This window comes from Atractosteus spatula, chromosome 12 (genome assembly GCF_055471065.1).
Source record: "Atractosteus spatula isolate fAtrSpa1 chromosome 12, fAtrSpa1.hap1, whole genome shotgun sequence".
Taxonomy (NCBI): domain Eukaryota; kingdom Metazoa; phylum Chordata; class Actinopteri; order Semionotiformes; family Lepisosteidae; genus Atractosteus; species Atractosteus spatula.
Genome location: NC_142717.1, coordinates 3,328,127 through 3,472,305, shown reverse-complemented (window position 1 = coordinate 3,472,305; position 144,179 = coordinate 3,328,127). Strand labels below are relative to the sequence as shown.

At 42.7% G+C, this 144,179-nt stretch overlaps 3 protein-coding genes across 10 annotated transcripts; 1 reads left to right on the top strand and 2 right to left on the bottom strand.

Annotated features, from left to right (window-relative positions):
• The first annotated feature begins 34,100 nt into the window (after nt 1-34,100).
• On the top strand, nt 34,101-47,146 carry tbx20 (T-box transcription factor 20). The gene is made up of 8 exons (XM_088929707.1): nt 34,101-34,476; nt 35,829-36,063; nt 38,092-38,256; nt 38,779-38,887; nt 41,068-41,226; nt 41,460-41,536; nt 43,378-43,490; nt 43,741-47,146. The coding sequence occupies exons 1-8, from the start codon at nt 34,350-34,352 to the stop codon at nt 44,079-44,081; spliced, it is 1,326 nt and encodes a 441-aa protein (XP_088785833.1). The 5' UTR covers nt 34,101-34,349; the 3' UTR covers nt 44,082-47,146.
• A 7,260-nt stretch (nt 47,147-54,406) lies between these two features.
• On the bottom strand, nt 54,407-64,385 carry herpud2 (HERPUD family member 2). Of its 2 annotated transcripts, none has more exons than XM_088929048.1 (9): nt 64,282-64,385; nt 62,815-63,184; nt 60,149-60,226; nt 59,275-59,397; nt 58,794-58,954; nt 57,577-57,702; nt 56,686-56,991; nt 56,158-56,263; nt 54,407-55,992 (listed from the first exon to the last, which is right to left on the bottom strand). In XM_088929048.1, the coding sequence occupies exons 2-9, from the start codon at nt 62,959-62,961 to the stop codon at nt 55,822-55,824; spliced, it is 1,218 nt and encodes a 405-aa protein (XP_088785174.1). In that variant the 5' UTR covers nt 62,962-63,184; nt 64,282-64,385; the 3' UTR covers nt 54,407-55,821. The 2 variants fall into 2 exon arrangements, with proteins under 2 accessions (XP_088785174.1, XP_088785175.1); XM_088929049.1 differs by lacking the exon at nt 64,282-64,385 and adding an exon at nt 63,979-64,116.
• Nucleotides 64,386-66,308: 1,923 nt separating this feature from the next.
• Nucleotides 66,309-137,546, bottom strand: LOC148822556 (sodium bicarbonate cotransporter 3-like). Of its 7 annotated transcripts, XM_088928626.1 has the most exons (27): nt 137,406-137,546; nt 102,319-102,400; nt 97,533-97,676; nt 95,348-95,486; nt 94,714-94,874; nt 94,045-94,233; nt 92,973-93,296; nt 87,043-87,194; nt 85,767-85,826; nt 84,596-84,753; nt 84,086-84,173; nt 83,340-83,486; nt 82,926-83,029; nt 81,614-81,788; nt 80,672-80,805; nt 79,251-79,496; nt 78,853-78,958; nt 77,983-78,144; nt 77,395-77,508; nt 76,839-77,000; nt 75,321-75,572; nt 74,979-75,047; nt 74,110-74,283; nt 73,629-73,760; nt 72,557-72,657; nt 71,169-71,276; nt 66,311-70,417 (listed from the first exon to the last, which is right to left on the bottom strand). In XM_088928626.1, exons 1-27 carry the CDS (start codon nt 137,451-137,453, stop codon nt 70,336-70,338), a joined length of 3,813 nt encoding a protein of 1,270 aa, XP_088784752.1. In that variant the 5' UTR covers nt 137,454-137,546; the 3' UTR covers nt 66,311-70,335. The 7 variants fall into 7 exon arrangements, with proteins under 7 accessions (XP_088784751.1, XP_088784746.1, XP_088784748.1 ...); XM_088928625.1 differs by lacking the exons at nt 71,169-71,276; nt 92,973-93,296 and adding an exon at nt 72,073-72,121 and having other exon boundaries at nt 66,309-70,417; XM_088928620.1 differs by lacking the exon at nt 92,973-93,296 and having other exon boundaries at nt 66,309-70,417.
• Nucleotides 137,547-144,179: the final 6,633 nt, after the last annotated feature.

Genomic DNA, 144,179 nt, shown 5'->3' with positions numbered 1-144,179 from the left:
TCATTTCACTGTACATATAATGTTTGCAGACAGCAACAGTTTTCTTTCCAACAAATCTGTTAGCAGTAGCTTTGATTATTTTTTGAATTGTTGGTGCTGTCTCTTTGTTAATGAGTTGCTTGACGTATTGACTGTGAAGGATTTTTATGTCTTTCTCCTCTCAGGTTTCCATGGGTTGGTTGATAACGCTCATAGATGTTAATTGGCTCTATTACATCTCTTCTGAGGCAGTGTTCAATGAACTTAAGTTGGCGTCTCTCTGTTTGACCTATGCTATCGGTTCAGCACAGTTCAGCCCTTTGTCCAGACGTTTTATGCCAAACATCATTCGGTAACAAAAGGTTGCAAAGACCCTTTGCTTGTTGAGTTAATGATCGAGTTCTCACAGTCATGACAAAGCATAGGAATGATGCTGTTGATGCTCATTTGAACAAAAGAGCATATATAATAACAATTTTCATACATTTCCAGGTCTTTTAATATTAATCTGCCACTCACTTCTTGTCCCTGACAAAATGTGCCATTTCAAGTTTTGAAATGATCTACGCGTACATTTTTACAATACAATCTCAGCAGCCTTGATAAGGAAACTCTGTTGTTTCAATGGGATGATCTTTCTTGTGCTGTTTTTATCGTCTTCTCTTTTCAGCATGCCTGTTCACACTTCAATGGCCAGCAAAGACTTCCACAGAGAGCAGCTTCTGCAGTGAATATGTCTGAATGGGCTTAACCTATCAGACAAGCAACCACGAACTCCATTTAGAGAACCCTTGGGAAACTCAAGCCAGGAGCCACTGCTAATCCCTGTCTCTTATCGGAACACTGCAAGGAGCTGAACACTCTAGCGGCGTGGAATGTGCGGGACTGCTGATCTCTAAAGACATGTGTTTGTTTCATCTGAGCTCATTTGACATACGGACCAATAAAAAAGTCCCTTTCAGAAGTGAAAAGGGTGGTGCACTAAAAACCCGGCATACTTTAAATGTACACTGTCTATTACACATACGAGGGAAATGTCTCCTTAAAAAAACACAGTGCATGTGTAATGTAAATTGTATTTATGTGCCATAATTTGTCATATTTATCATTCAAAGCTGCACAGGTTTAGAGTTTGCTACAAGATTATTCTGTGAATCTCCAGCTCCTCTCCTGCTTTCCCTTAATATTATTCTGATTCACTTAACCAGGTTTCTGTAAAGGGAGATCTTAAGTGCTTTGCAGAGCTAGACAGGATCTGCCAATGTGTTTTGTGCTCAGGCTGGCCTGTGTTGTATTTTAACCCAATTACTACTCATTAAGGGGGGATACATCCTTTTGTCGGTGTAAAACAAACACAGATGAACACAAATCCTGGTAAAAAGGCCAAATGTATGCCCGACCTGTCCTCAAAGGGGATAATTTGGAACATATCTTATCTGCCGCTGGCAAGAATAGCTGTGCCGTTTTAAAAACACCCTTTAAATTATCATAAAGCAGCGAAAGATGGGATCGCAGAAGATTTAGGCCTCTAATCACGGTCACTTTAAGCAATGGCAGCAGCCCTTCATGTTCGGATTCCAGCAGAGAGAGACATTCATTTCTCTTTAGCAGAGCCAGGGCAGATTATTTCAAATTCCTTATCTCTGGAAAAGTACAGAGCTGGCAGTTGTTTACCCCAGTGAATGTCTATCTATAGCCACATTATAGTGTGGTTTAAGGCCATGCGCGCTCTCTTACAGCACGTTCTCACAGGAATAACTTCGGATCTCACTTGCTGCTGCTCCATGCGACCCTGGAGATTAACTTGGCATGATGTTTGTCCTTTTTTTTGAGGAAAGCGGCTCGACATCCTAAAGAATTAGTCCAATCGCTGGACTGCTGTGCAGTACTGGACAGCATGGTTCGGTGCTACTGAATCACTGTCAAGTAACGCTGGAATATTAATTCACAAATGAACATACTTTTAAACCTTTCGAGCTTAACAGTCACCTTTTCTGTGGTCAGGGAAGACTGTGGGCATAATTTATCTATTATGAATGTAGTAAAATGTAAATAAAAAGTATATATTTTTTTAAATTGGTAATTTACATATTGCTATAAGTAATATTTAAAATGATTGAACACCGTGATAAGTTTGCAAAGCAACTAGTAGTTATCCTTTCTGAATTTATCCTTGAATTTATCCAGTATTCAGTCTGTATGGCTGGCATCTCTATAGTAAATCTATATTATACGAGTATTATACTGCGGTGGGAAAGCACGATAAAACCTTTTTTACGTCTGTTGATGAAAATTAATGATTCAGTCATGCTCATGGGCTTTTAAAGGAAACAAAGAGAATCTGTTTTTCTCCCTCAGTTAGGATCTGGATGTTTAATATTCAGTGGGCAAATATCTGTTTTCACCACAGTTTGACCTTCTTACCAGTTGCACTGTAAATTGAGTTAAGGTCAATTAAACCCAGATGAATCATCTGACTGTGGGTTGTTTACCTTCAGAGGTGCAGGTGATTGGGTGCTATCTGGATTGGAGATCTTTCTGTGCGTCATTGATGAGCCTGCGACATACAAGTGTTCAACAACCAGGGCCATTAGGAAGGTAACATCCTAACAGAAATGTTTTTAGGGCAACATAATTACAAAAGTATAGAGTATAAAGATAGATCCTGACAAAATTGATCATTAGAGAAGACCACACAGTCCACTGGTAGTTGTGACACTACCAAAATCCAAAATTGCACACATCAGTTCATTTTCTCAGTTCCACAGCTCAGCCCCAGTTGCATGTGAATCAGAATGTAGGATGCTACTTCTCAAAAAGATTTGTCTGGAGGTAGCATGCATGTCTGTTCCCATTTACACTTTAAGAAAGGTGAAGGAAATGTAGTCTTTTCAGAACCCAGTCAGCTTAGTGCATTGAGTTATACCCTATTTACAGAGATAGTTATAATATCCAGCAATTTTTGTAAACTGCTCTTTTCTAGTATGTGTGCATTTTGCATTTGCTTCCATTCACGGGCTCTGTGTTGTATGTGGAGATATTTGCTCTCCGGTAGAAGTTACATCAGGACGTGACACAACGTTTGGCTCACCTTTTCTTCCTGTTTGATTGTCATAGTGAGAAAATCTCTGTGACCACCCCCATGACAGCAGATTGATACTGATGGTTGGCACTGAAGACCCTTATTTTAGAGCAGGGATTTCAGACCATCGTTAGGAGAGTAATATAAAAGAAACTCAATCAAATCAGCATGTTCAAGTAACTGTAGGAACACCACATTTTAAACAGACAAGTTCATTGACAGTTTGATTCGCTGCACATAGGTTTCTTATAGCACCTCCAGGAAAGAAATGTTAGTTTTGAAACTGCAGTAATGTTTTCTTTCAGGGTTATATTATTATCTCCCTACAACCCCCCTTTCAAGCTCTGCCACAATCTCGTTTGTTTTTTCTCTTGCGTTACTTGTTTGTACAGTACAACAGTAGACTTCATCAATTATAGGGCTTTTTAATTGATCAAAACACACACAGGTCTATTAACCAAAAGCCTTACCGCAGACATCTTCAGCTTTAAAGCCATTTGGGCAAAATATGTTCACAAACCACATCAAGTAGACCCCGGGGTTATCAGGTGATAAGAACCAAAAGAACCTTAGTAAAGGTGCACATGAAAGACAGAAATCTCTTTGTTTAGTGTCTCTTTTCTCAGTGGACAATTGCCATTTTTTTGTGTTGCGCTTGTTTGCCTTCTTCAGTGCTATGAAGTGTTAAATTGAGAGTTTTTGTTCCCCCGTTACAAAAGAGTTGCGCAAGTACAGGCAGGAAAGATTAAATATCTGCCTAAATCCGTAGGTGTCTCCTAGGATTGTATTTTCTTTGTGCCTACAGGGGGTCACTAGCTAACAAGATGCGAACTCTCGAACTCTCCGTGTACGAGCAGTGGCAGAGGCCTGTGCTTGATGTCAGGACGATGGTTTTGTCTTAGCGGCAGTGTTTGAGTAGAACAGTGGTGAAGGTGATGCAGGTCTACAGCCCAGAGAGATGGAGCAGAGGAGTAGGGTTCCCATAGGCTGTAGTTGGAGAGGAATCCCACGAGAAAAAGACATCCCATTTAAAAACTGCTATGAGGATAACCGTATTGGTAAAGGCAAGTACAGTCTATTACTGCACCTCCTGAGGTTCACTTCAAAACATGAAACCACACAAGGATACTACCCCCATTGATAACCCATGGAATTAACAGAAAACACTTTAATATTCCTTTTCTTTTATTTTTTTAATTCTTGCAAAGACAAGCTCAGCTAAAAAAAAAAGGTCAGTGAATCAATTGTGTATGAACCGCGTTAATAAAACCTCTGGCAGACTTAACATTTTCAAGACTTTAAAAGACTGGGACGTTGTGTCAAGTAACACTCATCCAGCAACGTTAGATCAACGATGAATCCAAACAATAAAGTGCTGCTTTAACAAACCAACACAGTGACTCACCATTGGATTAAAATCTTTTCAGACTTTCACCCACATGCATCAATTAGCATGATTAATCTAATAGAGTAATTGGCAGCTCAGTTCAGAATGAGACTTACTCTATCTTTCTATTAGGCATATTAAAAAAAAACCTAAAACTTCAACACATAGTTTGCTATAGGCATAACAATATTCCAAATCATTGCTGCTTTGAAAGGAGTGACTTCATAAAAATCCAGCAGAAATGGAAAATTGTACTTTGTAAAATGGTAAAGCACTATGTTAATTAAAAAAGACAGTATATTTCACACATTCAGATCTTTATTCCTTATAATCCTTCGATTTCCTTCTTCTTGAAGTGAACAGCCAGCTTATATAACTTGTCTTTTTTCCAGCTTCCTCAAGGACTCAAAGTTTGGAATCAGGAATGACAGAGCATGTAGTGAGGCTTTTGCTTTTTCTGGATGATGAACAAGGTCAATGGCTTTTAAATTGGTCCTGAATCATGAATGGCTTTCTTGGTGGCATTAAATGTCACCAACAAGATGAGGTGGTTTTTCATATCCTTCCGTCTGCTCTTTCTACGGCCTGCATGTCTTTGGCAGAGTTCAGAGCCCCCTACGAGGCAGACAGGCAGGAGATACTTGGTCCCATTTATCAGTTCTGCTGCAGACAGCCTGATTAGCCAATCAGACAGCCTAATAATTGCCTGTTGTCAATTAATCGGTTAGCGGGCGCACCTCCTAAACATTTAGCCTGCAATTCGTCCAAATGTTTGATCCCTGGTGATTTCTGGCAGTGCCATGAGTGATGCATTATTCCCAAGAGGACTGACTGCAAGTCCTGGTGAGCTGCATTCTTTGTTAAAGTGACTGTTTACATACCCAAAATAAACTCAGAAACACAGTTAAATGTTTTCAGTACTAACCATTTCCCTATACTCAAATGCTGCAAGTTATTTTATTTTGGAAATTGGATGTGATTAAAGCCACAATGTTTGTATAAGGTGATAGATATAAACCTAGTAGTATTACACGGCCAAAAAAAATAAGCTGAAATATAATAAAAGATAGCAGGAGGCCTTTAAAATAGTAAGAAATGTTGAGAAAAAACGGAAGAAAGTAAGGGTGATTTTAACTTACACTGCTTCATCTTAAAAGTGTCAAATATCTTATGTGTCAGACCTTAAAAAGTGAAATGTAAGAAAAAAGTAGCAGACCTTGTATTTTGCAACTAAGTTTATCTTTAATATATGCAGACATTGTATCAATCATATACATTTAGACAGCCATGAATTTTGTATGTGTTTCAATACAGCAGAATTAGTTTTAAACAACATGTGAAAGTGGTTTCACTGGGGAGATATGACACAAAGAACAACCGCCAAAGTTTTGGAACAGCAAAGTAACTAACTTGTAAGTAAGTCAAGCAGTTTGCACAGTATTTGTGATCATGAGAATAAGATGAATCATAAGTAAACTCTTTGTGTAACCCTTTTAGATGATTTGCCAAGTCTTTTTCCTGCAGCCATTTTCCTATCTTTGGGGTGTTCTGATTTCAATTTTTCTTCAGAATGTAAAACGCATGCTCAGTTGGACTTGCATCTGGAGACTGGGCCAATTAACTGGCTTTACTTCCACCATTTTTCACAGATGAGGTGGTGCTCTTGGGAGCATCTGCAGGTCCTTGCTTTCTCCTCACTTTGACCTTTCCATCACATTGGTAAAGTATAATCTTGGTTTCTTCCGTCTGTAAATCTTCGTTCCAAAACCTTCCTCACTCATCCTCTCGTGTCTGAGCACATGTTAGTCTGGTTTTTTTCGGTTCTTATAGCCAACAAGAGGCGTACACTTTGTGGCATAGCTTTTACGACTCAGTTGTTTCAATCTTGTGTAGACTGCAGATTTTGATGCCACCAGTTCTGCAACCTGTCTGTTAGTAATTTAATTAACAGTAGTTTTAAGGTTTCACCTGTGAGCTCTATTCATTTTTTTGCCATCAAACAGTTTTTCTTGGTCGACTCAGTCTTGAGCGTTACTTAACCCATAGTCCCTTTCTTCTTCAGTACATTCCCAGTGGTCGATTTTGCTTGTATTGTTTTGATTCAGTTTGCTTTTTTTCCCCCGTGCGAAATTGCTTCCTTGAGAGGTATTTGGTTTTCATTCTGACTTTCAATATGCGGGCTTCAGAAATGGAGGTCAAAACAAGACAGGTTGATAGGATCAATCATGCTCGTTTTTCATGAGAAATAATTATTGTTACTTTCCCAGTTAAGACTGGAAATGGGTTTTGCTGACTCTAAGGGCTCCTTCTAAAGGCTACCGAATTACATTTTCTGAATGGCATCTTTTATGCAAAAACTCCAAAATTAATGTATTCGCAGAGTCCTTCTATTATTATAAATTAGAATCTCACTAAGTGTCACTAGAAGGAAATGACACAGGGAGAAAGAGAGACAGGAATAAAGAAAGGCCACTGGCATCTTCCAGCTGATTTGCCAAGTGTAATACATAAATCTGTAAAATTGTGTAGCGTTACATTGACTCCGTCTCTAATCCAATTTCTCCCTGTATTTCTTCTCTGTGCAGCCTCATTCAGCCTGACAGCCATTTAATAAAACTATTTGCTTTTCTTTGACATGAGGCAGGAGCTGTGGGTGTTGAAGAGCCACAAGGCACCAGAGGACAGTGAAACCTTTTCCTTCTCAACACCCTACCCACTGCGGGCAGATAAATGACACAGAATTGGAAAAGGATTAACCCACCACACTTTCAAACATAGTAGTCTTGAACATTTGCTTTTTAGGGCACAGCATGGATATCCTAAGTGTTGTCAGCTAAGTTTGAGAACGTTGAGTATCACAGGGGAAAGGATTGAGGCAACTGACTTTTTTAATTTACTGTGTACTCCTTTTCTGTGACGAAACTTCAAAAGTGTATGTGAAATGCTAAAAAAAGGAAGCTGATATCGCTGTTGAAAAATGTCTGTGCTTTACAAACTGTCAGCTGCATTATGTTGTCATCTTTGAGATATTGTAGAAAATATTTTCAAGTGTTCCATCTGGAAAATGAGTGTACCACAAAGACAATTTTGTTTGAAGATAAGATGGACACAGCTGTCTGCTCATGCAGAAACCATGACCTTTGAGAAGCACATTGATGGTAGCAACAACACTTTTCCCATTGCAGAGAAGTCCAGTTTGATAAATTATTCTGAAGTCATAAAGGAATTTTTGCTAAATTTATTCCTGGACTAAAAGGTTCTGACAAAATCTTGAATCAACACTCATTCAATGTAATCATTAATATTTAGACAACGGGTAGGAAAATAATTTTCTAAACTCTGTGGCTCATTTTAATATTAGAGATCGGAAAACAGAATCTCTTTAGCCAAGGTAATAAAGACAATTTATCAATGGTACACCGCAGATAGCTGAAATTGTAATTTAATTTGAAAATAAACCCACCTTATGGTCCAAATATTTTCTTAGTAGATAAACTACTGTATATCTAACAAATTATTATAATAGCAACAAAACCTTTTTAATTCCAAACATTAAATGTGAAAATTCAAAAATATCTCTGAAGTCTCTGCTCTGCTCTCTAGTATTACATTTCAATGGTGAGCAATACTAAGCTACTTCAATCTGCAAATTCACCACAACTTCCCTCTCAAGACACTCTCTGCATAATTTTTTATTAACAGTGTCATGTGACGAAATAACATTCCTTCAGCAAGATATTTCTCTCATGGGGCTTCGCCTACAGGACCTCGATGACGCCCTCACCCAATGTGAAGACATTTATCAAAAAAGGCTGCAATAACAAGACGCTAACAATTCAAAGTCTCGTTTGGTCTGTCTCTGCCTGCTTCCCTGTAGTCCATGCAGATAATTCAGCAGCCCCAGCTATCAGCTCTGGAGAAAGGGCTGTAGTTGTCGCCAGACTGATAATCTGAGGTGACAGTCTGACGAAACACCATAAGAAACAGGAGACTAATCAGGGGTGGAGCATCATCAATCTTCTTTAAAAAGGCACCAATTCCCACCACAGAGCCCCCCTCTGTGGAGGTAATTCATCTACAAATTAAGGCACATTCAGAAAATGAAAAAGCACTTGTTACTCTCCCCTCTCAGCCTTGAACAACCCAATGCAGAAAGCAACAGAAATCTGCTGAGGCAATCTGTCTGGGCAAAAGAACTAATGACAGTATTTCTGAGCAAATTGGATTTGACTTCTTCTGACATGTACAACACAACGGCTATCTTAAAATGTAACGCAACTCCTAGTTGTATTATAAATGCAGTGCCTCACATTCTTCATCTTTTATTTAAAGCCAAGCTGATCTTCATAATGCCCAACAATGTTCATCATATTTTTTGCTGATTAACTTACAGAACGAAAACAGTACTCTACAAATGGATTTTCCGAATCCACATTAAACTGCCTTTACCCGGCTGTCAAAGAGCCATCATCAGTTTCTTTGAGTGCTAACTGCTTCCACAGAGGATCAGCAGGTCAGCCTAACACTCAGACAATTAGTAATGACTTTATTAAATTTCATACTCATACACGAAGTATAATGATATAAACGTGAAAAGGGAAGAAAATATTTTCCTACTATACACATATCGTTTAGTTCTAAAGCAAAAGTATGAGAACTTTGAAATTTTAAATTGAATAAATCACTGTACTGTCTCAGTAGAGTTTTCCCCATTCATTGGGTTTTGCAAACACAATAAAATAAAAATACATAAGTTTAATTCTTTATCACAGAATGAGTCACCCGGGATTTCAGCTGGGAATTAATCTACAATTACAAATTTATGAGCTAAGAACATCTTATGGGACATAATGACCTTGTTTATCAGCTTCGATGGCCGATATATTGTCAACTTCCTATTGACTCCCCCCAAAAAACAACGTTATCTATTCTTGCTCTGGATCATGGAGAGGCCACTATTTTGTTTTTTTTTGCAAAGTGAGTTCAAACTGTTCCAAACTGCTGATAGAAACCTCCTGGACTTGTACAATATTATTATCCATTTGGAAGTCAACTGAAAAGTGATTTCATATGACGTTATCTCCCAAAGAAGCATTGATTGCAAATGAAAACAACTGTTAATTAAATGGTTCATCAGATGGGAGCTTTTCACGCTCTTGCAGCATATGTCCTGGAAACCAAGAAATTTAGGGAGTTTTCATTAGATCTGGTCAGAAACATCGTCAAAAATGATGCCTCTTCTCTCAAGAAAATATTTGTTTAGTTTTGCATTGATTTTGCATTCACACACCCTAAGTTGTGAGATTTCTCACTTCGTCATAATAGACGTGCAGTTTAATGTTTAATGCTTTGTGCACAGTATAGATGGATTGCTGGGCACTCAGACTGGTATTGAGACTTGATGTGTGTTTTATTAATTTACAGACACATTGTTTACTGCCTTGGGCTGTACGTTGAGAATAAGTATTGAATGCATTAACAGAACGACACCCTTACTTTCTCATTTACTCATTCGAATTCCTAAAGTGTCATGTTTTCAACATACTCCTTGGTGCATATTGTAGGACCTTGTTTCTAATGTCATATTGATTTAGAAAAACGATTAGGAAGCCTTCTAGCCTTGTATAAAATTGTGAACGGGAAAAAAAAGAGCTTTAAGCCCATGCAAAACACGTTGCACAAGTGGATGTTCAATGCAAATGGACCGACACTTCCAGAGCAGGGGAGCACAGAGCTCACATGGCCCAATGCTGTTGGCTGGAAACATGCAGTGAGGATGCTCTCCTATCAGCGTCCTACTCCTTCTCCGGCCTGTTTTATCTAGGAAGCCCTCCACTCTCTGCAAATCTCTGGTTGGGCCTGTTGCTGTGGTCCCATTCCTCTTCCCTGCTCGGCTCCAGTCTGCCCCCCCATCCCCCCCGCCTCCCTCCTTGGCCTGGTCAAACAGCCCCTGTCCCCCTCTCTATCAGCAGTCTTCTCTCACTCCCGGCTGGAGGCTCCAGACTCTCTTGGGGTCTTGGCTCTCACTGAGCTTCACTATCACCGCGAGGCAACGGCAGTGGGGGGACTCTGTTCAGTGTCTCCGGCTGCGATTACGACACTGCTCTGCGGCAGAGAGAGGCCGGCTATCGTGCAGAGGCCAGGAATCGTCTCCGAGACGAGAGCACAAAAAAAAATCAGACCAGAACCAGTTCTCAATTTTCAAAGAAAAGAGCTGCAAGTGGCATCGACCTCGCTGGCATGAATTAGGTTCTGACTTGAACTTAATGTAGCTTGTTTCAAAAAACGCAGCGAAAGGTTACAAGCTGTTGCAAAAACGTACCATTTGTCACGTAAAAACATGTAACACATTCATGCAATTAGTTGCTAGTGGTAGCAAATGTGAACACCTTTCAAAAATATTTGACTGAGAATGCTATATTTTGCTAAAAAAGTTAAATACACAGATAAAAAATAAATATACATAAATCTATATTCCCCCCAAAAATTAAGTGTACTAAAATGTTGTTTTGCTCACTGTATGGATACAGCCAAGGAAAGATTTGGAAAGATTGCACTTTGAAATAAAGTTAACGTTCCTTTCAAGAAGAATTATAGTATGGTAATGACCATGGAGCCCTTAAAGGTAACCACATCTGTCAAGATTTGTAATCCTGGCTGGTATTCACAAATTGTGTAACACAAATTCACTAGTAGCAACCTGTTTATTCACAGGAATCAAATCCAAATGAAAGATGAAATGCAGTAACTCAAAGAGCATACAGTTCATTTCTGGGTGAGAGTTATCCTTCTTTTGTTTTACAAATTATGTGAATGCTTATAGCCATCAGAAAAAAAAAAATGTGCTAACCAAAACTGTGGACAACTGTTTGTGAATATAGGTCATTGTTACACCAACTAGCCTACCAGCATTTAGCCAAGTGCATGTGGAGGAGTACCGTACTGTTAAGATTTCTCTAAGAATTGTGTCATGCTGATACAGTGTGTCATACCCAACATGACCTTTTACATAAGCAAGAAATGTATTTCACATTCATGCAGAAGATAATTACACGACGCAGAAAGGTATTCTCTGAACAGATAAATTACAATATGTCCTTATAGAAACATTGTCACATTGTCTCACACTGACAGTATGATACACCTCCACAGGTTAACATTACTGCAAAAGTTGATCTAATGTTTGAAAAAGGGCTATTTTTTCTGTATGCCGTTACTAGATGACCAGAAAACAGCTACCAATGAGATTCTCTGAATGATGAATATTTTACACAATGGGTATGTCAAGTTATTTAGTCAGATCTAAAACGGACTTGGATATTGGATCAGAATTGTTTCCTAAATATTTAATTAAATTAAATTTAAGATAAAATTTGCAAGCTTGGTTGAATGATAAAACTCTGTACAGGCGCTTAACTGACACTCCCACCTCTAAGAAAGCTAGTTACCAGAATGCACAGAGGCTTCTATGAAAATCATATCTTACTGGGACTTTTCAAACGTTAACTTCCTCATTTCAATGTAGGTCAACTCGAATGTATAATTCTAGGTCGTGCTTTATTCTCTATACTAAATGGTTGTTATCACTTTTGAATCAGAAGTCTTATTTTCGTTAGAGAGTGGGAAATGAAAATTAAGGCTTGAAAGCTTTGCATCGGCAACCAACAAAGAGTAAACACTGGAAGATTTTGTTTTTTTAAGGTGTGCCATGAATACAAACACAAGAGGTGTGCGTGCCTACCAAAAAAAAAGTCGGTTTTCGAATAGCTGAGACAAGCAACAGGCGTAAAGCTCGGTCAAAAGAAATGAATTATTTATATCGTGCATTTATAAAGCGCTTTTCATCCCAAAGGATCCCAAAGCACTTTACACATCGGAGAGGACTTCATGAGCCACAGAACGGCAGCACCCACCTGGGTGAAGCACAGCCATCATTACGTACCAGCAACCAGCCTAAATGACAGGAGTGAAGCTGACAGAATACTGTACGCTCAGTGTGGGGGTTGCCAATGACATGATGGTGTGGGAATTCTCTCTCAGGCCTGGAATATGTGTGTCCCCCAGGGCCGTTTCAGGCTACAGACACTTTGTAGGTGATCTCCGGCGCTATCAGGAGAAGAGTCTGTGGCCTCATCCTGCTTAGCAGTCACCCACAATCAGTTAGAGATAGCTGACTGCAGGCTCCATCCCTTATTGTCTCTGAAAGCAACTTCTTACTCAGTCTGTCTGGGTCTGCTGGCCCTAGAGTCACAGTTTCTCATGCCAGCAACACCCTATCACCTTTGCCGGCGTAGGTCTTTGCCGGTTAAAATGATTGATCCCTTTTCACCTTGACTGCAACTCTCGATTTTTTAAAGGTGCTTTTCAGAAAATTCCCAATTTTCGTTCGGGCTGCGATACCCGTGCCTTTCAAGAAGAAAAGGTTTTCAGGTAACCACGTGAGAAATTTACTGAGCATGGGTAAATTTCCAATGTGGTTATCAGATTTGTTTTACTGCGTCACAAGCCAGGAGCAATTTGGAAATTGTGTGAGCTTTGTGGAACATATACTGTTTCTCTAACACAAACCGAATGAAAATATTTTTAAAATTGACTTCCACAGCTAATGTCAAAAATGCTAATTAATACAGTTATACCTGATGATGAAGAGGCCCCCCACACAGCTCCTCCTGAAACACTCACCAGTTCATGTTGTCCTTAATGTCTTTCTCATGCCTGTCTTTGATAACCCAGTCAAAGTTTTGACACTGCAGCTACTCACAGATTGATAAAGCCAGATGTCTGAAGACCGAGCAAGATAAACTCTGTAATGAGGTGCCCTGATTTACAAATACACCTTGTCCTCTGAATGAGTTTCCTCTGTGTGGGTCAAATCCACAAACCTTTGGGAAGGCCAGACGATGTACAGACAATTTTCTCACACCTCTCCCTCACCTTCTTCAAATGGAAGACAGATGTAACAGCTAAGGGAAAAAAAATAATTCTGTACCTGAAAAAAAACATTTGATACTGTTTTGGTGTTGCTCTTAAACATTTGCAAAAGTTGTTAAATATATGCTGCTGTGCTCACAATTTACTTTAGCTGTTATTGCTTTATGTTTTACAAAAGAAACATTTCATCTGAACTTTAGCAGAGAATTCCTCAACAAGATTTAATAAGAAGAACTCATCCACACACACTTGCCGGTCCCACAGTTTTTCAAGATTGAAATTAAGCGCTGAGCGTCATGGATCCTGCCCAGGGGGCAGATTTATGAAATAACCCGCATCAAAGGGACGACAAAGCAAATGCTTTCATAATACAACTCTATAAAGTAGGGGTCCTTTTTTTGGTTATATAAATGCTTCAACACTTTGATGAAGCATTCTGTAGAAAGAAGCCTTCCAACTCAATCACCTGGGGTCAGGGTTTGTGTGTTTAAATCTCTGGTTTCCTTTTCTGTCCTCTGGTGGTGTCAAATAAAATACAGCCAATTAAGCTTTATGATGCGAAAGAAAAAATCTAAATTTGAATATATTCAATAGATATGGGTGTATATATAATAAGGTGACGTCTATTTCTGTGGTGCATGATGCAGTGGAAGTCATACAAATGAAGGGCGCTCCAGGCAAGGTAATATCTGAAGAGCAGTGCATATTATCCCTTTAAGACTTCACAGCTGCTACCGCATGGGCTCTGATCAAGAGCAGCTGCACAGTCTTAAACTCAGTGCCAGAAAGCAATAATTATTAAAAGGTTATCATCCTACTAAAGCAGCTGGTGCTGAAATCTATCTCAGAATTAAATTCATTCACCAGATACTGTTACTTCTACTTCAGTTAAAAGGATTGAAGAAAGTAGGCCCGGAGGTTGGTGGGTTCACCACACTGAAAGGACACAGTGGCAGACAGGGAAGGGTCCGCTATCATCCGCTCCTCGTACACAGAGAGTCAGCTCTGAGGAGCCCTCTCAGGATCTAGCTGGTAGGGTGTGTGATAGGTTAAGGAGCAGCAGCATGGAGCGACAAGATAGCGCTGATTTTCTTTAGAGTTGTTTTGGCCATCCTCACCCAGAACGTCTTTGCACGTCTATGTGTCTCTCAGATCATATTAAAAGTCTCACTTTGTTACATCTTTTGTAGTCCTGTCTATTTTTTAACTGATCTCATGTATCCCTGTCTCATATCTACAAGTTTCATCTTCCTTTAGGCCACAATTTCAGTTAAGTTTTTTTTTCCCCACAAAAGCTGCTGATTTGGTAAAACACTGCCAATGAATGGCCTGATGTACCCTGTCTGCCACAGGTCTTCCCCAGAGACTCCCGAAATAAAGCTCCCATTAGCCCTGTTTATTTCTCAGGCCCCCTTTTTCCTTATCCCCCCTGCTCTGCATCCTGACTATCAGGAGCTAGTCGCGGTGGAAAATGTCCCGCAGCCACTCAGAGTATCTGATAGGCCAGGCTCCTAGAAACTCTTCCCCATTGCTTATCAACCCTGCCTGGCTCCACGGCAGACTAGCCCCTCAGCTCAGGAGGAAACCACTCGTCTGCAGGCCGGGACAGGGACGCGTCATCAGCTGATAAGCCCTGCCTGTGTGTGAACCAGCTGTTTTCTCAGCGGCGAAGGGAGCGCTACTCTCCATGTTGGTTAGCTTATCCAGCACACTTCGTCTTTCGAATTCTCAGCGGTATAAGACATTAGTGGCTCCATTGGCTCAACCCCCACTGTGCTGAAATGAGCTTCAGGACTGGAGCTTTTAACAAGATATCATCCTAGGTTTTGGACAAACTGTGTCCCGGGTTAATCATACAATTGAAACACTAAGTGCAAAAAGACTGAAAACATGATAAGCACACATAAATGAGGTATACACAATAAAAAAAAGCTAGAGTGGTCCGTAGTCCGTAATAGATTATCTTCTCATTCACAAATAAGCGTCTGAAAAGGGTGGAAGACTAATGATACAAGATTACTGTATTTTAGATAATGATTTAAAAAGCTGTTTCTGGAGTATTTGCTTTAAGCACATAGAAGGAAAAAATGAACAGTTACATATAGTGACGATCCAGGTTAGAAACTGCAAAACAGAATATTTTAATTCCACTGTGGATTCCCTACAAGAAGGGAATGTTATCCATCTGTCACTATTATGACCTGTCTATTTGGATCCTGTGCTATGAAACTGGTTTTTCTCCTACTCTCTAATCAGAAGACAGCCAGAATTCTCCTCTGCTCATCCCATCCAAACAGAATTGTTATCTTATTCCACTGGTATCTTCTTAAGACTGTCTACAGACAGTGTTGGACATAGATTGTCAACAATGTGGCTGATATCCGAGTAAAGGGAATGGAGTTCGACTGTTTGAGTATTGAAAGTTGAGAAAATGCTTCACTGTGTACCTTCAAGTCAGGCAAAGCCAGCAACTGCTGGAGAAGTTTGTTTTATTCTTCCGTACAGTCCTTTTTCCTTCTGTCTTCACAAGCTTACAGATCCCCTCATAATAAAATGAGGCTGGACGGTTCCCGAGTCAGCCCTGTGTCTTCACTTTGACCTTGTCATCGCTAAAGTTCCAGCCTTGGAGAGCTTTCTTCACTGGGCCAAACTGATGAACAGCTGACAGTCCTACAGTGCAAGATCCAGGCTGTAAGGCGGGGAGTATACCATTTTAAGGTCCTCGTCGCGTGCGAGTAAATGTTTTCCTATTGCAGACTAACATGTGTGGTGTAAGCCTTGCAACACTTTGTCTGTGTAATTCGCTTCGATTTAGCGTACGAGAGCTAAATGTTGCGTATATTGCTCTTTCATGGTTCTCTTTAAAATGGGTGGCAAGATCATCCATCATAACAAAACAGGTACTACTCCCAGAAACTAAAGAAAGCATCTGGGGAGATCTGATTTCGGCACGATTCAGGCTTTTCTGCAATTTCACCCGCACACTTCACATGCACTCACACTTTACATCTATTCAGATTTTAAAGGCTGTGAAATATGATCTCTTGCATTGCTTTTTCCATCCTTAATCTCATTCCTGAATAAATGAGCGTAATGGGATATTTAACTGGTCACCTTAATGTATAGGTGTGACACCTGAAGAAGGCTCCACGGCCAAAACATTGTTTTCTTTCTTCTTTATTTCAGCATGGAATAAACCTATTACTTGTTCCTTTGCAGCCTACGCGTGCTGACGCAGCTCCCCACCTGAACTATTAATGTATAGAGGTTATTTATTATTAAATGACCGTTTGAAAGGGCAGGGTTTTTTTTTCCCCGAATTGTAGAGCCAAAGCTTACAAACACAAAGACGAAGGTGCTTTTTTCCCCCCATAGAGGTCACTGTACATCTCAGATCAGTGTTTCCTCTGGCATAGCGAACCAGGACAAGGCTGAGTTCATCACACGGGTGAACCTGTGCCAATGGAATTGACATGACTCTCCAGGCAGCCCTGGATTTCCCTGGCTGCGCTCACTCGGTGATGTACTGGTATCTGATGGCAGCACTCACTGATCGGCAGTGTTAAAAGAAAGAGCAGGGAGTGTTAAGGTGAACAGCTAGGATTAATTTCCAGACAGTCAGGGTCAGCCAGACTGACGCCTCTACCTAAAGCAATGTTTCTCCACCCTGCCCTGCCCTGAAAGGACATTTGGGACATATTCAAGGTGCAAAACCAAGAAAGGGAGCTTATCTTAATAGACAGGTTCCCTATAGTACACCAGTTCTACCCCTTTCTAACAAAAGCCCAGCTTGAGAAACATTTAGGCTTGTGGGGACAACCAGCAGCCACGCGGAGCCTTAACAAGGTTGAAATGTATGGATGTTCAGTATGGGTTTGGAGTGCTTTACAAAGCAGATGCCACAATTTGAATCAGAGAGCTTAGAGAAGGGCAAAAATGAAAATGAAGCTGCTGAGGCCTTTGGAAAAGCATTACGGTGTACCACAGATGTTCTTTTACATAGTTGTGAGAAGTGCTTCCAGAAGCTGCTTTCAATGGGATGATTATGTTTGGTAACGTGGGGCGCAGTCTAAACAGAAAGAGAGGCAGTGAAATCACGAAGGGCGCAGACAAGAAGACACCCGGACAGCTGGGCAAACCTCAAACTTCAGATGCTCAGCTCAGCGGTGGTGAAGCATGCTGTTGGGAGACAAGGGTTGCCTTTGTTTACGTGCTCTAAAGTGGGGCTTTTTGGTGAGAAACTTATAGCCAGGGAGCAAAATAAACCCTAGAGCTTGAGGTGGCCATTTTGCTCCCAAAGGAACTTGTACCCAACCAGCCACCTACCGTTCTGGCCAAGCAGCAGACTCCTGCCAGTCCTCACCCTGATGCGGTGGCCTTGTTGTCTGCAGCATCAGCTCTCTCTTTGAGGAGAAGGTGGCCTGGCAGTACTCCCCGCCCCGGAGACCTCTCTCCTCACCACTTCAGGTCTGCCACGTGAGGTGGTGTTTGATGGTTGCCAACCTCTGTTTCCACACTGAGGCTGTAGAAATAAAAAAAAATGGAACAGGCCGTTTTAACGCATTTCCTGCTTGACCTACGACAGGAAAATGAACTTAAACGGACGACACGTAATGCCTTTTCTCCAAGCCTAAACACCTGGTTAATGGGGCTAAATGTATCCAACAGCCGTTGTGGGCTCGATGGTGAGCCCAGCTCTCGTTCGATAGATATCGGTGTCTTTGATGCTTATCTCGATTGTTTTGAAAGCCTGCTGCAGTTCAGATGCTCCTGCCCCAGACTGAGCTCTCTATTAGATCTTCCAGCTGACTGAGCACTGACCCTTCACCTTTACTTCCACACAAGTGCATTGATTTTTAATTGACATTTTTGTGGATGGTCCCATTGAGGATAATTAGCGATTGTCGCGCTAATGAGAACATCCGATTTTGTTCATTATTGAATGTCTGATATCATTAATATCTGTTATTCCTAACCCCCGATATAGTTCTCAGTTTTTCTTTTGATTCTTGATTTCAATATTATATCTTTTGTAATGTTTTCATGCTGAACCTGTTGTACAGTCCAGCCACCCGTGTAATTTAGTCAGCGTATGTTCAAGTGAATGAACAGAAATCAACTCATATTCAAAAAGTAACACTCAATCTTGTGTACCATTCTAGGATGAGACAATCATTCGCATTTTAGAAAACCTGGACTCTTTTAAATTAGTATTTTTTACAGCCTTATGACAACCTAGAAAAGAATGTATATATTTTAGTTCCCAAAAACCAATAAGTACAGTAAATAAGCACCCCAGCATTTCCACAGTGATCCTGAATCTGATACTACACACCTTTCTCAGCCTAGATGCTTTGTTATTTTCAAGCTATCTGCCATATGACGTAAGAGGCCTGATTATAAAGTACTAACAACATCAGCAAATGTTCAAATCAATAAAATATCAATTTTCTAAACTGCAGATAAGACTCTGAATAATAAATTCTTACTATTAACTGTTGTCCAGCTCAATAAAAAATGTAAATGCCGAAAATGACAAAAGAAAAGCTTTGAGCACTTTGTCAGCTACTCTGATGCGTTTTCTTTCTGTGTATGAAAATGAAAGTCGGCAGCGAAGGATTTTTGCACCTGATTTAAGACTTGCGCTCAGAGACGTTGGTCTTCCCTGAAACGTCACATTCAGAGTCGACTCAAGAGCAAAGAGGACAAAGCCCCACTTAGGTATTTAGACCTGTTTTCTCTTGGCGATGTTTTCTTCACGCCTACAATGAGGTGATAATGCAACAAAACTGCTTAACACTTAACTCACCAGAGCAGCCTGTGTTGGACAGACTTGGGATTGCTGACAAGCGCAGTGTTACCTGCCAACTCGCCTCAATAATAAATGATAGCAGGAGATCTGTTGAGGTTCCCTGTGGAGATGGATGAAAGCTCCTGATGGCTGTCATTATGGTAACTAATTTCACGGAGATTTTCTGCTTGGCTGGAAGCACGAGGAAGCCCTCCTCTGTTTCTAGGCTTGCTCTCCCTCTTTTTAATCACATAACGTGTAAGTCTAGCTGCTCGGCCTCCACCAACCTTAATCTCGTGGAGTGATCGTTCTTTTGCACTTCATCAGGGAAATTGTCAAAGCGAGACTGCTGACAATCAGACTCTCCCCTCCCACCCTGTCCCTCCCTGCCTGCCTGCCTGCCTCACACCCACTCCTGTCTGGCAGCTCTGAGCTTCACTTTAATTTGTAGGGGGGGACGGGGGGAACACGCTACTTGCTGAGGGGAGAAAGCAGACGGCGGCAGAGCATGCAGATTCCACACAGACAGTTCAACAGGCTAGAATCAAACCTAGGCTTTGAGAATTATGAGGCGGCTGCACCAGCTGACACCAATGTGTTGGCCATTGTCGATCTCACTGTTCTTATCTCTTATGCCGTTACATCTGAAGGTGCACTTGGACTCGCAATCCAAAATTTGGGGGCAACAAGTCTGGCAATAGTGAGTGAAGGCTCAGAATTCAGTGCAAGGCGCAAGGCCCAAGCCAGGATATAAGTTAAAAAGCAAACGATCAACCCCTCTGAAGTGTCGCAACCCTAGGACCCTTTGAGTAAAGACAAAGCTGAAATCGTTTGACACTAAGTATCGAGGGCATCATTCAACAAAGAAATAAAACAAAGAGTTAAGATTAAAAAATGCAAAGCTCCTGCACAACAGTACAGCTACATTTTCATATGTTTCATCAGAAATGTTAAATTTTATTCACTATGTGGTTCCTGCCTTAAAGTAGAGATTGTCTAGAACATGCTTTGGTCCCAACCACCTAGTCTTGTCCACTAAAATAGAAGGGAGATTGGTCTTCCTAAAATAGTAATGGCACCCATGCAAAATCTCATGACTGTTAAGGTTTTTTTCCCCCACTATGTTTTTATGACTCCCATCTATTTTTGGACTAACAAAGAAAGACCCTCATGATCAAGGCTGAATAAAAGCCTGTTCAAGCTTCTGAATAATTCAGAAGCAGATCCTATTTTTTTAAAATGTCCCAACCTACAGTTTATAGAAAGGCTTTGCCTTGTATCTGTAAATTAAACAATAAGATTTACCTTTTTTTTCCCCAAATTGCAAAAATGCCATTGTAGTACTTAAAGAAATAACCCCTTTTTTGTTTATAGATAGATACTTTATTGACCCCTTGAGGGAAATTGCAGAAATATACTTGAAGTATAGAGACTCTATACTTCAAGAGTCTCACTTTCATAAAGCTAGTTTTAACTTCTACGAACCTATCCCTTGATGAATATACAGTACATCCATATCCTAAAATAGATATGACAATAAATGAATCATTTAAAAGAGATGATATTTAAGTTCAACTTCATGAGCTCCACCCCTTCACTTCAAACTGTCTCTACCTTATCTCCACTTCTGTTTAGTGGCTTTCTGTCATTTTAAACCAAAGCACTGAAAAACAAGCCTTGAGTGGAACATTCACAATGAACAGACGTCAAAGAAAGAGATGATCCCTGCTTAAGAAGACAGAGCAAATCCAGCCTAGATCCTACTTAGGCAAGTCTCATCTCTAATACACCATTTACACTTACCAGCTTCACTTTGTGAAGACGTTATCTGTAATTTTGTCAGTTAATACCAGCACTCTTCACAGCTTAAGTGGATGTAATGCTTTTTTCCACACACACACTGTCATCTGACATAAGCTTATGAAACAATACTATGTCATTCTACTAAAACACACACAGAGGTTTAGAATACCAGGCGTTTGGAGGTGGGAGTGGGGGCATTCCTTCACTGCTGTCTCCCACTGAGCACAGGTTCCACAGAGACGTCAGAGCACAGTACAAGAAATATCTGAAAAAAGAAATATTTGCCTTGCCAAACCTTCAGCCTTTTGCCTTGTGGCACTTCATAAAGGCTCTTGTGACAGAGTTAATTCTAACCTATGAGATGACTTTAGAAGGAAGAGAAAACTATGCACAGGGCAATGCGATAACAAGCAAAAATAAAAGTGATGGTTAAAAGTGTTGGCTTGTTTGATCATGGGATGTAGTACTTTTGTAAAATCAGATCCCTGTCCTTGGATGTACCGTATGTAAGTAAGATGTACGGATCACATGCGATGATATGTTTGTTTTGTTTCATAGTTCATAGAATAATAACACCTGTGGCTGGTCAACTGAACAGATCTTCAAAATGTTTAATAATAATAATTATTAATTATTATTATTATTATGATTATTGATGAATTTATCCAAGGTGACAAGAGAGCAGGAAACAAGCCCATAGCGTGTATTTTCAGCCAGTAGCCAGAGGAGCTCTTGGGGGCTCAGGCTCACTAACAGAGCTCTTTGCACATAAGCCAATGTGGCCTGAGCTGTTAGCACCCTGACTCCCTGCTCAACGCCACTGGGGCTCTTCCTTCAGTGCCGTCCCACCATGCGGTGCAGAGGTCTTGGACCACTGCGACCAGTCTACTGCAAGTGTGAAAAGCTGAGCAAATTTCACAAGCTGGGGGAGGCAGGGGAGAGGAAGAATGGAGGTTTGGTGCCCCAGCCTTGGAACTTCAACACTCGAAACACTTTCTGATCTGCTCAGAACACATTTTTCTATTCGCTTTTTATCTGTTTATCCTGAAGTTTATGCTGCTGGGGAGAGTGGACACACCTATGCACAGTCTTCTCTATTGTCTTTCTAGTCTCTCATTTCACAAAGTGGAATTAGTCTCTAAAGACTGAAATGGTTCTGTTCCTTTAACCTGCCAGAGTAGGATAATTTAAGCCAGGGAAACTCTGGATGCAACACCTTTTCTTATCACATGGTGAGCCACAATAGGCAAATGGAACAAAACACCAGGTCTTATTGTGGATTTTTCATTTTTTAAATTCCATTCTTTAATTTGAAACTCTACACTTTTATTTATATAGGTTCATGTCTTGTTTCTTTTTTTTTTGCTTCCCTAGAAGAGGACCATAATGCTTCAGCACCAACATCATTTTTTGGTGAAAATGTATTTGGTGCGTATGTTTTTTTTTAACCATACATACGTTTTTTTAATATGTTTCAACTGAAAGGAAATACTGTGTTTTGCCACAGTGTACATTTGGTACGTTCTCAATATGTTTATAAAAACTGAAAAATGCAGATTCGTAAACTGGAAAATATCCACTTAAAAATATATATTAGACATGGTGGACCCAACAGAGACACTTTGTTTTAAAGCTTTTTTTTTCCCACCCCAAACACACTCAGAGATTTTGCTTTTATCACTGCAAAATATGTTAAAACCTGAGACAAAGCTGTGTGATATTGCAAAAAGGATTTGGTCATTTCTGTATGTTCTTTCTGCTATCCAAGCAGAAGGTCTGTCACACTTGTGTCTAGAGTTCTCTCAGGGGAATTCTGTGTTCATCTTCTTGAATGCTGTTAAACTACACTAATATGCTTTTTTAACCACCGAACACCTCAATAATTCATAAATAGTGTCAAACATTCCCTTTTAAAGATTTACACTTGTTATATCAAAAGAATGTCCAATATTCATGTTAATACGGGGCTAGAGGATAGGACGGACATTTTGTCCTTTGATGAAATAGTGCAACTACAGTTTGAGCTACTGTACGTTTCTAGCATTTACTCTACAAAGGTTTTTATTTATGTCATTATGTGCTCTGTATTATACTTGTGCAGAATATCACTGTCATCGTAAAAGCATAATATTACAGTGACGATTACCAAAAATATTTATATACAAAAATGACATTTTTAGTCAGTTACATAAAGTGTAACTGGAATTATATTTTCAATGTGAAACAGGTTTTGTATACGAGATACAATATCCAAGGGAAATCGTGGTGTTGCTGGTAGACTAGCAGCTGACACTGTATTCTCTGGAATGGAAATTTCACAGTAAAAAAAGTTGATTTCCCAGTATGATGAGAGGGATGCTGTGCTTTTGGAATCACCATGCCCTTAGATAAGACATTAAACCTAGGTGCTACTAATCAGGATCATTAAAGGTCCCATGCCATTAATCAAAGGAGTGTGGGAGCTAAACTCAGGGTGCTGGCTGAATTCAGACATTTGCCATCTGGCCTACTGATTTTTTTCCTTCTACTTGGTTGGACAGGTGAATTCTCACTGCTGTAACAACCAAACGGCTGCCTCTGTTTACAGGAGACCTGTACTTCCTGTGCTGGATAGAGGGCGTTGCTCTCCTCTGTGTCGAGACATTTCTTCAGGAAGAACAGGACATTGCAAAACACAAGAAACCATTGTCCTGACTGTACCTCCCCTCATTGTGAGGACAATGCTAACTATTTCACACTGCACTGGGCTGCAATATGATACTTAACATGAGCCTACTAGACGATCAGTTAAAAATGAACTACACAAGCACTTCTGATAAATATCCAGCACAGAAGGAGCTCTTCTTCCAAGAGCGTATGTATATATAAATATTTAAAACCACTTCTACTGCCTTCTAAAATGTATTCTACAGTTTTTTAACTACTGGGGTGAGTGTATACAGTATATATATTTATTAAGTACAGAATAGTTAATTCCAAAATTCAAACACGATGCATTTCTACTGTAAGGCAACTATACCATTTTGTATAGTAAAATCAGTTCTGCTATAATGGGAGTTCGGGTGATCTTGAAATCTGTACAATAAATAAAATCCATTCTCCTCTACATCGCTGTCCTCTCAGCCATCACTACAGTAGGTGCTTTACAATAAGAACACCATGAGCAGTTACAGAGTCACTCCAGATCAGTCTGACAGCTTAAGGCAGGAGGGACTCATTGTAGTGTTAAAGACTCAGTGGACTAGCATTCCTAAAGTGATGATGCAAACAATTCCAAAAAACAAAGTATATAATGACTGAAGAGCCTTAATCCCTTCACTGGGCCCTGGTTCTTAAAGTGCATTTAAGAAGAAAGGTCTTGGATATCAGAGGCTGAAGACACGAATGGTCTTATAAGTGGTAAGCAAACCCCATCTGGAATTCTATGGGGAAAAAAAGCACTTGGCATATTCTAAACCTTTGCTATTTTAAAATTCGTTCAAATTTTCATATTCTTAATTTGTATTTATAGTTTAAAGTTACAGCATTTGATGAGAGATGCAAAGTACACAAAGTACGTTTTCATTGAAAACCAGCATATTTTGCATATGAGCCAGACCAGAGTAATGCTTTTTGGCAATTTGCTTACCATAAATATGGTGAATCTCTGCTTCTTTCTATTCAAGTTGCAGTAGGCTGAATATTGATTACACCAGTTTTCTAATACTTCTTGAACACACAACAATGCATTGTTCATTCATAAATCATAATTAATAGACGTACATCTTCTTAATCTTTAAATGTGCTAGACACTAATACGGAAAACTAATAACAAAACCCAACAGGCCAATCAGCCATAAATGTGGCATATCGTGAAAATAAGTTTATATCCCAGCATATCATATCAATACTGAGTCTGACTCAAAACGTCCTGGACTGCATCACAGAGATGCTATGATTCTTTTTAATTTTAAAACACATTATTGTGAACCTAGAAGCTCTTTAAAATTAAACAACTATATAATAAAGCCTGTCTTCGCGGTAAGATAAAGAACCTGCTGATTAACACATAAATAAGAAATACAGTTGGTTGCTGAAAGAATTCTTTCAGGAGAAAGCCGAGATAGTAATGTAAGAGAGACCCTGGGTTGAACTGCATTATCTGATGCAACACTACAATTAAAGAGTTTCCATTTCAGACACTGCCTGCAGAAAACATCAGTGTGATTATTTAACAAATAAACAGTTATAAACATTGCCAAGCAGTAGGTAACCACATGAAGGCTACAACTCTCAGGTTTTACAACTCTTGGTTCTCATCCTTATTGATCAATTAATCAATAGGGTGTAGGTGCTCGTCTCCCAGGGGCTTTTGTCAGCCAAACCAAAAAAAAGCCCAGCCTCCTTGTTCCCATTTGTTTAAAGGAGCTGGATCTTTTTGTAAACAACCTGCCCCTGCTGAATGTTAATACCTCAATCAGTAGAATAAGTGCCACCCAATCTGCTCTCTGTCAGCTCCCATCATCCCCGGGGTCAGGACAGCTCGAGGAACAAGACGGTGGTGCATTTGAACTTAACCTTGCTCCCCCGAGGAAGGACACACCAATTAGCAGTGGGTCCAGCATCAAACAGAACAGCCCAGCGTGAAGCTCCTCTAATTAGTCATATGAACCGAGGGCTTCCTCCACTGAGCTCTCACAGGCACATGCTTGCCAACGCTGCGCAGCCTGGGATGAGTCGCCTCTCATTTGTCGGGAAAGAGTTATGTATAATAAGAACAAGAACGGGAATAATAGTGGTTTGGTACTGTACGTCAGACCATGTTTCTTGCGATACTCTTACATTCCCATTAGATCAGACATTTACTATGCTGTAAATCAATCCATAAATATGGAGAAACTAGCTCACATTTTAGAGGCTGCAGTTATCGCCCATCAACGCACAGATCATAATTATAATTGACACACTTTGGAATATTAATACTAAACGCTGTCACTTGGGTGAACAGAAGTGGAGGAAATTTCACAGGAAAGATCCTAAACGCACGGCCGTCCAGTGCACTTATTTCAAACGTCCAAAGGCTTCATGAGCGCGTGAATAACTCACATGAATTTTCTACTCTATTCCATCTAGATGTTTTCTCTTTCAGGCACATTGTTTTCAGGTATGTCACTGCGCTCGTGTTGGCAGTAGAGCTCCAGTTCTGAGCTTGTAACTGGAACTTTGTGGGTTCAAATCCTGGAGTGGACTGATTTTAGACCCTGAGTCAGACCACTTCCCATAGTTTGCGAATGCGAAATGTTTTGCTGTAGAAATTGATAAACATATGGGTTGTTTTGCAGACAAGCAAAGGCATTAAGTCAGATTCGGTCAAATTGATAATGAACAATTAATGCTTGAATCTTGCTTTCTGTAGATCAGATCAATGAGTCTCTTTCTTTGTCCTTGTATGAACGCCAGGCAATGAGACAAACTTTTGAATGTGAAGAATCATATCAGAGAAATGGATACTGTCATCAAATTAGAAAATGAGCATATACTGTAGGGGTTTATGACCATATGCCCTTTAAAGAAATCACAACAAAAAGGATTCAGAGAAAACAAATCTTGACCGTTAATAGCACTTAAAACAGAGAACTTCAAATCTGGTAGATTTGTATTTAAATATTCAAAGAGAAGTTTCATTTTAACACGGCATACACAGCAGTTATGTAGATTGGGTCATAGAAAGATGATTCCATTTTGCGTACTTTATGAGAATTGATGCATTCTTCATAACTGTGACTACCGCCACAAACTTTAATTTCACATTTATCACAATTTAAAAAAAAAATTATAACAACTCAAGGTACACTATCCATGAACAGCCAACATAAAGCATTGTAGTAGCTTAAATACCACTTTTACCAATCAAGTGTGTTTGACTTACTGTCAGGTGTTTCTTATCATAAACACCATTAGTTCCTCACTACACGGCTACAGGCTACTACTTATACTACAAACTGTGAATCTGTCAGGATTGATTCTTATTGTCAAACAGAATGGCTGAGCCTTCGGTTGAAGACCTCCATTGAGTTCTGATTCTCCATAAAGAAACATACCGAGTGAAAAGAGCAACGTACAGTAGAAGACTTTTGGAAAAGTGGTGTAAATTAAAAGTGTCTGAAAAGAGTCCAGTGATAGTTTGTTTTAAAAAGGTTAAATTATTAGAACTGTATCTCACCCATAGAGCAGAAAAACAAAGGGGAGAGATTTCCTGTAACAAATCTGAAATGTCCCAGAAGTGTTAGAGTGTTAGAACTGTACCAATTTCACAGGCGTTGCAAAATTAAAAGCAATGTACTGTCACAGATAAACAAAATGTGCCATTAGAAAAACACTAAAATTTCATTGCCAACAAATGCAAATCACAAGGGAATTTGGGTGCCATTAGAGAATACTCCATTTGAATACTGTTGCACCATGAAAAAGCATCATGTCACAATACTGGGATGCAAAACTAAGAAAGGTGAGAGGGTGGTGGCTGTTTTCCAACCCTCTGTCTTCAAAACATAGCAGGTGTCAAAGAGGGCTTAATGCTGCCATTGCAGGTGCTGTCCTGCGTATAAGATTTAAAACAGATCAATCACCGAAAATCCTTTACGATGATGGATTGATCATTTGAAACATGAAGCTCATCTTTGGCTCTCGGAATCATGAAACAATGATTTTTTTTTACCATTTAAACTCGTGTTTATTTTTTTTTAAAAAATACATTTAAACTCGAGAAGTTTGAGCTGAAGTTGTAGTCTAAATGGAAGCGACTGGGAAAAATCTGTCTTTTTAAAAGACAATCTGAAAGTCTTTTTAAAGTGAAAAATGGTGTCACTGGGTAAAAAAAAAAATCCGGAGCTCGTGTTATCTCAAGAATATGGAACACGTTGATTCATGTGTGTTTATTTCGAAGCGGGGACGGTTCATTAATCGTGCTGATTTAAAAGCATTTTGAGACAATTGTTGTTGGGGTTTTTTAAAAACAAAATTTTACGTCTTAAATCAATTTTTGTGCCATTTCTATACAATTTCACTTTCAGTTTCCGGGAACTTTGAACGAGGAGAACATAGATAAATGTACTTTGGCAGCAGTGCAAGGCCAACAACTATTTTTCCCATATTAGACTGTAATTGTCTGTTAAAATCCATTGTGGAATTCAGCATAAATATTCATGGTGTGCACTTCAGACAAAATACTCTGAGCACATTTATCACACGCCTGGCGTCTATGTACAGCCTACGCTGGTTTTCATTGGAAGGAGCTTATGAACCCACACAAGTTGAAGGAACCATTCAGACTGAATTAAGAATGCGATTGTAATGTCAAATATTTGGCGATTTGAATTTTTGGATTAGTACTCAAATAAAACGTGTTAGAAGATTTTTTGTTTGTTTGTTTCAACAAAACAGTTTCACTGAAACTGTAACCACTTCACCAATGTAAAATAAAGATATGATAGAGGTTAAATCAATTTTATATTATATAATATTATACAGGGTGTCCCCCCCATGTCTCCCACATAAATGACAAGGATAATGCACAGTCTGAATTGTCCGTTTCAGGCCCAGCTTTGAAATTAAAATCTGTTTTGTTGGCACTTTCAGTATAAAATTATAGTACTTTAAAAACAAGCTTTAAAGCCACGAGAAGTCTATTTTTTCTGGGGTGGGGGGAAATGAATCCGTGAAATAACATGTCGTTTCATGGATTAGAAATGGAAACCGAGTCTAATACGTGAGAAAGGACGGCCCCGGTTAATTCCGTTATGGACCGTTCAGTTTAAGATATATATATATACACACACACACGTAGATGCAGAAATGCTTCTCGGTGATATTTTTAATGAAGTAATGTCACCCTGCGCCCCCTCGTCAACTCTTACCGGTAGTAGTCTAATTTGATAAAGGTCGACACTGGGTGGAGAGATTAGGCGTCAGGCAGCAAAGCAACAGCCATTTCATTACCCCGGCATTAGCGAGAGATTCAATTCAATCATCCTTTTTTTTTTTTTTAACTCTTCCCTCCCCCAGAGAAACGGACACTGGGTTTTCTCGATCACAGCTGGGAGTTACGGCAACGACTTGGACATATCCGGGTTTTACATCCCGATCCAAAACGAGGGAGAGAGAGAGAAAAAAATCCGTCAGAAATCTCTAAAACATCTCATGTATTTTAAACATTCCTTCTTATCATACACAAAGCTATGAAGCATCAACAGGCATATACTTTGCAAATGTTAATTATGACAAACGCGATAAAATACATTTAAATCAAACATAAATACCGGTTTTGTAGCCTTTTAAGCATTTATTTTGATGACTTTTAATCTGATTTTCAACATACGTCTTCTTGTGACTCATAAATTATGAGAAATAAAAACAATAAAGATTATTAGGATGAATAATCCCTTTGTAAAAGCATACTAATTGAACGTATTTACAGACAAAATAACTGCATTCTGTTTTGACTAACAGAACCTGTGAATTCTAAATTTCCTAACACGAAAGGATGCGTGTGACATTATCCTTAGAGCACCACGTAGCAAGAAAAAAAAGAAAGGTTCATTTGGTCACAGAAAAAGATGTACAGATTATTAATAAACTTTTGTCTTCTGAGTGGCAGATGGCAATAACCACGTTTATAATCGAATATTCTCTGCGTTCACAGCATATCTTCGTTCAGGTGCGTTTTACCAATAACGCGAGTTTTTTTAAAAAAAACTTACACCTTCTTCTACAATTTATTCTCATAAATTGTTTGTAGCGATTGATCAATAAATGTAGAATAATGACTTGGACTTATTATTATTGCCACCGTTATATATTTGTAGTTAAAGAATCGTTTCCCCCAGAAATTGAGTTTTTCCACGTTCCTTGGTTATTACGAGTTCATTTGAAATGTGTCGGCTCGTTAGAACTTTGTTGCTGTGGTTTAAACAAAAGCCTAGTTTAAAGTTAAGTCAGAAATTTGTGCATGGTCAAAATCAACAGTCTCAACTCTTACAGCGCTAGTTACGTATCATTGGTCATTGGTTAAAAGGTCTAACGAGTCGTTTTTATTTGGTTGTATTGAATGGACGTCTTTCCGAAACATAAGAAGTCCAGAAGTATATCTGTAAGCTAGAAGTTACATGGCACTTGATTAAAGAAGTTGATGTCACTGTGTTGAAATGCATACAAGAGCTCTGCATCCAACAACCATTCACACGTCTTCAAAAGAGACCCTTTTCGTCTTCTGTACACGGTGAGAATCCGAGAGCCCCTTTGGTAACGAAATTATCAACACGCTTTTAAAAATATTTTACCACTCACAAACATTCGTCTCTACGACCAAAACGTCACAGCTACAACCACATATAAAGACGAACCCTAATACTTTCAAGGCTCTTTAAATTAATTCAGGCCAAATAGATGTAGAAACAGTAAAACGTTAAATCCGAATGCAAATAATGTTTTTTAAAATCAACTTACAAGGGCCATTAACTGCTTTTCAAACTCTCCAGTCTCATTTTCCAGTTTCTGGTAGAAAATAGGTTGCATTCAAAATCGAAATTCACTATAATCAAGTACATTTGCTTGCGAATCTCGATTCTCAGAATACTAATCTCTTTCCCCGTGTTTGTTACGCACCATATAAAAATGAGCATGGATAAAATGCAGTTTCCATCGCCCCTTTGACAACGGGACAATAATCATTTACAATCATTCAATAATCATTTACATTCATCTGTTACTAGAATAATTTGTGTCATCGCTGTTGTACACTACATTTAAAAAGCATAAATGTTTTACATGTCAATGTATAGAATAATCCCGGAATTGTGTCTTTTTAAATTTTTTTTGCTCCATTATCTTCAAATTAAGATCTTCCTTGACCAGGTGGATGACGAGGAAATAATGTGGGTTTAACACCTGAACTGATTTTTAACCAGCTGTGGATCGGCAAGCAAAAAAACGCGTCCCACGCTGCACGCATAAACACGCAGGGCTGGTGACAGTGACCCCGTGTTCTAATTTGTTTTGAGATTCCTGTAGCTTTAAGAATCCCCTCTCCTACCGGCGGTACAGCAGCCCTCAAAGTGTGAATAATTTTCAATAAGGAGTTACACTAAGTGAGAAAGCTTTTAGCACATTATCCGCCTGCAATTGGACGGTAATCTAATTTGCCAGCCCAGCTCTCTTATTATATCTCTGCTATTGGATTTGCATTTTGGAGTCACCTAATGGGTTTAAAATGCTGTAGATCTTTAGCTCTTGCTTATATAAGGATCCACCTTTCGGAGTAGGTGACATTGAGGATAAGAGGTGATACTTCACCCACGAAATACTGAAGTCAGCGTTTCCCTCCACCGCAGCTTTGTAGCAGCTTTGCTGTGGGTGAGAGGATGGTAGATCTGACGATTTATAGACAACACGCTGCAGGGATCAAAATAAAGAATATTTTTTTTGTTTGTTTGTCCGTTGTTGTTTAAACTGAAATTAAATTAACACACTAAAAATGCTGTTTAGCTATAAAACTCTAGGATAGATTTCTTTTTTGACTAAAACCACTAGTTAGTTCCTACCAATAGCTATTGAAGTGCTCGTTTTCTTAGCATAAGTAACAGTGGATTATTAATATTTTATTTCCTAGTTTTATTTAACGCTGCTGGCATATTTACATTAATCAAATAATAAAATTTTGACTCCACTGTATTTGCGGGTGTTGCTCTTAAGTGAAGAAAGAAATGTGTTATAAAGTTGTCGTTATTCCCCCCCGGTAAATTTACTATCGAACATTTCAAATGAAAATAAAAATTTGGAACATTTTTCTGCACAAGTGTATGTCTGTGTCCTTTGAGTGCTAACCTTCAACTGTTACATTGTGTTGGGTAGTTATGCAGTTGAAATGCGTCTTCATGATGACACACACCTAATGAAGGTGCTACTGTCACAATTAGACAAAGTCAGAAATTGTATCGGGTATAGTTCTCCAGTACAGCGGTGGACTGTAGTCTTTGCACCCGATTAGCTCATGCAAATTCTTCTGAGCGCCAGCCAGCAGGCGCAAAACGCAAGAAAGCGAACGCAGGGGTCGGAGTAATTAATTACACGCAAACAAGCGTGCCCACGGAGCCTTGAGGAGGTGTCTAGACGGCACTCATTTCCTTGTCTCTGGGGCTGAAAGAGAAAGAAAAATAGGAAAAATAATGATTCTCACCGGATACCAAAAAAAAAACAACAACCCGTAAATGACGATAGAAACAGCAAGGTCAGCGTTACCTTAAGTTACTCCGTGCGTTTCTCTGAGCTCTCTCATCAAGGCAAAAATCCGTGAAGTGCTTTAATACTTCTGCGTTATTTTATATTTTAATAAACTGATCATTTTAGATTCGCAGGTCTATTAAAAAAATAGATTTTTTTTTTGCATTGGAGAAGACCAGACGATTCATCCAGTAACCTACTGTTATCCTGAACACGTTACTTTAAAAAATAAAACCGAAAACACAGATTTAACATGCTTTTGGCGTTTAAATGTTAAAATGAACAGAAATATACGTGTGAGCAAATATAAATATCTGAGAGTGTCAATGGAACAAACACAAAGTTGTGTTCTTCACATGCTGAGTTGGATATATTTTTATTTGTTATCATATTTCGTTTCACCAGGATATGCAAAAAAAACGATATGTTGGTAGTATTCTTAATAGCGGCGAATTTTTCGTTAAGCCAGTCTCTTTTTCCTGTAGCCAGTCTCTCGAACTTGCTCCCCGGAAGATGATGGGCAGAAATTTCATCAATTTCTTGGCTGTTTTGTGGAACCATGAAAAGCGTTAGACTGTGGGTGGTAGTAGATTTATTAGTGCTCTATATTATTTTTCATGTGATGGAGAATTAAGAGGCTATATTATACACATATATATATTTGTAGAAATTGTAACCTCAGATCGCTGATCTCAGTAAAAGAAAGACGCGATATGTTTAGACGTTTCTTCATCCTGATAACAGGTTACTCGATCATTGCCGGATCCCGCACTGAAGAGACCGTGCGTTATCCTAAACACGGGCCTGCTTCTCTTGTGGCGGGTCGGGGCACTTAGCAATTGTCCATGATATTTGAATTATTGTGAAAAAAAAACAGTAAAACGAACCGCCCCCCCCCGCCCTCACCTTGTCTCTGCGCAGACGAGGGTGCGACGGTGTGTGTCGGGTGTAGGGCATTAACCCCGGTGCCAGTCTGCCCCAGACTGCGCTAAGCGACCACAGCCTCTGCCAGGCAGCCGCATCCGAGTCTGGTGAGGAGAGAAACAGACTCGACCACTTCACAGGGCCCGTTTTCATTTATTTTTCATTCAATTTTTTTTGTGTGTGTGCATCGGTTTCTCGGACCAGAAAATAGAAAACGCATGGGAGAACAAAAAAAAAAGGAGGACAATAAAAACTTTGTTCCTGTCCTTCCAATGTACAGTGTCCTGAATGAATGGTAACTTTCTGTCAATAAGGATAGGTCCTTTTTTGTCTGTTTTGTTTGCCCGTTTGCCTTTACAGTTACATTATGTCGGTGGATTTGTGTCTTGAACCTCCAGTTTTACCACGACCTAAACACACAGGTCCGAAATGATTTAACCAGCTGCTAAGTGCGCTAATAGTAACAACTTCGTAATGTAGGGATAAATCTCGTTCGAATGGAAGCTATTGGTATTGAAATATGCTGATATTGAGTAATGAATTCGTTGGTTAAATACACATGGTTAAAAGTAGATACATGTCGCCCTTTACAAACGCGGCGTTGTTTGTTGTTATCTTGCATTTATTACTACAGAAGCAGACGGCGGTGGCCGTATATAGTAACTGCAATTAAAATAACACATTAATTGCAACTAGTCGTTTTATACACTATGCAAAGGGCGCTATCTTGTGTGATAGGTTGTCGGGTCGCTGTTGGGTTATTTCCTCGCGTCTTACGCGGTAGTTAAAAATGGTGAAAGGGCTTTTTAATAGGCTGGGGTGCCGAGCTTGAGCCTGTTGGGCAGGGTAACACGGTGACGTTGGCCACAGGGCGCTGATTGGCTGTCGCCGATAGGGGCTAGTGGAGGCACTAAAATTAATGGGAGTGCAAAGTGTCCGACTTTTGCAATGTAGGTCCTGCGGTCGGGGTTAAAGAACAGAAACACGGAGCGAAGGAGAAATACAACTATGCTTCTTCATGAGCCACGTCTTCACCATTTCCCAGAGGCTGACTAAGATGTGTCAGTTTGTTCTTTAAACTTAATTTCCGTTTACAGAGTTCCGAAGACTTGGCTGAACTACAAGGCTGTGTTGCGCGATACGACGGGCATACAAGACGTTACCTACGCAGCAGAAGTCCCGTTGATCTCCTCGTCATGGAGTACACTTCTTCCCCGAAACCTCAGCTGTCCTCAAGGGCTAACGCGTTTTCTATTGCCGCTCTCATGTCAAGTGGGAAGACGAAGGAGAAGGACACTGAAGAAAACACCATCAAGCCCCTGGGTAAGCGCTGCGCACTCACGAATGCAATACACCAGGTTCGCGTGTTGTCGGCAGATTCAGAATAAACAGACCTAAACTCGCTCGTCATACAGTAAGTGCGTAAGAAACCCGAGATTGAATGGTGGGATATATCGTTTCTCCTTTATTTATTTTTTTAAAAAACGAAACAGCTCTGGGATAGTAAAGTGTTTATTGTACTCGAATAACAGTCTTCTACTGTAAGATCATTCCAATGCGATGCTATTAAACGGATGTGAGAAGCTACGAGGCTCTCTAATTTTCACGAGAAGTCTCTGCCTGGTGTTTAAAAAGACAAGCAATGAAAATAATTAATACACACAAACTAATTTTATACGAATTCTATACTTGGAAATCGCCTTCCAAGCGTCCCTCTTACAGGGCAGTGTCTTCTAACTAATGTCAATGTCTCGGTGAATGATGAAGCCAGGACAGAATCGATACCTGTATCTCATGTACCTCTGTCAAAATTAAAAACAACATCGTACAACGCTGTCATAATATTCTACATTTTACTGTGCAAAGGTAGGCAAAATAGGAATTTACTACTGCTAGTTAATTAATGCTTATTATATGTATTGTGTCTTCACATAGGAGAACCAAAAATGTATTTGTCCTTAGGGATCATTGTCACTGCGGTTTTAATTGTTAAAATATCTTAAATATATGACACAGATATTATCTTTACTGTAATTCAAAATGACAGATTATTAGATTATTTTAAAAAGCAACATATTGAAAAAAAAGAATTTACTACAAAGCTAAATGTGTTAGGAGTGGTTTAAATGTTCCTGCAAGACTCCTATCATAAAGCTACCGTAAGTAAGCGTGAATTCGTAGTTCGTGTTGATTTTAGGGGTTTTGAGAACACGGAAATGGCTTTCAGCACAACTGTTTATCATTTTATATATCCAAACACTTAAGAAAAAAGATTTTACAGTTGTAATGTCAAGGACAAGCCATGTAATATTTCCCTACAGAAAGCTAAGGCTGAACACATGGTTTAAGACCGATTTCCACGCTGATGAGGGACAGAAGCAAAGTTTAAGTGTAACGAATTGTACTGTCTTCCCTTCTGTTTCAAAACATGCTGAATTTCAGTACGAGAAAGAGAAAAGTACAATCGATCCCCGTGAATCAGATTATAAACAAGGACTGTCGACTGCGACGTTTTTCCTCTAAAAACAAGACAATCTAAGAATTGCAACATTTATACAGATATATGCGTCTTCTAGCCTGCCTTTCAAAGGTACAGTCGTAACTGGTGTTCGCTTCCTCTTGCTGGAACTTAGATGACCTGTTTAATGTGTTGATTGTCTTTCTTCTTCACCCAGAACAATTTGTAGAGAAATCGTCCTGCAGCCAGACTCTGGGTGACCTCTCTGGACTGGACCCTCACGGAGATTTCAGTGGGAACCCGCCTCAGATATGTACAGAACCGCTGATCCCCACGACCCCGAGTGTACCCAGCGAGGAAATGGCCAAGATTTCGTGCAGCCTAGAGACCAAGGAGCTCTGGGACAAGTTCCACGAGCTTGGCACGGAAATGATCATTACAAAATCCGGGAGGTAAGGGGCACTTCTCTGAATACAATTTAAGGTCTTATCCAGGACCACCTTAAACTCCTAGAATTCTTCAGAAAAATAACCTGTTACCGCGAATGAACTCCGTCAGCAAACACCTAGAGCCTAGCTTCTTTGATGATTGTAGAAGCAGAGACGAGAGAAATCAGACGAAAAAAATAACGAGGGTAGAAACTGAAAGAAAATAACGAAAAGCTTCCTGTACACAGGTGACGGGGCATTTTTAGCACCACACTAAAATACAAAAAGTCAGTCACCAAGTGCAGTAACTTTTAAAACGAACTACTCGACCTGCGCTAGAATTGCGCGGTTTAAGAAGTGTTGCAAATTGTTCTGCAAACTAAACACACGTGATCTATACAGGTAAATTCTTCTAATCCGAGCAGATTTAAATAAACTTTGAAACACGTTTGACAGGTGGAACATTTTTTTAACACTTTCATGCGCAGGGAAATGTACTGTAGATGAATGGGCACACATGCTGTCTTGCATAGTGAAAAGGGTAACCTTTTAGACTCTACCGCGTTCGTCATTTCTGAGTATTTTATGAATATTTTGTTCTTTTTTTAATTTGAGAATAGAAGTGTCGCCGTGTAGATCAACTATCAATAAAAACAAATTGTAGAAATTGTTATGGTAGAAATATGATATAAAATGACCAAGTTAACAAAAAAAAGCTAATGACATGGCATAGGTTGGATCGGAGTTGAAGCACTTTTCTTTAAATTTAAGAATACCGTTAAGTAAATGTACTGTATATGAGGTAGCCACTAATTTAATATGGTATAACATACCTAATGAAGAGATTTCAGAAGCAATAACAATAACTTAAAGATTAAATTATCAATTTTACATAGTAAACCAGGTATTTTCTGTTTATACGGCTAATCTTAGAATATTATTATTATTATAACAAATAACGAATTTAACGGTTTTATTTTGAATCCTTTAAACTTTAATTTAAAACCACGCTTATTGCAAAATAAGTAGAATAACGGCGAAATATTGGTAACTAATATAATTGATGTAAATAAATGTAAAAGGCGAAATCGCTAGGAATTTTACGCATATTACGGGTTACACTGCATATTTAGCAGATAGTTACATGACAGAAAAATAAACACAAGCTCTTTGAAACAAAATACATTTTTCCTGCTAATAATTATTTGTTTTGCTTTTAGCCCAGTTCTTATTTTCATATCGATGAGAAAACAAAAACGTTACAAGATCTGGAGAAACCCTTCGAGGAATTCTCTATCATTACAGTATATGCTATGTAAAATATATATATATATGCTATATATAATATATTATAATATAACCATTATTTGTTTAGCAATTATATATATATTATACTACGATAATATCTGTTTAAATTAAGTTTATACAAAAAACGTCTGTCGTGTTAAATACAATAATTACATCTTAATACGAGATCACGATCTTCCCTATATTTCTACTGTCCCTGTGTACAGTGGATACTTATTGGTCGTTTTTTGTGTTGTTCAAACTGTTCTTTACCAAGTGTTCAGTTTTCTGCTCTGTTTTTACACATTCTGACATGTAATTGCTTTGTTAATAATTCATCTACTGCACCTCATTAGGCCTTATTATCTCCATTAGCACTTCACGTATGTATCAGTAATTGTGTATACGCAGTAAACAATTTGAAGGAATATTTTGTGTACGCCTAAATCCTTTTGGTTATTATAAACGCGGTTATATTTTTTTTATGATGTTTCCCGTTTGATAATATAGTTTCGCGTTTACACCTGTTGCTAAAATACACAACGGAGTGTTAAACGGGTTGTAAATACTAAAAAGCGATTTTAATATGCTGCACGGAATATCTCATTCATAACCACAATACGGTCACAAAAAGTGGGGGGGGGGAATACATCTTTAGGCACCAGTATTCCTAGATAGGCGTGGGTAGCTGTTCTTCATGTTGAGTTTCTTCCAGGTCAGTCTCTCAACTCGGCAGTCCATTTTTTTATTCTCTCCCTATTGCAGGAGAATGTTCCCGACCATCCGTGTGTCTTTCTCCGGGGTTGACCCGGACGCCAAGTACATCGTGCTGATGGATATCGTTCCCGTGGACAACAAGAGATACCGATACGCCTACCACAGATCATCTTGGCTAGTGGCTGGGAAAGCGGACCCCCCCCTGCCTGCACGGTGTGTGTTCCTCGGCAGTCAGATAAAACTGCTCCCTTTCATTTCCTCTTGCTACCCTCAAACACTCCCAGATTCTCTCGTCCAGACTACTACTACTGCCGTGCGTCGGTCGTGCAGTTCAGGCGGTAGGGAGAAGGACACCTGATGAACGCGCAGGAGGCTACAGCGCCCGGTTGATGAATTAGTTAACTGACAGGAAGGGGCAGGAGGCGTCCCGCGGAGTCCGTAGAGGCTGAAAGACCTCTTGAAGTCGAGGGTTGCGAGCCGTTTGAAAATACCCCGATGACACGAATTGATGTCGACATAAACACGCTGTAGTAAAAAAAAAGGGCACCAAACCAGACAGTTGAAAAGCATGAATCTTACACTGACGAGAGGCAAGAAATGGTTGTAGCAAATGCTTCAGCTTCAAGTTTCCTTTGAAACTGATGCTTAAAGAATTAAGTTCCCCATAAGTGTTGACGGTGCACTCAAAGCACGGGATTTGTATCGACGTAACCTTTGCTATGTGGTGTTTTTCAGGCTGTACGTTCACCCGGACTCACCTTTTACCGGAGAACAGCTACTGAAACAAATGGTTTCCTTTGAAAAAGTCAAGCTTACCAACAACGAGCTGGATCAACACGGCCATGTACGTGGCGGGTGGTGAGGCATGCAAGTGTGCATGGATTTTTAAAAAATCTCTTTTCGAGGTCCAAGTCATGAAAACAAGAAAGTGACATAACCCAGATCAATATATTGAAAATGATGTACGGTATCATAACACTTTCCATTTGCGTTTTGTTGTAATATGTATGCGTATTTTAAAAATTGAATGATGTCGCTATAATTTCTAGCACTTGTTACATCTACTGTAGGAAGCTTAATTCATCATTTAATTAGCTTCTATTTTAAATTTAGGGAATATATTATATTCTTAGGATTTGGGTGCACAGACATGAAGTGTATTTTTATCTGTTATCACGGAGCTGTTTAAAGACGGTTAATCTTATTGTCCATCTTCAATCGCCGTCACCAGACTAATACAATATACAGTACACAGCGTACTGTAGGTCTGCAGCTGGTGTTACGATTCCCTACGTAATGGATGACGCGTTACTTCACAGTAGTGTCCCTTAAAAACAGCACTTAAAAATTAACGTGCCTGAAGAACACTCAAGTAAAATTATGTTCCGGTTTTATTGTGTACCCAGATTCTTGCCTGATAGGGCTGTTTTTTTTTGTTTGTTTGCTTGGAAAACGTTTGAATTCCCCTTCTGCTTCATTAAAGAACAAAATAATCTAATTTAACTATAGCACGGTACTCTCTAACGGTTGCTATGGATGCTCAAGTAATCAGTGCATTAAGGGAAACAGGATGTAAAGATTAAAATCTTCCTTGGACTGGTTTTTAATGCAGTGCATTGCATTTATTAGCTGACATCTAAAAGCATTTTACTACAAACTCAGTTTTCCCGTATGTGCTAATAACTTGACTACTATGAGCAACTATCAAATAGTTTCAGGTTTCCCTGCAATACGTCATATTTCAAACAGCGAGAATATACAAAATCAGCACTAGTTCGTCTTTCGTTTCTAATCTTCACTGACGCCCTTCCACATCAACGATCACTTGCGTTATCGGCGTCAGGCGTTGACCATTAATGTCAATCATGGATATTAATTACGGGGTGAGATGTGAGGTCATTTAATTGGGGAAGGCCTGTGTTTGACCAAAATGTGCTAGAAATGTTTGCTGTTTTAAAAGCCTTTATATTTAAATTCAATAAAAATAAAAAGAATGTAAATGATAGTAACAGGTCACTAAGATAACGGCAAAAATGTATCGAGCGGCTTCGAACCGGTGGAAAAAGTAGACTTTACAGGCTATATAATATTATTCCTTTACCTAATAGTGCCACAATGTTTAAGATGGGAAAGTCCAAAAATTGAAACAAACGCTTTTCTGTGTTTTCTCCGATCGTGTGGATTTAGTTTCTGTTTTTTACCTCTTTAAGGTCAATATGTTACATTTCTTCAACATTGACAAAATGAGAAAAATGAGAAAAATGCTCAATGACTGTAAAGTTTCATCAAACAAATCTGTTACTTCACTAAAAACGTACTGTCTGACGAAGGAATGAACTTCAGTATTTGTGTTTAAATCTATCAGATATAAGTTTTTAACTCCCCCTCCACCTCACCCCCTTAGGAAGCCTTACAAAACTTTTTATTGGTGCCCCTTTTCAAGATCATTAAGCTGTTTTGAGAGAGGAAAATATCCCGATGAACGAGACAGAAGATTCCAAAGTTCAACGTTTTCAGTAAGCGAGTAGATGGGCAGAAAAACGGTGAATGGTTACAAAGACGAAACGGGTCGTATCTTTGATCTCCTTTCAGACACTTAAGGTGCCTATTTGTTTAAAATCAGGCTATCGGGGATCTGCATTGCAATCGCTGTCTTGCTGGTTGGTAATTTGGCTCTTATTTACAAACCACAGTCGGTCTTCGGGGGCCAGATGCTGTCTGAGGTAGTAATACTCTGAGGTGACTCCTGGATAGTTTCAGAAAGATGGTACGGTGGCTGAATTATATTTGCTGGATGGAGTCTTCTTTGTAACCTTTCTCGCGTTCTTACAGTATGTTTACATGAAATCCCGTCCAAATCTTCCAATTCCAAGTGGAGGCAGAGAAAGGAAGTTAATTCACACAGCAGTTTCCATTCTTTGTGCTAGAATGTCACATCTTTCAATAAGGCTAACAATGTCGTCTACTTGATTTCATCTGATGAAGTCATCCTCTCTGCTTCCTCTTTTTTTGTTTGTTTCTTAGATCATTTTAAACTCCATGCACAAGTACCAGCCCAGGGTTCACATCATTAAGAAGAAAGATCACACGGCCTCTCTGCTCAACCTGAAGTCTGAAGAGTTCAGGACCTTCATCTTCACAGAGACTGTGTTCACTGCGGTCACAGCATATCAGAACCAGCTAGTGAGTCAGCATTCAGTGGATGTTCATCGTTTTCAGGGCTCGGATTCTCTTGTCATGAGCGATCAAATCATTTTTGCTGGATGGCTGAAAGAGAACGGAAAATTACAGTTGCCAGAAAACTGGCTCTGGCTTTGAGAATCGGGAGAGTTTCTCATTTTTTCACGGTTTAGTCTCTGTAACCGTTTAAAGATGATTCTGGATGGTAATCCCGGTGTTTTGCTTTTGCCTTGCAGATAACAAAACTGAAAATCGACAGCAACCCCTTTGCGAAAGGATTCAGAGACTCCTCCAGGCTGACAGACATTGAGAGGTACTGGGAATTTCGTGTTTTTCCTTCTCCAGATAAGATAAAATGAAGAGTAAATGGAGAGAGGGGGCTGTTTAAGAAGCTCTCATTAGTGCTGTGAATGTGTGGGCTTCGTTTTGACAGAACCTTGCTGATAATAAGCTGTTCCTTCTGACTGCGAACGGCTACTATCCAGACAACCAGTTCCAACATCTGTATGGTTTTATACCGAAAGAAAAGCAGATCTTCACCAAGGCCTCTGACCCTGTTTACAGAGCTAGATACGTCTGGGATGGAGAAGGGTCAGTGCATGTAACGTCTGGAGGAGAAAAAAGCAACAAAATTAAATCGTTTTCATAAACAAGAAAATATACTGTCCCCCAGTGCTGACCTTTAAACTGGAAACTTCAGAACGTGTTCTCCAAACCAGATGTTAATACACAACACGAACGAAGCTTTCAAAAATTGTGGAGAAACATTTAAGAAATGAATCGAACGTAGTATTTTTTTTTAGAATGTATATGATCAGGGAAGTATGAGTTCCATCTAATTTTCAAATTTCCTCCATAATTTGATATTAGCCAAGAAAGCAAACAAAAAGAAAAGATAGATTTTGTGGGTTTAAGTCCCACTTAAACAAATTTGAAAAGCTTTAAATCATGATAAGAACCAGCTAGGACTTAGCTAGAGCTAAAGTCCACAAGTGAGCTCCCATCTAGCCCTGTTTCAGAACCAGAACTATTTAAATCAGTGGGTTATCAGGTCCTCACCGCCACCCAAACTCCCCCCTGCAAAAATAAATAATTCTTTGGGGCTACAAATTAAATCTGATCAATTGATCTTTAGAGACCTGGAGAAATCGTATTAGTCTGGAGTCAGTTACTGCACTAAAACATGATGTAATTCAATTGGTTCCAGTAACTGATTGAAAACAGCTCGTATCGGCTGTCCGGTGAGGCTGTTTTTTGAACAGATCTGAGATAAAAACACACATATTTATATTACATGCTGACAGAAATTGCACTTTCCTAACCTAATTGGGAAGCTAATATAAATGTATGGCTTTAATAATGTAAAACATTCTTGTCCGGGATTTACAAGTCAGCTGTCTCAAAGACTAATCCGGGGGTAATGCAGTTATAAGGCAGTGCAGTGCGCGCTATGTACATGTGTCTGCGAATTTCAAAGGCTTCAGGAGATCTCACAACCTCATGTTGTCTGTATACCAGATGCAGGAGCGTAAGAGCCTGATACACCAAGTAACTGTGGAAAATAAATAATGGAGAATTCAATTGCCAGTCAAAGGAGTTGTAATTTGACGTTTCAAGATTAGTACTTTACAGGTGGCATTCACAGACTCTGTTTAGCACCTATGACTACTTGCCATTTGTGCTAGAAGTATGACTGTCATCAATTAGTGCATAATGCAGCTTTTGAGTATCTCTGTAGTTATCAAGATATTAAGCAATATGTATGAGACTTAGTGTATTCACTAAAACGCTGCTATTCTTTTCAATAAATATCTTACAATGAACCTACCAAAATCTTGTGCCCGTTTGTGAGCTCCACATCACCTGCAGTCTTTAAACAGGCATCGAAAGCTGCTTTGAGCACTTTTTTGTGTGTGTTCAAAAAAGAAAACCTTGCTGAAATCAATTGACTGTCAGCGAAAAGGTCCGTGCAGACAAAATGTAGCCCTGTACGTCACAGTGCACCATGAAAGATTGCTCTGTTAGCTGCCCAGCTGTCAGTAAGCATTTGCTCGTCAATGATAGAAGAGATAGGAAAGCGAACAGGTCTTTAGCAATGGCCTCAGGTGTGTACCGGCAGAAATATTTTGGTTTGTTTTTTGGTTCCTGCTGTAGGGAAAGTGTGGAGAGTTTGATCCACAAGCACTCCTACGCGCGATCGCCGATCCGGACGTACGCTGGCGAAGACGAAGGCCTGGGAGAGGAAGGACACGTGCCACACAGCAGAGGTAAGGCCGACCGCCCGGTCACCTGCTCATACCCCACCCCCCAGTATATAAGCAATAACTTCCGAACCATTTCCAGATTTGCAGCATTAAAGTCAAAATCGCTGTTGACAATAGCATTCGAATTTCTAATACTGTGGGACAAAGCAAAATGAAATAAGAAAAGTGTTTTCAGCGGATATTGTAAACCAAGGAACCATCTGCCTGCAGCTAGGTGTGTTAGATAATCAAACATGCGCCCTTTCCCCCGCAGGGTCGGCCTTCACCACCTCCGAGAACCTGTCGCTCAGCTCCTGGGTGACCACCTCCTCCGGCTTCCCGGGCTTCCAGCCGCCTGCCCCGCTGTCGGCCCTGGGCACCGGCACGGCGTCTCTCGCCAGCCCCCTGCCCCACCCCATCCAGGGCTCCCTGCCCCCGTACGGCCGCCTGGGCGTGCCCCTGGCCCCCGCGGCCCTGTCCGGCTCCATGCAGGGCAGCGGCCCGGCCTTCCCCTCCTTCCACATGCCCCGCTACCACCACTACTTCCAGCAGGGGCCCTACGCCGCCATCCAGGGGCTGCGCCACTCCTCCACGGTCATGACCCCCTTCGTGTGACTCCCCCGGCCCCCGGCGCCCCCAGCTGGAACCCCCGGAGTCTGAGAGACCGCGGGAGGCTCGCAGGACGAGCGATTCTGCCTCACGCCTGCGGCCCGGGGGCCCCACACCCGGAGAAGAGGACTCTGAACGGGTTTCGGGATGCGGCGTGAACGGCGGGGGGCTAGCAGATTCATTCAGACTCCTGCTGAGGGACCTGGCTGCTGTGTGAACCTTCAGAAAACAGCAGGAGCTCCTCTGCCGTGCTTACCGGCTGCACTCTATTGCCTGAACAGGGGACAAGCCAGCGGTACTTATGGACGCAGCGAAAGCGAGCTGGTTCTGACGAGCCATTCCACAGCCTGTATGAGGCACACAGGAGGGGCTGTTGCCTTTGCCGACAATGTTCCTTTGAGGTCTCTGAAGGATTTCCACCCGTCTTCACGTCGTTAAAACTGACTCCCGAACTCGACCCCCCCCCCCAGAGACAGCGCGCTGTGGATCTTTCCGTGTTTTCTTTATTTAATGCAGGGGGATGGTTTGTGTAGCAGGACATATGAAAGCAAATGCACTACAGAGCACAGACAGTCAGTCCAGCGCAGCCAGAGTCAAACGGGGAGCATGCTCAAGCCTACTGTCTGCAGAGCCCAGCGGATTTTCAACTTCAGCCATCTCCCGGTTCGATTCTCCCAAACAGGAAACTAAAAGGTTTTAATATGATAAAAAAACAGGCATTTTGTGCATTGTCTTTCTGTATTCTAGGATATTACATTGCATTGTTATAGGAATGCCAGTTATTGGAATCAGAGGCCCTTAATTCTTTAACATTCCTCCCCCGGTCTTATCATGTTCATTCTATAGTGACAGTTATATTTTCCTGAAGCTGACGCACACGATGCTAATTTTGGCCCATGTAAATGTCAGATCATCTTTGAACTACCGTTCTGAGCTGATCCAGCATCTGGGCTCCTAAAGCAGTCCCTTCGCAGATAAGTTTGAACAAGCCTGAATAACTCCTAAGCCCTCAAATGGTAGCCTGCAGATGAACCTGAACATGACATTGCTGTATGAAAACAGTTCCTATTTTTGATGAGACTTCCGGAACCTATTATTTTAGGAATCTGCTGCTTTAATAGAGTCTATTCTCTTATCATAGACGCTACTAATGATGAATTCAGCAGTTATTTTTTTAAGGACGCATTATACCTTAAGGAAACTGGATTCAGTTTAGACATTGTAAACATCTTGCCCCGCTAATGTAATGATTATTAATTTACTTTTTGGAATATGGTATGGCATCATAAATCATCATTGCTCACAAGCCTTGGAATTTAAACAGCACATCCTAACTGGCAAGTAATTCGCTGAGATTTCTTCAAGAATTTCATTATTAAATTGCAATTCATCAGTGGTTTCTGTTGCAGTTACTGTTCAGTGCCCTAAATCAGTGATGTGAATGAATCTCTACCTCCAACCTGGAGGCAACCAGGAGGGTTAAGTGTATGCAGGTAGAGAAGCACAAGTGCTGTGCTTGTGACAGCAGCAGTCTTTAGCAGATGCTGTTGGTTTCTGCAGTGTGCTCATCCACTGGGTGGTCTCTAAATATCTCAAGCTGTTCCCAGATCTTCTAGGAGGAAATCTGCACCAGAATTGATGAAACTCAATGGTCTCTTTCCTCAAGGGCTGCGGTTATTAATGATCAGCGTGTTAACCAGTGGGATTAGGGGATTGTGTGTTTCGTGATTTAGGTTATTTTGTTTTTCTCTGCCTCCCGCTTTCTGGATGACCTCAACATACTTAACAACAAAGCCCCAATGAGATGCAAGTAACTGTATGAATTTCAATTCCATTATTCCACCATTTTGATGTCAGAGTGTTGGAAGGGAAACTGTTTCTCTATAGAAGAATATCTCAGCCATAAGGAATCACGAATCTGTTGTGTGCTCTTAATTTAATGTCCATTCTCAAATTGTGAAGTGCTCAGATTCCCCTGTAATTGGCATTATAGATGAATGACTTGTTCATAAGAAGTTTTTACAGTTCGAGATAAACACACAAGAAGCGCGTAAAAACAGTGCCGAAGCAGAGATGTCTGACACCACAGCAAATCAGCAGCACTAAATATCCTATTGACTCGCCAGTTTGCTGGTTTATAGATTTGTGTGAAAAGAGTTTAGCCTCTTTGTAAGACGGCCTGTGAGGGAGGACAGGAACAGCCCTTAGTGCTTCTAGGATTGCTGGTACAGAGATGTTTCATGTTCATTCATCTTGTACGTCATCATAGCTGGCTTTTAATTGATACATGAAATATGTAAAGTACCCTATATAAACCAAAAACGGCACAAGAGTCCTGTTTTGGTTCTGTTTCCAGTTAGGTATCTGTCTCAGCTTCACTGCAGGAGCACTGCTGCTTTCACCACATTGAATGCTGTGACTGCTGTCTATGATTACGGACTAATACAGGAAATGTTAAGTATTAACAACCGCCCACACACTTTCTGTATGTGTGAAAAGCATGTAAAATCTGAACAACCCTCGTGATAATTGAATCAATAACTTTAAAAAAAACCAATTCTTAATAAGCTAAAGAAAACTTGTAAACAGGAATCAACCTTTTTACTGCTGCCTTGGTGAACAGCATTTATACCAGTACCATATTTCTTCATTTTGGGTTCCTCAATAGAAAAGAAAGAACATCAAATGAAATATATTTTCATACTGGCTGCTATTTTTAGTGTAATAATAGTGTAAATATCAAAGTTAGAACACTTCAAACCAAAGTTGTTGTTTTTTTTTCAGGTGAAACTGATTTCTTTGAATGCAATGCACCATAATTGTACTGCAGATCCCTGTTTCTTGTACTTTGTGGATAGTGCATTGTGTGAGCAAATCTGTTGCATTGGAAACAGATGTATAAAAACTGTTTTTCTGTACAATATATTCAAAAAATGGAGCAACATTGAATACGATTTTGTTTTTTAAAAGTGCAATATATTTATTTCTGCTCTTGAAATGATAATGCATTGTTATGTAATATTGGAAGCACTAAAATAGATGTTATTTGTAAGGATTAAAATCACAAAAAGAGATCATCAGTGTTTTCTATTGAAGGCCTGTGCAGATGGTGTTTAGGGGTGTCATTGGATTCTGAAATGTTTCATTGCAGTCAACAAATGTTTACAGTAGAATGGTATTTTATGGTTGACAACAACATTAGAAATCTAATGATTAAAACAGTCACAATGTCATGTCATATGCACAGTGCGTCTGGTTGAAAAGAAGCTTATTCACTTTTTCAAAAGGCTGACTAATAATTACTGTAAAAGAACGTGTTGCTACTCTGTTTTTCCAGTCTGAAGTCAAAATGCATTAGTGATATGGGAAATTTTGAATGCAACTAAAGTTTAAGTGTTCCAACTGCAAAGTCAATCAGGGCATGACTATCGTTACTGACCAAGAAAACAGGCCAATATGACAAAGAGCAGCCCAGCAGTTGATACTAACCAAAAAAAGAGGGAGAGACAGATCCTTTAGTTCAGCAGATTTTGGTTAGATTCATTTATAGTAGTTCTTTGGCTCAATCATAGCTGGGAGTAAAAGGAAGATTCACAACATATCAAGTGACAAGAGCTGAGGACTGTCTTGTCTCCAGAAAGTCAGTTTCTAAACAAACATATTCTACACATACTGTACATGTTTCTTTGTAATAAGAGCAGACACAGGACAGTTTCTGAAAAATAATGACCGCAGTTAAAGATGACTATTAGTCCTTAAGAAATCTAAAATGTACTATGAGGCGTCCACTTTCTGGAATGTTTCTGTGACCAACACGAAAAGGTGCAGCTGAAGGATATGCAAGCTACAGCCTAGTTGTTAAGTGTCTGGCTGCTGTTCCAGTGCGGGGAAAACTATGTTTAAAAAGTAGTCTACTACAGTTGTGAGTTACTTTTTCAAATTAACAAGACTCTGAGGGAAATGGATTTTAAGAAGTCATCAGTGACGGCGATGTAATGTCTGAATAGGTAGAAGGTAAAATAATATATTACCTCTTAAGAATCTACCTCCTGTTTATCTCTTATTTTCAGGTTTCCACGGGAATCGTCAGTTGTCAGTTATCAATATAAAAACTGACACAAAATATCAATAAAGACAAGACTTTGAAGTAATTTTGTAGAATGAAAAATCTAGCACAAATATATGGATGTCATTTCAAATTTCATATAACTTTATCGTCTTAAGACCTCTATTGGCTTTGAGGAATAGTCAGGTTTCAAGAACTCAAGTGTAGGCATTTCTGGGCATGTAGATTTAAAAAACACTCCTACAGGAAACTGGATCCCCTGGAGGAAACCCACACAAACATGGGGAGAACACAAAAACTCCACACAGAGAGCACCCCAGGAACTGAACTCAGGGCCATCAGCCATGACATAAAGCCTAGCGTGCTATACTTGCGCAGTGTTGGGGTGCTCTTCTGCTAGCAATCACCGCGCAGAGGGAGGAGTGCCACCTACTGGTCCAGACACTGCACTTTCAGAAAAGCCCTGTTCATTTTCAGATGCTTTTCATCCACCTATCAACCAGACCCAACCTTTTTCTTTCGGTAGGTGGGTCTCTCCCCATTTTCAGAATAGGACACTTTTATTATAACTATAGTCTGCTCAAAAAAATATTTAGGGACCTTTATCTTCCTGAGACTTTCCACGCATTTAAAAATGTTTTATTTGGTAATAATGTGCTTTTTTATATTTTGGCTGCTAAAACTATACCCCAGTATTTTTTTTTCCATGTTTAGAAACGAAAATCTCATTGTTCGTCTGGCGCTTTATTAAAACATTAATAGAACTAAAGCTACAATTCACACTAACATTAGAATTGTCTAATGATAGTTCAGATCCTTAACACTTAAAAGTTTGAAATTCAGTGGCTTGCTGGGGTTTTTGCAAATGTTACCATTTGAAAAGCACGTTACTGAAACAAATTCCACTTGATAAGATGAAATCAGACATGGTAAAATAAAAATAAAAATCTGCAATTAGATCTAAATAGTGGTTGATATGTACATTCAATATACCTGTTCCAAAAATTAGATTAACCCTCTGTGATTTATGACTATTAAGGTACAAACTGTTTTACTACCTAATGATCACAAAATCTGTACATTAACTGTACTAAAATCTGTATTTTAGACAATTAAGCCCAGGCTTCTGAAAAACAGTGATACCAAACTTTCATGATGAATAATTACTGTAAATAAAATAATTCACCCTCCTGCTTAAATTTTTCAAGGGCATAAGCAGTTTACAGGACACAGTTGCCCCTCAGCGGAGTCAGACCTGTATGAGGAAATGACAGGACTGACTGACAAGATCCTCCGCAGTTGTAAGGAATGAGCCAGGAGGCAGCTATAAGAGTGAAGATGGGATGGAGAGAGGGGAGCTGGAGAAGATCCCTGCAAAGAGAGCTCAGCAGGTGAAACGTTTCTGTACCAGAGAACAGAAATGCAAGTTTACAATCTGAGCTCCTACCGAACATCTGTTTAACAACCCCATATGAGTTGCAAACTCCATTGCAAAATCTAATCTAATGGACAGACCTTCTCTGTCTCTCTCAACACATACATAAAAACATCCCACAAAACACACACTGAGTTCATTGCACAGTGTTAAAAAAGAGCTTGTAAGTGCCAGTCTGTCAACTAATTAACAGCTGACTTTACCAGCAATAACCATCAATATGTTTTGTTTCACTAAACTGTGGTTGTGGGGAATCATTTAGCTATTTTTATGTTCAGGTATTTTAAAATCAAGCACTCTGAAAGTAGAAACTAACATACCCAGAAAGGCAAGTTACTTAAAAAACAGATAAAATCATATAAATCTATGCCCGTATAGTTTCTCCTGTACAGTATCTTCTAGAAAACGTGTATTCAACTTTAACCATCTATGAAAACCATCATATTCAATAGCTGTGTGAGGACAGCAACAATGGATTGATTATTGTGTAATGTATTTGAGCAAAAGTTTAGATTTTATTTAGATTAAGTCCCACAAGTGTGTTTTTAATTAATGTGCTGATCTTTCCTAAGAATTAAGCTGTAAGATAGAAAGACATACTATACTTGGTTCTGAAATGTAAAATTCTCATTTTTTCCAAGGATTTGCTGAGAAGCGGAGGATTTTTTGAGCATGTGCTTTCTGTATTTTACGCTTCAGTGTCTCAACTCAAGTCGATAGTCTGTTAAGGCACATGTCTACTATTCAATAAGACAATCTATACTCCTGCAATTATGATTAGATTATATGAGAATAATGGACTTTATTAGGATGAGAAATTATTAAAGAAATTGGCTAGATGCTCTGTATAGCCCACTTCTGAAAAGCACTGGTCAATTCATCCAGCAGTTTTGCAGTTTGAAGTATTAGCTGAGTTTAATGCAATTTCCATCAATTTTAGGTTGTTCAAAATGGCAATGTGAATACTAGCATGTATTACATTTCCAGATGCTTTGGCTATTGCCTTTGTAAAGCTGAATACTCAATAATGTCCTGACAAACAGACCTTTAAATTTATTTGACAGCGTTTCTTTGCTGTTTCTCTGCAGTGCAAGTGCCAAAGACACATGGGACACTGTAACAGACCCTGTTTATGAGGGTCTTTTAAATATACAGTACATGTAAAATAATCTGAGATTCAAGAAGCTCCACATTTCAGCCGATATCGCAGATTTATTGCTTTAGAGGTATCCAATCAATATCAATGAGGACAAAATTCCTCATTAAAGAGCAGCTAGTTGCAGTTCAGCTGCTGTCACAAATAAGGGATGAATGTTTTTAATATTTTTATCTCATAAATATTGAATTTGTTTATGCATTCCCCATGAAGGTTAGGACCCTCCACTTTAGTCAGAAAAACAAACAAGAGGAAGGCCGTCCAGTTAATTTCAGTAGTTCATAGTCAATCGATCCAAGGATCTCGCCCAGCTGTTCCCTGAAAGAAGCCAGGGATCGGCTTCAACAGTGTGGCTGGGCAGTTTGTTTCACACCCCCACAACCCCCTGTGGGGAAAAGTGCCCCCTCTTCTCAGACCTTCCCTTTCATCCAGATGTTTCTTTTTTACAAAAACAGTGGGTAAATGACAAGGAATTACGATAATGCACTTTGACAGAGGTTCTATTAAATCTTGATATGTGATGACAACCACTGTATCATTAGAAGAAAACTTCCTGGGTTCCTAAATGTCATTTTGATATTTCAATTTTATTTTCAAATAATCTTTGGAATTAACTAGAGATTAGGTTTGGCCATTTGTCATTCTGATATCGAAGACTACTACTACTACTACTATATATACTATTATTATCCTTATTAGATTTTTTTTTACCATATACATAAAAGTTCTTGTTGCTTGTCTTGTCTTGGGTTTTTGTAAGCTTCCAGTCCTGAGGAGCCTTAGCAATGCCTAACAAACCAAACAAATTCAGGATTCGCCCACCTTACTCGGGAAAGAATTCTTCAGGAAATTTTTGAATGAGAAGAGACATCACAACTGAATAGTCCTATGAAGTTTATTATGACAAGATACAAGATCTTGTATAAACTGAAATGTCAATATAAATCTGACTTCTGATAAGGTCTACCAACCTTGACCACTATGGTAACCTAATTTTCCCAGTTACTTAGAGGCCCCTTAACGAAATGAAAACCTAATAATGCTGCTGCCATGAATAATTAATTGTACTTGTACAAAGTACTAAACAAAATCCATTTTCATTTGATTAGAGGTTTTCTTGGAACTCTGAAGTGCACTGCATCTCCTCCATTTCCTTCTTCATCCTTATCTCTCTTCAGCAGCTCGGTGGGGAGCTCTGTTACACATTGCCGAGAGATTCAACCTTCCTGGCGAAACGATAAATACGGTCGCTGTAGCAATATCTGATATCCCCTTCCTTTTTTTCATTCATTTGACCGTAGTGCAGGTCAGACGATACGCTACAGCAGAGTCATTTACTACCAAGCTGTGCCCTAAAGGGTGCGAAAGGACAAGACGACCCTATAACACAGGGAGAAAGGGGATGTACTGTTCTGGAGGCATAAGGCACATTTCACCTGGCATTGAAGCTCACGAGCGCGGAGCAAAGCTCGTGTGGCATTCAGAGCCCAGCGCTGCACTCTCCGTCGGGAGGAGTGTGCTGCACGCGCGGGGCGACTGCACCCTCCAGAGCAGCGTTAAACTGCGCCTGGTGTTAGGAGAGGGCTAAACATCGACCCTAATTTCACCTCTCTCCCCTGAGCCAGAGTTACGAATGTCGTACTTTCATCCACTGGTCTTTGTCTCGCTCAATAAGACCCTCCAACTTGCCGCAAGGTGTCTGTGTGTGGCGAGCTCTCTTCTGCTGGGGGCGAGGGCTGTCCACTTCCGGTAACACAGCTGCCAGTGCCAAACCATTATCCCAGCAGGCTCGGGAGACAGGATCAATTATCACTTGCATTTCTCTTTGTGCATCTGAGAAAAGAACACGAGCACCAACTATAAAATCTCAAATTTCCCTTCCTCCTGAGACAGTGGCAACGTCCTCATTTGCCTTTTAGATATACTGTATAGTTAATATCGGCAACAACAAAAAAGCAGTTCATTATGCTCCAGGGAAAAATATACCCTTGGCTAAATTGCACAGTAATTCATAGCTCATTTCCACAGAGCAAATCAATAGACTCGAGTGCTGGTTCTTCAGCTAAACTGACAATTCACCCTGATTTGCATTAAGCACAAATAATTGTGTAATCAATTCAATCATCAATAATATAAATCACGACCATAACCGACAGCCTTGCATCAGCATTCCCACACAACTCCAACTCTCCCCTGTACGGATGATGTAAGGCAGAGCTTCTGGTGTCGCCTCTCCTCATTGTTTTTACATACGTGTGTGCTCCTTAGGGATCTGATTCCCAATTAAATGTAAGGAGAACGCCATTTACCTGCATATGTTCAAAAACAAAACATCAGATGTGTTATTTAATGAAATCTAGAGGAACACATCAATACAAAATCAGACAGGAGAAGACCTTGCTCCCATTGAAACTGCCTCAGCAGTCTTGACATAGATCTAGAAGGGATCTACCCTGATCCCCACAGCACAGCAGGGGTGTGATCTACTGAGGGCAGGGCCTAATGAGAAGGCACGCTGCACTGCACTGGGGGAATAATACTTCCCTTCTGAAAGCAGAAATTCAGATTCCCCCGAGCAGTAAACAGAACACAGCTCAAAGGGCGCAAGCACCTCTGATACAGACGTTTCCAAAATTCTAAAATGGCATTTTAAGAAACAGCAAAATTAACCACAATACCATTGAGCCCATCCAGTTCATTTCAGTAGTTCATAGTTAATCGATCCAAGGATCTCGCCCAGCTGTTTCCTGAAAGAAGCCAGGGATCGGCTTCAACAGCGTGGCTGGGCAGTTTGTTTCACACCCCCACAACCCCCTGTGGGGAAAAGTGCCCCCTCTTCTCAGACCCTACTCCGATTTTGAATTAGCTCATGGTATTGAAATTCTTTTTCATCCTGATGTTTCTTTTTTACAAAAACTGTGGTTAAATGACAAGGAATTACGATAACGCACTTGGACAGAGGTTCTATAAAATCCCGATTTCAAGACTTTTCTCTTGGGCCTACTTCTTCTAGGAATTGAGAAGGCAGGTAACTCCACCATCCCCTTTTATCACGTTATTTTAGAACCATGAAGAACTTTATTTCAGACACTATTTCAGAGACTCCTCCCCACCCTAACTCCACGGTCATGTCTTTCTCCAGTCTTGCAGCTCCCTCCTGTCCACCGCGGAGCTGGCCTGAGGCTCTGCCCATTCACCTTTTGCTGTTCGTCTTTCCTTGGTCGCGTTTGTATCCTGCTTTAAAAGGGCAGCAGAAGAAGATCTAGCACCGAGCTCCGGCCAAAATGCAGCCTTCTGACAAGAAGAAAGATTTTTGTTCTGGGTCGTTAATGTGTTGCAGCTCATGATCACGGCTGGCCACCACCAGACCGTGGTGAGATTAAGCCCCCGGTCTTCCCCCTGCCACTCCTGTCTGCTCGTAAGGGCTTGGCCGTTGGACTTGGGAGAATTTCCACAGCTAATCTATAAAGGCTTTACAACTGCCGCTTGCTTCCATGAGTGCTATAGAAACTTTGCATGAACCTGATTGATTTCATTGACTTCAGTTCACTGATTCAAGCTCATCCACAAAAGTGCATCTATTCTAGCTAATATGCAATCGCAAGTAACACTTTATTCATCCAGCTTTCCCAAATCAACAGTACTCAGCCTGATCATTTTTTTAAAAAGCAACATTTTAGAAAATTATGTAAAGCCTTTATTTATAATACATTTGTTCAAAAGATAGTACTTGTTTTAAGAGATTACATTTTTACACTAAAACTTGGATGGCTGAGAACACCTACTGCAGGCATTTTTAAACCAGTCTTCCTGAAAGCAGGATTGTCTTCCATTACTTGCCCAGACACGATATTTAATTAAAGTGATTAAAAAACTTTTTCTTAGCAGTTTTGTCAGCTTGTGAAAAATACTGATGCGGAGAAAGATGAGAGGCCTCAACAGTTCACGCTCCTGAACAAGAAATGTCCTGGAGTAGTTTCACTTAACAGACCTAGATCGCCCTCTACTGGAAAGAGTTGCTTCGCACAGACTAGGAATAATTTAGATTAATGCATGTCTGACAAGCATAGTAAAATAAAGAAAAGGCAGGTTGATCACTAGCATCTTTCATCTCTTACAAAACAACAAATGTAGCAGAATCCAAATGGATGTACTATAATCTTGTGCTACATGCAATGATTAAATAAAACTCTTGACCAGAAGAAACTAGCTTGCAACCAATTGTCTCTAATTGGGTAAACTCTCACTAAATTATGCTTTGTGAGCACGTTCCAGTTTAATATCCAGCTGCTAATCATTTGGTTATAAAAAAGCACTTTAATTAACTCTATGCCCCAAACAGTAAACTATCAATTTGACCTTTTATGCGGGGCATAAAAACAAAAATTAGATTTTAATATTTCTTACATAATAGAAAGCCACGTTCACTTTTGGGACCTCAGTCAGTACATGTTTGAGTGACATTTCTGTCCTGTACAATTCGGAACTGGGTTTTGCACGGAGAAGTGTCTTTTTTAACCATCATTATTTACAGATGTGATCGTTCTACTTTACAAAACATGTTAACAAGACCCAGAGTGGACTTAAAACCTCCTCTAAAAGACCCTTAAAAAGATCCCACATAGCTTTGTAGAATTGGTTACTCCTCCAGAACGCTCTAAACAGAATGGTTGCAGCTTGTCTGAAACTGAATAAGCCTGACTTATTAAAAAATGCTTTACCTTCTGCAAAGTAGTTAGGGGGTCTCCTGTACAGTAAATGTCCTAGGGTTTTATCAAACATGATATGAATGGAATCTGGTGTTCCTTTCTGCATTCAAGATCCAGATGTTTTATCTCTGGAAGTGGGGAAAAAAAAACAACCTGACAGCCCTTTTCTTATGCCAGGGCGCAGGACCCAGTGAAACTCCCTCCCACCCCCACTCCACTCAAGAGGAAATCCACAACACCACGAGAAAACAAAAGGGTACTTCACAGACAGGGCCGGAGGCCCCCCGTTGTTACAATCCACACCTATGCGGCGGGATTCGCCAGTCTGGTCTTTAATGCGACGTGCGGGCCAGCAACCGAGCGGCTCTCCTGCTCCGGGCCTAGTTGGCGGCGTGAGGAGGACCCTCCGGGATGAGGGAGGTGAAGAAGGTGGTTATGAAGGACCAGGCTGAGGCCAGGAAGCCAGGGTGCGGGACGGCGTTCGGGTCCTCGGCGGCGGTGTCGCCCCCGTCTCCCCCGTCTTCATCGAGCCCCTCGTCCATGATGCGTTCCTGGTGGAAACACACACACACGTCATTACCCTCTGCGAGACCCCTTCCTCGGCAGGTTCTCGGCGCCCGTTTCCGAGTGGGATGGGCTGGTTTCGACTCTACGCGCGACCGCAGGAAAGGTCCGCCAAAGGAAGAAAGACGAAGAGGCAAGCCGAGACCACGCACCATCTCCTGAATGTCCTGGTGGTGCTCGGCCTCCTGCTCGTTTGGGTTTCCCCCTCCACCTTGGTTCGCAAGCTCCCCTCTGAAAGGGAACCAGCCGGCCTGGTGTCTGAGGAAATAAACACAGGCAGCCGAGTTACATCGCTGTCGTACTGCAAAGGATCATTCCAATCATGCGCACCACAAGACAAAACAAACAGATTCTGGTCCCCTGATGTCGGCAAAAAATATTTTTCTCCCAGGGAAAAATTAAAGATGCGCTATAACAGTTCCTTTCCGGACTGCTGCTGCAAGCTACGATGGTGGCAGCCTGGTAGCGATAGCGCTTTCAACTGTACGAGATTAGACGTGACGAATAGATCACCACAAACACAAAGCTGGATGAGAAACTATTGTCAGACCCCGAAGGCAAGCTTGTTTTGGGGATCAAAGGATCTCTCACAACAGTTTACAACGTCTCGTCAACTGCGCCAAGTCCCGCGTTCCCGGCGCACGGCTTGCAAGCCCTCGCTCGGGCTTCGCCGGACTCACAGGTAGACGAGCAGCATGGCGCCCACGACCATGACGAAGCGGCTGAAGGAGGAGTAGAAGTAGACGATGCTGAGCAGGATGGCGGCGCGGGAGAAGGTGTACACCCAGTCGAGCCAGTCCCGGTTCAGGTCCTCCTCGTTGATCACCGCGCCCCCCTGGGCGTTCATCTGCACGTTCGGGTTGGCGGGCCGGTCTTCGGGCAGGGCGGGGGGCTCGTGCGGGGGCGGCGGCTCCGCAGACTGGGGGACCCCGCGCTCCGGCGGCAGGTGGGGACCGGAGGGCTGGGAGGAGGCTGCAGCGGCCTGACTGGCAGACAGACGACAAGGGCCTGTGGGTTTGTGGTCTGGCAGAAGTGTGCCTCTCATTTCAGAGACCTTGTTTTGCCTGAAATCTGTCTTAATCTTCCGATCTTCCGAACATCCTGAATCCCTTCAGTTTCTATCTGAAGATGTTGCATAAACAGCCTAGATCCCAAAAGTATTTTAATCGCAGAAAATGACAAAAAGAAGTTGTTACTTTTATGCTAAATTAATGTATTCCTTTAGGAAATACCTAGGAGACCGGCAGGAATACCAAGCGCATGGCAACTGACTAAAACCATGAAAGTGAACCTAGGCAAAGAGGTGGAGATTATTCTTCCTTCGCTTCCAATTCTTGACAAAGGTCAGGGCACAAGCTTCCAAAAATTAATGTGCTGATCAAACCCCTTAGAGATTCACTTTTGAAACACAATGTGTTTATACATCTCAAGCCCATCTACACTAACTGGCATGTTAGCAGTACAATGGATTTACGTGATTGGAGTGTGATTTCACGTTTACTGTTAGACTGTTGGACAACCCCACCTGCCGACAGCTAGACAGGAGGTGCAGCCATGCGGGCAACACTTACTATTGCATGTAGTAGTGCCGAGCGTACATCTGCTGCCACCACAGGACCTGCGCTGGGTGGTAAACGGGATACAAGGGGAAGCCAGCAGGAAGTCCTTGTGGCACAGGAAACTGGTTCCCCACGTGTCTGCAAGGAGAACAACCACATCCAGCACAGGCTTTCCCACTCTGACAGACCCTGGCCTGGCCCTCCCAACTGCTCGAGTACATGACGTCATCTCGACATCCAGCATTGCCAAAGACGATCTGGAAATCTTTTTATTTTTTTGTTTTGTTTTTTCCATTTTTCTCATATAGGAAACTATTAATCCCTTTTGTCCAAACTAAAGGACATGTTCTTTGTCTAAACTAAATTCTAAGTCCGGGTCATAACAAAACAAGATTCCATAACTATGATGCAAAACTGCGATTAGTTCACACGGACCACTTTCGTTTCACTGACGGCTGTTACACGTGGTCTACATGTCTGAAAAAGTCCAGATCTCAGGTTGTACACGTAAATGCAAATAATGAATTTTATCTCAGCATTCCCCATCATGAAAACTGTGAACCTCACACACTTTTGACTCCTGACAAGTTGATACGAGTGAGAAAGTACTGAGGAGTGTGAGGGATTTCCTGGATTGTGTCAACATCAATACAAGAGCAGTAAAATTGATATATCTTTGATTCAGAGCTCAAAAGGGAGAAATGCTTGAAAAATCTGCCAAACACAACTTGAAGGAATTCTCCTTTCATGAAATACAAGATTTTACGGTTTAAACCTGAAGAAAAATGGCACTGTTCACCACGTAGTACTTTTTTCCCCCTGCAAAACTCCTGCTGCTGATTAAAGAGCAGATTCATGCAAAACCCAGTGGAAATCTAGGTGCGTCTCAGCCTGCAAACCCCAAGGTGCAGTTTAACAGCACATGCATCCCAACAGAAATGAAACACCTTGAGGGTGTTCTCATAGTGCTTAAAGATAATAGGGCAGGAAACTCTTATTAACTCGCACAAGGCATGCGGTGCACAGAATTAAAGACCACAAATAATAGATGGAAGATTAGGAGGCATTCTGTTCTGAGCTTGTCCTCTCCTGTCTTAAACAATCTTTCATCAAATACAAAAACATCAAGAGACCGGTGTGCACAGCACATTGTACCCTGCACAATGAAGAGATTACGGGAATATTAAGTAGGCAAGAAAAACCCTCTGAACTATGTTCACACGACCCACCCTTGCGTGAAGCTGTGAGGGGCATGGTTGTGCTCGGGGCTGGTGGGCTGGTGAGGACTTCCGCGATACCGCAGGCTCTCAGAGGTCACACTGCTGGAGGCCAACGGGGTCTCCAGGCTTGGGGGCGCAGTGGGCGAAGACGTTCCTGAGCTCGAAGAGCCCTGGTTAAAAACCAGCAGAAATTTTTTTTAAAAAATGAATTCCCACCACCTTAAGGAGCGAAAGACTCCCGAGGCCACCTTCATCAAAACACTACTAACAGCTTCTACCAAATGAAGACAACAGGAAAACCCTCCAGATACAATTGAACAGATATACCTATGATTCATGCAACACTGTCAATTACTATACAGTGAAACTGTTTCCAAGAAAACAATGACTCAAACGATTGATTGATGTACATGATTTATGTCTATTCTCATCGCAAAAGAATATTTTCTCCAGTGACTGAGCGCGGAGGACGGAGAGTTAAGTTACTCACTGTGGAGCTGGGAGGGGCTGGCGTGCTGAACTGTGTCTGGGTCCTGTTACTGCCGCTGGGCTCCGGAGAGCCAGGTGGAGTCCGAGAGGCACACACTAAGTGAACCATATGATACTCATCTTGCTACGTGAACAGGGGAGGAAGAACACACATACACGCCCAGCATGAGTAAGAAAAGGACTGGAAGACAGTTTTAAAAAAGACAAAAGTTAACCACCTGCCTGCAATACTTCCACTTTTCAGAACTGTCGGGGAATATACTTAATAAAGACAGCTGACAGCATAAAGAGTTCAAAGCCGTTCTGGCCAATGAAAAGAAACCACTGGATTCAACCAACAATGCCAAACGTTAGAATATTCATTCTACTAGGAGGTCTATTATACTATAAGCCAGGGGCTATGTACAAAGATTTCTACAGAAACACAGCGCCTTGAAAACATATTCCAACCCTTTCTCTGGTGTTCCACTTTGTGAAAAATGGAAACGATGTATACACATTTTCTAAGTATTTTATTCAAAATCTGTACGCTCAAACTGAAGACTTCTCTAAGGGGAAAATAAGTTACAGGAAACGTCAGCAAACACTGAACAGGAAAAAAAAAACAGAAACATGTTGATTGCACACGCATTCAGACCAGTGGAAGCACCTTTGGCAGCAAGTGCAGCCCCAGGTTTTTTGGGGATCAACTTTGCATAGCAGTTTAGTGCACTTTTTGCCCGTTCCTATTGGCTGATTTGCTCCAGTTCTCTCATGTTGCATGGGAATTGCTTATGGACAGCAGTTTTCCGTTTTCTTTTCACAGATTCGGAATCCTGATCTAAAGATTCTGATGTTATTCATGATGTCTAGGTCAAAACCACCATAGTTCCTACCTTTCTAAGGACATCTCTCAACTGCAGATGGTCTGGGAGCAGTCTTCCAGAGTACACTAGTCTCTGATCCTTCGACAGCTGCAATTCAATCAAAAACAAGCACGTTTATACACAGAAGTCGTTTCACGGTTAATGTGCGTTCACAGCAGTGATGATGTCCAAAAGATTACTTAATCATAAAAGAAAGTTTGATCTTCCAAATCTTGGTATTACAATAGCACCTGTAGTCTGATCTGGTCAAATCTTAAGAGTCCTCAAGTCTAGCGAGCAGTGGGTGGGAGACCTCAAAAGAAAGTCATGTTGCTGCTGTTAGGAAGTGGAGGTAGTGTAACAGCAGGTAGAGCTCTTCCTTCCAGGCCACAATTCCCAAACCAGTGCCCCACTACGGCATCAGGGAATGTTGGTTTCTACAGATCGTGCGGCACTGCTCTGAGAAGAAGGCGTGTCAATGTTGGTGTCCTACCTAAATATCACTTTCGGCTTGCTCTTTCTGGCCTGCCTAAATTCCCCCTCATATAAACCTATGATTTATGTTCCCCAACTGATCTGTTGTATGATGGGGCAGCTGGCACATAATGTCTGCCTCACATCAGCTAGATAGGTGCTACACTTCAGAGTAGATGGAAGTAGATGTTCTATGGATCTACAAATCAAAGGTACTGGGCCTATGAGATACTAAGTGTGCACTATTCATGACTAGATCACTGTATGAATTCCTGACTGTGTGGGCTTTTTGCACAATAAAAAAGGGCAAAATCAAAGCTGAAGCCTTAAAGTGTAACATGATTTAACGGTGAGTATGGATCACATTAAATTTTATTTAGCGTATTAATTTCACTACTTCTTACTTCTCGTCATACAATCCAACACAAGTCTTTACTAAGAGTTCCTATTTCTCATGGATAACAAACAGGCATGTGACTGATCCCTTTAACCCAGTGTATTCCAATACGTTCTTCTGGATGATCTCTGTGGGATGGGGTAAGCCGAGGAAGAAAACTGGATGTTCACTTATAGCCGAGAGCAGGAGGAACTTGTTTAACCAATGGGGTGAAGGGCAGTGGAACACACACCGGTGAAGCCGGAACCCCACCTCATGAAACACACAGCAGAGGCTCGTGAATCAATGAGCTACTACCAACCAGTCTAGACAGGCTGAAATGGCTGGTTTTATTATGCTCCTACAGAAGTACACATTCGAATAGTCCCTTTTATAAAATTAAAACTGAACAAAAGAGCTAATATGCCAGTTCCATGTTATACTGCTGCTCTCATCCAGGTAAATTCCAAAAATGTCTTCCTGACATTATTCTACCTGTTTTAGCTGCAGCTCCAGTGAATACCTGAGGTTTTGCTTCTTAAGCAGAGATGTCAGAAAGAGGACAATTTCTAGTTCTTTTACCTGTGGACACAGACACACACGCACACGTTCTGGAGTCCGGCAGGTCTACATAGTCCTGACTTTCGGGACAGCAATGTCCTGCAGTTCGGGTTTGCAGGGAACATTAATATGCTCAACATCTATTTACAGCTTTACGACTTCACAGCTTTTAAGAGTCTAAGGACACATTCCCAGAGTCAGCGTGAAAAGCTTACCAGATACCGACAGCCTGGCTCTGTGAATACTAAGATTTATTGACATTAGCATTACTCAGGGTGAATAAGTCATTTGTCTCAAATGTGTTTTGGATACTTTTTCATTCCTCCCCTAATCCACTCACTGGTACAGCTGCTGAGTGCGATTTTCTTTTTTCTTCTGCTCAGATTATCTGCAGTGCACCAGAAAAGGGCTTCTAAACTAAACTATTCCAACTATTCTTCCCTTGCTGGGACTGACTGGCTGAAGTGGCTTCAGCATGGCAGCATGGTAAACATACTGTACCTCTTGGAGCTGGGGTCCGATCCCAACCGGTGTGCAACTGGGAAGAGACCTGTGCATGTCCCTCATTTTCCCTGGTCATGGGACCGCACATGCATGCATAATGTATGCAGCAGGTACTGCACCATAACCTTTCCCAGTGGGCAAACAAAAAGAGGCTGCGCTTTTTCCTGTATACACACCCCTAAGACATACATTGATTCATTTTTTCCAATGAGCTTCTTCAGAATCGACACTGAAGCACAATCCAGATGATGCAAATGACAACTAAGGGGAAGCACACTGAAAATCGAGAACGGGAGATGTTTCATCACACAACGGCTGGTGAGAATCTAGAACAAGACACCCAGTTATGCAGTCGAAACCAATACCATCGCTTCTTTCACGAAACAGCTGAGCGGGAGACCAGGAGCTAGTCACAATGTCAGGCAGTCCAAATCACTCCTGTGGTTCTGGAAACTGTCCTCATCTTATCTACATAAAGCTGCACAGATTTTAGATGAGCCAGCTATGTTTCTTATTTCGACAGTAATAGCCCAGCTATGTAGTAGATGCCTGGATGACTCTAAATGACTGGGAAAAAAAAACATTTCTCCGAGTACACTGGTGAGAAGCGATCACTTTGAGACGCATCCTGTCGAGATGAGCGCATCAACAGTACATCATACAGGCAGTTAAAAAGCTCTAAGCCAGGCCTGCTGTAGAAAGCACTAACTTTTGCACTCATTAGCGCACACAAAACATCTTTTGTTGTTTTGCAGCTTAGCCAGGTAGCGGACCAACTTACCGGTTTGCTGGGATAGACATTAGAAAGATGCGATTTTAGTTTTTCCACTGTCCAGTTCAAAAAACAGTTTATAGTCTGATCATCATATTTCTGATTGGGTGCCTTGATGACTAAGGTCACCGGACTGTCAACTGCACTTTGGTCCATAGTTCATAATAATGATACCAATCTTCTCAAGCCCACTTTCACTGAGTTACGGTCAATTTGTATTCCTTACAAAAGCTTGTCAAAGGCCAACTTAGCAAGAACCAGTCCTGTATCAAAGGCTTGTTTCAGGGAAGTCTCACTGGTGTTTTCCTCTGATTAATCTCCAATCTGCTGTACACAGCTGGTACGGGAGAAATGTAGTGCAATAAACAGGTGTACCCCTCTGCAAAACAAAGGAATAAGAGCATCATCAAGCTTTAACATCCATATATGAACAAACTGAGTCACAATAGTGATTACATCACTGAGACAAAATCAATTTGGTTATAAAATGATTAAAAATTTCGAACAGAGATTTAAAACTATAAAGTGATAAATACGCAATCATAAAATGCCCCCCTGGGAACTTCCCTATTCAAATTAGTACAATTAGTAGTCAAACAAATCACATTAGCTACTCATTGCTGTTACAGGCACAGTGCCTGGTTTTAGTTACTGGGGAAAGGCAGATCAAGTAGATAAAACCCATAAGTCTATTACTGTAGCATTCAATGACAAATTACTTTTTTTTTGTGCTGGCAAAATTCATATTCTTGGCGTCTTGGATGCAGACCCTAATGACTTTGAATGACCAGTGGTGCAAGGCGGGTGCTGCAGCTGATGGTTTTGAAGTGCACTGTCAACTTTTTAAAGTGTCAGCAGGGGCTAATCAACAGAATGCGACAAAAGGCTTTAGCCAAGGTAACACGGTACATTAGGATGTCACAGCTGGTACAGACAGCTGTACAGTAAACGGGGCAAGCAGTCACTATGCACTACACTAAAGCCAGCTTTACACAGACACATGGCTTGTTGAAATATTACTGTACATCTCCGGGAAGAGAACAGGTAGGTCAGCCCACGTGAAGAGAAGGATAATATGATCCACGGCCATAATCACGGCTTAGGAATTCAGACTAAACACATGTGATCAGCAGGGTGAGCGCTAGTTCACAACACTGTAACACCCTGCCTCACCGGCGCGTTTGCCGAGCCGGTCAGCGTCCGAGGGACCGACAGGACCATTCGTGTGCTCATCGGGCTTGAGTCACCTTGCCAAAACAAGGACAGACCTCTCCACCCGCCTTGGATAGCTGCTGGGCTGCCAGTTTCCAACTGGGAGAGAGAGAGAGAGAGAGGCTGGACAGCCCCTTCCGAAAGACAGCCAGCAACAGCCCCGAAACTCCGACCTCCCGAAGGAAACAGCTGCCTGTCCTAGACCGACCGCACGCCGTGGCACTCGGAACAACTCCTCCAAAAAAAAAAAGATGATTTCCTTACCTTCTTAGGGTACCCCTTTACTTTAACGCCCCCAGCATTTTCGAGCAAACCCCCTTGACAGCTTCTCCTCTTGGCTTGTTGTCTAAGATGGAGTCTATCATAATACCGGAAATACGTCACAATATGCGCACAGAGAGCCACGGCAACAGCTGACCGACAAAACAACCGAACTTCCTGCTTCCGCTCTCCGGGCAGGAATGCACGACATTAGGTAAAAGTATAATTCCTGTCGCCTAGGACGACGTATTACTGTACTTTAATCGGGCCAAGACAGAATGTGAAGCGCTCGTTTAAAAACTTATCTTTTTGAAAGGTTTTTGACCCATAAAATCGTGTGTCGTATTATCACCCTTTTATACGACTGATGCGATAGCAGTGCTTAGAGCACCGATTAGGAAGACTGTATTAACGTGTTGGATTCAGTGAAGCACAGCGCAGTGCATGTCTGCATAGATTCTGAGCATCAAAATAAACGAATCTTCTCACTGCAACGCATTCATGAAGTCATGAGGAGGAGAAGGACAATATTTGTGTAAGCAGGTGCAAGAAGGTTTTAACTAACCTTCGTGAGTTCCTATAAATTCATGCAGCGATGGCGGAGTCGCGCGTTGTCCAAAGGCAGCTGTTACCACTGGATGAGCCTGCAGGACGGACTGCAAGCTGCACAGAACTGCTGCTCCGGCCACCACCCTCCTAATGGCCCGAAGCTATTGTTCTTTTGTTGAGTGGGGCAGAATCCTTTTCATTTTCGCCTGGTTTGAAATGCAACAGGTCAAATAACCTCGTTGCTTATGCTCAGTCAGCTCTCTCGCTGACGAAGCCATTTAGCATTTATTCAAGTCAAAATCCCTTGAGTGAACGGTCAGTGCGTGGTCAGTTAAACAATGATGATGCCACAACTTTGGAAGAGTTCAAGGAAGTAGCTGTGTCAGCATGCAATGGCTGCAAAGGAACAAGTAAAGGTTTATTCCAGGCTGAAAAGAGAAGAAAAACATTTCAGCTGTGGAGCCTTCTTCGGGTGCAAGGTCTTCGCCTCACACTTGAAGAAGGCTCCACAGCCGAAATGTTGTTTCTCTTCTCTTTTCAGCCTGGAATAAACCTTTACTTGCATCCAAAGTTAGTATACTTCTAAAAACATGCATCCACGAATACAGTGAAAGCTTTGATGTTCAGTATACTAAGCTTAAACTATGCAAATATACATCTAATCTAGCATCTACAAAATATATAAAATTCAGTAAGGCAATTTTCACAGTGGATATAGAAACTATGAATTCTTTTTAAAAAGCTTTGACCTCAATTTTATAATTTGGATTTCTGCTTGTACAGCACACCTGGACCACAGCCCAGATTTTCAAAAGCCGGTACATATGCTAACAAGCAAAAAGCATCTGAATGGATTCTGCCCAGTTTTTGTCGTTGTACAGAATGAGACCAATATAATTTTACATTCTGATCAAGATGATTTAGGTATACCTTACCTTTTAAAATCCTCAGGACCTTGACACCGGGGAACCAAGACCCCAGGGCTACCCTCCTAGCCGTGAGATCTGGAGCACCTGGAGAAACCCCCACAACCTTGGGGTCTGGATGAGCATGCAACCTCCACTCCAGTAAAATAAGGTTTAGGTTAATTTTTGCTTGAATATCTCTGGCTGACATTTAACCTGTTTGCAGATTGCTTACTGTGCATCTATGTCTAATAAATGACATACTGTAACATTTCTAAGATGTCTCATCTCGTACGAGACTTTAATTTTTTAAGAATTTCAACATTCACCCCATATTGAAATGATAAAAGCATTTCCTACTTTTGTTCATAAACACCCATGAATTTAATCAGTTTTTTTTTGTTTCAGTTCACTTTACTCTCAAGATCGGGGGGGGGGGAGATGAGAACTTTAATCTCTGTGCTCCCCCACATAAGAAACTCCACACCACATATCCTAGTGGCCTCTTTCCAGTACTCATTTTGTAATGCATTTGTAATTGAGTGCTTGCATATAAAAAATAAATCAAGGCAGTCATCTTTTAATAACATTTATTGCTTTCATTTAACAATTTAATTTACATTAAAAAAAATATTTCCCCCTAATGTTTACTGAACATATTACAAAGGCAGGATTTTATTTGAATTTTCACATTTAATCAGAACTAGAGTAACAGACTGGACAGCTGTGAACTAATTTTTAAAGAACCTCGCTTCAGATAATTACAAAAATATGTGACTCGTTTACAAAATCAGCTATTCAAATCAAATCGACGTAATACTACAATACTATTTGTTCTGTGATGTGCATTTGTACCTGCTACCAGATGCTATTTACAATGACAAGTGATATTACAGCACAGACCAAGAGTCTATATTCTATATCAGTCACACTGCTGACCTTATCATAGGTTGGATAACTTAAGAATTTTGGGGGAAAAAAAAGGCTAGAAATCATGACCCTACACTTGTTTTCAGAGAGCTAAAATGAATTACATACAGGATACCGACAGCTGCCAAAATTAAAATCATTTTTTTTTATAAAAACAAAATTTGCATGGTGAAGTGGACCTTTTTTCAACCTAGGAAAAACACAATTCAGTATTAAAAATACTATATAAAGAAGAGTAAAACATAAAAGCTGTGTTCCTCAGTAATGAATTTTAGGGTTAGATGAATTTTTGTATCGTGGTGATAAAAATCAACACTATGAAAAGGGGAGACTAGGTGCAACAACAAAATTTTACAATTTACACATTTTCAACAATTTAACTATTTACATATATTAACAGCTTTACATACACATACTTAAAACAATGTATATCAGATTTTTAACACCATATTGCTACTGTAGTATTAAATGTATCACATCCCATATGACAAACATTTAAAATGTTCCCATTCTTTCTGCTTGGGAGTGTGTGCATATACATGTAAAAAAATAAATCTGAAGAATGGAGACAGAATTCAACACCAATTTTAAATGAAACTCTGAAAAACCAAGAAAAAAGTCTGTAGATGCATTTTTAATATATTCATTACTGGTACCATATTTACAATGTGTAGTATTTGATACAACTCTGCGCAGTGTGTCTGCATTTGGAGCCATCCAATTAGATTGGGTCTCCTGGATTTCGGTCTGTAAGGTGGAGAAAGCAATGGGCTGAAATAATAAGAAACGTCTCTGATCCCAGAAAAGAAAACTATTAAGACACCCATCCTCACCAATTCCCTATAAAAAGGGGGAGAACAAGAAATGGAATAATTTCTAAGGGGTCTTCTCAATACTTTAGCGAGAGATCTTCTCTGATCTCTGGAGTACTCTACCTGCGCTGTGTACAGTAAAAATAATATTGGAAGTAAACAGACACCAAAAGCATACGCAAGACATGGGGTATTCATGTTTATTCTTCCACAAATAAAGAATCATGAGGTGAATTCCCCGGTATAAGATTCAGTCCTTTGGATTCAGCCTTCTGTTATCAAGGACTAATCGCTAACTGAGAGTTGTACCCTCTCCTGGATTGCACTGCCTCAATGCTCCTGTTTGGGGTGGCTGTATTTTTGTCTCCTGAAATACTCTTTTCCAGGTTATCCTTCAGTTCCCAAGTGTATTGGATCTGATACTCAGTGACCGTTTTTTACCACTTTATATTGATCTTATACCTGTCCAGTCCTCGTGATTTCGGATGCTGTGTGGCAGGTGACCACCTCACACTAATGTGGTTCATATTTAATGTTCCTTTTATTTTTGAGCCCTGTCACACTACTGGAACAGCCATTGGACTGCACTGATGAACACACAACTGTGGAGACTCCACTCACCCCGATTCTAAGTATTTTAGAAAGTCCTGCAGATAATTGAGGTATAAATTTGAAGTTGAATTATAGAATAAGCATTAACTGAAATTATAACCTACTTTCTCATATTCATTATTCATCAGTTTCTATAGTTCTTTCAGGGTCTAGATAATGATAGGGTCTGATCAATAATTTTTGACTTTCCACAGAGACTTTACATACATATATACATACAGTATTTTCTTATAAACACTCCATTTCATTAATTACACCACAAAACACACTACTGAACCTTTAAGGCATTATTTGTCAAATTTAAAGAGTTGGGCTGGTAATTAAGTACAACAAATAAATACAATTTACAGGATCGCATCTTACTTCTGGAAACCAAATTTATAAAATTATAACCAAAACACAGTGTTCAAAACATTACAATCCAAAGGCATCCAACCTGTAGTCTACACAGAAAACAAAAACAAACAGCATTTATTAGAAAAACTGTGTCTTATATTTGTAAAAGGGGGTTGCTATTCATCAGCTTTATAAATAAAATTTGGGAAATTATTCTGTGCAATTGCATTTTTACCAAAATAAAGAAGCAAAAACAGTAAACAGACTTGTTTAAAATACTACTCCACTCTCCAGTGTCAAGAACAGACAAAGAAAACTGAACAGGACAGGTGGAAAACTGAAAATGTATCCTTGATACTCATACAAATCCAAGAGGCTTCAAACAGATCTACAAAAGTAACAGCATGTAAATTCCTGAGATGTTTCTAACATAAGAAAAAGGTTACACTATCTCATTGAAGTGATGGTTCACATACCTAAAGTGCACTGGTACAAAGTACAAGAAATGTGATACAACTACAGACAATACCATTTTCATCTACTTTATCTTATGGCCTCTGACAATCTCAATGATTTTAAAATAAATAAAAACATTTAACATAATGATAAAAAAATCATCAATACAAAACAATCTAAAATATATACTCAATTACAGTGAATATTAAATTATATGTAAACTGTAAATGAAGGAGTTTTATTTCTATGACAGCAAATTTCAGCACTGCTCTGCTTCATTCTTGACGAAAAACTATGTTTTTTTAAATTATGGCTACTGTTACCTAGTAATTAAAATATTGCAAGAGAAAAGCATGTTAAAGGCATCTGATTATTAGATGAGCTACAGTTGTGCATGACACCTTGAACAGTCACGCAGAATCCAACTATACATAATGGGGTTCTCAAAAGGACAAAGTTCTTTGAGAACACAAATCAACACCAACTGCAGAAACCCAAGAAGGTCAGTTTCAAGTTAAATTTGTGGAACTGAGAACATGATTAGTTAACCCTTCCCAAGCTCCAAAGTATGCAGAGCTGTAATCTCTGGAGTCTTTTGTTAGCACGTTCAATTTTGAAAAAGCAGTTAGTATGCACTGAATGGATTATTTCTGTTATTCTGGAGAAGATACAGACCTCTCCAGTATACCATAGGTTACCTACGTATAGCAGCATACAATTCACACTAAAAAAAAAAAGGGTTTGCATTATGGTTTTTGTCAGGAAATCAGCTGTTTAAGGGGATGGGGACACATAGAAATAGAGGTGAAAATATTTTTGGACCTTACTTCAGCATTTACAGCCGTATTAAAACAAAATAAAAGAGCCGCGAACCACACTAGGAATATGCGGCTTTCTGACAGAGGACGCGTGGAAAAGCAAACTGCAACTCAGCGTCATCAATTCATTGCTTGGGAGACTGTACTGTGCATGTGTCACTGGCTACCAGAGATCAGGTTCTTTGAGAAAAGAAAAGGGTGCACAGATGACACTTAAGTGCAAAAGATCCCACAGCATTTTAAAGCACAAGTGTTCCTGCAAGATGTACAGTACTCCAACTTGTAATGTTAACCGGAACCCTGATGGGGAAAAAAAACCCTGCCTAATCTCGATGAGCACCTGAACACAAGGGCAAAACGTATTCACCTTAAAAGCTTTCCTCTGGAAATCCTCTTTACAAGTGAACAAACTGTAATTTCCAGAATCTGAATTTCAAGAACTCTCTAACCACAACACCACTGCTTCCCACTGCACTGCTGAATTAGCTACTTGGTTAGCTAGATTAACATAATGCCATGTGGAAGGAGGACTCTAAAATGTGATAATGGCTTAAAATTCTTCTGCGGCACTTTCCACTGGTCAGCGGCTAAAATGCGGCTCAAGTAGTGGCTTTCAAAAGCAACCGTTTTGTTTTGCTTTTACAGCGATGTCTCTGCGTCCACATATTTTCCTCCCTGATCATCTTCAATGCTGATTTTAATACACGCCATCTTTTCATTGCTGGGGGTGAAAACAAGAATGAAAAGGTTATTTCAGCCTTGAATGGTCACTGTTCAATGTGTCAAATGAAACAGAAATATGAGGCAAGCGTGAGAAAAAGCAAACAACACAGCAGCCTTATTCTGCGTGCATCTGGAGGCAAATTCTAAAGTTACTATCTATTGTTTCTGAACTCATGAAGCACCTGGGACTTTTACTGTAATCATAAAGAGAAGTCCATACTAACTACACCAGGAACATCTAAAAATATTCATGTTTTTAAAAATCTAACTTCCCTGTCCCTCTTCTCATTTTAAAGAGTGAGATGAGAATGGTCTTATTAATAACAGCAAGATGCAAGTTCCTAAGCTCTCACAAGGCATAATACACTGTTGCCTCATTTTTTTTAGATCTCTGCCTGCCAGATACACCCGAAAACAAGTATAAACCACTCAACATTCAGTTGTCATTTTAGAAACAGCATCTGTAATGCCTCTCAGTATATACTGTATACGTAACGCACGTAATATAACTGGTTTAATGGGAAAAACCACTAAATGAAAATTTTAACACATTTCAGCGAGATGCACACTGAATACTTCAGCAACCTTAGCCACCACATCTGCTAACGGTTTCAAGCTCATATTTCAGTTTCACGTTAAGAAAAGCTGCAAAAGAAACTTCAGCTCAAGGGCCCCTCGCCGGCCTGCAGGAGGAGAAGCGCTGTGTTTTCAGCAGAGGGCGAGCAGGCAGTTAGTTAGAGCTACGGTACCTTGCACTACGTTTCAGTACTTTGGCATTGTCGGCACTCATGGTAACAGCTTTCCACACAGCGGTTTTGGCCATTTCATCAGAAATGTTTACAACTGAAGGGTCAGAACTGAAGGGTAAACAGACAATCCTCGTTTTAGTAAGCAGTACCCCATATCACGTTAAGACAGTCTATTTAATACAAGAGTTACTCTGTGTCTGCCGTTAAAAATGCAATTTAACCCCTTGGGGAAACGCACGTAGGCCCTTCCTCATTCTGTGCTTTTAAATCAGTCCGTTGGTCATGACCTGCGGTTTACAACACTTTCCAACAAAGTTGTTCAACACAAAAATGACACGAGCTTGGGCTTGAAGGCAAGGTCTTTCCAGAGAAATGAAGGCTGAGCAGCAATAAGGTGTGTGTGTGTGTGTGTTCCTGCCCACGAATTTAGAAATCGACGGGGCATTTCTCCATTTTTCTCAGCTGTTTAGCATACCCAATTTAGAGTTTGCCTTAAAACTACAGCCCACAACTTGGTGAAGGAGTGTGAGCTCAGAGAAGCATCTTTTAGTTTTGGCTTCCAACCAATTTCTCTTCCGTCTGTGAGCAATGTGTTGAACAACTTGGTTGCAATATTAATTCCCTACGGAATTTTAGAGCCTGGTGTCATTCTGTAATGCCAAGCCAAGTTCTCAATTTGCACTGGAATGTAACAGAGTGCCCATTTACCTGCCTTTAACAGGAAATTAGGAACTCTGGTGTGTTTACTGCTTTATGACAAAAGAAAACCTGCAGCGTTTAAACGCACAAATGAAGCAGCACCCATTTTTAATGGCAGCTTGTTGTTATTAAAACATAGGAGCCATGCACATTAATTAACCAATCATTTTCCTTCATACGCAGGCCTTATGTCAGAAATAACCACCTTTGCTTCCTCATCCTGGGAACAGGAGTCTGAAACTATGCTGTCAGATCTGTTCAAATAAACGCATCAAAGAATAACTACAACAACAACAGTACTGCTGGACGTTTCATTATCAGGATTGCATTGCTATCTGAGAAATGGGATGAATTCAGAACACCTAAGAGACAATGCAATCACAATGTTTCAGAAGATTATTGTCCTTTTCAAGCTACTGTTTTTAAATTTAAGCACAATTTGTAACGTTTTGACATCTAAAATTCAAAGAACATGAAATCTTCAATTATATATGAAAAATACCCCCATAACATTTTGCAATTTAACAAACTCAAACTAATAAAAAGCTATAGAAAAACGCTGTACTGGTTACAAACTTGTGTTACTAGTATTGAATAAGTTCCTAAAGTCTTCTGTATGTTAAGTATACACAGCATGATTAATTAAAGAGGAATATCGATAATACCACGTAAAAAAATCCTTCACTTGCCTGCATTTGAGGGTCTTCACAGGAATCTTTAACAGATTTCCCTCTTCGTAAGGAATCTGTACAGATTCGCTCACTTCCACTTCAAGCATTCTCTCTGCCTCCTGAAAAGGAGACGAAAGAAATGTCCTGTATTAAACCGTAAGAGGAACCTTTGCACTTTTGCGTACCATAATTATTCACAAATCATTCACATTCTGAATTCTTTTAGATGCGTGTACATCTTTATCTTCATGTACATACTGTAACCAGCTTAAGACTATAACCGGTTATTCACTGAAGTTTCTACACTTGAACTCGGCTTGCGATCTGCATACCAGCCGTCAATAAAACGAGGTAAAACTCGAAATGCTATGAAGGCTAAATTCATACACAGTACACGTAAATTTCACCTGCTGAAAAACCACGCCTTAATCACCACGCTAACTCTAACAGATTGCAGGAATTTTGAACTTTTCAGTGACGTGCTTTGGTTCATGTGCATGTTGTGCAAAGCCCTCCTTCCTGCTGAAATACATTTAGAGGCCAACTCTCTGACACTATGTTCTGTTATCGGGAGGACAACGTGCTAATGCTGGGGTTAGTACAAGTCTACTAGTCATCAAATGCTTCAAACCTACAAATGGTTACACGTCATCAGTGCCCTGCTTGTTGGCGTGCAGGTATCTCTCGGAATCCCATGAGTACAAAAGTACAGTGTGAGACACCCTCACGCCAGCAAATCTGCTGGCTGTGCTCAAGAGTCCCCTCCAAGAGGACAGAGAAATATTTTCAGTAGCGTTTAAATAACTGTAGCACAACGTCCTCTTGTCTTCTCCCCAGAGAAATTGCACAATCACACACAAACATGAAAATGTACCGTGTACCCAGACACTTTGAAATATGAGCTAATAGCAACGCCAAGGGCTCAGGCACCATGTGCTACATTTACTAAATGGCAATAAACACGCGGAACTGAAGGAGTAATGAAAGCCCTCCAGTTCCCTTATTCCACATGGGATGTAACACAGGAGCCGAGGGCGCGAGTTCCGCAGTTCTTCCCGACGAAGGACCAGATGTAGGAAAGGCTCCACACCTCCTTCTCCTTCTTCTTCTTGTCGTCCTCCTTCTTTTTCTTGCTCTCGGGCATCAGGTCGTCCAGCCAGCTCAGCTCCCGCTTGGTGAAGCAGAAGTCCAGCAGCTTGCGGATGAAGACCAGAGCCAGCACCTGAAACGCACGGGGCAGGAAGAGAGCTTCAGGGACCGAGCGGCGAGCAGAAAACTATCACTTCCTCCACAGGGCATCAAACACCTGAACACCAGAACGCGGCCACAGGCTCTTCTGTTTGGAGCATTTCTGCCTGATTCTGGATTGTACGACACTATACATCCCCATGATAGTACCGCGGGAGTTTTCGATTTTCCAAATAGAAGAGCAGGTTATACATTTTCCAGGACAACCATCACGCCTTCACGTGGTCGTTCATTTTAGCGCTTCTTGCTTTTGCAAGAAGATGAAAAGCTCCAGACTGCACCCCTGTTGAGCAGGCAGAGGAACGTGGGGGTCTCCCTCTTACCATCATAGGAAAGACGACTGCGGCTGCCGAGGCCTTGATCACCCACAGGAGGACCAAGCATGTGAGCTGAACGATGGTGAAGATGTGCACTTTCCACAGGGGCACGTACCGCAGGTAGATCAAGTCGGGCTGGTGCTTTGCTGGCATGCCAAACAGCTTTATGCGATCAAAGAACTGTCCACAGACGGGAAAAAAATGAAATAAGAAATGACTACATCCACCCACCCATTATCAGAAAGCTCCTTACTCCTGGTAAGCGGTGCAGTAACTCCGAACCTATCCCAGAAGCACAAGCTACACAGGACAGCAGTCCATCGCAGGACGCACGGCGACAATTTAGAGACACCCATGGTAATCTCACCGTCCACACATGTGCTGATGGAAGACACCAGAGCACCAAAAAATCCACAGAGAAAATAAAACCTACACAGAAGGCAGCCCCGTCCAGATCAAACCCAGGACCCTGCAGCTGTGAAGAGGCTATGCTCACTGTCGAGCTCTACGTTTACATTTTCCAGAAGAAAAAGGTCTATTCCAGACTATCTGCTTAATTCGTGTAAGGTGCCTTAACAATCTCAATTAAACTCTATGTAACCCGGAATTCTCCCCCTCCCAAACTGCTACCTCAGAAACCAACTTATCTTTCTAGACATCCAAATCTACTTTCCAGCGTCAGCTAGGATCAGCTTAGCTGTGGCTTCCAAAGCACAGAAACTGAAGTGTTTCATTCATAACATAAGGATAGTGTACCTTAACAGAAAGCATACAGACAGTTTGCTAGAGACAACATGCCTTGTAACGTGTACACGGCTACAACAAAATGCATCACAATAATGTTTTGACGTTTCCCCCTTAATTTGTGCCCTTACCTGAATGCCTTTCAGTGAAGACGCACCCATGTAAAGAAAGACACCGTATAATACTGGCATGGGAATAAACTGAAAGGAAGAAGAGACAAACAGTTTTTTATACATTTTATACATACATAGGTGACCTAGTCACATCTCTCAGCCCAAGCATATTAAATGTTAAACAATGCCATCTGCAGCTTGTGGTTTGGGAGCCTTGCTTGTGTATTCCTCTCTTCAAATGAAGAATTAAAATATCAAAACTCCCCCCCCCCCCCCCCACTCCCACCACAATTGTTTCCCCCTCCAAAGCAGAGAGCTAAAGCACGGCAAGTCAAAACCATTCCGTCGGTCTCCGCTCACCTTCAACACAGAGGTCATGAACACGGACAGCCCCATCAGGACGAAGATCATGAGGCCCGTGACCCGCTGCTCCCGGATCCCCAGAAACTTGGGCTGCTCTCCGGGAGCCGAGCACTCCGACTCCACCTTCAGGCTGTTGACGTGGCTGATGGAGAGGACCGTGGCAGCCACGAACCAGGGCAGGCCCATGATGGAGCAGATCCCCAGCATCACGGACACCACCAGGAGGTCCAGGTGGTAGCCACACCCTTTCTGCGGCACAGGGACGGGACGGGACTCGTGTCAAAAGCGGGCTTCACGCGTTTTTGTAACGTCAGAAACCAGAGAGGTGTTTTTAAAGGGAGGGAACCGCAACGCTACTTTCACATTTCGGGGTTAGAAAGAATCGGCACTAATGAGTGACTTCCAAACCCCCGAAGATTTTTTTTTTTTTTGAACGCACACTAAAACACCATCTAAAATATCCCTGTAAATGGCCTAACCTACCAAACAAAATGGATGTACTGGGTATTCGGATTCCCCATTGTGACAGTGAAAGAGCTCTTTGTTTTACATCAAAACTAAGCCCCTTGCATTATTAATTCACATAAAACGAGGAACAAAGAGGCCTTCATAATTTTATTTCAGACTGGCTTATTACGGTAGGTGGGCAGAAAAAGATGACGAAGACAAAGGAGGAAGAAGGCTGGACTACAAGCCAACTGTAGGCCAAAGGGAGTGAGTAATGTTTCTGAACAAACAGTATATAGTATGAATGGCATTTTTAGCTCTCCCTGTGCCATTTATACATCTGTGATAAAAAAAAACATTCAGTGGGATAAAATGAAATCAAGTTTTGCAAAAAGAAAAGTACAATAAAGATCTAATAAAACTACTCCTATTACCTTTACATAGACGAGATCTCAAATTAGTGACTTGGGTTTCTATTTTTTTATTTTTCTGAACAATTTCTATTAATCTTGAAATAAAGTCATGACTAGGAGGGGACCGGTTGGAGAGACAGGAGCTAATTAAATAATTAAGATTGAGCCCTTAAGATGAGGAGAGAAACAAATCAAGTGGCCAGCAGCTGCAATACAAAAACTTTGCCGTACTTATTCCAGACGTTTCTGTTCTGTTCACACCCAAGTGTGATTTAAGGCCATCTCAGTCCTCAGTTTGTAAAACTGAATTTCTGGCTGCAGTTAAAGCATACACACACGAAAGACACTGTGCCTTAAGACTGCTTACGAGTTAATCGAGTTGCCAGTTACAGCCACAAACACACGACACGCAGAAGCAAGCAGTCACAGGAAACTTGTATCTGGCGCAGTCCACATGCACCCATGACGGAGAGGGTCAGAGGTCATTTTCATCTGGACCCGCCAATACGATGCTTTGACCCCGCCTGCGTACGGTGTCTCTATTGAGACGTTAACTCAAATCCCGTCCCGCAATGAGCAGCCCAAGACCAGGAGCCACGGGGCCCAAGAGGCGCACTCTGCGCGCGCAGGGGAGTCGGTGCCCGCGCAGGCTCACCTTGAGCTTGTGCTCCTTCCGGTTGATGATGACGGCAGTGATCTGCTGGTCCATGAATATGAGGATGGTGCACAGCAGGGCGGGGACCGCGGCCGCCAGCAGAGTCCACCAGGGGTTCTCGCCCAGGGGGTCAATCAGCCATCCTCGGTGCTTGGACGTGGGCTGGAGAAAGCAACAGAAGCCCAGGCTGAAGTGCGGGGGTGCAGGCACTTACTGTATGTTACGCTTACATGCAGCACAAGAGCAAACTTGACTGCGGTTCCACACTGGGGGAGTGGAATGAACGAGGCCACAGACGCACACTAAACCATCCGGAAAACTAGAATTTGACTTTTTTTTTTTGGCACACCTGCAAAATCTTGGGCTGGATTTCATTTTACTACATACTACCAATTGCTACTACGTGATGAGGAACACGTGCGTTTTTTCTAAAGACGCAAAAACACTTGCTGGGGAACGTTTTCGCAAGGGATAACAAGAACACGACTGAACCGCAGGAGCATGGATTTGTGGATACAGGTTTGAACGCCCGATTAAAACTGAAGACATTTCCTACCTCAAAGCGATCGGGAACGTGCAGTTTGGGAGAGGGTATTCCCACCAGATAATCAACAACTACCATAATCATTATGGTAAGAAACACAGCAAAATCACTGATGGTTGCGCGAACCTGGAGAAAAAGCAGAACACATGCACTCAAATTGCGAAAATAAAAGCTCTGAATTTGAACTGGAAATCATGTTTGCATTATCTAATGCGAATATAGGCAGCTTCTTTCCACTTCTATCTTGCTCCAAGTACCAGAATAAATAATGGTTTTCCTTAATACACCAGACACTAGAATGAATAGATCCAGCTCTCTCAAAACCAATCTTTACCGACATCCAGACAACCAATGCAAACAAGAATATAAAATAAAATAACTGTTATTCAAGTTACAACCAAGCATTCATATAAATATACATTTAGATTTACCCTGATAGAAGATAACAGAATGCAGTTCCCAAGACCAGAAAAAAAACACGCGCTAGCAAAATCCAAATTTTCCCCACACTGCCTGCAGATGCAAGCCTCCTGTGAAACCTATGGGAAGCCACACGGTAAGCCGGACCCGTGCGCTGCGATCCAAGCGGTGCCCCGTTACCTTGGTGGGGAAATAGCGCTTCGTCTTGAACTGCTTGAGGAAGGCCGAGAGGAAGAATGTGGTGAAGAAGAGGATGACGGACCAGAAGAGAACGTCGGGGATGTAGGGTCCATGGTGTCCACAGGCAGTGCCGACAAACTCTCCGTGCAAGCTCTTGCACATCTGTATCGCCAACAACTCGCGTTAGACCACACACAGAATAAGACTTCGTTTCTGCAGCTAACTACAAATTATAAAGGAGAATGTCTTAAAGCACTGAAACCATTTATTGACGGTTGAAACGCTTGATTTTTTTGTCTTCTGTTGACATTCTCTGCTTGACATGTCATTGCTTCTGGCCTTGTTATGCAACTATACCCTGAGGCGAAACGTCAATAAAAATGAATTAAAAATTAAATTTCAATAAAGAAACTTTTTTTTCAGGTTTAGGAGTGGAACATATTATTTGGAACAATCTATTATCTGGGTATTTTTATTGCATCCCGATATAGAACAATTGATATACCTCAAAATCATATATGGACTCTACTGCAAGGCTGCGATCTGTGACCTGTCAGATTTGAGCCAGAGTGCCAAGCTGCAGCTCTGTATCTCTGTGCGACGGGTGATGTACTGAGAGCAGCACAGCGGCGCAGTGGTTAGCATTGCTGCCTTGCAGGGCTGGGGCCCTGGTGTGGGTGCGTGCGTGCTTGCGTCTGTCTGTATCTGCCCTGCGATGGACTGGCATCCTGCCCGGGGTGTCTTTCACCTGGCACCTGCTGCGTGCCAGGATGGGCTCCAGCTCCCCCCTCCAGAACTTGTACTGGATAAAGCCGTTCGAAAGATGGATGGGTGGACGGCTGACACAAAGCCTGAGCGACAGACACTTACCGAAATGTTCAACTCGCTCCAAGGAATTGAATTTGGTGCAAATCCGGTTTTGTTCCAGTGCTGCAGAGTTTCAGCACTTGCATTGCTTGGTTCAGAACACTGACATCTACGAGACAGGAAAAAACCTTTAGGTCTACCGGCTCCATTTGATATTATAATTAAAAAGTAGGTTAGCGATTTTAAAATTGCCCAAGAACTCGAACTTTGCTAAAAGGTTAAGTCACTGACTGAGCTTCAGCTGTCAAAATCTATCTCCCATTACATTACACCAGAGCACTTAAAAAACTTAATTCCCCGCACAAGCACATCCGTTTCACTGCAATCTGTGAACTGCGGCTAGATCCGAGATTTCTACACAAGCCCCTACTTGTGCTTTAATAGTCGCGCGACTGGCTTACGTATAAAAGGTGAGGTTGTCCAGGTCGTTGTGCATGTTGACCGGATACATTTCTCCCAAGTGGAAGAGCTTCTCTAGTGCTTCATAAATAAATATAATACAGATCAGAGCAGCAAAGGCCTCTTCGGTGAAGCGGGTGATGTAGCACACCAGGCTGCTGGCGTCCGTGGCGACCAGGACGAGACACAGGAAGGCTGTCCACAGACCGATGCTGGTGCGCAGAGACAGGTAGGACAGCCCGTAGTCCCTGAGGGGAGACAGGCCTGGCGGTCAGTTTGGACTCGCTACAGCAGATCCGCTCGCGAAAAGAGCATGGTCACACACCCCCGCCCCCTCACAGTCTTCATCATTTCTGTTCCAAACCTGCAGACTGAACGAACAAACTCTGCACTTGCTCTCGTTTTGTGTGTTTATGTTCCAAACAGACCACTCATTGTTGATTTTTGTTTTTTTACACCGATTCATACCTAGCGTAAACAAGGGACTATTTAGGAAATTCGCCAAAACCTAACTTTAGAAGGATTCAGAGTAAGCATAATCAGTAGGGCTGTAATTTGAAAGCATCTAAATCTAACACGCAGGCCTTCCTTACTTTGAAACATTTGCCCAAAATAATCGCAGAAAAGTATAAATCTGGCATTTTTAAAAAAAAATCAGTACAATTGCCATTGGCAGCATCTAATCTAGCTATATTATTTGTCTACAATAAAGGTGACCATATGGCTTCCATGTTTATTGGGACAGTCTGAGATAGGACAGGATTTAAAAACGTATAAATTCAGCATGATCTTTTAGGAGATGAATAGCAGCTTTCAGCAGTTTTCAGGAATCAAAGGCAAGTCCGAAGGCTGCCTGCACATAAAAATACAATACAGCTGTCTTTATCCATAGCACCCACTAGGGGGCATGTTCACATCAGGGAAATCTTAAATAACACGCCATGGTCTACAAGGGGAAAAAGGAAGACGGCATCCAAGAGCATCTGAGGAGTTTCCTTACAGCAGCCTTTTTGTTTTGCAGGAATATCATAATTAAGTGAAAGAAACGTTTGCTGAACCGAAGGTTAATTGTTGCTTACTGGTAACACACACAGCAATTAGCAAGCGTCTCAATTTCTTAATTAACTAGCTCAGAAAAACGTTCCTCGAGCACGGGAAACGTGGGCAGAGGAAAAACTCGATTTTGAAGTGTACTATTACATCAACTGCTAAAGGGTACCTTGGGTTCAATGTACTGATTAAAAAAGCTGGCAATGGAATATTTTCCACGTGTAATGAGAAGCAGATCCTGAGCTTTCCACAACGGAAATAGGAATGAAGTGTATATGTAAACCGCAAATACAGAACGGTTTTGCAAGTACGCCGTTTCAGAGCCGGTCGTTTTTGTACAGACAGCTCAAATCATCCCTCAAAATGTACTTACTTGCAAAATTTGAATAAAATCTTTTCAAAAACCAGAACTGGTCCTGTGCTCCCCAATATCGTCAGGGGCTGTCCGGCGAACACGGAGAAGGCGATCCCCGTGAGGGAGGCTCCGAACAGGGACTCTATTGCACTCTGGAACCAGGGGAGGAAACGAGAGAGGTCAATGAGAGAGAGAGAGGTCACTGCTTCACAAAGTCTGGCTCAACATTAGATACCTTTATGGGACAGGAGCACGAGAAGTCGACATGCACATTTACCAAACGGAGGGGGGATTCCAAATCAGTCTGGGATGGGGGGGGAAAAGAGTTCATTCCTTTCAATGGCGGAATAAATAGGAAATCGCTTCTTTGAGAAAAGACCATTGTGGATATCCCGCTGGTGGTACACATCCCAACAAGTGGAAATACCTACTAGCACCAGTGAACACCTTCAGATACATTGTCGAAGTGTTGCTTTGAGTCGGAGGACAAGACGTTGTTGGCAGAGGTCCCACTATAATGCCGCCAGGAATACTTCCCTTTTTTTTTCCCCCGGGAGTAAAAATTTCAGGGGTGACGTCTGAAGTATCCAAGTGCACTCAGGAATGCTGAGCCACATATTTTCATAGGAACGTACAGCAACAAGGACCCCAGGAAAGACCACTGGAAGGTTCTGAAAAGACGCACGCCGTTTCGTCACAAATCGTCGAAGGCGGACATCAGTCAACTGTTCACTTCACCACAGGAGTGATACAACGGAGAGTTCAGATTACACAACACACCGAGGACAAAACAAGACCCCTACAGCTACAGCTAAAATCCTGTTCAGAGAAGAGGATATCCTGTTAACTTTTGCTGGCACAGGCCAATCACGCCCCTGCTGCAGCAAATCGGTGAAGATCACAAGACAGCGGAAACCATTTAGAATCACTCCGTCGGTCTTCGGTTGTGCCAGTACTCACTATGTTGCCTTTCGTAGCTTCTCCCAGCAGCCCCCCGAAAGTGATGACCGGGGACATGCAGGCACAATACAGGAAGAGGATAGAAGCCAGACACTGGAGGCTCAGAGCATCTTTGATATCAGTCCAGTAAAAGGGAGCTTTGCGCTTCACATCAAGGATCAAGCCACCAAACAGCCTGTGCAAACACAAACAAGGAAGCATGAAGCTTTAATAAAAGAATCCAGTGTCAGCTCTGCTGAGAGACCTTATCTTCACTGATCTTTTATTGATCCCATTCAGGAGACATTAGCAAAGGCAAACAGAACTTTAATTGGTACACTGAGGTATAATTACAGGCCAAGCACCCTGGTAATGGTCATAAAAAATACCACGCCTCCACATTATCCTTAAAACAGATAGCAGAAGAAATACTGAAGAAACGAGGCAATAAACAATTAAGGATCTATAATGCGATTCATAGATTGCATTATATCTAATTTTAGGAGATATTTCATACTTCTGTTTGATCTGGATTTGCCACAGCAGCTCAGCCCATCTAGTTTCACGCACAGGAGTTGTGCTCCTCAGTTTTTAATTCCCTGTCAAGGACATTTTTGGGCATCCAAAATGACAACCAGAGTGCCCAGCAGTGTGTCAGCCCCAGACAGCTCAGGCCACACACCCATGATATTGCAACTGTGGTTATTATGTACATAATGATTTCTTAATAAACCGACACGCGAAAGCCAAGTTCCCTGCTTTTGTACCTGAAAAGTCCTTTTCATCTTTTTAATACCTCTTTAATGAGGGTCAACTGTTCAACGTAACTCAGGAAAACAACGCCAGCCTTGTGTTTTCACACTCATCAAAAAAGACTTAAGAAAGAAAATCCCAGTTTAAAGCCCCTGCCTCAAGTATTTCTGACAACAGCCTCCTGTAGCTTAGCCCCAACATGATGCAGCACGTCAAATTCTCAGGAGGTGGCCGTCTTTTAAATCCACTGTTTCAGTTCAAACCGTGGGTCGGTCATTTGAAAGCAAAAGGAATTATTAAGGCCCCCAGAGGTTCTTCTAAAGCGCCTTTCGCCAGAGCCAGTCGTCAGGCCGTCACGTGTCAGAAACACTCGGGGGTCCTCCCAGCTGCGCAGGGAAGACGACGTTCACTGGGAGATCCAAAAGGCCACGAGGACACAGGGGGCACTGGTGGCTCTGGGATTTTCCAGTGGACAAGGGCTTCTGGTTTCACTGGGAGGTCAGGGCTCAAACCTAGCCCCCCCGATGCTGAAGCCCAGGCCTGGGCCGGGCTCAGAGAGCAGAACGAGAGCAGAACCCACCGGCCCGTCCGCTGCAGCTCCGGCCCCGCGTGGTGCTCCTCCTCCTTCGACGCCTCCGGCGTGGGAGCCGAGCCGTTCGGCAGAGCTGGAATCTTCCGCTTTTCCTGAAACACGGCGGGGACGCAGGGGTCAGACCCAGCTAGGCACGCGGGTGCGTGCCAGCTAGGGGCCGGAATGTTGCGGGGAAACGGGACGCGACACAAACCGCGCGTTCTAAACTGGTTTCTGTGCAAGAACAGACTTTCACCTGAATCACCGCTTTGGTCGGTCTCGTCTGCTCCGCTTGGCCTCCACGTGCACTTTCACTTGCTCTAAACTGAGATCCATCTCCCCTGAATGGCCGCTGTTCCAAATGGGTAAGGGGAAGAAATGCCTTCTAAAGAAGCAGCAGAAAGAGGAGCCCTCAGCTCTTACCTGGGACGGGACACTCTTCGGGGGCTCGATGCGTATGGTGGGGTCCCATTCCCCAGGAGGCAGGACTGTCACCTGGTCCAGGAACTCGTCTATGCCGGACAGAAGGTCATTTCTGTCTTTCGCCTTATAAGCAACATCGTGGAAAACCTGCAGGGAGGTCACGCGCGGTATTGTGAGAGGCTGCACCGATTTAATAAAAAAAAAAAGCTTCCAGCTCTGGGGTGATGTGCAAACAGCGGGAACAGCCAACCGTCGTGGGGTTCTTGAAAACTACACACTACAGAATCAAGCCATTTTGATAAATGGGAGACTACGATGGCTGGACTTTTACAATCGAAGAACGAATACCTAATGCAGACATTACTTATTACCTTGCTGAGTGTTTCACAGTTATTCAAACATTCTTCAGGAACGTGAATGTTCATTTTTCACAGCAGGGGAGGAAATATCACTAGCTAGATGTCAATATTTCATTATAAATTATTCTTTAGAGCATTTCTGCTATACGTTGCAAAACCTAGAACATTCCTTCATATAAACTATATTCATAAACTGCTTTTATAGACATCGGGCACATTTTAAATGCTCCGAGAAGAGATTCATTTTTTTCCATAGATTTCGCAGCTGGATCATGCTACAGGGTAAATTTTCTCACTACAGTGTAGTAGCGTGTGCTGATCCCACACAATGCCAGCAGGTCAGGAAGCCTGGGAGTATCCGACTTTCACACCGGGAATATAAATTACCTCATCGGTCATGAGAGTGGCGATCGATCTTCCAATCTCGTGGTACTGCGGCCCTTTGCCGAATGGACCCAGCAACAGAAACAAAAACCTGCCCGCAAAAGAAAAGGCAAATGTGTTATTGTCAACCCCAATAAAGCCCAGCAACCCTGAAGCATTTCTAAAATCTTCACTGTCTGAGAACTGCACCCTCTGAGGATTGCTAGAGTAATAAAAGCATCTTTCAAAACAAGAACTTCAATCTGCAACCCCATTATTCCCTTACAGCACGTTCAGAAACGCAAAAGGTTTGCATCTCTGTGCACCCAGCCTTTAACTTTTGCAGACTGCACATAACTGTGGTGTTGCTTTAGCTCTACCACATCCTTTGAAAGATCGGAGCAGAGCGCAGAACAAAGAGACAGAAGGACACGAGCCCGGCTCCGGCCGCAGCTCAGCTTCCTGCCACAAGATGGCAGCGCATCACAGTTCTGCCTCGGGTCAGATCCAGGCGCCCGGAGGCAGGCGGTGTACCTGGTGGGCACAGGCACCTCCGTGAGGCCTGTGAGAAGCACCGCCGGGGCCAGCCTGACGAAGGCGATGATGGGGCGCTCCAGGAAGTCGACCTCCCCCACCAGCACATTGGAGGCCTCTGCTCCAGGAGGGATCTTCTTCATGAAGTTCATGTCAACCTTTGAACAGCAGAAACACATTGTTCACTACCGGCCAGAAGCCACAGGCGCTCCTCACTGCTTCTGTCACCTGGTGACACTCCCCGGGTGCTGAATGTGCACGGGAAAGCAGCATCTAAGTTTCTATAAACTGGCAATCACCCATAGGGCTTTTATCAACTGATGAGGAGACTCCGTACAGTATAGCTTTATCAGAACAGACTCCTCTCCACGGTTCTGTACTTAAGTCTTCTCAGAAAGGGGCCCACAAAGTTCTGATGCTGTAGGAGGGAGACGGTTACACACTACAAGCGAGGTCCTGCAGCAGGAAAATATCTTAGCTTCTCAGAATAAAATGGCTGCAGAGGAGGTTTTGGAAAGACAAAGAGCTCATACTGCCAAATACAGCATCAAAAAAGCTCGGCTCTTGTGCCGAGTAAATATTAAAACAATCTGGAAAAAAATTACTAAACAAACGCCCAGAACGTAAAGAAAATACAGAGCACAGTCCCACTAAATGGACACAGAATAATCTTACGAGAGACAGCGATTCATTCATCACAACAGGACCACAACAGTTACAAAACAGGTATTTCAATCAGCGACAACCTTTGATTTGCACATCAATTGTAACAGATCTGCTCAGATTCTCAAGAAACCTAAGTGGCAGAAAGGTTACAAAATCCACCACGGTCAAGCACTGTACAATACCAACGCAATGGAATGAAACGCAAATCTCGGCGAGGAAGGAGAGCTTTCAGAACATCAAAGGTTCAGCAATTTTCTTTAGTGGTTCAGTGTTAAACCTTAAATTCAAATACAAGAATGTCGGCATACAGTCCCGAATAATTTGGATAGTTAAAACAAATTTAAAAAAATCACTGAATGCTTGGTGAGATTTGTGAGTCATTCCATAGTTAAAAACACCACTACGCACAAGAGTTCTTTCAACCAAACTACACAACAACCAGCAATGACTGGCACCAGACAGGGATTCCAGACACAGTTTATGGCTTGCCAGATATAAAACTTACTCCAGTCTTCTTGGGTCCCACACCAAGTGAACCACAGCTACAGTGAAAGGAGTCAGACTCCTGCTCGGGGAACGGAGTCAGACCAGAGAAACCAAGTAAAACAAACAGAGATCGTGATGCAGACATGCTGATCAAACTTGCAGGAGCCTTTTCATAAAGTCCTGCAATAAATACAATGCCTACACAGCGATGGAAGGCATTTCTAGAACGCCACAACGTGTCCGTTCGATTTGGATACTCGCATTAGTCGATAAAACCTTCACTCACCACGGGCAGACCTCAGGCAAGCAAAATTTATCTCCAGCAGCAGCTGCGCACGAAAGCAAAATGTAGTGCCTTAAAGATATAGTAACCGCTTTCAACAGTTTACTCTGGAACAGACTGACTTCCTGACATGTTCCAGTCCTAATATGTCAAAAGCTGAGCTCATGAGATGCCCCTTGAATTTACCCATCAAGACAAAACCCAGATCTAACACAGCTCACAGTTCTGAACAGATGTTGGCGACACACACACATGCAATACGATGTTAAAACGGACATCTGGACCCTAGAGTGGTACGTGCAAAAGCCCGTTCTGCGGGAGAGCGCATCTTTCTCGGAGCCCGCGCGGGCTACTGCAGAGCACTGCCACGCACCGACTGGCAACACGGCAGGACGAAGCCGATTCAGCCGGAGCTGGAGCCGGGCAGCAGCACTTCGCTCATGCTCCGCACGAGGGGCGCCGGCCCCTCCTGATCCACCGGCCCGATCTTGGCGCTCGCCGCAGCAGACAGAGGGCCCAGTGGGGACACGATCTTTGACGGCCTTGCTGGCTTTTCTGGGAGCTGCTGCCCTTCCCAAACGGGGCCTAGGAGCCTCAAGGAGGCTTTGCTTAGGGCAGCAGCGGGTTTCTGAAGGCAGCTGCCCTTTCGCATCACACCGTTTCCATAGCGCTGCCTCATTTCATCTACGCATCCCTGCACCGGTGTGGGCAAAACTAACTGGGCACGCTTTGCAGCTCCACTTTATTTTATTTGACAAAAACGCAGCACCCTTAACGTCGGCGGAGCCCAGAAGAGAAAAGGTCAAGTTTAATTTGTCCTGTAGAAAGCCAACAAGGCCGTGGTTTAAAAAAAACCCGTGTGCAAGCAACAGTTTAAGACGCGGAGTTTGTTGTTTTTTTTCCTGGGGCAATACCATCAGATCAGAGGTCAGACGGGCACAGTTGACAAGGGCCCGGGACAGGCTGGGGGCGCAGGGCAGGAGCTGTGCAGGGATGCTGGAAGACGGCCTACCCTGCTGAAGTCCATGGTGCTGTTCTCCCGGCTGCCGCCGCCGCCGCCGCCTCCTCCACCTCCTGCTCCTCCTCCTCCTCCGTTGATCCTGCTCTCACTGGGCTTGGCGTGCTCCAGGTTTCCTGGGGCCGACTGCGGAGACGCCAGCAGGCCTGTACGGGGGAAGCACACGGCCAGAGGGGGCTCAGCTCGCCGCACGAGAGATGGGTTGGGGGTTTCCGTACGCGGAGAGATGAATACCCCCCCCCCCCCCCACCCCATCTCGTGCAGCGGCAGCGCGCGTGAAGGACAACTAACACACCGGCACAAGGATGGAGGAGAAATATCCGTCTGCTGGTCTTGCTATAATCATCATCGTTGTGTACCTTGTCCGAAATACACCAGTCCAAATATTCCAAAAACACAGCTCGAATCCAATGGGGCTTTTTATCACTTTTCTTTTAGACCTTTTCCGCAGTCGTGCCATTTCCCCATTTGATGCCAACTCGTATCCCCTTCAACAGACAAGAACTGATTAAAATGTGCTTATTTCTCAGACAAGCCCCTTAAACTGGCGTTTGCTTACTTCATTGTTCAGAACTGAAACCGAATCAATGAAATCATGTCTGCATACTGTGCAATATGACAGAGGTCTGATCACATACACCAGCATGTTTTATACAGCTTTACTTGTATAAATTTCCAAGAAAATAGGCAGAAACTGAGCATCCTAACCTTGTGCCATTTATCACATTTGTGATAAAAGGTAAAACGCCAATACCCTTGTCTTTAGGTCATGAAATAGCATAAACCCTGATAGGAACTTCAATAAAACTGTGATCTTTCTGCGTTTAATTTTTGCACTATTTTGTACATAGTGCAGTCTAATACTATATAATGTCATTAATACAGACTGCTGTAGTCATTTGTTTCCAGTTTAAGTTCCTGAAATGCCTTTAAGTGCACATTTACTTAGAATGCTAAAGCAAGTGAGCTGATCAAAGCAGACATCCAATAAGATTGAAGAGGTTAGTTAGGGTTAGAGGTTAATTTCAGCGTTTTGGTTGTGGAGGATACCCAAAGACGATAAAACGGGTATCTCCTCCCTTTTGATTTTCAGCTTGGAAGTAACCTCTACAAAATAATATGTAATGTAACAGTTGCTAAAGATTCACCTGCTTCAAAAACCATCATCAAAATAATGTGTCTAAAATGTGCAGTTACGTGTTCAGGTTTGAGATAATTTTTTAAATGTATACACTGAAATGAGCTAAAACAGTAGTTGAAGCTCACCTTCCAATTAGCACATGTTAATTAGACTGTGCCCGTTCTAAGGGATACATGTCAGAATGAAAACAAAACTCTTCAGAAATGCAGTTTACCTGATAAAACTTTGTAATACATCATGACACAAAATCATCAAAGAATTGACCAAACCTCTTTAAATGTGTCCCGTTTACACTGCAAACTCTTCTAATAAGATTACAACCCACGATGTGGAACATTTTACCCTTTTGGAGCAAATTTTCATGCTCCTGAATGTTTAGATTTTAACACAACATGAGCTGATCAGACTGTTCTGATCTACATAACGGAAGCCCAGACCAGGATTGTGGAAACCGGGCATCTAAAAGGTCTCAGACCACATCAACGAAAACACAGCTTAGAATCACAGAAATTGTGTTATAAGACTGGAAGTGCGCCGTCATCGGACCCACCTGCTGCTGAACTCTACCCACAAACATTTAAACAAGGAGGGCATAGGTAACAAAACAAGCAACCTGGAAAAAGCAGAACCGTGAATTAGTTGTCCATCTAAAATCTGGATAGAGGAATGTAGCACCTCAGTGCCTCGATTTTGCATGACGTCACTCAACTCAAAATAAAACAGCGTTGAAGCATTGTTCTGTAATTTGAGGACTCTTTAAATAGTAGGGGGGGTCAGACCATGATGCCTCACTAGCGCTCGAGTTCTCACTGTCTGGAGGTCCACGCAGTAGGCAGGGGCGTCCGATTCTAGCCCCGAGAAACAACCGGGTCCTCTGGTTTTACAGACATGCCACGTCTTAATTATTTCCTGGAATCAAGTACGGACTTTGGCAAATCAACGCGATGCTTAGTCACAGATGATGACGCCTATAAAACCTTAAGGCTGGGGAGAAGGGCTGGCCAGCACAGCCATAAAGGAAAACTGGAATCGCGATGCCAAAACGGCGAACTGTTTTATGAGGGCAGCGAAAGCAGTACCCGTTTCATGCATCTCAAAATGTCCAGAACATGCCAAGGAAAGGAAAGTTTTATCCCAAGTAAGCAAATACTTGGCAAAGCTGTGCCCGAGAGGTAGACATTTAGTATACAGCATTTAAACTTCAGCAAATAGATAGATCAGGTAGCTCTCCTAAGATACTGAAGCCATGCAAGAAGACATTACTGTAATAATGCAATTTTACAATAACGCAGGATTACATTACAAAATACATTTGAAAGCCACAATAATGGATCTTAATGGTAGAAGGAGTGGATACATAATTCAGTCTGCTTCTTCACGGATGTTGTCAAGCAAGCAGGATGAAAATGTCTATTTAAAAAAAAAGCCGGAACACAAGTTTGCCGACTCAAACATGCATAACATCCGATCAAATTCCAGATCACACACGGCAAATTAAATATTAGAAGCTAGGCGCTGACCTAGCTAAATATAGGGAATTGTAACAGGAAGCTGTGGGTGAAGAGCGCAGCCTACAATTTTTGTGTTTGTTCAAAAAGGCATAGTCAGAAGCACTCAGACACCTCACAGCCACCAAAGGAAATTCAAACGCAGAAATTGAAGACAAACTGTAGCTAAACATTTAGGCTTCTACCATACAATTATGTGGAAGTACACTAGAATTAAAGGGTTTATAAACATTTTAAAAACTCTTATAAACTTTTTAGTTAGCTTCCTGGAGCAGGAGCTAAATTTGACCCTAGTGAAATTTAGAAAGTACAGGGATGGAGCAACAAATGATTCAGGGGTATTTGCAACGATCATTTTGTTGCTTTGACTACCGCAGTCCCTTTTATAATAAAAGCATTCTGAGCTCAAGTGTTTCCAATCTCAACAGTAGCAGCCATTCCAATGGGACAAACCGTCAGATCGATGCATTGCAAAGATGGACTTCTGTTGTTGAAAATCTGGTTTACATAGCTCTACGCCATGTATTCAGCTGACAAGTATAATTGTAACTTAACGGTCTAGAAGACTAAGTGTCGACTAAACAAAATTAATTACCACGCAGTCCTACTCTGAAGTCTAAACCAACAGGCTTGCCTGGTGGAGAAAGACTTTTTACGGGCCTCGCGCGGTACCGGCGGGCTGGCAAAAGCAGCTCGTCCAGGTCCGAAAGCCTCACGTCGGAGCACTCCGCGAAGGAGAACGTAACAGAGAACCGACTCCCGGGGCCAGTCGCTCAGACGAGAGCCAGCCCTAACAAACCCTCTCGCGGGAGAACCGGACAAAGAGCAAACAGAGGAATCACATGTTACCACTTAAGCATTACAATGCAAGCGGATGACGTACTTCAGCAGCAGGTTTCATGACGCTCTGCGATTTGAGCCGTATGTCTACATTCCAAAAGGTTCAACAACCTAGTTGCTAAGCAGCCAAATACTTTGCACCAACAACAGTGACGGTGGAAAAGCTGTCAGACCATCTCAGAGGGAAGGTTTCACAGTGACCCAGCAGTAAGGAACACACTGAAACCAGAGGAAACAATATTGCCGTCCAGAACAATGCCATTTGGAATTTATCCTGCCGAAGGGGTCCCTCCTCCAGCAACATGCAACAGCGTGAAACGCGTTAAGGGTCTTTGCGATGCGAGGTGGCAAGAACGAACGGGCAATGATCACTTTACTTTTCGTGAACCCCCAATTCATCTGCAACGCGTGGAGACCAAAGAAAAGAAAAAACGCATAAATGTCATTTTAACAGAAAAAAGCGAAGTACTGCACAAAGTTTAAACACAACAAGACATTTATTTCTAACCACTAAAAGAAACCACCATTTAAAATAATTAAGAACACAAGAATATTGACTAATGAGAGGAGACCATCATTCACCCCACCTCCTAGTTTCCTAGTAGCCAGGGTGACTGGAGGGTCTCATTCCCTCTTCTAGAAAGAAGCTGCGGTATCCAGTTTCCACAATATGGCTGGGCAACGTGTTCCAAACTCCCACAACCCCTTTGTCAAAATGTGTCTGCTGTTTCCAGGGATCCTCATAGCCTTGTCTGCTCAAGGCTAAAAAAAAATGGTTTTTAGTCATTATTTTTTCTTTAATGCTTCCTATACATGTCTGTAAAAATCTTGTTCATCTAAGTCTTGAATTATGTTACATAAAAATGTCAAAGTAGGGAAAAACACAGCTATGGGTCTTAAATATTTACCCAACTGAAGCCGACACCCTGGCTCCTGCTAGGGAAGAGGGGGTGAGATCTTCAAGTCACCTGCTACTAGCAACCAAACTTGGGTGGAATGATCTCTCATTAGCCAACTTTTTGTTCTTAATTTACCGAGAGAACAAAATGACAACAATTAACCTCCTGCCTATAGGTCTGTATAAAAAAACACTAATTTGATTTTCCTCTATGTTGCCAAGATCAGATACATCAGCAAGTATAATAATGCCAAACAATCCCAAACCTCTGTTGAATAAAGTCACTTTAATTGAACATCGCCTATTGACATGCTATGATTTTCTGCCACTTTTAAGCATTCCTGAAGGATTCCTGGCATTTGAGTTGAGGTGGGATTATTTCTCAAAAGTCTGGTTGGGTTTCAGTCACGGCATAAAGTTTCCTCTCTGCGTATTCCACTGCTAGCAATCCCTGCAAATCCACACGCAGCAAAACTACAGTCACCAGGAAATCTCCCTGGAGAAGAGGGGAATCAGAAAAGCCATAGGACACCAGCTCTATAGCAAAAGGTCTGATTACCCTTCACTTCATTCACAGCTTGTGAATACCATTTCTTTTCTTCCAAATGTTTTTTACTGTTTTTGAAAGGGAATATTTACAACCTGCGATAGCAGAAAGCAACATTCTAGCGTCTTCATTATCAAGTACCTGGGTAGCCTGAAAAGTATATTTACTGTGAACAATTCAGGGCCATATTTTTTTTTTCCCCGTTTCTTGCCTCGGGCAAAAGACAGATGACTAATCGAATTTCACTGGTTAAAAAACAATGTCACCAGTTCTTAAACCGGTATCTAAAAAAATTTCTCACGGCCTCTTTTTCTATTTTTAGCAGATCTAAGACTTGCCAAATAGAACAAAATCAAAATGTCGCTTTACAAGCAAACACCAAGATCACAGGCCGAGTCCAGAGGGAATTTCACCCAGGAAAAAAGCCGATTCGTGTGGCTGTGCGAAGCCGGATCAAACCCCGAGCTGTGAGAATCCGCACACCGTAACTCATTAACGAGAAGGCCAAACGTCTGGCACAACTTTTGCGCCAACTATTTTTTTTTAGAAAGAAAATTTCAGCGACTGCTCTCCTCAGGAGTATTTATTCAACAGTTATCCGTGCGCTCAACTGCGAAGGCAGAGGAATTATAATCAGTTACTGAACAGAGAAGACTCAAATGCCAGTCTTGTTAAAAACAGCCTCCTCAGCGAACCCAGTTAAGGCAGCGGGATATTTTAGGCTTAGCCCGAGGTCTAGAATCGTCACTGGACTTCCACCGTGACTTGGTGAAGCTCTGAATGCCGCCACGCACGGGCAGCTGTGCCGGGCATGCTGGGAAACGGCCCAGGGGGTGCAGGGTGGGGCCATGCAAAGCGCCTGCGGAGAGCCGGAGGTCACCCGAGAGGTCACACGGGTGGGAATGCCGAGGTGGTGCTGGTGGTCTCTGCAGGCCGCGACCCACGCTGGCGGGATACAGAGCAAGGGCCCCGGGGGGCCGAGATATTTGCCTTCTTGGGGCGGCAGTCGGAGCTCCGCCCGCTCTTCCTCCTCGTCTTCCTCCGGGGGGTGGACGACGACCTCGGGGATGGCCAGCGGCTCGGGAGCCGGGAGCTGTGGGGGGCAGCTCTCGGACCGGAGGGGCGCGGCGGGGGTCGGGGGCGGCGTGTTGGGGGGGGAGGGCTGAGGGGTGCTGGCTCTGGAGACGGCCGGGCTGGCGCCGGGCAGGAGGGAATTTAAGAGGGCGGACATACGGGAGTCCCGCCTCAGAGACAGGCTGGAAGCCGACAGGCCCGTTCGGAGGAGAGAAAGGTGGGAAGCGGACAGGCCCTCCCCTGCCGGAGGGAAAAGTAAAGACAGAGGGGGAGAGAGGGAGGAAGAATAAGAAATGAGGAGACGGACAGTGGGAATAAAAGTACAAAAAATAAATGGATCACTGACATATTTTAGGAACACTGCAACGCATGCAGCAGTCAGGGGCATGAAGAGATGCATGGGCAGCCAGGCACGGCTGGGGGTGGCCGTGGCATGCAGCACAGTCCGAACGATGCCAACGTGTGCCAGGCAGGTGAGAAAGCAAGAAGGGGGGTGGGTGGGAGGGCAGGCGTGTCCACACAGGGCGACCCACACACGGACAGGAACAGCACAGCAGAGGGTGTCTCTTACGGGTGGCAAGCACAGTGAGTGGACAAAGCAGTGCCACCTGCCTCTGTATGTGGAGAGGGCTTAGTACAACATCAGCACTGTTGATGTTCGCTAACACCTCTCGTTCTTTGCCGTCAAACAAGGACTAACACCTTCAGTTCAAGAACGGAGAGGCGACAGCAACGCACATGCATGTGGAGCACAAGACAGCAAGTCGGCCGTGGTTTATAGAAAACGCACTGCTGCAAAGTGTTAATTAATAAAACAACAACAACAACAACAGACAGTCACTCGAGAAGCCGACAGTACGAACCCAGAGGTTTTTACACTGGCTTCGCGCGAAGACGCTCTTCGACCCCGGTTTTTTTTTTTTTCCCCCCGCGGTCGAGAGGGTCGCACGGTTAGAAAGATCCACCGACCCCCAGCGAAAGATCTCACCGTTTTTCTCAAGCAAGTGCGGGTCAGAATGTTTCTTGCCTATGTCCGCGAAGGAGCGCACCAGCGGGATGCGGTTGCTGAGCTTCTTCTCGTTCTGGTGGTGGTGCCTCTTCAGCATGGCCTCCCGGACCTTCTCGCGCAGCGACTCGTCCAGCTGCCCCGAGGCCACCATGCTGTCCATGATCATATCTGCCGGGACGAACAAGACCCGAATTAATGGCAATCATTCCTCATACCGCGCTTCTCTGGACGCCCCACTCCAAGCTCTCTGCAGGTGATGGGGACTCCCCTCCACCACCGCCAGCGTGCAGCAAGATGGAGGGCCTTGGCAGAGGACCACAGCACTCCCTTGCGCTGTCACCACTACAGCTGCAAAGCCTCTGGCAGCCTCCTTTTTCATGAATCAAAATAGGCCGCATTTCTGTACAGCGTCACTTTCTTGAGAAAACGAATGTAACGTCGTCTCGCGCCACGCGGCCAGCCACCACCCTGAAGGGTTTCGACAGATCCGCTCAGGGCGGATGCTTCAAGAGAGCCGACCTCTCCCGCTGCAGTGAAAGCCGCGGTTGACTCCCCTGGGTCTCGCAGTGCACTCGCGCAGATCTCCTAGAAAGGAGATGCTCCACGCGGGTGGTGCTCTTTGTGCAGTGGAGCGCCCCGCCCACCGACCTGCGATCTCGTCTAGCGTGTTGGCTCGCATGTCCAGCAGGACCGTGCCGTTCATGATGCAGCTCCGCAGCTCGAACAGGCTGTGCAGAGACAGCGTGGCCACGTACGGCTTGCTCCACCTCTCCCCGCCGTCCTCCACGTCCTCCTCGAATTTCAGCCATCTGCAGCCGGAAGGAAGCGATTAGAAGATTGCTCGTGTCTCTCCAGACAGGGGGAGATGGCCCTTGCCTTCGTTTTTGGCGCGCCTTAAAGAAGGAGACCGCCTCTCCTTGCTAGATGCACATCACACCTCTGCCCCCGCTAGCAAACAGCCGCATAAACCAAGGGAGAAGTCTGCAACCGGAATTTCAGAATCACCTTCTGTGCCTGCAGCCTCTATGAAGCTTGCTCTGAAGGGCGTTTTTCCCTCATTTAATGACAAAGACACAGAAGAGAATTACGTGGCACAACAGCTGTTCATCCCACGCTGTTCGGTGCTACCGCCGAACAGCGGTAGTGTTAGAAGATTAACACTACCGCCCAAGACTACTGCATACTTATTTCTTTGATGTTCATCCAAATATGAACCCACTTACACCTGAGACTCTAAAACATAATGGGACTTAAATGTGAAAACGGAAAAGAAGTCTCCGACCTGGCTGTCTCTTTCCACTCCGTGGCGTGACCGTCTCTGAACGACAGCTCATCCAACTCGGTGAAAAGGTCGTGGGGAATGTGCTCTTCATCGTCGTCTTCTGTGCCCAAGATGAACTGTACTCTCTGGGAGGGGGTGTCTGAGAGGTGAAAGTCAGAATCACAAACACTTAGACAACTGCACTAGCATTCACATACAGAAATGAGTAGGCCTTCTAAAAACAGCCCTGCCCGAGGAGCAAAGAGTGGCAAGAACAGACGAGACATCGGTGATCACCTATGCCATTTTGTTTAGAGTAGCGTACGTTATAAATGCAAACCGTTATATCAACTGCTTGCATTTGTGTACTGCTTTTAATCCCAAGGGATCTACTTCATCCACCTTATAGGAGGGGACCTACATCATCCACCACCAGAGTGCAGCACCCTTCTGAGCCACCACCACTGCTGCACAGCAGACCAAGAGGAGACGGAAGGAATTATAACAGCTGAATTAAAAGGGACACATGGGTAAAAGCTTACTATACAGGCCCAAAGCAGAATTTAGATAGGAAAGAACTGAGGACCCCAAGTTTAAGGTCTCCTCAAAAAATAAAGGCACCTTCTACAGCACTGTTTCCAGGGATCTTACTAGGGAACTGGTTTGGGCATTCTGGATCAGAGTGCTGCCTACTGGTCCAACAACAGCACCTGTATCAGCCCCCTGGTTTTTCTTGTAGGTGCTCCATCCCAGTACCATCTGGAATCTGACAAGATCGGGCTACGGGGTGGAAACACTGCTGGTTGAGGCTTTAAAGGTGATATAGCTTGTGCCCTAGCTGTACTGCACTCTCTGACAGGGTGGCTATAATTGACTTTTTCCATTTGAAAAAAAATATGCTCTGAACAAAATGCAAATGACACAGCATTTCCCTTACAGTTTCAAACATGCCTCACAGTCTCGGTCTACGTTTTGCCGATGTATAATTAGAACTACTACTAAAGAGGCCTAGCCAAGAGCACCGGAATTCGTGTAAGCAGATAGCTGTCAACAGAGAAACCCTACACCACCCAGAAGAGAATGTGCCCATCGCTACAGCGGATGGAAAGAAAGCAAGAGGTGTCACAACATCCTTTAGCTTCTGGGAGTTTTTCTTCTGGGAAAGCCAGAATAAAACTGTGACCCCACCCAAAAATCCCATCTGATCCTTTCAGAATGTTATGGCTTTCTATTCAAAGGATACCTTTGACTTTTCAAGCCTCGTATCGCGACAAAGGTGCCGGACGGTGTAAGAACTAATGCGATTTTTTCCTTTCCCGTTTAAAGAAAAATTATAAAGCATTTTTATACAGCTTTTTGATCTTAATTTACTTCCAACGCCAATACACGTTTGATGCTGTGGATGTTATAATGGCTGTATTGGAGTTTTGGCTTTTAGTTTTTCATTCAATGTTTTGTTTTGTTTTTTCTGTAACTTCTATGCATTTCCTTTATAGGCCACATTGAGATAATTTCACCATGGAAGAAGCTTAAATTAAAGAGATATCCTCGATACCATACAGCCCTATTTCTTACTTGCTGAACCATACCAGCCATTTGTTTGTGGCTAGCACCACCTCAAACCATTCAGATGAAATTTTAGGACAGGATGAACCATTCCAAAACAGGCATGATGTTAATAAAATGAACGATTTTGAAAACAGAGTTCAGTGTTAAGTTTTAAACTAACTGCCCTGGCATGCCATGAATAACAGCAAACCGACAGGATGTGTCAAAATGACCTCTCTGGTGATTTTTGATTTTCCCCCCCCCCCGTTGTGGCCGTTTTTCCTCCATCTGGGTCTTAAATAAAACCCCCCAACGGATGTCAGGAGCTCAGACAAAGCCCGGGTCTCAGACTTCGCTCTTACAGGTGGATCAAACGAGATGGCGACAGAAGAGGCCTCGGTTACTCGCGGCACAAAAGCATCAAAAGAGTTAAAAAACAAACAAAGGAACATCAGGGGGACGGCGTTGAGGTGAACTCCAGGCAGGAACGAGACGCAGGGGGCTTAATGTAATCCCCTCGGCGCTCTTAGAAGATTACCACACCTGATCCCTTTCACTTAAAACCCGAGCCCTTTTTCCCCGGCCGCCGGGCGCAGCAGGGAAGGGGAAGAGGAAGAGGAGGAGGAGGAAGAGGAGGAGCGGGACGGAGTGACGGTACCGTATGTCGGCGACTCCCGGCCATCCTCGCGGTCCGAGCCCCGGTCCTTCCTCCTGCGGTGGTGCCGGTGTCCGCGGTGCCGGTGGCGGCGGCGGCTCTGGCGGCCCAGGGGCACGTGGACGCCGATGTACACCGCCCTGTGGCCTGCGGGGACAGAGAGGAGAGCGTCTCGGTCAGGCCGTCTGACCCGCTGCAACACCGGAATACTACAAGGGTCGTTTTCTGTTCACGTGCTCGGCGATATTTCGGGCTTCCTGCAAAGAACTCAAAAAAACCTTATCTCACGTCCAAACCCGGCTCGAAGAACTCGGGTTTAATATTCCGGAATGGCGTCTCTTGCGGACGTCGAAGCGACCTGCCGTGGTGATGGCTTTCCAACGGGCTTAAAAATCCCGAGGAGCTGCACAAATAGCCTTGATATTCCACAGTTCGGATACACTGCTAGGAAGGGGCTTTGCACTGCACGTCCTAACCGGTTTCTCTGTGATTAACGGAGGGGAAAGACAGTTCAAATGACACGATACGGGTCACGACCTGTGCTCGCTGTGTGCGGCACCTCGACTCCATCTCGCGGGCTCGGACAATCCCAGGAACCGCTCGCTGAAGCCCAAAGGGTGATCACCCGCGGCTCAAGAGCTCTTCTGGGTGCTGCCGCCAGAAGCACAGGAAACGGGCGAGGCCAGCGACGGGGACACCCTCGCTGCTGTACAGCCTGTATATCCTCCACACGCCACTACACCTCTGGTTCAGTTCCCACTGCACGCAACAGCCCACAGCTTCACCCCTCGCGCAGCTGATGTCACCAAACCTCCCCTTCCTGCACTGGCCTCAAGTAACACCAAGACGCACTGGAAGTAAGTGAAAAGGAAACCAACTTGTCAAGATGGGGGTTACTGTAGTTTACTTCTACAGAGTGCTAATCTACACGCACACACATACCGGTCCCAGTTGCCGAGCAGCTAAAGTTCTGGGTATCAACAAGTAACTGTTTGGAAAGCTGAAGTCAACAAAAAGGAAAACATACTTGCTATGTCTAAACATCTACAGGAATGGACAAAACAGCGGATACGTCACACAGGTCAGGGGAGGCCTCTCCTCGCATGCAAGAAGCAGCTGGTCTGGTTTATCCACAGCACAATGGGTCTCCTCTACTATACCAACAGCCAGCTTCCCTATCTGAAGTGCATATTTGTTTCGATATGACTCACCACTGCTGAGCGAGAGGATTAGGAAGAATACCTTCTGTCTGAAGCCACCTCTCATTTGACTGCCATCCCTCGGTTGATAAAGACCAACCACTGCAGCGCCACCATGTACTTAAATACCATGAAGCTGCAAAAGCAGAGGGAGAGACTCCAATGAAAACATGGGGTCTCCAGACTCAGCACAGGCATGACTAATCACTACCTCTGCCACAAGGGAATCAAACCACACAGTCCTGGCTGCGCAGAAAAAGGAAGGTCTGTGTATTAATACGGGAAATTCAGTCACTTCTCCATTTGAACATACAGAAAATATCACCAGAGGAAGAGCACGCCAGATGAAAAGGTCAGCCTGCGTATTGCACTCGCGCCCTGCGCACAGAGCAGAAGCCTTTAAGCACCTTTTAGTAGCACCGGCACTGAGGCAATGCAGAAGTGCTGGCTTTGGTGGTGCAGCTCTAGGGTACATTTTGAACTTCATCTCTTTTCCCACAGCAAAGCAGAGCGGAACATGGCGAGGCGAGTTCACTGCAGAAAAACGTTGGATCTGGTGAAGCCCTTTCAGCGTCTGTCTTTGGAATACATCACTTTCGAGCTTTATATTTTGTAGATCATGTGCTGTACGGGAATGGTCAAAAGCCTAGTCATTAGTAATGGACGCACAGAACATCTGCTCGAGTCTCAAGGAGACGAGCTGCCCTCTTCAGAAAGTTGCTACGTTTGGTTCAGTTTCCTTGTAAGGGACAAGAATTGGGTAAGGATTCACTAATTAGTAAAGTTCACAAAAAAAAACTTTCGGCCAACCCGCCAAGATTAAGATTGTGAAGGAATGCATTTTCCCCCATTATGTATCGGGTTATAAAAACGGCTACGCCTCAAAACAAATCTTATTAATTTCTAAAGATTTTGCCTCTTTGTTCACCAAGCGGTGCCCCTTCAGCTCAGGCCAACAGCCCTGTTAGAAAGGCTCTTAAAATCAGTTTCGATCCCTATTTAAAGCAAGATCAGGATCCCATCTTAGAAAATCCCAAAGTCAAAACGTTATTACCAAAATGTTACCAAAAGAAAGAAAAAAAACTGTATACGTCAGATTGACAAGCACAGAGCATTTATTTCTAATTAAAGCAGTTTCGGTGCCCATGATGAAGATGGGAGCACTGCATGTCAATTCTTGGCTTCTCTTAAGCAATTTACCCAACCAGTATGGTTATAGCCTCTGCTTTATTGAAACTGTACCTCTTGCTCTGTTGAAATGTTTATCTCCCTTATTAGTTTTCCTATTGGCCTTCAGTTCCAACACCACCCTCACCCAATTACTGCTCTTTCATTTAACCGTTTTTAATACTTGGGATACAGCCAGTTTCCATTAACACAGGCATGGAAAACCAATCTGCTGGTTTGAAGTAATTAAGATGTACTTCACCAGAGCAGATGACCCAGTTTTCTTAGAGTGGATGCCTTCAACACGCATGTGATGAGCAGTCCTGCCTCCTATGCAGTGGGGACCCATTTATAACATTAGAGCCTTGACTATAAATCCTTTTAGAGCTACTGGCTTCAGCCTTGCGGCTCTAAAAGGCGTCTCAAACGAAAGAACAAGACGGGTGTCCGTGTCCGTTTCCTTGAACGGACAGAAGCTCTTCCCAGCACACAAAAGTGAAGCACTCAGTGAGGCACTTTAAACACCAGAGACGGCTCTAAGAGAGAGGAATCTCGCAAGATCTGAAAAACAAGAAGTAATGGCCACGCCTAGCAAGAAGCCTTAATCCATGACGAATCTGTAAAGGGCTGATTCAGGCAGGAATAAATAATTAATCCTGTACAGATGCACTGTTAGGATTCAGGTTTTAACCCTAGAGGGTCCAGTAATCAAGAGGATCTAGTTTTAAGAGGACGCTGCTGCAGAAGAAAACCAACAGGAGCCCTTCTCAGCTCTTCTTATGCCACTTCTTCTGCGGTTTTAATCAGGAACCCTGGGCACTTTCAGAGTAAACCATTTTGCCCATTTCTTTTCTAATGCCAGTCCCAGTGCTGCTCATATTTGTACTCGAGTTCCCAAAGCAATAAGGCCATTTCATCTTTTACAAGAAAGATGGATATCTCACGTAGAGACAGAGATGTTAATGGATAAAATGAAACCAAAAAAGTGCCCCGCAATATTCTGACGCAAGACGGAATGTCCCTTTCGATCATGCCTGGGTTTAAACTAGAAATCTCACCTCACTCATTAAAACCACATTCATTAGATCACTGGCATGATATGCGATACAGAAGAACACTGAGCGCTGCAGAACCTCACAGCAGAAGAATGACTGATTTTACCATTATTCACTTGTGCATAAAAACAAAAGAGCACAAAATGATCATTTCCACACACCTGCATGTATGTATGTATGTAAATGTAATGTTTTAAGTACAAAACGGTGCATGATTAATTAAAACCAAACCATAAAAAACTGTAGATGTAACTGCTTGGAAAGAAAAGGGTCACTAGGCAAAACTGTGATAATTATGAACCTCCTTGCGACTTTACCATCCAACAATTCTTATTTACATCCCTCAGATGACATCTAGGTATTCCCAATGTCATCAGTCAGAGAAGTCAAATGACCTTCTCTCCTCGTGTCTCATCTTTAGAGGGTCAGTGTTGATTGCAGATGAAAAGAATAAAATACACTGTCTATACTCCTCAGACGTCGCAGAATGCCATACAACACAAACCTCAGCACATCCTAGAGGAACAAGGACTACTTCAGTGGTCAAAGTGTTCCTGTGCCACATACATATTGAACTCCTTTTCTTTATCCTTTGTTTCAGCACTGTTCACATCCAACAGAATTGATATGGTTCACTACAGACTTAGACAAGTTCACCTTTAAGTGGCTGGCAAGAGAACTTGGGCTTATCAGGTTCGATGCAATTCACAAAGTTTTTAAAAAGGCTTATTTACCCGGTACTGTAGCTGAATCCAAAACTAAAAGCACCTGAACTAAAATCCAAAGCACTCTTCAGGAATCGGATAAGGCTGCTGATCTTCATACAGGCTTAGTCTTCATTCTGCTGCTCTAGCGTCAAAGCTCTCCTTTATATGATACTGACATATCTACGCATGTTAGCCGATTTGACACACCGAAAGCAGTGTGGAGTGTATTGCTGTAAAACAATTATTATCAGGCCAATTTTCTATAGCAGGAAACAAAACAAAAAAGATGTCTTACAGGGCCAGAAGGCAAATGCTCATTTAAAGTAATAACTTAGATTAAAACCTAATGTATTTTTTTTCCTGTTAATATCCAACATCTCTTTTATACTTCTGTAAAAGAGGCCGAATGTCCTGGAATAACCAAGCCAACCAATCTATATTAAAATGATTGACAAATTTTAGATTTACAAAAATGAACGTAAAGCAGAAAAAAAGGTTGTAAAAAGACATCACGAGAACGGCGCGGTACTTTCACATAACCGGACGCCCTTTCGAGTTCCAGGAAATGAGCAACAGGCCTATATTCTTTGCTATTTGAGTCAGAAGTGGAATTCCAACAAGCTCCAGTTAACTTTAACAAAAAAAACCCCAAAACACTTACTTTCTAGCTCTTCCTTCTCAAAGTTTGTGTTGATTGTGGAGCTGGTTTTGCCAAGATCCACAACGGCTTCCTCATCATGACCCTGAATGAGAGAAACGGGGAGAAAGGGCTATGAAAATCACAAAGGACAGCGCTCGCAGAAGAGTGGAGACAAAAACAGCTGGAGGGCAAAAGAAAAACAGAGGCATATATTGACTTATACAACCGTTAAGCTCTGGGCAGCGCAACTACAGTATTTAAGTCCGCTTACTCAATTTTAATTACGAACTCGAGCAAAAGCTTACTTGCTCGTTTTGAGCTGGCATCCCTGGAATTAAACCGAGTGCCAAGGGACAAGAATGGATTACAGTTTCAGTACAGATGCAAGCCAAATGCCCGAATCATCTCCCTCTTAACTTTACCTGACCTACATACAGTACAAGAGCAGGATAAGTGTGCTCAAATCCTCTTTAAGAGGTGTCAGTTTCAGACCTCTGATCAGCCTTGCCACCACAGCAACATTCGTCCCAAAGAAAGGTAAGACGTTCCTGGCAGTGCCTTTCACTTACCCAGTGACAACAACCCTCCAAATAAATGACCCAATCATGACCCCCCCCCAGAAAAACTGAGTGCCGAAAAATGGTTACCTTTCAACAAAGAGCTATAAATCACTATATTCCAGACACACCAAGATGCCTCTATCACTTGATCATTTTCTTTCAAAATCTTTCCCATTTTGGTTAATGCCAAAACCCTCAGAAAGTCACCAAGTCAGCCTCTGTATTTGCGTGGGAAACAAAGGAGCATCCTCCTGAGAGAGGGATTTAGCCAGGACACCAGGATTAACACTTCTTTTCCTCCCAAAAGGGTCACAAGATCTTTAATAGCCCAGTAGTTTAACCCAAGTTATAACTGACATCTCATCTCAAGAACGGCACCTCCTTCGGTACAGTGTCCTCGGTCAACATGTCAGGACTTGGGTTAGGAAATTCTGATCCAGTCGGAAAAGTGCCAACTTCTGGACTGCCAGCCGTACTGGTCTGCCCTCCCAGTACCGGCCAGGGCCTCTCATCACAGACAAGATCAGGATAAAAGCCGGCAACGCCGATGACAAATAACGGTGCCTACGACAGCACCGAACTAGCTTAAAAAAAAAAGGGCGAAGAAATCAAAAAAGAAAATGTGAACAGAACTCACAGTGATGCTGAAGACGCCTGCGTTATTTCCCATCTTCCAGGAGGATCTAAAAACCACTACAGGCGACGGCTCCCCACACAGACTCGGTGACGTTTGCACATAGTTTATCACTTAGAAAGCCCCCCCCATCGCCCATTAATGCCACGCTGACGCACACAAGCAGGTCTGGAATCCCAGGAAGGAGTTCAAGTACAGTATGCCTCAACTACTATAAGGGATATCATAGCCAGCAACAAGTACGAAACAGCTTAGCAAACCTGGCTGACTTGAGAGATCACAGACATTCGGGCTTGTACTGGGTCATGTCTCCTCGTCTGCGAGCGGAAGCCATCGCACATCAGAACTGACAGTGGATAGAACAGAGAGTACAAACACCGAAATAGAACAGCACACACTTTTTCCCCTTCTGTGAATAATTACTTCTTTCGGTAGGAGCAGGAATCGGCATCCTTTGGAATTTTGAGATAAAATGCTTAAAACTGTGCATTTTATGAAAGTGTGGGAAAACCAAAAAATGATCAGGTATTCCAAAACTGTACAGGTACCGTCAAGACCCACTGATCACTACCTTTTTTAACAATATCTTTATTGTTTTATTAAGATACAAGAATTTGCATACATAAAACAATAAGATAATTATACCCCCGAATATACTCATCCCTCCCATATTTCTTTCTCTGGTACTAATGGTATCATCAGTTTATAGCTAACGTACTAGTTACTTTCATTTTTACCTTGGATAGTACTACTTAACTTCACAAGGCCTTTCTCCATCTCTGTGCCTTGCTTCAGTGATTCTGTACAAGAACTTCTCAGTTGCTTCAATGCGCTATGAATTTCCCACTTGACAAAAGCACAGTGCATCAAGTCTTCACTGGACCAGAGCCAGTTACAGTCCGTATACTTTTTGTTTTTTTAATAAGCTGGCTGGATACTCAAAATTCAAGGAAAATGCTGCCAGTATTTGTAGGATGACAAACAGGAAGGTGATGAAGCAAAGATAGACCTGTGCTGAGATAAATATGTGACAGTGATTCACCATCAAGTGAAAAGATCCCTCTGCATGCGTAAACGGATGTATATGCCAAGGAAGAAGGCAGATTGCAAATTTCTATTTCTATAGGACTGTGTTACCGTGTGGATACGACGTAATGCAGCCTGTTACAAAGCAATCCGATACGCATCTGGTTCTTTCTCCACTGAAAAGCCGTTACAGCGCCTACCAAGGCCCTCTGCACACTGGACACGCTGTCGGAAACATTGCTTGCCAAGTCTGATGCTCACTGGGTGTATTAAACCGCACCGGTAATATTCAAAACAGCGTAACCTCTAGAATGAACAGATGTCATGAAGCTGATGAAGAATGTCAAAATGCAGTTGGTTCAAAATAAAAAAATGAGATTACACACTACTAGTTCTACAATTTAGGTTAAAGCATATGTATATAATTATGTATATGCTATATGCATAGGATATGAAGCATATTCCAGATTTCTCACTTGCTCTTCTGAATGCATTACCCTCTACTCTCTGGAGCCAGAAACACCATACAGTACCTTCATATACTTCCAGTCTGTTAACTTGAGCTTTTCAGGACCCCTGATTGCTCTTGGTAGTCCTTTGATGTCGCTTTTGTGCTTTTTTCCCAGATCACACTGGGTGGTATTTTTTACGGAAAAGGCAAATTCTTATCTATGACCTTTATTATCTGAAACATTTTTACAAGTGCACATTTTACTTTAACAATGCTACACTGATGAAGGCGGTAGCTTTGAAATTCCAAACCTAACTACATGGGATGAATGGCTAACTCTCTTTAGCAACCTTCAGTTGTAAACTGTGCTCTTACAGTTTTATAAGAACCATTTTTCCCCATCTAGTGTCCCTGCAGAAGGAATTGGACAGATTTTAGTATAGACCTTTCCTCTATTTCTTTAAAAACATTAACAGCTGTATACAGGAATGACAAACCAATTTCCAGTCTCATGACAGTTAATTATCAAAAGATGTTAAATGGACTCAGACACAGAAAAATAAATGTATAAATGGGTCTACTTAAAAGATAATGCAGAGTTACGAAATCTGGGAAAATATTCTCTTAACCTCTAACCTCTGGCAATATTTCACCGTCTTTCAATGTAAACATTAATTTTTCAAATCGCCTGATACCTCGATCTTGTTCTCGTGATGGCTATGGGGATTTCAGTTGCAAACAGAATAGCACAAAAAAACAATGCGTCTGAACTGTGCCAACTGTGCACCAAGACTAACGCTATAGGCCAATTTCATCTGCCAAAAAGTAGATGGAATGAAAATTTGGCTAAAGTGCCAATTACAGTCATCCCCCCGTTTGCAAAGTTTCTCTGCAACCAAGCCAGCAAACAACAGAACCTCTTTGCAGGCAGAGAACTGGCCGCACGCAGAGGAGTACGTGTTGAGGCTGCGATTCAAGAAAGAAACTCAGATTCGCCAAACTTTGTCAAACCTTTAATGGACAACATTTTAAGGATATTCTTTTCTGAAATGCTCACAGTAGGAGAGTAGGAGACAGACGTGCTCATCCCCGAAAAACAAATTTTCCTATTCTGGGTGCTGGGAGGAAAATGTCTCCTACATGGATCCTGCCGTTAGTGGCCTTGTGGTTGACGTGCAGTGTCATAGGAAGAGGAAACATCTCAACTGCATAAGTGAGAGTGGGCAGGCAGCAGCACAGTCAGCTCCAGCTCCCCGGCACTCTCTCTAATCCTCCGCTCAGTGGTGCTGGAGAGATCCGCTCCAGCCTGGCCTCGGCTTGTAACCTCACAGCTTTTCTCCCAGCCCTGGAGAGATACATCTACCGTTACTGCGCCCATCAAACCCTGCAGTCTGTCACGCCGGCTGTAATGGCCACTCGTATAAAAACATTTCTTAAGCTTAAGGTTTGACTCGGAAACAAATGAAACCTTTTTCTTGGCAGTTTGAATTAAGCCTCTTTTTTCAACCACAAACTATAATAACATTAAATGTAAGTAAGCAATACAGTCGCACACAATTTTCATAAACTTTTTCATAAACTGAATTTTCTCTATCAGCAGCAGCGTAAAACTCTCTAGCTGTTTCCATGGTGTGGAGACTACTTTTTAATATCATTTTTACTTTCTGATGGAAGATGTTTTGGACACTTTCACTTCAGATAAAATGTAGTCCTCGATCCAATTATTTTATCCCGTTTCTCGAAAGAAACTAGGGTATCAGCTTCAACCACTTAGCTGGGGATCTTGTTCCACATCCCCAAAACCAGGGTGGAAGTTTTTCTACTGTTCCTCCCATGGTTCTGTAGTGTCATTCAGAACGCTCCATTGCTCACTCACAACCATCCCGTGCAGAGGGAGAGATCAGCCTGACATCAGTCAGACTTTGGCCCAAACAGCACTGCTTTTCTCTGTTGTTTGTTCCAGCAGAATAACCTACATGCTCCAGCCATTAATGACAGAACAACCTCATCTGAACCGTAACACGGAATTAAAGCCGTCGAGTACCCAGAATACATTACATGAATCGGCTAAACAGCAAGAATTTTACACAAAGTTTAAACAATCTGGAGTGGATCAGCAAGATAAAATTAGAGCTCCATTTGATCGAGAACACGATACAAAGCTAACTATATAGCTTGCTTTCTACTAATGGCAGCGTTTAACTAAGACCTCATGACCGTCGCAAATTTCCCACAGAAATGCTCGGTGTCATGATGGCTGACCTCCGAGTGAACCGAAGAATGCCTGTCAGTAACTCCCACAGCTCGGACCAGCACCGGGATCACGCCGAGACAGAAGAGGAGCAGGCATTCGCCTGCAGAGAGCGAGAGAGAGAGAAGGACCTGCAGTGGCTGGTCCTGACCATTTCTCTCTAGGAAAAGGTTCAGAACACAGAGGAGTGTTGAATCGCCTGGTGACGAAGTCAGGCTAGTTTAGGGTTACGGTAGGACCCAAGAAAAAGGTTCTTGTTGCCACAGTGACTAGAGTTTCAACCTGTTCTGGTTAAAAAGGAGAAAGCACAGTTTGCGCTGCCCTGTGGTTAAGATGAGAAGGAAGAAGCAGGGCGCAGATCCCCCGTACTTTACGGTTAAATTTCAAGGGCAATCAGGTACAGACCACGTCAAGGCAGGAAATCTCTGCACGTACTGTTGCAATTCACCCATTTTGCGGTTGATAGTGCTGAACTCATGCTTCCTGGGCTTGAAGCGTACCTTTTGCACAGTCATGGGGCTCATCTTCAAATGCTCAAGTGTGTCTTACTAGTAAGTGTAGTAGGAAGATTTTTTTTACACCAGGGCCGGTCTGGCCTCAGTCCCAGTTTCACAGTTACCCACTAATTAAATAAACCGGCATCTAATAAATATAGCAAATAGGGCACAGGGTCCCCCAGACCAGGGGGTTCATGATCTCAGGCTCTCTAGCCCGATGCAGTGGGTTTAGGGAGACCTCTCACGTGGTATGAAAGTAGTGTGTGGAAAGAGGACACAGGACCCTACTAAAGACACGGAAACAAATATTCAGGCCAGCGAGAAACTGACCCATACACGACAAAGACAGCCGAGTAGAAAATGGCAAGGAGATGGGTTAGTTTCTCAAACCGACGCAGCTTTGTGCGTGTAGGGGGGGAGCAATACCTTATTTTCTTGTCATCATTCATAACTGCCTGGCTGGAGGCTGAAAATAGATGCGGATTTCAAGATACAGCAAGGCTACAACCTGAACTGTCTGACCTTCTGAGCGCCAAACGTCTAATTTCTTAAACCACCATATACCTGAGTTTCAGTTTCTGAAATTATCTGCTTTTCTTGGCACGCCAATACCTATAATAACAGTGATAATAAGGCGCTGTTCCCACAGATACAGTAGACAGGGAAAACCAACTCCCACCAACTTTAATGGTTATTTTAAGTGCCGGTGATGTAACGCAGGAGAGCTTGGGCAGACTATTTCGGGTGCTTCCCCTGCTCCTCCACAGTTCGGATCACGTCCCAGGGCGGATTTAAAAATACCCCCCCGGGAACACGAGCTGCTTCTGGATCGGTCCTAGTCCAGCTCTCAAGCTGGGCTGGCCGAGGACCCTTTCGTTGCCAGTGCGGTCCCACAGCAGCGCCCGGTGGCCTTGCGTCCGGCCAGGAAAAAGGTCAAGTTACAGGGCAAACCTCCTTCTAGGGATCGAAGTGAATCTGACATTCGTGATCAATGATTCTCAACGCATAACCCACCCCTTGTACCTCGTACAGCTATATACGCATAAGGAATCACGCCAACCACGGGAGAAGCAAACTGAAACAAGCATTTTCTTTTCCGATTAAAAGTCATTTAATGCATTTTTAACCAAACGCTCTGGACAAGACATCCAGATCTAATGCTCTGCAGATTGTTCTAAACATGAGAAACTGAACTGTTCTAAGCGAGCATTTACGGAATCCTTCGGAGACTTGGACAATGTACATGTAAAAATAAGTGGTGTTAAGAACTATGAAGAACTGCGCGTTTCCCCCATCGCCAAACACTTTAGTTTACCAGAGGAGCGAGAATTTGCCTGGCCTGGGTATAGCGGCCTATGGGCAGTCTGCTGGAAAAAGCGAAAGCAGTGCTGTGTGCCAACACAGACACTACTGTCTGCAGAGGCGGCATTCCCTCTGCCTGCAGTCATGTGGAGGCAGCGTGTGCTCGGAGATAAGATTACAGGCCGCAGTGCCCTTGTAACCCACCTCACTGCCGTCACACTCGTCTGATGCAGATGCAGGTCGGTCAGTGAGGAACTTTCCCAGAATAAACACAAAGCCATCAGGGGCTCCTTCCCATGTACGGGCAAGGTTTCGGGAGGTGTTAAACTGTTCCTCGGTTAATCACGTGGGGGGGGGCGCTTTGCATGGGCTGATGATACTGCCAGCGCTCGACACCCCCCTCACACACTCCAGACAATGCCACGAGAACGGTTAGGTAAAAGGCAAAAGCACTTCTAGACAGATGCTACAGGACAGTTCCAATTATCTTTCATGTGCACAGAAATAACCTGCGCTGTGAAAAGCACTCTGCAGTCTTGTAAAGTGTGCACCAAAGCTTTCTGCCTCAGCCGGGGGCTTGCTAGCCTGTAGACAGCAGTGAGTGAATCAGTGCTGTTCGTCAGCAGTGAGGAGTAAAGCCACTTTAGATACATCAAGGACAAGTGCCAAGCATAAGATTATCCTTATAATTCAGGTGATGAAAGCTTTGAATCATATCAAAAGAAACGCATGTAATAGCAGCAAGGCATAATCGCAACAAATCTCTCAGGGAAAATCCTGCTTATTTCCGAGCAAATGTTTTCTGCCTTTGACATAAAACCTTTTAAGTCCTCAAAACATTTTTTTTTTTAGAAATTAAAATCTTAAACAAGACGGGAATGAAAAAGAGCCAGATCCTCTCTGGAAAGATGCATCATTTTACCAGCGAGATGTATTTTTTTAATGAAAAAGGATCAGCAGCAGAAATGCCATCACTCTAGCTGAAGGATAACTTGACAGGTCAGAGAATAGAGCGATCGGGAGTTTAGGAGTCGGACAAACCTGACAAAAGAAAAGTAATTTCAAAAGCACTATGGAGCTGTATCCTGAATCAAGGGGAGACTGACTGAAGCTGCACAATATGTAATAATAATTGTTATAATGACAAGAACATCAAAAAACTATTGCAGGGCAATCTGCAAACTCTGCTCTTGCACAACAACAGAGCTGTTGAACAGCCAGTAAGCCATGGCCTTTTGAGATGTACTGCACTGAACAGATTCAACTCTAAATCTAAACCAACAAAGAAACTAGACCACCCTACACACCGAGTATAACTACAGTAGCAGTTGTACACTTTAGAAATTAAGCGGGACTATTTTAAAGTCCCATTTAATTAAATCCTTCCTGCTGAGTACTTCGCCCATTTTCAGTTACACAAATTGTAACATGTATTGCACATCTACCGCAAAAAGGTTATTTATATGAATTGTGTAGAACTAGACACGTAACATGCATCTATTGTACTTGCAAACACATTTCACACTGCCTGCTCGAATGAAGGTATTATCAGTCTGTTCATTATAGAGTTTCCACAAACAGAAGACATCATGTGCTGTGTCCCCCTGTCAGTTTGTATGGGCTAGAGCACACACACACACACACACACACACACACTAATGGCCGCACTGAGGTCACTGTCCAATAACTTGGACTCTGCACTGTATTAGTGCACCTAACAGAAGCAGGTTTACTAGCGATCAAGAGAATGATTGTGCAAGTGTTTAGTTCGGCAGACAGAGAAGAAAAAGAATCTTTAAGCACATTTTCAGAATCTAGGCAAGTGGACAATGAAGGACACACAGACTACCCCACATCACTACCCATTTGTTTGAAACAAAAACCTCCTCCGTCATGTTTTCAGAAAAACTCTCTAGACAAGTCAGCCACAAGCCAAGCAAAACAAAGAATTAATCCATAGCTGAACTCAAGGTTTCAGTTTTCATTACGACGTCTTACACCAGACTCTGTAAATACCACACTTTCTATAAGACAACCACCTGCTGCAAGAGAGAATTCTCTGTCGCGAACATTGTCAGAACACAAGATTACAAGCAGAAGAGTTCTCAGGGTGAGTTACCAAAATATCTAATGCAATATTTAATAACTATATAACCATACATCCTGATTCAACGTTAAAATGATTAGACACTGACAGTTTTAACGCGGGCATTTGTTCATGCATGGAATGTCAACAACATCCCCGGAGCTCACAGGCAAACGCACTGAATCAGAAAACCGTACCGAGAGTCGCCTCCTGACTTTCAGTGGAAGGTTCCGCTTAAAATCCATTATCTGAAGAGAGGTCTTGCATCAAAGTAACTCCAGCGGAGACTCTTGACAATGTAACAGGCAGGGACACAACAGCACCAGTTTTTTTACAGCTCAAGGTCAGGCTATATCAGGAGCTAAAAAAAAAAAAAAATGAATCGAGCAGCCACAGCTAACTGCATAAGAGAAAGCGATGGGGGGAAATTCCAGCATTAGTCTCCTTAGCTTTAAAAAATAAAGCCAGCAGATCCTGGGATACTTTCTTCCCACCTTCTACAGAAAACATACAACACCAGATCAAGCTCTATAGGTACCGTGCTTCTGGTGGGAGGAAAACGTAACCATGATTCCGGACTGCTGTCATTGTATTCTGCAACGAAGGCTTTGGGGGTTGATATAAACCCTGGAACTATTGAACACCAGATTTATCAAGCTCTCCAAAATATTTTAATTTGCCAAATATTCAACATTCACATTCTGGAGGGCGCTGCAGCTGCGTTATCAGGTGGTTGTTGTTTTTTTTTTTTGTTTTTTTTTTTTTTTACAGTTGATATGAATAGAATTTTCTCCAGTGACAAACAAAACAGAAAAGTGTAAATGTCTGGATGGTTTGTGAAGCTCCGGCAGGCTACACAGAACAACTTGTTCGGGCAAAAGGCACATGGCCAGGATACCCCCGAAGCTGGGCTTCAGGCACTTGATTGGAAACACGAACACAAACCTGTGCCACTGAACACCACTGCAATCATGTGAAAGGCAAGTGAATTCCTCCTTTCAGGGGAAGTCATGAGGATTGACAGCACTACTTAAAGGTTACTTACTCCCCCATCCACTTCCGTCCACTAATGATGTTGACTGATTGTATCTTAGAGCCCTGCCTGTACAGCCTGCATGAATACCCGTGAAAGCCCTCTGGAACAACTCGTGTACAGCTCTGGACAAAAAATAAATAAAATAAAAATTAAACTGAATGAAAAAGTCAGATGTTACAACATCATTTGACCTTTTGTCCTCCTACTAAAAATACAAGTAGGAAAGCACTGCATTCAGATCTTCCCTGGTGCTTCTCTTATGTTACAACTACTATTTCTTTTCCCCACATTTCTGACTTTAGAAACGCAACTGGCTTGTAAAGGAAAGGTAAACGAAAATGTTTCACGAATGTGATCTTTGATATTTAACCGATCCTGCAATAACCTCTCTTGTAAAACATTCCTTCTCCTAGACTATTATTCCCATACAAGGGTCTCCTCATCTTTCCTTGCCCACAAGCGCACTCCATTACTGGACGACTCCATTCATCACACCTCCATGTTCCCTACGCCCAGCGCACCTGCAGCAGCATCCCAGCACAACAGGCAGAGGAGCTGGGCCCCACCCTTCCTAGAGCACAGACGTCACCAGCATGAGCGCTTTTCTCTGGGCACATTTCTGCAGTCTGCAAAAAGTTCTTATTCAACCAGCCTTCTGCCCGGAAAACGTTCTGTCTACCGTGACGGTTATTATCCTGGCAGAATTACTTCCACACCAATATGTAGTTGGTCCGGGCTGTAATCCTCTGTGAGATACGCTGGATGGTCAAAAGAGTAAATCGGAAGGGATCAGTGTGTGAGCTCTTTGGAGGGTCTGTATATTTCATTGCTGGAGAAGCAAAACCCTTACAACAGCGAGGCGAGCTCTGCCTCCACAGAGAGCTGAAATTGAGAGGCACTGATATCAGGCTTACTCACGGCTAAACCAAGCTGGCAGTGTGGGGTAGGTCCCATTGTAGCAGGCTATACTTTTCGGAAATGATAAACACTCATTAGCATAACTCTTGCCTTTCCAAAGAGATTGGTTTGAAGGGGTGGTTGCCAGACTCTCGTGGATATTTCACCACAACATTTTGAACACGAATCAGTGAACTTCTGTAAAGCTTCACAGTTCACGCAGTCTAAATCCCATTAAAAGTTATAAACTGTAATTAAACAATCTGGTCAGCTATGAACAGAACAAAAGGAAAATTTGATTCTACTCACAAAGAAGTGAATGCTTCTTTACTATACAGTTTAAAGCGAAAGCTTTTCAGCTATAAGCCATGTCTCCATAAACACTCCAAATGCCCAAAAAACTATATTTCTCAAACGCAAGCAGTGGCAGAGCCATCAGACTGCTTAATTTGGTAGTGCAGACACTCAACTTCCAAAACAGGAGACAAATTAGATTAACATGGCCCACGATCTAAAAACAGCTCCAGTAACATAACATTTACCAGTCTAGCTGTGCCAGGTCCTGCACGCGGATTTCATTGTCTGGGCAGCCCTGTGCAGGATGTACTTAATATCCCAATACATGAATACTTAATACAGCATAAACCGTTGCTAAGTGCATACAATTGATTGTTAAGGTGTATGCGATGAAAGAAATGTATACATTTAAACAAATCAAGCCACAGTAGGTTACATTAAGAGACCACCCAAAGCAATTTAATGTGCTGCGATACAGTCCACATTTCACCTTCCTGCTGGTAAATTAACTTAGCCAGAGAAGAGCCGATTCAGTCACTGAACGATTCTTCCACCAACTTCGGAAAGCGCGTCTCAACGTTGTTTCTAAGAAGTGCACGACGGTAGTGAGGGTCTATAAATCCTGCTTATAAACAGATCCCCTCTCTTGAAGCAGCAGCTGACCATCAAGAGTCTTGGGAGGCTGTTCAAGAATATGCTCAGCACTTGCAGAGAGCTCTTTTGTACAGTCTACACACACCTGCGTAAGAGTACGCAGAATGGATATAGAATATATAAAAGGGCTGCAGGCTATTAAGTGACTATCGGGGTTCCTGCAGAAGGAAATCACTTGACTTTTTTACCGAAAAGAGTTCTGCAGATTTCTAATGCCAAGTAAAACCCCACAAGGAACTAGAGCTTTATTTCAGGGGAAACGGCCGAGGGGCAGCCAGAAGCTGCAGAAAAGCGACCCCCTTCGTTTCATTACGGCAAACCAACCACAACAGGCTTTTTTCTTCCCGTGGGAAAAAAACGTTTTCTTTAGACAGGGAAAGTCAAATAGATGAGAATCAGAACTGAGGTTTTTGAAATCCAACGCCTGAAGAGAACACGGAGAAGAAAGCTCAGCCGCCCTGCATTAGTATCATATACGGATCAGTCATGTCCCACCCTTACTTCAGCTGCACAAGTACATCGCTATAAATAAACCTGGAGCCAAGACACCCCTCGGGATGCATAGAGAAAAAGGTTTCTTTAAAATCGTATGTTTAAAAATGGAAATGTTTATGATTCACTATTTCCTGTTACACATGGGAGTTCTCTGAACTGGAAAGAATACTCCCGGGGAATGGGAGGAATGTTTTTGTGTAAAATGACAACAAAGGGTCAGTGCCGGTGGTTTTCCGAATTTGTGGCCCTCCAGTGAAACGGAAGGGAGAAAAAGAGAAATGCTTTTTTTTTCTTCTCCCGGTGAACACGAATGTCAAGCAGTTCCCCGTAAACAAAGCAGCTCTTCTGGGACCAGGCTGCTGGCTCGTGTCCTTGCTATGTAACCGGATAACAGGACGGGCCTTCTTCCCTGCTGGATGACCGCAGCTCACAGGTTTCTTCACTAGTAGAGAGCACCTTGCGAAGACTGTGACAGCTCCTCCGCAACTTCAAACACAAAATCAGCTGTGAGAGGGACTAACAGAAGTTTCAAATCCGTACCCTGGAACAGGAGAATTTCGCTGGGTCCTGTAAGTCTCGACCCTATTTTTCACATGGCCTGTTATTGGCCAGGAATACACAACAGGCAATATACACAACAGGCCACAACAGTCAGTTTTCTAACAGGACACAAGACTCCACAGTCTTTGGTTGAATGCAGCTTTGACACAGGAATTTATTGTATTATAATGGCCTGAACCGAAAGTGTGTTTCTTTGCTCTCAGCACACAAGATCCACAAAAAAAAAATCCAAAACATCCAACTTTCCTACTGTAGATCTGAAAACACAAAACAAAACCGAGTTCTCAAAGATCAACAAAAGCCTTAGAAGAAAAGCATAGGAGACACAAACATTAAGGAAGAAAAGTAGATTAGATTTTAGAACAAACTGCATTATAATTCAAGGCAAGGACCATTACTTAAAATCACTTTAATCTAGCCAGCAACTCTAGTGTCTCTAGTGGATCGTGTTGAACTTGGTTTTCCAGGTCATTTTTGTTTCATTTCAAAATGCCACTCCAGCCTCTTGATGCTCCTGGATGCCCGTCTGCTATAGAACAACTCCGATAACTCAGGACAGTAAAGAGTAAAAAGGAATGAAAACACATGAAAAAACAGAAGATCCATATGGAAGGCCAAGTTCAAAAGTAAAATGAAGATAGGATTTTTTTTCGTTTAAAAAGACCTTTACTTAAATCACATTTCTGATACGAGACCTAACCCTTCCCTGACTGCGTTATCAGCTACGGCCGAGCACAGGGAAGGACACACCCTGGATCTGAAACCTCTTGCAGCATTTTACATTTTATTTTGTTTAAAATGAACAGTAGGGGGGAAAAAATAACGGTTCTAGGTATCAGCACTACCTCCAGTGACTGAAGAATTAACTTCTCAAGACATCAGAAACTGTATAGAAAGCTTCCCGATTTAATTACGCTCAAGTCAGATTTTGGAATGGGTGGCCAAACGCATAAAGATCAAAAGGTCCTCTTAAAGGAGGACAGTGACGTCAATGTGGACTCATTAACTGTACCTTCTCGTCTCCTGATTAGAGAGTAACCCGCTAGTTCAAAAGGGCTCCACATTTCAAACCGCGATTCTGCTGCAGTTTAATATTTCTTTAACCTGTTCCAAAAATCACTAAAAGATGCACAGAATTCATTTCATCTGAGTTTATCAAGCCTTAGTTTTTTCTAAGTCTCTCTCAAACATAGCAATCGATAAATGTAAGTCTGCAGATCAAAACAGTTGTGCATCATGAAAGAACTGATTGCACATATATACACTGAACTCAAACCCTGGCACATGGGTAAACAACGCTGCAGGCAAAACTAGCATGACATTTCTGTGACTTCGGAATCGTGACAAGGTGCATTTCATTATGAGTCCCGCCAGTTTTCTAGGTTACAGACGATGACCTTCTTATGTTTATCTGCAAGATGGAGGTAATATAATAAGATTACATGGTTGCTGGCAACATGGGAGGTGTGTTGCACAGTTAAGCCTAAAAAAAACTATGAACCCAACAGCAATTTGAATGGCTATCGAGGATCACACCACAGAATCATTATCATTAAGAAACGTGGATAAACCCTATATTCTTGTGTACTTCCTATCAGTCAAAGTCAATTTACCTAAAGCTGGAACACTGTTTTGAGACTAGAAATAAAAGAAAATCTGCTTATTCTGAAGGAAAGCACTACAGCACTCATTTTAACTAGCCCACAGTTAATGATGACAGGGACAAGGGAATCCTTCCCCCCTAAGCAATAGTCAACATCAATATCCCAAATTCTGGCCTTGCCAAGTGTGGGGAAAAAAAATCTCTAGTGCAATCAACATGTAATATGAAAACAAGGCACCACAGAAAACCTCACCATTCAGCAGGAGCACTGTTGCAAATAAGAAAATAAAATCTGCACAAACCAGTATCTCTCACCTGCAGGAGGTGCTTCTCATTTGTTTTGATTCCCAGGGAAAAAAAAAAACACACACAGACCACTTCCTGTGGAAAAAGAAAAGGTGCCGCATCGTCTCCCCTAGTAATTACCAGCGAACTGAATCGTCACAGCTCAGGTGAAAGGAAAACCACAAAATCTAATCTCCAGTTCTGCATCACTTAACACCAAGCTCTGGCACACGAGCAAACAGCGACCTGGAGAAGAAAAGCAGGCACTTTCACTGAGGCACATCCGAAATGTGTCCCATCTTCCACCCCACAACATCTCCGAGCTTCAGCTCTGCCGGCTGAGCAAGACAGCTGTTTTATCCCTGCTCCCAGGGGCTGCCTAACGGGCGCTGTGCTGCTGCTGCTGCTGCTGCTGCTGCTTCCTCCTCCTTCCCTCTCTCTTCCCCCCATCCCCCTGCTCTCCTCCACACAGCCACCCGGCGCGACCAGAGCAATTGTTTGCCGAGAGAGACAGGGCTGCTGCCTGCCTGGAAGGACAGAGCGAGAAAGCGATGCACATCTGTACCCGTAACGCGTGCTCTCCTTCACAGCCCCTCTCCATAACGGCGAGCGCTGCGCCGCGGCCAGGTTGGTGCTTGTGTGCCGGTGTGGTAGGCGCGCGAGGGGTGTCTGATTTCCACAGCGCGTCCCCAGCGCGCAGTCCGTGCCTGTCCTTCTGTTGACTGTAAGCGGGGCTGTAATCACACGTCCGCCAACATCCTGCTCCTCGCACAGCAGCCAATCCGGGGGGCTCCAGTGAATATCTCATTTTCTGAGCCAATAATGTGCATGCACACACACACACAGGCGGGGAGAAAAACAGGCACGGGGGGGGGGGGGGGGGGGGAGGACTATCGAGCTCCCAGCTGCAGCTACCCACCGCTTCCAAAAACAAGACAAGTTCTATCAGATCTGGAAATCAGATCTGGAGACCCCTTTTTCCACAGCCATGAGCACTCCATGGCAACATATCACTCCATCAGAAACCTCATCTGGTGCATCAAGATTAATTTTAACCCGTCCAATGCGAGCGCAGAAGCGCAGCTTTCCTAGAATCTGGAGTGGCGGTTGCTCTTTCAATGGTGGGATGGTTAGTGCAGGCTGGCCTCGCCGCGCGGACGCCCGGGTCAAGACAGAACCCTGCAGCCCAGCATGTCTTCCCATTATTCTCCATCCCTGCTTCTCCTTGCGTCCTCCCCATGCAGAGGGAAGAGGGACACCTAAAGGTCTGCCCCCAGCGACACCTGTATCAGCCCTCTGTCCTTGCTGGCCTTGTTTTCACTGCACGGCAGAGGGTCGCACTTCAGTCTGGCGGTCCTCTGCGCTCCGAAGGAGGGGCTATTTCTGGACCTAAGACCTTACTGTCCTTACTGTCCCCCAAGCCCGTCTACATTGTATGGGTGACAGGGCCTTCTCCTGTTATGCCCCCAAGCTCTGGAACTCTCTCCCCAAGGATATCAGAGAGTCACCTTCTCTAAACTCCTTCAAATCCAGACTCAAAACCCTCTTCTTTAGAAGAGCCTTTACTGAACTGGTTCCATTCTTCACCCCTCTGCTCTTCATAGTACCACCATCCACATTGTATATTGTAATTGCTTTATCTTGTGTATTCTTTTTATTTATTGTTGTTGTCATCCTGTAAAGCGCTTTGAGAAGCCACCTTTAAAGGCGCTATATAAAATAAAGTTTATTATTATAAGACAGCAAACTGATGAAGAGCCAAGTCTCCCAACTTTGTTTGCCGATTTGCTACGCGCACTAAACACTAAAGAGAACTCGCATTGCTCGGCAAGGCTAAAAAAAAACAAACACTTCCACTGTCTTTCAGTAAAATTGGAATCGACTCCACTGTGAGCAGACGAATTAAGTCAAAATAAATCATGAATTACTTATACACAACAAGGTTTTAATCTCTCTTTTATCCCCTGTAACACTGCAGTGCTGTCTTCCCTGTGGGTCATGTTTGTCTTCCTTGCTGTATTGGACTGTGCCGTAAAACACATTTCCCCCCTGAGGATAATAAAGCTTGAATTCAAGCAACCAGAACCCTTTCCATTGAAAGGAGAAGAATAAAGCAGTTATCTTCAGCAATATTGTGTGTAGTAACCTAGGTATAAATGTTGGATTTCTCTTGGCTGTAACGCTAAACTTTTTTTTTTACCTTCACAAGTTTCCCTCTCATATCCAACCGTTGAACACCAAAAAGTTAGCAATACCATGGGCAAGAATTAAGAGAAGACAGCACAGCCAGATTTACCCCTTGGATTACTGAACATGAACCCTTTATAGTTCCACAAGGGTCTATAATAATGTAGCCTGCCTGGTAAATAAAATGCCTCCAGAGACTGAAAACTTCTCAAAAATGTACAAAAGAAAGGATCCTTTTTTTCCCCTTCCTTAACTAATTAAGCAGAAGTAAATTCATGCAGCTTCTGTAAAAAAAAAAGCCTGGTTTCACCAAGTCGAGAATCATTTCATTTTACCGGTGCACAGAAAACACGTTCCTTTAGATGGAACAGCTACGTGGAGCGCCTTGGGTTTTGCAGAAGCAGAGGATTAAGCTACCGCTCGTGTCTTTCATTATCCTTAGCCAGCTCAGAGATCACCCCCAGGCTCCAATTTAAACACTATTTACTGTGGCAGACTTCCTGGGGAGCAATGCGCCGGTCGCTGGGATTTTCAGAGAGCCTGCGCTGCGCCCGCCGCCAGAGTCCACAGCTGATTAAATGTCAGCGCGGATGGCACAGAGGGCTCTCCTGAAGAGGTCCAAACCACTGGCCTTTGTTCCTGGACGCCAGCGATTGGCGTGTCCCCGCCTGAAGGAAAGCAGTCGCTTCCCCCTGTTGACGCATCATTTTCACAAGTTCAAACCGAAAAATGAAATCCGAAATGAACCAGCTCTTCCTTGCTGGTATCGATTTCAATACTGTAGAGCGAGATGCGTTGTGGGAGGAGGTGGCGTGGTGCAGTGACACCTGCTTTTATAGCTCATCTGTGGCCTGGTTCTTCCAGCCACTGTAATAAGTGGAACTCAAAGAGATCCAGAGATAAAATGAAGACTTCTTCGTGAAGACCGTCCTTGAGGGAAGAAAACAGTATCTACCTTACTGCAAGGAAAAACAAGCCAAGCCCGCTGGACTCCGATGTGCTCCCACTCACACAGGCAGACCACAGAAGCCGGCTCCTACAATTTCAGGAATCAAAGACTTGGCTGAGGTGTTGGCCTTCCTGTCCCGCAATGATGAAGCCACAGAAGTAATGCCGAGGTGGGCAAAGGAAAAAAAAAAAACGGGGAAAGATAAACAAGAGAAGGCCATTTGTCCCATCCTCCCATTTGGAAGTTAGTAGCTCACTGATCCAAGGATCTCCTCCAGTGCCTTCTTGGAAAAGAAACAGTGTCTCAGTGCCAACAACATAGCTGTATTGCTTTTCCACAGTGTCAAAACCCTTTACGTCAGTGGTTCTTAACCTTCACCGCAGCCCTTGTCATGATTCCATGATTTACCTTCTAAAAAAAAAAAAAAAAAAAATCCGTCGCCTCTTGTACCCCCCAGAAAGGACGTCTCGCCTTAAGAGCCACTCCTTTAGGTAAAGGGGTGCCTCATTGCCAGCAGCCATATCACCCTGCAACTCACCACTGGCAGCCCACTTGAGCTCAGCAGGTGTGGGCCTGGCCAGTACCTCCTGGGAAAAACTAAGGCTGCTGCTGGAAGTGGTGTTAGTGGGGCCAGTAGGGGACGCTCACCCTGCAGTCTGTGTGGGCCCTAATGCCCCAGTATAGTGACGGGGACACTGTACTGTAAAAAGGCGCCGTCCTTCAGATGAGACGTAAAACCGAGGTCCTGACTCTCTGTGGTCATTAAAAGTCCCAGGGCGTTTCTCGAAAAGAGTAGGGGTGTTATCCCCGGCATCCTGGCCAAATTTCCCATTGGCCCTTACCAATCATGGCCTCCTTATAACCCCCCTCTCTGAACTGGCTTCATCACTCTGCTCTCCTCCCCACCGAGAGCTGGTGTGTGGTGAGGGTTCTGGCGCACTATGGCTGGCGTCACATCATCCAGGTGGGGGCTACACACTGATGATGGTGGAGGGGATCCCCATTACCTGTAAAGAGCTTTGAGTGGAGTGTCCAGAAAAGCGCTGTATAAGTGTAAGCAATTATTATTATTATTATTATTATTATTATTATCTGACGGACCTGTACTTGGTGTTCACATCATCAGTTCAACACTGAACTGTTCCTATTAGATGAAGACTGGCATTCGAGTCACAAGTTATTTGCGTACATTTTAAGTGAAGCACTTTAATGGTTACTATTCCATTGAGAAGGCATTTAAAAAAGACTCTTAAAGAGCAAGTCGCGGATTTCCAAACCTCTGCTCTTCTCCACACCATGAGCTGTTCGATCCACCTGTAGTGGGTGCCGTTACAAGCAAGCAAGCTGGCATTGTGAAAGTGAGGGTAGGAGACTAAAAGCCCCAGACCAGCCTGCTAACTGGGAATACAGACCTACAACAAAGCTGCAAATGGAAAGCGTGCAAGACGCAGAATTCCAGGATCTAAACCTGACACGAGACATCACAATACCAATAACCTGCACTCCTCCATCTAGACTGTGACTCTAGACACACTCATCACAGGCAATCGTATCGTTATTCTTCACTTAGCCTCATATCATCTGGATGGGGATACCACTGACCATCACCACAGAGGAGGCTGGGAAGATCATTTTCAACAGCCTCACAATGATTTTCTGCCTCTGCAGTTAATGAACAACATTTCGACGTGGTAGAGTCCCAGAGTGCTTCACAGAGATCACTCACCCAGACACCCATCAGACACTCAAGTTCATTCACCTTCAGAGGGAGGGTTTGTAACCAGTCTGCACCAGCTGCCTCACAAAGGGCAGGACAGCGAAAGGGGGTGCGAGGACAGGAAACACTGGTCTTTAAACCAACCAAAACAAGGATCATATTTAGAGGGCGCTTTGTCCAGGACCATTTCAAAACCAGCTAATAGAATCTGATTTTCAGCCAAAGGTTTTAAGAAGAGCATGCTTTAATGTTTTACAGACAGGACTGACAGAACGCTGCCTAACTAAAACACCTGAAGTCAGGCAAACACAGCCGACTACCATCTGATGGTACAAGGGTCCAGAGTGTTTGGGTGGGAAGCAAGAGAGGATAAATAATGAATTCCCAGCAGATTCAAACCTCAAATTGGACAAAACCTGGTTTCAAACATTTCAAACCTGTGGTCTACACCAGCGTTGCACTATGAAGCCTCTACACAGACACCTGCAACTTGCTTTTCTGGAGTTTAAGATCCACTGCAACTCGCATAGAACAGCTGCCTGTACAGCAGAAAGGTCCGTCTCGGCCGTTATCCTTTACATCCTGAAAGAAGGGGAAGGAATTACTGGGGCCTGCCTCTATTTAGAGGATTGTGAAAGCCTGAATATCCAGTTTAAATTCAGCTCCAGCACATTTTCATCAGCTGAATCTACACCTTAAGAGAAAAGGCATAAAATAGCATTTTTTAATAAGCACCATTGTCATCAAGAAGCCAACACTAAAGAGAGAAATGAAACTATGTACTGCTTTCATAGAAGCAAATGGATGATTAAAATCAATAGCAAAATGTACGACTTGTGGAAAGTCTTTTAAAACATTAGCAAGAATGCAACTAACAACAAAACCAAAAAATGGCAAAAACAACTATAATAAAGCATTATAAAATTTTCCATTCTTGGAAAAACACCAGTCAAAATGTCATGCTCATCTTTTAAACATATAATTACCGTTTCCAGTGCTGTAAAGATAACTATCCATGCAAAAGCCCACATCTTTACAGGAAAGTACTTGTACAATTACATCTGTTCTGCTTCCTAACGGAGGAGGAGGCTAAGTAATTATTCCCCGCCTGCGGATGCAGAATTCCTATATTCCTATATTCCAGTTGTTTCTGTCCTGCCCTGACCTCACCCGACCTCTCTCGCAGCTCAGACCTGGACCAGTTTTGCCACTGTGAAACAGGAGAGAGGGCCGGGGGGGGAGACAGGAGGGTCTGTGGGCGAGGAAGCCCCAGAACATTTCCACTGTCTCCACTATAACAACACGGGACCGACCGCCAGCGACCCGGACGCTGCACTAGACCCGGGGACACGCTATCAAGACGGCCTGGTCTCTCCCCGCGGGCACAGCTGCAGTGCACCCGGCGATACGGGGGTCCGTGTCGAGCGCCAACAGAGCACCACCGCGTGGGGGCGGAACAGAACGCCAGCCGATGGCCCGACTCGCAAAGAGCCCCCTGAAGAAACTCCGACGCGGAGAAACAGGAAAAAATAAAAAAACACACAGGGGCCGGGTACAGTACCTCATAAGCACTGTGCTTCATCCTGTGTGCGGTTCCGACGGGGGAAGTGCAGAGTAATCCAGTAAACCTGCTGAATCGACACAGACCTCCATGCAGGCTTACTGCGCCATTGTCTCCACAGACAGCCTCCCCAGCCGATCTGCCGACAGTCACCCTACAGACAATGAGACATTTCCTGCTTTCTAATCACCACCCCCCCCCCCCCCCCCAGGGCATGGTGGTAGTGGGGAGTCGAACAAAGCAACAACAACAAAAAAATCTACATTTATCACATGAACGTGAAAGAGTTTATTATGCGGACAACAAAGGCGCCACCTGACAGTACGGGCGTCACTATCACAATAAACCCAGACCGAGCAGGGTGCCCTGAAAGCAAACATTTTGGTTTTAAATGCCATTTTTTTTTTCACAAAGTCCATTAGGATTTATATGGCTTCTCCAATCCTGTCAATTCTTCAGAGGGAATGTAATAGTGGGAAGCTTAAAAAAAAAAGATTTAGCAACTCTTCTCTTACAGTACTCCAAACCACAGTAACTGTTTCTAAAGGGAACTCGTGTCAGACACACACAGCACTTTAGCACATGAATAGAGCAGGCAAGACCGGGTCAGGGACTCTCTCAACAACCTGAAACCACTGTGGAGTCCTGCTGCAACACCAAGGCTGACACTCTACTGCATTGCTGTCCATCTGTATAAAATTTGATCAGGCCACTCATTTTCCCCCCAACGCAATCCTGCAATTGCATATTAATAAAGGCGTAAACGTGCTACTTCACCAGAAAAGAAAGCAGACTGCTAGCTGCTGTGGCTTAAAGCCAGATGAATGGGTGCCAAGATCAGCAATGTGTCTAGGAAAACACAATCAACCACTGTCGCATGCTAGACTAATTAATATATACTTAAACACAGTGCTTGTGGCACTCCTCCATTATACTAAAAGCTACAAATGATGATTACAAGAATTAGATTCTCATTACAGCCATCCAAAGGATTAAATTATCCTGGAAAACAGTATTATGAAGCAGCGCAGGAGAGCAATTCATAAAACATTCAAAAAATACCAAAATCAAGCCACAGGGATAAAGGTTTAAGGACACAAAGTGAATTAGCTGCCCAGAAAATTTCTAATGTTTACTGATAAATGACAAGGCATTAAAAGCAGGTTTTTGGGGCCAGTAATCGACTGGGAAAGAGCAGCCTAAAAATAACGCGTATTAAGCTGTGCTCAGAAATGGCTCCTCCCACAGCAGGTTTTACAGGAGAAAGGTCCTTTTAGGACAATTTAAAAACCATCCGTTTCTACACGCAGCAGCGGTTCCTGCGCTGGATTCTGCTCTTTGGGCTTTCAGGCACGAAACATGAACTTGAAAAGCAAGGAAGAACAACTAATAGTCAAATACGACTCTCTCCTCCATCTTTTTAAAACCCTTTCAAAAGCCAGGAGCTGTCTGACTTAAAATCTCATTCCCGTCCTTAAACTGACAGGGCTACAGGTGCCTTCATCGAGGAAGAAAAAAAAAAGGTTACACGTGGCAGAAGTTGCACCTGCTCTAGCACAGATTCTGGAAAGGGAGAAACCGGTGCTTTCGGGAATTTTCTGCAGGTGCGAACATTGCCAAACAGCATGTTCCAGAATACTTCCTTTTCATTTTTAATTACCTCATTTCTCCTGCTTCTATTATTGCTGCTCAAAGTTATTTCGTACAGGACCTCTTTGTTCGCAATGCGAGGCACTTCCTGGGGACTTTTTGCAGAGGGAACCACTCTGCAAAATCCGTCCCAGAAACAGTGAAACAGCTGAAAAAATATTTTAAGGCTAAAATGAACTATAATCTTTGTTACAACATATATTGCTATGAACTGAAACAGCAATGTGTCCTTTAAAGTATTAATATCCGCTTCGTGACTCAATATAGTTTTACGGTCTACATAAGTTAACTAATGTACAGAAAAAAAGATGAAGATTGAGTTTTATTAAAGAACAAGAGGGCTAGAGCATAAAAACTATTCCCAGGAGTAACTGTGAATCAGATCTCAACCCAGCACTGAGAGCTTGGAGTTTGTACTCTCCGGGCGTTTGAAATGAATATAAAATATTAAATGATGTAACACTGTAACCATACATGATTTCAGCACCACAGTGAAACAAACCACTGCTACTTCACTGTATTCTGGCAATGAAAAATAAACATTCGTTGGACAGAATACAGAGAGAAGTGGGACTGATTCCCTGAAGAGAACTTAGAGAAGTGTGACTGTAATTGAAATCATCCTTTATAGATGTGTGGAGAGAAACTTTTATAAATAATAATAATAATAATAATAATAATAATAATAATAACTGCTTATACTTATACATTGCTTTTTCTGGATACTCCACTCAAAGCACTTTACAGGTACACCAAATGTTCCAGTATTTCACTATTACTGCATAAGAGCATTATAACTCAGATCCTCCCAATAAAAAACAGCACATTAATATATAAAGGGGAGATCCAACACATAACTGTTTCATATCAATGAATAAGATTTCTATAAATCATACTCCTATGAACCAGTCCAAGACAAAGGAAAAGAACTTTATAAACGACTGTATACAGGAAAGAAAACAAGCAGAAAATAGGTCTTCAAACTGTCTTGGAATATAAACAATGACCATTTGTTTGCAGTGCTTACAACATGCAGATTCCTAAAAGCTTCAGTTTTCCACTCCAAGAATAAATATTTAATCTGCATCCAAACAGCTCTGCCCTACAAGAGTCATTACACATCTCCTCAACAAAGAACTCCAGAAGGCTTAACATATTACTTAGCCATCACAGCGTAAGGTCTACAAACTATAGCTCCCCAGATTTTTACAGTCTGCCAGAGGCACTATGCTGTAGGGATTCTATACATACAAGTACATATTAAAATATGAGAAATCTTTCCATTCCTGAGCAGAGCAAGCCCACGTGGGGAAAAACATCCCTCCATGGTCTACTGTCCAGTTCCTCAAGGGCACAAATCAAGTAGCTGCGTTAATTATTCAGCAGATTTAATCTGTGAAGAACGGCAAAGTAAACTGGTCCAAATGAGGCTTAATTGGACTCTCTTAAAAAAAAACAACAAAGAAAACCTGCTGGATTGATCCCCTACAGGATCTTGAAAACAAATGACCTTTGATTTTAAATGTTCCATGCGTGACCTCATTCATAAGATTAAGCCATCATCATATTCTCCATATAGTATAACTCACAAGCACAACATTCGCTGCAAGTGCTATACAACTGCAACACAACTTTTCGGAATATCACTTCTTTTTTTTTTTTGAGGTACCCATATTATGCAGGACGTTACACTAGTTGCTGAACTGTATTTTCCTGCCTTGAGCCAAGTTCCCATCTACAGCAGTGCTCCACCTCCTAGCCTGATCATGTCAGAACTCAGAGGCTGACCAGAACCGGGCCTGGACAGTACTGGGATGGGAGACCGGTTGCACTCCTCCTCTCTGGACCCGCACACCCAGAACGAACCAAAACCAGCCCAGTAAAGTGAAATTAGGAGGAGGTGCCAGTCTTCAGACTGAGACGGGAAACCAAGATCTTAACCCATAGTCTGGATCCTAAGACAACTCACTGAACTGAGCCTCGGCACACTCCGAAATTCCCAGATGCACCTCTACGGAAGAATGCAACCAGGGAAGTACTGCCTGTACTGCAGTTTCTGTCGTTACTGAACAACCAGTAGCCCCACAAAATAAACAGATGGAAAAGATCATTGAGCTGTAGATTTAGACACCAGGGAAAAAAGGAGGTATCCCTCCATCTTTTCCAAAGAAGGTACTGCTTTAACCCGACAGCACGTCAAAAAATAATTTCTAGACCCACTGTATTGAGAGAAGCACACAAGTTTTCGAAACTTTGCTTTGCGATTTCCCCAGACTAGGGAGGAGACCACGAAAAACGAGTCCCAGAAAAGCTGAACACGTAATGTTCAGGTTAACAGATAAGCCCCATTTCCAAAACCTCTGAACCACACCTCTGGCGTGACCTATTGACGCAGTTCTCTTTGTCATTCCTGCTTCTAGTTCAGGCCTCTGACTTCCTCCGTGTGGCTGCAGTTTCAGCCGTTGCCCAATTTTAAGGTGCTTGGGAAGCTTCCTATAAAAACTGACGCTGTTTCTGGAATTCAACGGAGCTATGGCTTTCTCCAAACAGCCAGCAGACTTAAATCAAACCTGCCACGTTTGTCACATTCCGGCATTGAATGTGCTCAGCTCAATTGGTGCTCAGTTTCAGAACATAAACAAAAACAAACTGACTGAAACCACTTACACAGTGCTGTGTCCAGTAAAAAAAAAATGTAACAGGAGCAATACTGTTCACTTTTTTACAAGATGTCTCCACAAGTGAGATTTTCTTTTTTTTTTTTTTTAAAAAAAAAGAAACTTCAAAACCCAGGCAACATCCCTTCAGTTAGGGGGTGAAGTCTCAGCTGGAACCCTATTTTATGCTTGAGTATTGAGCTGTATGCAACAATGTGGAAGGAACTTACTACTGAGAGAGGAAGAGAAAACAGACACCAAAAGGTAGCAAGTCTATACAATACATGAGCAAAAACACTCTCAAAAAGAGCTGGAATTTCTGTGGGGGGTTACTGCATGAAAAACTGTCGCTGAAAGTTCAGAGCTGCCTTAAAGACAGAGCCCTGCAGCAAAGAGAAACCTCTTTTTACAACAGGTACATCCAGTTCTATGGAAAGAACTTCTGTAAAACAAAATTACCCATTGTAATGTGTTACTGGAGACAGAGGGAAAAAAAAACCTTATGAAGTTACCCTGCCTATTTTTCCCCAGGTAAGGAAGAATGAGACAAGTGTCCGATAAGAATTACTTCAGGTGTTTACAGAGCTAATCGGAACAACATTACTGGAGCTTCCGACTGATTAAGGGAGAGGGTTCCAGGAAACTTGGAAATGCTCCAACAGAAATAGCTGTCTAGAATTACACTGTTTCTGCTGAAATGAGTCACTCCCATTAGTCACTTAAAACATAAATACTTTCTTGGAAAATCACTTTGCTAGTGCTTCTTATTGGGTTTTAATGTTCACATAAAAGAATCATACAAAAAAAGTTACAGTGGATGATTTAGTAATCATTGCAACTGTAATTGAACTTCAACTTGTAACTGTACAATTCGGAGTTCCTCAGTGCTCAGAACTTGCTTCTGACCCACACTACCACTACAGCCTAATGCTTAAAATACTAAATGATAAGGGGGCCATTATAGGAAACTGTGTCAGGAGACATGCAAAGCCGCGGAGGTGGAGGGGGTAGGTATAATGACCATATGTATACTGCAGAATATGACAAAGTCACGGAATGAGTTAACAACCATTAGAAAGCTCACCTCCATTTCCACCTGTACTGCAGAACACCTGTGAAATAATAATAAAAAAAAACCACAAACCAAGTTCCCCAGCAGCCCAAACATTTCCAGACACTTCAACACTTACTGAGGTCTAGAATTTGACCACTACGAAGGAAAAAAATGAACATACTATATTTTATTAATTGTGTAAAAGGGCAAACGAAAATGCTAATTTCATCGCTTTTCCAGATTTAAATTTGCAATTGCTTGCAATTTCCTTCTACATACTTAACGGCACTTCTCAGTGCATCATTCAGGCTCTGACCCTGCCCAGCATTTCCATATACATGGTTTGTTGGCAAGGTAGCACCACAACAGCGTGGTGTAGATGGCGATTTACAGCACAGCTGTCAGACGCGCCCAGAGCCCCTCATGGTTCTGTTTACCGGTTTCAGTCCGAGTCGCAGATTTTCACTCAAGCCACAATAATGTTTCAAGGTGGGAGAAACCCTTAAGCAAAGCTGATGTAACTGTACAACAATGCTGTAATTTCATGTTCTTGAGTTACCTAACTGATACATTGTATACATCGCTGCATTACTCAAAGAGCACTGGCTAGTACTGATGATACCAAGACTCCCAATACAGCTCTGTAAGCAAGCACAAGCCCCTATAGCATCTGCTGCAGGGCATGACGCCCCTGGTTGATTTTGTGAAACCTAGCTATCAGTGTAGTTCATCTTCACTTTCATAGAGTTTGTAGAGGAAAAAATCCAAACCGCTGGCTTAAAACACACAGATGAAAAACAAAAGTTTGGAATATTGTATTCACACCTCGTCTGCGCCAGACCTCCCAGCTTTTTCGCCCCCCCCCCTTCTCCTTTCGGAGAAATCTGGAGTCCTGGGCTAGCAGAAAGAAGCGCATCAGTCATGCAAGGGGCAGAATCCAGGGGATTAAGAATATACACAATACAGCTGGTGCTGAACTCCGGCACAAGCGCTCTACACCTCTTCCGATGTCGGATCGCTAGAGCAACCAAAAGTTAGGGAGCAGCTCCAGATAAGAGTGCCACTGGTACGATCTTATTCCGGCGCATTGGAAAATGAGGCACGGAAAGATAATATTTCCTCTGGGAGCAGTGTGCCTTTATTGTGCGACATGGGTGAATGACAGACTGAAAAGCATACACAAAGAGTAAAGCCGCAAACTTTCCATTAAGCCAAACGCTCCACCGAAAGCTGCGTGGAGGGAGTAAGAAAAAGGTGAATATTTTAAAACTCACAACTAACCAAACCAGGTTTCTTCTTTTCTGGGAGAAGTAAAACAGAAACTTCTTTTTCTTTAAAAAAAAAAAAAAAAGATGGATCTCTTGCCGGAAAACATCAGACAAGCAAAAGCAACCGAGATGCATCCCACAGATAAACAAATCTTCGAAGGAAACTGCAGCCACACCACAGCGATACAGACTGCGTGCTTCTCAGGTCAAAAGCTTTTCATCTTGGCAGCTTTTCAGTCCAGCTGTCAATCATGATTAGTTCCACTTAATTAGGAGCCTTTCAATTAACTGAAACAGTCACAACTGAAGGGGACTAAGGGCATACTACTGCTAACAGTGATATTACCACTCACGGAGGCCGACGTCTGCATCAGCCATTTAAAACAAAACTGCAATTTAAATTGAGATTTCAATACTGGATGGTCGCGATCAGAAATATATTAAAGGCCGGACAGCTTTCGGAAAGGCTGAAGCCATCCCTCGCAGAGCAGGCCGAGCCTCAGTTTCCAGACACTGCGGGTGTGAGCCCAGTGTGCGGGGCGCTGCGTGGGGTCGGGCGCGCTTGCACTGGTCTTTCCCAACCGCTGCTGCCCTCAGCTGTGCCAACAGGTCTGAGACAGAACCCGGAAAGGCAGCCGGAAACCCACACAAACAGCTCCGTCCTTTCGGACAGTTTAAGGATCAAGGCCCGTTACGCACCAGGACACCTGAGGCTTACTCTGACACCATCAGTTTATTCATGAAATGCATTACGCAAAGGGTATTTTTATTAGGTACCATCAGCGTTTCCTATTAAAACCTCTGAACAAACCGTGCTACAGGCGCAATTATAATTACAATCCGGTTCCTACATTCCCAGAAACCTGGTCACGTTGATGACACCAAATGCTGGAGGATAACTCGTCACAACCTTATCAGAGAAAAAAAACCTTCACTCAAATGATCATCTGCCAATTAGACTCTCTGGTTCTGAAAAGGTTGGATGTTTTAAGCTTACCTCAGAAAAAGTAAGAAATCAGAAATCCAGAGCCTTTTAGGAACCGTAAAACTTTAATTAAAACACCAATTAGGGTGATGTTGGTTCAGTTAAGCAACAAACCTCATCCTGAATGAAAACAAGAAAACTGGATAACTGGTCTGATGTAGCGGACATTCCAAAATTTCATGTTTCCCATGGATATAAAAAAGTCTATTAGACATGCACTAAAACACGAGACAATGTCTTGTTTGTGGTGTTCCAATATGCCCTGGTATGACCACAGCGCAGCAGAGATGATGAGGATTAACATGCATGCTAAAAGCAGGCAGTTTTAGCTTTTAAAAAATTTCAAACTCATGATAATACGTCAGCTGAGACAACTTTATGCCATTTAATCATCTTGCCCTAGCAACTAGTCACATTGGTCAAATTAAATTTCAGTTATTGTTTGTTAAATACAGAAGGTTAAAAAACTATGGCTTAGATCCAAAACTAAAGTACTCTAGAGTAATCAAATCTTTCAGATGAAAGCAATTCTATTACAAATCAGTCTTAAAAAAAAAAAACACGAAATGAAAGACCCAAGTATCCAACTTCAGCTGATGCACCAATAGTTATTAACAGTAATTTCCACATTTCATTTTCACAACAATAGAATTAGTTGTCAGTTTACTGTGTCTCTCTTTCCATGTTGCCATCAACATCAGCACTGCCTGAGGCTTCTATTTGCATTACAGTACCCCCAGCAGCAAAAGAAAATCCGGTTTACCACTAAATATGGAATGTAGCAGTCCAGTCAGTATGGTAAATAAAGGTATTTTGATATTGTTCTGTAGTGTTACATCATAAGCGAGAGAGTAGGACTCCCACCTCAGTACCCCTGACCTTCTGCAGGGGTGATTGGCCTCAGAGGAAGACAATGACCACTGCACACCCCTCTGATGTCCTGTGTGATAAAGGTCGATGTGTTAAAGCTCATACAGTATTGGGAGATAGCCCTAAGAAAATGAGGTGTCACCTCAGACGCTGTTTGGAGGTAGGTAATAAACTATACTGTGAACGATGAAATTGAAATGAACAGATCCCCCAGTGTTACATTTGTTATCAAAGCTAAATTCCCCAAAGCCAGTGCTTTCTGACTAAACAAAAAAGATCAGCAGGTATTTGCAGAAAAATCAACGCTATTAGCACAAACCAGACAAGCCCTGAGAAATTCTGCATGAAGTGACTGCTCATATTCCAGGACTGGACCACTTCACTGCTCATTTAACCCCGTTAGTCACGGAGTACAGATTCTCATGCACAACAGTAAAAGATATCAAACTTAAAAGGTCTTTTCTCAGGTGCTCTAGACACACAGAACAGTTTGCCACACTACATCACCGTGTAAGATGTCCTAAAGTCCTTTTCATCACCTTCAGTAAAATATTCTGAAACCAGGCAATACGCCTACTTTCCCTTCCTCGACTGATCAACACAATACGTTCATGCAATTAGTTCGCAACAAAATAGATATGAGCACTGGCTGTGGCCTCAGCTCCCACAGCCATGGCAACCACACCACTCGCTGACTATCGCAGGTTTGAGATTCTCCTCTTACTGCTGTTGATGCTGCCCATACATCCAGGCCGGCAGCTACGCCCTGTGTCCTGGACTACGCATTAAGGTGAAGCTGAAACAATTAAGACAGGAAGGTCTGGGTCTTGAAGAAACCTTCGATGATCATCTGTTACTTGCTGCCAGGGTCAAGAGACAAGCCAATTTATTTCACACGCACACGCACACGCACACGCACACCAGATTTTGGTTTTCATATGAAATAAATCTCTTAAATATTACCTGCTCGGCTCCCAACAGTGCTAAGCAATCACGACAACTGTAAAAACAGTAAAAAGCTTTGTAGTTTACTACAGATTTTGGAAAAGACAACATCAGATTGTTGACGCACCTGCCTCTGTTCCTCCACTTCTAAAAAAAAAACTACTTTCAACTACTCCGATTTTTCTGTCCGTTTGATGTGTTGTGATGAGAACTGCTCCCGAAGGGAAGTAAACAATTTTGAGGTCATCTTCCTATTCAGTCCAGAAACTGGGCTTTGGAAAACACGACACCAGCCTTTTATACCCAAAAGTCAAAACATAGGCCGTACCATATGAATGTCCTCCCCACTGCTTCGACCGGATATCCTAACATGTACTGAAACCACAAGACTTCCCCTCAGAGCTGTGCCTTGATAACGAAGCCAGTGTGCATTACTTGAGCCGGAACAGGGCGACAATTACAGGCAATCCTGGAATGACACTGAACCCGTCTTGTAACGCCAGCCCGCTGTGCACTGCTCACACCTCGCACACTTCCTCAGACACCCTTTGGCTTCCTGTAAAAAAAGCTTTCTGGTTGTTCTAGCTTTCTTTTTCTGTTCTGCTCATTGATGCATCAAGCAAAACTGAAAACAGGTCAAGAGCTGCATCCGCTGAAAATCAAAAGACATTGCTATTTATGCATGTATGCTACTATTTAGTTTGACGAGAATAATTAGATATTGACTATTTCTGTACTCATTTTGAAGATGCGATCATTCGTGACAACACAGGTGACCTTGATTGTTGTACAAGCTCTATGTGACCTCATTAGTGAAAGTTGTCGGGGTACCAGTGATGAGGCAATTTAAGCCGTTAAAGAACAGCCTTCTGAAAATCAAAAAAAGAACACCAACAAAGACGACAAGCACACCCTGCTCATCAAGGGAACTATGCTCTTGTGCCCCCCACATGCCGAAGGCACCCAAGCCCTCTTCCTGCAGACCCCTTTACTGGGCGTCAGCGGCTGTGGAGCAGACATGCAGAACGACACTACGCACTAGTCATCGAGCACATCAGACCAATCGATAGCGTCTAGTCCCTACGGAACGCCACTGGCAGGCGCCGAGGAGTCAATGCACCACTGTCCAGTTGGATGCTCCCTGGGGGTCCACACTCTCATGACTTGCTGCTCGTATAATAAGGTTAGCCCTCGTCTCTGGATGCCCAGCTCTCGGGAGCCGAACCCTGTATAGCACTGGCTGGGGCACCGCAGGGCCTCTGCGGCTCAGAGACCAAGTAAACACACACACGCTTGTCCGGGCACCACCAGACTGGGGCAGAATCCCGAAGGGAACCCTATTAAATCTCAGGCAAAGCACGCGTGGCAGGTGTCCAGTATAGACCGTTTCCAACAGTGGCTACACACACTACCTACGCTACGAATGTCATTAACAGGCTGGTCTGCTGTGATGAACATGGATGAGCATAATGAATTACATGCATGTTAAATAAAGCAGCTGTGCACCCCCAAAAAAACATTCTTCCAATAAAAACCTTGGAAATGTCTTGCAGTAATAAGCAATACAACTCTTCCGATGCCCATTATACAAAATTCAGTTAACATCACCTTGATGCTCTTTCATAAATTTGATATTCAAAATAAATTGGACCCTACAGCAGAAGAACCTGAAAATTCCAACTCCTAAACTTAGCGTGGAGTCAAAAAATACAGATACAAATTCGTCGGGTGGGGGAAAAAAAAACAGCTTTGATGTCTCCCAGGAATATTTATGTTAAAGGATTTGCTATGCATGCAGAAAAACATATTTGCAACTCTATACACCAAGCTGACACTGACACCTGCTAAGTGCCTTCTCTGCCTACCCCAAAGTTAAGGAACTTCATTTAAATTGATGGCTATTTATTAACTAGCTTTCTATGGTGTGTGAATTCATCACACATTTAGAGCTGTCTTACAAGTCTTAAAGATTCACAGCTGTGGCATTTGCACTCCATGTTTCCAGTTAAAATAAGTACATTATTAACCCCTTCAGATAAAAAGGCTGGTGTTCTGTGTACAGCTCAAATGTCAGAAAGAAAACTACATATTTCATAAACATTAGGCCTACTAGAATTACAAAACTTTGCAATTGCACTGCAGGTGGAGAATTGAAGTGGATGGGAAGAAAAATATTAATTTATCGCTCCATGCAAATGCAAAGCCACTACATGTCTGCTCATTGCTGATGGGGCGAATACCAATCACTGATCATGTTCAACGAATGTCTTCATCTGGAGTTAGAGAATACGCAGATAGGCCCAATAGCTTCCACTCATTAGCACATTTTTCTACCATAACATCATAAAAAAAACTTCCCAAACGTCAAACCTAACTCTTGACTGGTGACTCTTGACCTAGCACGTGTGAAAAACTGGGTGCCACTGGTATACAGACGGACAGCACCTTTACTGCTGTTCCCAGATTCGCAGGTTATAACAGGCAGGAGGTAAGTCCACAAAAGAGAGACTCGTCTATTTAACTGCCCAGTTACTGGAATGGATATAGTGAAGTCTCATTCAAAAAGACTGAAGGACAAGGATACCATTAAGGCTATATAACAAGATTTCATTTCCCACTCTGTATTTTCGCTTGAGAAACAAACTTAGTCATACAGACAGCAGTTCACATCAAAATAAGAGCTAAAGAAACAACATCTAAAAATGTATCCGACGTAGTTCTAAAGGCATATGAAGTTAAATACAGCCTACGACACCTATGGCACATTTTATACAAGAAATTGAATTTGCTCATGCGAAAACGTGCTCAGTAAGGACCCAGTAAACGGAAGAAATTTTATTTTAAAATCATTTTTGGAAAAGAATTCAAACTTTTACACAAAGTTCATCAGTTTATACAAAAACCGTGTGTAGTGAAACAGTCCGATCCATCAAGAGGTTACACTGGATGCTATATTATCAAACCCTATCTGCAGCGATATACCCGTCAATAAAAGTTTCTTTCTTTCTTTCCACAGTTTAAAATAACGTTGCCTGCGTTTGCAAGGTCATGCTGGCAAGTGGTCATTTTAAAACGTGTGACATTACTGTACTCTGACACAGTCGTGAACATTTACACACATGTAAACCGGAAACACGCAGAGTGCCCAAGTCACATTGTGGCGATGCTTTTGAAAGAGAAAAGGAACACTGCCTCTCCAACTAGAAAACCACAAATAAACGTTTAGTTTAGGTCAGCAAGAATAAATAGAAGGCTTAGAATGACCACTGGCTATTTAGGTAGTCTGTTGTTGACTGGGCATCTTACTGGGCTTCACTTTGTATTTCTTCAGGCTCACACACCTGAAGAAGGCTCCACGGCCGAAGCGTTGCGTTTTCTTTCTTCTTTTTTTTTCCCCCAGCATGGAATAAACCTGTTACTTGTCACTCTGCTCTTTGCGTTTTCCTAACAAGATCGCAGCCTACAAGTTTCAGGAACCCCACCTGCGCTCTCAGGGGAAGCCGTGCGCGTCACCGACTTCTGCAGCCTTTGGAGACACGCGTGACACGTGCGTTTGACTGTAAACATTCCCACTCAAACAGCACACAGTACGCGTGGCAGCCCGGACAGGGAGCTGGTGAAGGATGATCCCAGCCGAAACGCTGTCTCTTTCTTCCTTTTCCTTTTCAGCACGTTACCTGTACCTGTTCCCACGCGTGTACATCCTTCACACCCGTCCTACAGCCCCCGCCTTCCGCCTGCACACACCACGCACGGCTTTCCCTGCTGCCCAGAAGATGACCTCTGCAGCACGGGGACTCTGCCTCCCGTGGGGATGCATGAGCACAGCTGTGGAGCCGGCCAGTCCAGGGGGATCGGATGCAGCCCCCCCCCCCCCCCACGGTACCCCGGTTGGTGGGACCCCCGGACAGGACGCGCACACACACCCACCCACCCACACACACGTGGGATCTCGTCTGGCAGCGGGGCTGGAAACGCAGCTCAAAAGCTCAAACCGGGAAGCGAGAAACCGGTGGCGATGGCGATCTGCATCGCGTCTTGCAGTTCGGAGTCAGAAGACCAACGAAAGTGTTTTTATTTTTTTTTTTTAATTGTTTTTGTTTAAAAGCTGCTCTCGCCCTGGGTCTTGGGGACAGACCACCTCGGGTCTCCCTCTCTCGCCACCCTGTCACCCCGTCTGCCCTTTGCCGGCGGACCCCGGAGACACACGCTGGCCCGCCGGGGGGGGTCCGGAACCCGTCCGAACCCCGCCGCGCACATGGTCTCTCGCCTCGCCTCGGCCACGCCGGGAAACTACTGAAAACAAAGTTTCCGTGCGTGGGTTTTTTTTTTTACGGGGGGGGTGAGGGGGAGAGAGTTGGGAGAAGGGGGTGAGGGGGGGATTACGATCGGCTACGGCCGGAGATTTCGCTTTTTGTCGGGGAGAAAAGAAACGCGAAGCTGCTTAAATCCTACCCCCCCCCCCCAGTCCTCCCTGCCTGCCTTCTTTCTCTTTCTTTCTCTCTCTCTCTCTTCCTTCCTTTCTGTGGAAACTAACACTGATAGCCGCACACGTTTATTTCAGAATAGAAAAGTCTCGTCGCCTCCTCCTCCTCCCCCCCCCCCAGCCTATTACAGCTTCATCATTTACCGTCGTCAGAAGGGGTCTCATCTGTTCGCATCTGTCGTCCTCCTCCATGTCTGCGGCGATCGGTCGCTCTCCTACCGCTGCCCGAGAGGATTTCAGCACGAAAATACGAATTGCCCCTTTTTACGTGTCGGCGACACCACTGGCCCGAGTTTTACAGGCATTAACACAAAGGACGGCCCGCCCCCCGCCGCCCGTGATCGACCCCTCCCGTCGCCAATGAGACGGCCGCAGCGAGACCCCGCGGCCAATCAGGGATGCGAGAGGGCCGGGGGGGCGTGGTTAGGCAGCTTCGGGGGAGGAGGAGGGGGGCGTGGTTTGTGACAAAGACTTCGACTTGAGCAAAAAAAAAAACAATGAGCTGAACTCAGCGCCGCACGTTTCCCCTGCTCGGCAGAAAAGTTGTGACACTAGGTAGGAAACTTCAAGGCGAAGGCATCGGTCCGATATTACATTTTTGTAAAAGCCGGGCAGAGAGGATGTGCTTCGAAGGTGGTGTTCGCGAAAAAGCAGAGAAGCGTAGATCTGTCTGTGACGTGAAAGCATCTATAAACTATAAACTATAAAATCGATAAACTTACATCATTTAAATTTGCGTCAGTAGTAAACTGCGTGTAGGTCACTGCAATATTTTCTATTTATTATCACATTATTATCCGTAAAAAAAAAAACATGGAAAGGAAATTTAAAAAAAAACTAAACCTAAAGTTTAATTTAGTTTTCTAAACAAACAAAAAAAAAGAAGCAGTTCTGTAACATAGAAACCCTGAGGACGAGTAATGACTCGGAAAAATTCAGATGCTTCTCATTACTACTTTTCAGCTTTTACTGTGCTCATCATCCCGTTTCTCAGTGAGCTGGCTTTAGACGAGTGACTTTCGAGTGATAATCTCTGTTCGTCCATCGTCCGAATGGGCATAACTGGGCTTGAGCGCTTTTGGTTTATTAAGTGGTGTTTTTTTCTAAAAAAAAAAAAAGTCCTGAGCAAACAGAAACATGTCAGGCCCCTGTTCTCGTTTTTTGAATGTGTTGATTTTTTTCCAGCTCGTCACATACTCTTTCAGTCAGGCCCCATCACCCTGTGATGGTCGTGTCGGTGTGAACAGAGGTCTGGCCCTTTACAGATCTTTACACAAATCGGGTAAGCAATCAAGCAAAATTTTCAAACGGTTTATTACGACTGAAAGAAAACACAAGTATGAGAGGTTTGGGTTCTTGGCTCAGCTAGCCAGACACGAGATAGATCCATCGTCAGGGATGATTCAGAGAGATGCCGACAAGTCCTAAAACTGTTTTGAAAGATATTTCCATTTGACTTCCGTATTTAAAATACAGAAGAGTACAGGTAAGCTTTGCGTGTAGAAGTCAGATGACCATGTCTTCAGAAGTGTTTGGCAAAATGAATTCTTGTCTAATTTATTACCTTATGTGTCACTTCTACAGGGCCAGTGCAGTAGTCATGTGCATTGCCTTTAAATGTTGCATGCCTTGTGACTTTCAATCCAGGATTCTATGTATAAATCTTTTCTTCATAGAGTCTTCTTGTCAGCTTTGCATGTCAGTCTTTCTGAGCAGCTTTTATAAGAATAGACACACTAAAGGACAGCCCAAGGCTTGCAGTGATACCAGCACGTTGATGAGAGGAATCCAGTCATCACAACTGTACTTGTATTCTCAAGACTAAAGACTGAGATCTCACACAAGAACTTCTATTTAACATTATAAGGGATCTGCCAGCTTTAGTGTAACAAAACCCCCAGCAGTCCAGGATATTTGCACTTTGTTCAGTGAAGTTTCTGTTTTTCTTTTTTTGGAAACAAAAGAACAGTTTTAAAAGATGTAGTTGTGTAACTTCTTCGATTTTTAAAGCCGTACTTCTAACAAACCTGCTTAGATCCTTTTACTATAGGACATAGGTTTTGAAAAAATATGATGTTGTTTATATACTGTTTCAACAGTGAACAAATGATATCTTTGAATAACGGTTTAACGTTTCTACGTGACTGAAGTACACCGATATTTCCAATTCACAATGTAATCTCTGTTTGCATTACAGCGCGACCTGAAGGGCGGCTTTAGTTACCTCCCGCTGCCTGGATAGCAGTAGGATGGAGACCTCTGAGTGCAACCATACTGTTACTCTAAGCTGGGGGACCTGTATGTAGAACTCCTCCCTCTACACCAGACTTTCCAAACCAATGTCCAGGCGTGGTGACCATGGACACTGTGCTATTGGAGCGGTGACCTTCTAATGAGAAGTTAAGCCAAAGCCCTTACTACTTTGTCATGATGGATCCCATGTTTTTCACAAGAGCTGGGGTGTTGACTCTGGAATCCAGGCTAAGTTCCACTGTGGTCTTGCGCTGGAATGACCAGATATTCCCAGTAAAGCTACTGGTGAAATCGTCCCTCTTTTTCCCCTAATCAATCTGCTGCGCAGTGGTTCTGCTGGTTCACAATGTCTGCTGTGTGTCACCCACACAGCTGGAATGGGATTTCCCCTTTTGTGATTCTTAGGGATGAAAAGTGTTAATATCTAGAAGTCTTAATATCTAGAATGCATGTGAATGATTTACTAGCTCCAAGCAAGTACAACCCGAGTAATGCGGAACTTTGCACTTCATCTGCTCCCTTCGATAGCTTTGGCGCATCCCAGACATGTCTTAAAATAACAACATGGTGTTATACATATCTCTTCCTTTCAAGGCTGCAAGATCTGAGAGCTCCAACATCACTTAAATAATGAGCCTCAGTAGACAATGTGCTCCTCTCTGCTGAGATCGCCATGGTACCTTTGACTCCGAGGACAAGACATCTGTCGGCATCCCTTAGGGCTAACATTTCCTGATCACAGTGGAGGCAACAGAAATCTAAATAAGAGAACTTTCAAGATATCATGCATATCTGCATACGTTCAAATGTCTAGCTTCAAGCATCCAGTGTGAGAAGCAATCGTGCTCAACGTAATTTCAGAAGGAAAATGTAGAATATTAAGCACTAACTTTCATGAAAGCATTCACTTCTGAACTTCTTTAGAAAATGATCCTCCCAGTGCCTGTGGTTATTTGTCACGTGTGAAATGAATCGATGAGAAAGTGTTACCGATTTCATAAGTGTGTTTTAATGTCTTTTATACAGCTTAAAATAAAACAAGACACTCTTTAAGTAAAATAATGTTCTTGTATGAAACTGACCTGGAGAAACATGGAGAATATTTGGTAATCCAGGTCCTTCTGACACATAAAGGTCTGATTCCACTCCTCTAATGCTGGAATGGGTATGAGAAATGAGAACACAAGTTCCAGGACTTGATGTTCTGTATTCGCACGTTAACTGGGTTTTCTGTGCTTTTCTACTTTTGTTATCGACAGATTTGTATGTTTAAGTTGGCTGTGGAAGCACTATAAATGGTAATAACTTTCGTTTGTTGTTAGTGAAAGGAGCTTAGCAAGATTAACTGATTTACTTTCCTTTATAATTTGCAGTCCTGGTCTATGCTACCTTCAGGTAATCCAGAAGATTAGTTCAATAATTCACATGCCTTTTTGTTTTATGATGAAGAGTTTGAATCTTCTTAAAATTCACACAGGATTTGCTTAGAATGAAATAATCCCTGAAAGGTATTTCCTTTTCTTCTAGTGTGCAAACTTTATTATGAAATATTTTTACATAGCAACAAGTAATGAAGTTCCCCCAACACAGTACTGTATCTAACAACATTGCATGTTATAAAACAAAAGCTTAAAATTATTTCATTCTTCTCTGAGAAGAAGAAATGTAATGGAAATCGGACAGCAAAACATTTTCGCGTGTAACCATTGGTATAACCAATTCTGAAAATATTGCTCTTAGAGTACTCTTTGTTTTGAAAATACGCAACACAATGAGATTGTTTTGTTCTCAGGGTTAACAGAAACAAAAGGCCTGAACTATATTTGCTGTTCAAAACTTGATTCCATCATTCTCAAAAACCCATGACCATAGGCTGACTTTCTGCCTGCACTTCGGAATTCTGAATTAAACTGAAACGCTGAATATCTTCAGTCATTTGAAATGACTTTATTAGCATACTGGGATGGCACAGTGGTTAGTATTGCTGGCTCACAGTGCTGGGGTCCTGGACTCAATTCAGGACAATTCTTTTGTGGGGGCGGTGCGCTGGCTCTGTGGATCTGCGCCTGTGGCTGGAAGGCTGCTGGTTCATATCCCGCGGCCGGCAGAGGAATCCTACTCCGTTGGGCCCCTGAGCAAGGCCCCTAACCCCAAGTACTCCAGGGGCGCCGCATAAATGGCTGACCCTACGCTCTGACCCCAAGCTGCACTCCCTGTCTTTGTGTCTCGAAATGTGAAAAGACAAAATTTCTAATACAAGAAATTGTATATGACCAATAAAGTGATCTTATCATTCTGGACCTGGAGTGCTATCTGTTTGAATGTTCTCCTGCTTCCGAGTGTGTCTGTGTCCGTGTGTGCCCTGTGGTGGACTGGTGTCCTGTGAAGAGTGTGCCCCACATTGTGCACAGTGCCTGCTGGGATAGGCTCCACCTCCCCCTCAAACCTGAATTGGATGAAGTGGTGAGCAAATTCTTATTTCTAGATGTCTTCCTTCCTGACATTCATTCTGGAAAAGTTACCAATACAGTATCCATAGTGGTTCGAAGACTAGGTCGAATCATGCTATAGGCCTTCGTCAAACAAAACAAAAGTGCTGGAAATTGTTACTAAGCATCAACAGTGTACAAGTGCTGGCTTCTTAAAACCCTTCAGGAATGGCTCCTGGCATCCTGGGACACGTGTGTCAGTAAAACCAGGACAACGCCATGCCAGTGAACTAACATGATTTATGTCTTTGCCTATAAGACAGTATCACGCATTAAAAGGCCACAGTTGTCCATGGACCCATGTCATTCTATACACAGTTTCCATATTCTAATCATCACACATATATTTAATAATGTACAGAAGCCCAGCAGGCATTTCAGATCTGTTGATTATTAAGAGAGAGACCATATGCTTTAAAAGTAGACACTTCCAATCTATTTAAAATATATTTTCCATACTGGAGAAAGGAGAAAGAAACTTGGGAGAGAAAAGGGCAGAGTATTTCTTAACAGTCCTGATCTCTTTATATCTGAAATATAAAGAGCAACCAGGTCATTTCTTTCGGTGTAACAACACACTGATCCTCGATCCTACATTCCAAGCTTTTCATATACTTACCAGTTGCGAGTGATTACAGAGTATTAGAAAGGCTTACCCACTTTCGACACACCTGTAAGCCTGTGCAGGTTTGATAACTAGGGTGTATGTGTTTTGCCACACACCTGCCACGTACCTGTATTCACTCTAGCGTGAATACAGAGGATCTGACTATGCAGGCAGACAACCGGTAATCACGCTGAAGGGCTAAAATACTTATCTGGATCAACAACCGCACTGCTGTGTGGTTTTTCAAGAGAGCAACTAAAGGAAGAAGTTTGTTTTTGCTCTTCGCTGGACTCACCTCTGCTTCAAAGAGCAGCCGTGCGATGCAGAAAGAAGCAGACAACAAGAATACAACTACAGTACATTGGCTGTAGCCCCCCAAAACTACCACCCAGTACACTTCGGTGAGGAATGGTCCCAAGGATACTGGACTGAGTGACAGACACACACACAGGCAGCCTCGGCTACTGATGACCTGGTGCTCCATTTTAAGCAGGAATATGAAGAGCTAAGCCGATATTTAAAACAGTACTAATGCACCCACCCCAAGAGCACACTGTTCAAGGCGTACAATTGCATCAGTGTAATAACAGCTTTACCATTTCTGAAAAATATACTTATTGCCCAACGCCCAGCTCACGTTTCTCTGCAATTAGTCTGTAATATACGTTGAACAGATCGCGAACAGTTTTCCTGTTAAGAGTGCTCTGCAGTTCGACTCCACGCAAAAAAGGTGGAAATTGTTTTTCCAGGCGTACTCTTTGCTATTACCCCTCAATAAAGGTATATCGGCGACTTGGTGGCTCCAGGGACAAATATATTCCACTGTTTGCAGTCCGTTTTTAGAATGCAGATTGTATTTTTAATGGAAGCCTCTGTTATAATAAGGATACTAATATGACAACAGTGGTAATAAAACAGCAAACGAGCTTTGAGGGAGCAGGTACTGTAGGCGTTTCAGGTGAAACAACTCTGACACATACCGGGAACGCCAGTTAGCACCATAATAAAATTCGATGGGTTCTTTTTACTATATGCAAATGCGCTCAAGCCAGCTGGGTAAAAGTATAAAGGTAAAAGAATGACATCATTAAATCAGGCCCTTTCAAAAACCGAAGCCTCTCTCACCCCGACAGTGTGAAGGCTGGTGGGCTGCTAACATCCTTAGAACACTGCGGTGGAGCTTCAGCCTCAAGGTGTCAGATTGCTTGGAACTTGACACTTTCTGTCAGTCACTAAACCGCATGTGACTTAATAAGAAAGAAGTGAAGGCATATCCAGAACAATTAAAAATAGTTGCAAAAAAACGCGGCATAAAACACATAATATAGGACAATCATTTTAATTAAAAAATATCCAGAAAGAAAACTTGTAGTTTTAACGAACAATAGGTTTATTCCATGCTGAAAAGAGAAGAAAGGAAACACAACGTTTCGCCTGCGGAGCCTTCTTCGGGTGTTTTCATGGAATAAACCTTTACTTGTTCCTTTGCAGCCTACGCATGCTGACGCAGCTCCCCACCTGATCTACTTGTAGTTTTAATCGATATTCTGGACGTGACCAACTCTTTTT

What these genes read in the sequence shown, in the direction of transcription:
- LOC148822556 (XM_088928626.1), bottom strand. Translation starts at nt 137,453, where the DNA reads ATGGAGGAGGACGACAGATGCGAACAGATGAGACCCCTTCTGACGACG. An exon ending in GAGGTGCCTGTGCCCACCAG is followed by an intron (nt 84,174 to 84,595) that starts GTACACCGCCTG and finishes TTTTGCGGGCAG; the next exon opens with GTTTTTGTTTCTGTTGCTGG. An exon ending in AGCGCTATTTCCCCACCAAG is followed by an intron (nt 77,509 to 77,982) that starts GTAACGGGGCAC and finishes CTTTTTCTCCAG; the next exon opens with GTTCGCGCAACCATCAGTGA.
- tbx20 (XM_088929707.1), top strand. Translation starts at nt 34,350, where the DNA reads ATGGAGTACACTTCTTCCCCGAAACCTCAGCTGTCCTCAAGGGCTAAC. An exon ending in AGCTGGATCAACACGGCCAT is followed by an intron (nt 38,888 to 41,067) that starts GTACGTGGCGGG and finishes TTTGTTTCTTAG; the next exon opens with ATCATTTTAAACTCCATGCA. An exon ending in ACACGTGCCACACAGCAGAG is followed by an intron (nt 43,491 to 43,740) that starts GTAAGGCCGACC and finishes TTTCCCCCGCAG; the next exon opens with GGTCGGCCTTCACCACCTCC.
- herpud2 (XM_088929048.1), bottom strand. Translation starts at nt 62,961, where the DNA reads ATGGACCAAAGTGCAGTTGACAGTCCGGTGACCTTAGTCATCAAGGCA. An exon ending in TGAGAGATGTCCTTAGAAAG is followed by an intron (nt 59,398 to 60,148) that starts GTAGGAACTATG and finishes CTGTTCACGTAG; the next exon opens with CAAGATGAGTATCATATGGT. An exon ending in CGGCACTACTACATGCAATA is followed by an intron (nt 56,992 to 57,576) that starts GTAAGTGTTGCC and finishes TCTGTCTGCCAG; the next exon opens with TCAGGCCGCTGCAGCCTCCT.